Raw genomic sequence first — 136785 nt, forward strand, 5'->3', positions numbered from 1 at the left:
ACACAGCAGTCTGGAAGAAGCTCCAGCACCATCCAAAAACAAGGATTCGCTACTGTTTTACGTCCAGTCTAAGTAAGTATTTTGCTGTGTGCAGCACGCCCTCATTAAAGCCAAGGCATTAAATCAAACACCTGCTGACTCTGTCTTACCATTTAACAAATTGCTGTAAAACTAAAATAAATTTTCTTCAGTTACGTGGCATTATTTGTAAAAATCATCTGGATATAATTGATGCTCTGGATGTACACAGCTTTTTTCTTTGTGCACAAACTGACAGGAATGTAAACATTTTAATTTAAATCTATATTTGGAAAAGCTGTGACGACTCTTTCAGCTCAAATTTGGTGTTTAGAGTTTGATAGACGTGCATGCGTTATGTAGTTTCCTGTGTTTGTGCACCTGAGAATAGACACCTGTGGTGATTAATCACATCAACACAGCAGCATTCCTGTAACCATCCATCGCAACGAGCAGGGGAATATAGACAAAACTGATACCTTGTCATAATTTTAAGAAAGATGTGAAACTGAATTCTGGGTGCAGGTGTGAGGTTTTGTAGCTCCATGTTACATATTAAAGTAATGAACTGTTTAATGGAAATAACATTAGGAACACTAAGTAGTATCTTTATACATATGGCACACTGAGCCAAAGACGTTTTACAGTAAGAAACTGTTGCTATTAATTACACTAGATAGACTGTAAAATAGCATTTTAATGCAGACTTGGTCTTTTACTGTAATCTGACTTTAAAAGTAAGCAGAGGGCAGAAACTACACGGCAGTGATGTTGACCAGATAGAGGTTAATGGCAGAAAACTAAAACTTATGACATTTCTTTTGCCAGATGTTGTCTGTTTTTTAACAGTCGTCACTTCTATTAAAAGCAGCATCATAACTTACGTAACAGTTATAAATATCTGCTTTACTAACTGTCACGACTACGTTTTGATGGGTTGTTTTCTCCACGGTGATTTGATTGAGCTACAACGCTTGCAAATTTAGTTTCAAATCACTAACTGAAATCCTCCAAAATGCCCCTTTATCAAAATGGATATTTTTCTTTTTATAAGCAGCAAAAATCAATGAATAAATTTAGTTTCACAAAAGCTAGATGTGGCTGTCTCACCAGTTTAGCAATTGCGTGCAAAAATACTCTGTAGCCTCAAGGAATCGGTGAAAAAATACAGCTGAAGGTCCCTTGAAGGTTAAAAACAATGCTGTTAATGGCTGATATTTCACCATGCATAAAGACCATGAACATGAGGTCAGTTTCAAACTGCACCCTGAACAGCAAATTCAAGGTGCACGGTTAAACTCTCAGATGAATGGACCTTGTCACGTAATAAACCTAAGCTGCTTTAATTCCTTAATTAGGACTGTGTCTGTGTCATTGTTCTGCATTTCCCTCAGCTCCATTTTAAATTAGCCACAGTTACTCAAATATACACATACAGAGCTGTTAAGCTGTAAATTCACAAATTAAAGGTTAGATCGTGACCAACAAAGTAGGCCTAATGTTGTTTTTGGGTGTGGCAGCAGCTTCGTCATTTTTCCTGAAGCCGAGGGGAGGCAACGAGGCGTTGAAGCAGACAGGCCGCCTGGCATGCAGCAGGCAGTGAGCAGCGAAGACGTCCAGCAAAATGGAGGTATTCAAATAGACAGAGGCACCTAGCGTCAACATGCAGACAGACGTGAGAGGGAGGGAGTCTGTCAGAGAGGAAACGGAGAAAAGCTGGACCACGGAGATACACGTGGAATACAAATAATACACAGAATGGACAAACAGCTGGCCAGACAGTGACAGACAGACGCATGGAGACTGACGGATAAGAAGACATTCAGGCAGGCTGGGTGGCAGAAATCCAGACATCCATGCAGAATAGATGGAGGGCAGACAGTGCAACAGGCAGCAAGCACAGGCCTGCAACCACTCCATGCCTTGGGGACAACTTTGGTAGTGAAGAGATGCTATATCTAAAGTGGCTTTACTCTCTTCCTAGGAAGGGGGGGCAGCTTTTTCCAGCATCCAGATAGCATCAGGATTTTTTCATTTCGACACAAGGCAGAATTATCATCCAGAACATCTGAATGTACCCCATCCACTCCTCTCTCTGTATCGCTCCTCTCCAATCATTCCTAATGCACTCTATCTGTCTCGCTCCCCTGTCCCTCCACCGTCCTCCCCCTCAATCAGGCAACCCTGTTTTCATTCCTCACTACCTCCATTGTTCTCTCTCTTTGTCTTTTTGCTTTATATAATTCATTTTATTGTTCACTGCATGCATTCGTCCTCTTTGCTTCCCAGTTTAGGTGGATGCGTTCAACCTTAAATGCACTTTTCTCATAAATGTTTGTCCAGTTTCTCCTTTGTAGAAACTCCATCGATTCCTTTTACACTAAGTTCACCAGCCCACATCTATTCAGGTGGTTCCACAGCACGCAAAAGATGCAAAAATATGGCATAAAAATAGGGAAAGAAAACTGAAAATTGTCATTAATGCATCATACTTGAATTCTACCTCACATGCCAAAAAACTTGCCTGCAGCTTATTGTTCTGCCATATAAAAGCAATATTAGTGACTATTTACTGAGTATTGTTTTTGAAGGCCATTTTGGAAATAATAACATTAAATAAAAGAAGAGCTTTACTGTATTTAAAAAGCTGTTTTGCCCAAGAGTCTACTTGATTTACTCTTTCTTCCTTGACGCATTCCTACCCCGGTGAAGGTGCCTGCTTTTGTTTCTGTCAGTATTTGCACGCCTGCGATGAAGCTGGCAGGCTGAGCAGGAGTCCTCTCTGTGACGTTTGCATGTTTTTTTTAATCCCCCCTTCATTGCAGTATGGCATGTATGGATCTCCCCACCGTGTGACCTACGGGTGACGGGGAAGCCTGCCAACAACGTGCCCGGAAACACCGCGACGCCAACACAGCGCAGCGCGAGCTAAAAATAGTCCTCTGGTGATAAATAATAAAACCTCTCTCCATATGCCAAGCGTCCCTCTCCTCTCCTCGTGATTTCAGTCTGTGCGGCTAATTGTATGACTTAATTTGCTGGGTTCGTGCTGTATAGAAACGCAAGAGCTGAGGCTATTAATGGTGTGTATTAATGCCCCCCCCCCCCTTTTTTTTGTTACTGAAGGAAAATTGCACATAATTTTCCCGTCAAAGCCAAATGCTGAGTTCAGCTGCAATTACAGGAGTGAAATAAATCGAAGAATTAAATAGAAATCTTTAGTGGTGTGACCAAGTTTAAATGTTGGGATAAAACACAATCAGATGCAAAGGTTTGCTCAGTTTAAATTCCCCTTTTTAAAGCAGAACACCTGCCTCTGATACAACATCACACAGCTGAGACTTTAATCTCATCCAGTAATTTTAGATTGAATTAAAATGACAATAATGTGATTAAGTATTAAAGTATTTATTTCTGTATATTTTTTAAATATTGCATTTATTACCGTGCACTGTAGCTGATCATTCTCACATCACTCTCATGTAATGTCATGCACCTCTGCGCGGTTTCTCTTCCTCCATCTTTCTCAAAGACCTAATTTAAGGCTGGTGTTTGAAAAAAAAAAAAAAGCAAAACTAAAATATAAATGAAAAATAATTACAATCAAAGAGAAATCTCTCTCTCTCTCTGTGTGTGTCCGTGTGTGTGTGTTTGGGGGGGGGACACGGCGCTCCCTTTTCTGTTTTTTCCTGGCTGTCTGGTCACGATTCAGAGCCCTCACAGCGTGGAGCTTTGTGTGTGGATGCTGCTGCAGTTGAAGTCCGCATGGGAACCCCCTCCCCTCCCCCCCTCCATGCAAATACCCCCCTCTCACCTCTTTCTCCTCTCTTCTCCTTCTTCCATCTCTCCCTCTTTCTCATCCACCCGCTGCTCCTCTTCCTCTTCCCGCTGCCTCTTCTCTCCCTCTCGCTCTCTCTCCTCCCACGCACGGCTCTCCACGACCGAGAGGCTAAAAATAGCACCAGGAATCCCCGCATCAATTCAGAAGAAGGAGGAGGAGGAGGAGGTGTGGGGCGGGTGGGGGAGTCAGCTCACACAAGGTCACCCCCCCCCTCCCCCTCCCACACACACACATCAGTCCCCATCCAGCACATTTCATGATTTGCCCCGGCTCACATCTCTGTTTTTATCCACGAGACCCACACCGTGTCAGATTTTATTTCATCGCCTTGAATTGATAAAAAAAAAAAGTCCAAATGGTATCGATCCCTCTCTAAATCCTATTAAAACGTCCCTCCTTATAATTAATTTCGTGACTCGGAGAATGGGAATGAGCTTTCACTGAGCACTCAAGGCAAAAAAAAAAAAAGTAAAATAAATCAGTTTTTTTTTCTTCAAAAAAAAAGAAGAAGAGGGGGACACTTTCCGTAGCAGAAGCCGCGTTTTGTGAGCGCACAAACAGTTGGAAGAGGGGAAAATACCAAGGCGCAAAGAAACGAGAGCAGCCAGCAGCTGTAACAATAAGCTGCTTGCAAAATTTCACAACGTGTTTCCTCCGTTTCCATTCCATGCTACACGCGACAGGAGACGGCAATGACTGGGGGAGCCCCTATTCTTAGCAGGAGACTATTGATTTTCTTTCTGTCATTTATAATCATCGTTGATGTGTCTTCCAAGGAGAGCTCCTGTGCAATCTCTATCAAATAAAAGGTACGTCCTCCCCTTCTTTCCTGGTATTCCTTATTTCTTTGCCTTCCTGCTCATTCTCTTTCCCATCAGCATCAGTTCAAAAGGACGGGGTTTGAAAAGATTGCAGGATGAAATTCCAATTGCAGGGTCTCCCTTTATTTGCATTTTCACACCTTGCAGCAGTAGTGCATGACCCCCCCCTTTCTTTTTTTTATTTGCAGAGCTGAAGCTTTCTATCTGCCACACACCTATACTGAGTAACTAGGAATGGACAGTTTCTTTCTCACTGGTGTGCAGAGTGGGATTTAACGGTATATCCTCTTGCATTAGATAATGCAATGCTGCACGTGTGCGCTATTATTTACAATTTTCTGTCCTTACATTAGGTGGCATTAAGTGTGTGTTCTAAAGGTAGGTTTCATAAGATGAGCCTTTCACAGAGTAGTGCACAGTCCATCTCCTCCTGCTGTGGATAATATGGAGTGGTGGTGGGGGGGTCAGTTGGTCATCTCCTTTGTGTTTGTTGCGGCTCTGATGATGAGACAGGGACCAAGTCTTTGAACCTTTGCATTAGTGATGAGCTTTCGCCTCTCTATCTCTCATCACCATATTTTACAACTGGACAAAGTGAGCCTCTCTAGTCAGACGCTGGTCCCATCCGCCCACACTGTGGTGCACCAGTGTGCACATCTGTTCACAAGAACACACTGATGCACAAACACACGTCCAGTCGCACATGTTTGGAACGTGTGCGCGCACACACACACAATTAAATATCATGCCTTAACTAGCTTTACACCTATGCAGGAGCACACACACACACACACACACACACACACACACACACACACACACACACACACACACACACACCGGGCTGCATTATAAATGGACCTTGCCCTGTGTTTTTCTATCTTTCTCTTTGTTCTCTTTCACTTCCCCTCATCGTCAACTGCTCTATTTAGTGCGGTGGCAATGCTGTGCTCTGTGAAAAGAGGGTGATGGCCCAGTGCTCCTGCAAAGGCCAGACCAGAAAATGCGGGGCAGGTGTTTGGTTTTTGTGAGCCGAGAAGACGTCACGCGGACCCGGCGTCAGGCAAAGTCCAGTGACACTTCTGTCATTACTGCATTAACACGGCCACACCTTGATCAGATGTAAAAGTTGTATGACGTACAGCACTTTAAAGCAAATGTGATAACGTCTCAGGCGGAGATAAACAAGCTAAAGGGCAGTAGGTGTCACATTCATGCGAGGATTTTGCTGTGTCTAGCTGTCATCTTACTAAAATAAAAAGGTTTTTTGCTACTCATAATGTCAACATTACACACTATAGCAAATATAATACTACACTAAATCAATAGAAACGGTTATATCAACGTGTTACTCACTGAACGTATATGTGTGTGTGTTTTGTTTTGTTTGTTTTTTTGTGGCTCAAGGGGACTAATTGGCTTCTGGGTTATATTCTGGAGGTGGATGAGAACCCTCATTCTTCTGTCTCTCCACCCTGGATGTGGTATTCCTTTATTCAATTCCTTAAATGGGATCCCATCTCATCTCGGATGGTACCTGGCATGTCTGTTCATTCCAGCTGCTGCCTGCATGGGCCACTCCATCATTCCTTGTGCCTTGGCCCTTTCCGTGGCAGTAATAGAAAACACTTCATCACAGTTGTCCGCCTTGCAGGACTCTCCGCTCATTTATGGGACAGTGGGATGCAAACATGTCAGCTGATATTTAACAATGACTCTTCCGGTACCTGCCTCCTCCTGAATGATAGCAAAGCTGCTTAGTCATTTGAGTGGTGGAGCAAATCTGACTAATGATCTTAGTTGTCAGAGATAAATTCCACCATTGGGCACGGGGCCCTTCCACCGCCACTGCCGCGGCTGGCAGCCTGTATCTCCCAGACGCGCTGTGTCGAGCCTGCCCCTTGGTATCATCTCACACTAACTGCACCACGAGCGTGTTAATGCTGCAGCTGAACTGAGTCACGACTCTTTCTTTTTTTTAATCTCTGGGATCGCAGGTAGTTCATCATGTGTGGAGCATATCAGCATTAGCACAGGCAAGCTGCACTGGTCCCGCAGAATATGTGTCACATTATTCACTGGTCACTGTATAAAGGCCTACTTTTGCTTCCACTGCACCAAAGTCTGGCTTTGAGGCATTGTCCCAGTAAGTAGTTTTAGAGTGAGATGACAGCCATAGAAATAACATGCAGTGAATATCAAGATGGCTCCCATACACTCAGCCATTATAATGGAAAAAAGTAACAATGTGGAGAAGTTGATGTGGAAAGAAGTGATTTGGAAACCTTTGTTTAACTTAATGACATTGTTTACATATGATATTTACTATAAGCTTTGTCTTTATAACAGCCTTCCGATGTGCTTGTGCAGTGATAAAGTCATTTACGACTGCTATTTGAAATATAAAAGGAAAAAAAGGGTTTTCTCACTAAGCCATACCCTAAAAGCAATGAATTAAAGTGTAACTTTATTTTAGATCTTTGGTGGAGACCTTTACTTTTATATTTCGTGCACTCGTTTTACTTCAAAGTTGGTGTTCTCTTAAATTGCCTAATCTGTGTTGATAGAGAGGTGTGCGTGTGTGTGTTTCCCTAATTGTCACAGTAACATGAAAATTCTGCAGTGCAATTTTTGTTTTTACTGTTGGCGACTTTGATGAGTTTTTGGTCATTTAGGATGCAGAATCACTTTTTATTCTCAAAATTACACCACTGACGAAGCTTGCTGCAATATTATTGATTTGCAATTACTTGAGTGACTAATTTGGATTTCAATTGGTGGTAAGGCCTCTGTGCAGAACAAGAGAGCAATGACAAGAATCAGACTACACTGTTAAATAACAACTAATCCACATTTTTCCCAGATTTATGACAATCTGTCAGAATTTCACGAGTGGCAAAAGGTTGCAAGAAAAATTATTCAATGCATGTAAGGTATAAGAGGAAGATAAATAAAGTCTCATTGTTACAGTATTGCCGTCCACTGTAAGGTGTGCACGCTGAAATGAGATTTTGGCTTTTTTCTCTTTGTTTTTTTTTTTAAGTCTTGAACAATCAGGCCTCATCTTATCTTTTAAAGACCTCATAGTATCACCCTGATTGGGTCCTCTACCACAGCGTGTCTCTTGCATGGTCTTCCTCGTCTCACCTCCAACCAGGTGTGGCAGATGGCTGCTCCTCCCTGAGGCTACGTCCACACTAATGCGTTTTCGTTTGAAAACGCATCGTTTTCTCTCCGTTTTGGCCTCTATGAAATGTCCATAACTCTGGACAGTTTAAAATCTCCTCCATTTCAGCCCTGATTTCACAGCGTGCAGAATGTGTAGTCTGTATCATATATTTTTGCTCATTATCTGCTACACGGTTTTGTTTTGGTGCTAAGACACAACAGTGGTGACACCTGATCATTAAGGCACACCGCACTAATTTTAAATAATGTAATTATATTCATGATAACTGATGAAAGTTTAGGTAAGTCTCAAAACATTTTTTTTTATGAAGGTCTAACATTAAAGTTAAATTAGCCTAATAGAAATAAGTTAACATTCATCAGATTAAATCAGCTTTATGAGATGTGAATTGGTCTAACATCCGTTTTCTATTACTGTTTTTAATATTATGGAACACAAAAGTTAAACGGGCCACATACAGCACGTCTGGTGCTGCTGTGAATATTCTGGATGATTTAGTAATGCATGAAAGCTTTTGTGAGAGTGCACACAGGTATCCATTGCCATCAACCTACACCCATTTATCTAAAGTTAAGGAAGCATTGTCATTGTACTGTTTTAATATGCTATCTCATTACCCTAAAATGTACCTCAAAATGCCTCGTTTACCTCTTTGTACACCAGTTGAGAACCACTAGTCCAACACAGGCCTACTTCTTTCTTCTTCTCTGGTTCTCTGAACCACTGGTCCAACATACAGTTAAGCTTAATGCTATTTGATGTTAGTATTGCTAAGCTTTATATAGCAAACCTTAGCCTAAACTGCTCTTAGCTAAACTATTCGTAACCTGTTAGTTGTACCTTTATTTTGAAAGAACTCCATTAACAGCTGACTTCCTTCAGTGTGATTTCTCTCCTTTTTTCTTTGCTTTTTTTTTTCAATAGGGTGCACATCAAGTGTCCTCACTCAGACCATACCTCCACATTTACGCTGGTATAGGAGCGAAGAATTTTTGTTTTTTTCAAGGCTTTTTCCATAAAATCTTTTCAAACAGTTGTTGCATCTCCCTCTGTTTATGACAGTTTATGACAGAGGATGTGATGTCCATTTGTCTTCAGCTTTGTTGTACAAACCATTTTGGTGTGCATAATCAGCCCCTCGTAGATGTACTTTATGCTAAAGCAGTTAAAACCACCTTTAGGTTAGTTCACGTTACAGTAAACGTCACCAGGAGCAGAGTGCTGTTTTGCAGTGATGACACAAGTACACATATACACACACAAACACCAAACACAGACACACAAGCTGAAAACAATACCTGCTATAGTGTCGCAGCTGGTAACAAGGAGCTGGACTCTGGTTTGAAACCCCACATGTGCTCAATTAAAGTGTCTCTGAGCAAGTCGTGCCAAACACTTCAGTCAAAGTCACATCAGTTTACCTAATACTGTAAATGTAAAGCTTGTCACATTAATATTAAATAAATGCTATTGGATATATTACACCAAACATAGTGAGATGCAAAGAACATTAGAAACAGGTCTTTCAGTGTGGATGTTTTCTGTGTTTTGCTAATGGCTAATCTCTGTACCTGTGTATAATCATTTTTTTGGTTTATGTCACAGTACAGCGCATTTTTTGTTTTCCTCTTCTTTTCAATTGAACTCTTTTGATCTGTTCTGTGTTGGTGCACCTGCTCTTTTAGATCTCTCTCTCTCTCTCTCTCTCTCTCTCTCTCTCTCTCTGTCCAGTTTCTCTCACAGATGCACACACTATCAGTTTCTTCCTCTCTCTCACGCACACACAAATTCTTACACATCTCTCCGCTTCACCCTGGTTGGTTTTCTCTTTCTCTGTAATTACAGGTTTCTTATCTACTTCCTGTGTTACATGCTGCAGCCACTGGCCTCTTCCATGTTTCCTCCTCTACCATTTTAGTGTCACAGTGTCTCCCTACAGCACCCGACAGAGACGAGGACACACAATATGCTGTTTTGCAGGTCTGGACCAGGAGGAAGGGAGAAAAAAAAGGAAAACTGAGATATAAAGTGTGGGTTTTGGCATGTGTGGCTGGTTGGTGGATGGGTGTTTGCGTGTGTCCAGCAGTTGTAAAGTTTGGTTTAATTATTCACGTGGAAGCAGTAACATTGCTTCCCAAACTAGCAAATGAAACTCCATCTTGCTTAGGAACTCACACAGGTCACAGCGACCAATTACTTAATGAAAATGCTCAGGTTTCTAATGCAGCCTTGGCCAGAGCTCTACTCCAAATTCCTGCAGTACATAGACATAGCTATAAAACAGAGTGTACCACAGCTTTCTTCCAGTTGTTAGGCAAAGTGTGCCACCTCTGCAGTCTTCGGACCCATCAAACCTTCAAATGGCTGAGCCAGCTTTAAGGGAAGGATTATTACTTATTAAGAATGGTTAATGTATGATGTAAAAGTTGGCTGCGTCTTCATCTCCATCCTCTATCCTCTCCTGTCTCTTTGGCTCAGTCTCCGCTTCTCTCTCTTGGCTAAAATGCTGTGTTTGAGTTGTTTGTGCCTACACTTTTACATACTAGCCATCAGACCATGAAACTACAAAAGCATGCAGAAGTCTTTTTCAATACAACAGTCACATGTCCACACAGTGAAAAGGTTCACTCACCCTCTTTGCATACTGACTGTGAAGTGGACAAAGCCCACAGGCCTGATTCAATTCAACAATTCCCTGTGAAGACCATTTTCAATGTACACATACATTCACTGGTCACTTTATTAGGTACACCTTGCTAGTGTACCTAATAAATGCATTAAGACTTGTCTATATTCTCCATGACATAGATTCAATAAGATGCTGGAAGCATCCTCATTTTGCTCCACAGATTGGCATCGCACAGTTGCTGCAGATTTGTCAGCTGCACATCCAAGATTAAAATTTCCTGTTCCACCACATCCCAAATGTGCTCTGTTGGATTGAGATCTAGTGACTGTGGAGGCCATTTGAATACAGTGAACTCAATGTCATGTTCAAGAAACCAATTTAAAATTATCTGAGCTTTGTGACATGGAGATTTATCCTGCTGGAAGCAGCCATCAGAGGAGATGTGGTCAGAAGGGATTGATATATTCAGTAACAATACTCAGGTAGGTTGTGGTGTTTAAATGATGTTGACTTGGTACTAAGGAGCCCAATGTTCCAAGAAAATATCCCTCACACCATTTCACCATCACTGCCAGCCTGAACCATTAGGACAGGGCGGATCCAGGCTTTCAATTTGATTAATCCAAATTCCGACCCTGCCATCCAAACTGTACAGGACAAACTGAGGCTGGCAACAGTGTTTTCAGTCTTTTGTTATGCAATTTCAGCAAGCCCTTATGAACTGTAGCCTCAGTTCCTGATTCTAAGCATCTCATTAGATGTGGTCTTCAGGTGTTGTAGCTGATCTGCTTGGAGGTTCAATGTGTTATTCAGAGATACTCTTCTGGATAATTTCGATTGTCTGCTCTCAACAAGTCATTTCACCCAGAGAACTGCTGCTCATTGCAGTCTGTTTTTTTATTTTTTATTTTTTTTAGCATTGGCTGTAAACCCTAGAGATGTTTGTGTGGGGAAATCCCACACAGATCAGCACTTCAGAGTCACTTACATCACTTTTCTCTTCCATTCTGATGCTCGCTTTAAATTTCAGCAGGTCGTCTACATGCCTAAATGTTACTGCTATGTGATTGGCTTGTTAGATATTCATGTTAACAAGCACTTGAATGGGTGTCCACAACAAATTGGCTGGTAAATTTATACAGTACTATACAGTAGAACACCCTTTAACTCTTCAGGGGAGTATTTTTAATAGACAGACTTAAAAAATCTATGAGAACTTTTTTTTTTTTTAGCAAGTTTTCTATTATTGGATGAATAATTCTCAAAGCTGCCAAAAAAGTTGCTGCTGCCTCTACAAAGAAAATAGGGGTCACAGAGGGGCATAACAAGCAAAAGAGAAAAGAAAGAAAGGAAAACATCCCTCCACCCTTGTAGAATCCCAGATTTACAACACAAATCAGTTGAACAGACACAACTCTAAAGCAATCTGTTTACCTGGGACAATAGGAAACAAATTTAATAGACAGATTTCCACACAGCATATAGGATCAAAGTCCTGTAAAAGGCATATCTTACTCCTAGAACAGTTTCAGTCTTTGATCTATTATTTCTTATCACTATTCTGCACCAAGACTTCTAATGTCTGACCATCAAATGTCGAGAAGTTTCACAATCAGGGGTTCAAGACAAACAGTGATTCTGCTTTTAAAAGCACAACACCTGTGCAAGTGGCCTTCATTAAAGCACGTTGGCCCGATGGGTTTGTTTTCTCTGAAATCATTTATTTCTACTGATTAATCCCCAATGCATTCCCATGCTGCAATTTATTGCTACTCTATTTTTATGTGCTCCTCTGAAGGAGAAGCTTTAAACGTGCTGCAGAAGAAAATCCATGTACTTACTTAATAGACCTCAGTTCTATAATAAATTCCAACCAAAGCAACAAAATGTAATGGTCCTACTAAATCAAAGGGGTATTTTCCAACAATTAATTTTTTTTTTTAATGAAATCTCTCTTTGTATTACTATCCCTCCTTTACAGCACAGCTGGCCAACAGGGTTTTACAAGTATTGACGTGTAGAATACTTTTTTTTCTCTACATATGGCTATTTTAAATAGGCAGACTTTAAAAATATACATATATCTGAACTTATGTACTTCAAGTTGTCTATTATTGGATGAGTAATCCTCACAGCTGCATGGCACTAACAGATATTTGACGGACAGTCCTCTGGCCACTTGACACCCCGGCAAGTATAGGCTATTTTAGAAATGCGTGTCCTAACTCTTCCAGCACCAACGCCGTCTGCGCCCAGCCCCTCTCTCTGTCTCCATCTAACCGATCCCCTCACAGCTGTGACAGTGAAGCCTGTACAATGTCTTAGTGAGAGCATGCAACAGCTGCGAGCTGCGCGTCACACACGGCAGCCTGCGAGAGGTGACTGCGGGCTCTGAATGCAGCACCCATTCTTAATATTTCTGCCTGGTAATACAAAAACTATGCACATGAATTATTAAATTCCATACTGCAAGGCTTGTGCTGTATAGCATGAGGTAATCGGCTACACGCCTGTTGATTTTATGTGCTTTCCATGGACCAACAAGTGGAAATGTGATGTGCAAACAGACACAAATTGTTGCCGTCGTGTTTTTCCCTTAAACATGCGGATACTTTACGAACAAGGCAATCATGCAGAGTTGGTCATAAATTTTAGTGACGCTCGGGATGTATGTGGGCATGTTGGATATGGGTGACGTAGCAGTAAAAAAGTGATTTCTGATTATACAAGGCGGTTATGGCAACACTGACAAACTCGATGCATTAGGTCCGCAGTGGCTTAACATGATCGACCCGTCAGTGTGCGGGATTTAAACACCTTTCTTGCATAGTCCCGCTCCTGTAATAGGCCAATCTTTAACACTCGGGAGTGATCGATCTGCTGCAACCTGTGCGCATGGCAGGGAATGGACCGATATTGAGTCGAAGGCGGTGTTTTGGCTGTATAGTGACGTTTTAAGGCAGGTCTTGGTCAAACCTACCAATGATACAAGTCGGTCCTATTCTGCTGGGATTGATCGCAATGAACGGGTGTCGGAGCTCTGCACGGCAAAGGAGCAACCACAGCGAGACGAGGCGATCAAGGGGATGCGGCATCGGTACGCGGGAGCTGTCCATCAGCACCAAATCCCCGACGAAAACCGAGGAAACAGCAAGCAGAGCCGAGACCAAGTCGCGCCTGTTTTCAGCCTGCCGCCCCCGCCCTCTTCTCACCACCGAGATCGCACTTCTACCACCGCCGCTCATCGCCAGAGCCTCCAGGAGCTCCCCTGTCTGAGCCAGCCCTCTCGGAGACCTGTTCACAGCGGCGACCCTCTACCTCTGGCGAGCTACGACACCGCCCAGCGACCTTCACACCGAGTCAGTGAACCTAACACCGGGCAGCCGGCACACCTGCACCAGGATCCCTGGGCCCCGGCCGGCTCTCAGCTGCAGCAGCAGCAGCCTCCGCCGCCGCAGTCAGAGAAGCAGCCCGTTTTTCCGAGCTGCCACTGCAGTTTTTCAGAGCAGGAGGCGAGCTTGTCTCAAAACCAGTCCCATCCTTTCCAGCCTCTCCCACCTCATCCCTCCCCGCCTATTCCGCCGCCTATTCCGCCGCCACCAACGTCGTCCTCTTCCTCTCTGCTCTTTTCCCGGGAATCTAAGAGGGGGGATCGTCTCCGAAGGAGTGCCAGTAATTACCAACAGGCAAGCATCGTGGAACGCTGCAGGGGAGGAGGAGGAGGAGCAGGAGGGCACCGAGACCACAGGCAGTTGTTGCAGCAACAGCAGCAGCAGCAACAGCATCAGCAGCAGCAACAGCATCAGCAGCAGCACTGTTATTTAAGACTCCAGCAGAAAGACCCCTCCCCTGAAGAAATCCGTGCAAACTCACAGAAAGGGCGCTCTTTAAATGTATGCGAGTCAACCGAGGCTAGGAGAGCATTCGAGTTTCAGACTCAGGACCTGCAGCAGCAGCAGCAGCAGCAGCAACAGATCCCACAATTACGAGCGCAGCAACAGCTACTGGTGGGGAGCAGCTTGCCTATCAACTACTGCGCCAGCGACTCAGGAGAGCTATGTAGGACTCATCGGGCTCCACTGCTGCAACAGCAAGAGCAGCAGCAGCGGCAGCAGCGGCAGCAAGGCGCACTGGGGCTCTGTCCCCAGCGTCCGCAGCACTGTGAACAAGACCGCAATAAGTCTGGGAGGATCACCGCGCAGAGCGACCAGCCAAACAACCGCGACTCCCGCGTAACCCCCCCGGTAACACAACAGGCATACGCGGGGAACTCGTCCGCAACTACCGGCAGCAACAGCAGCAAAGACAGCCCCAACTACGGCTCGAGCTATCACCTGTGGCCCGAGAGTCCACATAAAGGAGAGGAAAGGATACGCATAGACCTCCACAAGGTAGATTTTTCTCCCCTACTCCCTTCCCCTCCTCTCCACATTTTATCATGCGGTTTCGGAGACAGCTCCAGATGACAAAATAAACTGCTCCTAAGATTTTCAGTGAATGACCACGCCTGCGATATGATTTTTGATAGAACACATTAACCTACGCGTTCGGTGCGCGCACTCGTGTGCGAATCGTCATTCAGTAATCTATTAGGTGGCTTTAACAGAATGCGCGAAACTACCGCACATATAACCAACTCTGTGTTTCCTTTCTTTACCTGGAAGCTTGTTTATTTCGCGTGGTCACACACAAGCGTCCGCATGCAAGTCCAAAAACACACACACCAAACGCACACTCGCGCGCGCACACACCTGTTCCATGTTGCGGTGTTGTTTTAGGCAGTACATTAGAAATATTCAAATGGCGCTGATTAGAAACAGGGAGGTTTGTGTTTTCCACAGAACATGAGGACATTTTTATATTTTGGCTCTGAGACAGTAGAGTCAGTGCTCAGCTTAATGTTATTAGGCCCTGATACCTGGCTCTGTGAGCACACTCACTTCATACATTGCTGCATGTTCCTGCTCGCAGAGATCTCTCTCCCAACAGCCACAGTGCATTCCACACTGTATTAAGACGACTAAATATCGACTGGGTACAAAAAATAAAAAATGGGAATAACTGAGGGTAGGAGTGAGTTATAACAACTCAACAGACATCAGAAGTGAAAGTGGTAACAACAAGTGGAATGTGCGTATGTATGTCAAAATCCCCAAAAAATTGGGGAAAAAGAAGGAGGGGGTGGGAAATTTAAAGAACTATGAATGCTTCTTGATCCAGTTAGCCATTTGTTCCAAAGTCGCTGATAAAACAGTGACTTGATGTTCTTTAGGCTACTCAAAGTTGGAGGGTAAGGAGTTTTATTGTAGTTTGGACAGAAGGAAAAGATAAGGCAGACAAAGATAAATTGGAAAGTGTTAAACCGGATTGTTGATGATAATGATTGCTGATGATGTTCCCCCACAGCACACCGAGTACTCTTTTAAAAGTGACACTGAGAAATCTAGTTCTTGAATCATGACTGAGTGTACTGATGGACCTAGGAGGTTTTTGTTTCATTTTAAAATGATTATTAAGTTAGTTGCCACCTTTGTTATTTCCTCCCCCCCTTCAGCATTTCCTCCCACTGCTGTCAAGGTGAAGTTTTTACAGGACAGGGAAAAAAAGGAACAGGAAGGCGTTGATGAGGGCTCAGCAGCATCTAAATCTCACCAAGAGGCTCCTTTTTAAAATGCCACAGCTGTTTTCTGAGGCTGAGCTGGCACCAGTTGCAAAAGGTGTTATATCGAACCACCTTGACACGACTGTTCTGAACTTGGCTCGATTTTGGAGCGTCAGCAAAACGTCCAAAAATGACCAAGTGGCTTCAGGAAAAGTACACTTTTTTCCTTGAAGTTAACAACTTCACAGGCTCTGTGAAGGAAAAATCAAGAGTAGCGTCTCTACCTTTTCTAGTTGCATAATATTACAGTTGTGTCCATACTACAGAGTCTGCTTTGATCTCCAGATCCCTAAAAAATAATGTTATAAGTTATTACCAGAAGTATGACGGTCGGCTCTGGTGCTGCTGCTGGCGTCACTGCATCATAGATGAAGGCACAGGTGATATGTTGTTCACCAGGTATCAGTTGTCTTTGGTTAGTTAGTTAAACATTAATGTGAATCACAAACAAGTGAACAAGAATGGAAAACACAATGTTTGGGAAGAACATAAGAATGCTGCGAAACTATTATCTCTATATAATAGCAAATGAGCCAATATTGCACTAATTATAGTGTAAAAACTCATTATAAAGATTAAATGAACAATAGTCCAAGTGCATGCTCATTACTGTGTAAAGAATCTGGGATTTTTAATAAGCTTAAAATCCTTTGCCAACGTGATATTGAGTGATTTCAAGAGCCACAGAGGCATTGAAAGCTGTGAAATGGTCTGAGGTGTCCGCACATAGTGGGACACCAGTCAGGGCTACAAAAAAGCCTCCGAACGAGAAGCAAGATGAATACGATGAACTTTGTGCACTCTCAAAAATAATCAAAATGCCGTTATGTATTGTAATTATCCCCATTTGTATGCAGCTTTCCAGCATGTAATTGGCACTGTGAACAAGACATTTATTATCACACAACTATTACACAATCCCGTTTCAATCATGAAAATGGAAATGAGGACGAAAGAACGAAGGAAAAAGAAAAACAATCGAGGAACTGCTGCTATGAAACTCTGTTAAGTAACAGCCCTTTTCCACTCGCTCAGGTTGACCATGCCAAGTATTTTGGTACGGCGAGAAATGCTTATTTATCCGCAGACGTTTGTGGGATCGTGGTTACATCTTATTGACTCACCCTTAATGAGACAGCCCATACCCCCTCACCCATCTGAAATCCCTTAAACAAAACACTTGTGACAGAACAAGCCCGATAAAGTGTATACGGTTACAGTATCAGCACACCCTGAAACTCAATAGCTAGCCCACTGAACTGATGGCAGGTAGTACGATATTGTGTCCTGCCTCAGTAACATTGTGCTTTGAAAGCTGCGTTGCTGCTTCTATTGTGCCGGGCTGTGTAAGTACTCTAATGCCTGCCACTTACTGCTATGGTGATATTCCCTGCAGGGACATTGTAGCACATAAACACCAGTGGATTTGCTTTCCTTTAATAAGTTGTTTTTTTTTTGAGTATATACCAACACTGTGTGTAGCAGACACCTGTGATTAATCGGGATACAGTTTGTCTGATTCAATGCCAGGAATTAAAGGAGGTTTGTCTGAAATTTAAAATGTGATAAAATAAATACAAGGCTTTGTATGCAGAGTCATGGAAATTGAGGTAGGTTTCCTTTTTTTGCACTCTTTTTTGTTATATTAACGTGGCTTCTGTCTCTTGTTGGAACACCAAAGATGACATGTGGGAGCACAAGCCGGGGGAATCCATCCTGGCACTTTCATAGAGCATTGTAGGGCAACATCTCAGATTTTTAGATTTTCTACAACATTTTCTACAAGCTTTTCCTTATCATCACTTTTTCAATGCCATAAATGACAAATTATGGCATTAAGCTAATTTATGTAGTTTAAAAAATAATATTAATTATAAAAACACAAGATAAAATCAAACAATTGCATCAGGAGACATCTTCAGAATTTTGTTTTGTTAAAACAACAGGTCAGATCACCCAAATGATCCACTTTCAGCGATACTGATTAGAGAAAAGTAGCAAATCCATGTAAGAGGCTGGAACCAGAAAATATTCTGAAATGACACACCTTTATAGACACACTTTAATATCTCCACCGAGTAGGTTGTCTGATTGTTTTAGTTTGAATATTAGTTTCTTTGAGTGTTTGAAAATTTTACAGGAATTGGAACTTAAAAGAGATGAAACTAATGAGAACTTTTAAATTAGTGAAAGATTTCAGTCTTATTATTTTTTTGATCTGATAAAATCGGACATTCCGATATATCGGCAGATATTTTTTTTCTTTCGCAAACACAAAACATAAACATGTTTTCTTAACACTTGTTATGTGTAGTTATTTATTTACTCATTTACACTGGTTGCTGTGTTTGTGTCACTCCAAACACGTGTTGCTAACAGGAAGTTGCTGAGTGTGCTTTGGTGGACAAACCATGTGATGTCAACGCTCATACGATGTTAAAGGGTGTTTCTTCTTTACTTTTAAAATTTCCATGTATTGTTTGTTATAAAGGCCGGTACTGATGAATTAGCAAATAGCTAAACTCACCCAACGATATTGGCCTGCCAGTGTCAGCTTATATTTTCTGAGGAGCTATGTGTTACAGCTGATCAGCAGTCAAAATCCAAGCACAAGAGAAAGGTCTTCACAAATAAAACAATATAGCTTAAAATGTTTTTAAGAAAGATATAAGTTATAATTCTGCTAGAAAAATGGCACCGATGATCAATTATTAAGTAGTTTCTTGTTCATTTTCTGTCACCAAACTAACCTGTCAATGTGCTAATCATTTCACTTCTTCTCAGTTTACCCAATGTGGCATTAGAGGCTGCGCAGCAAATCAGTCAGTTTTACACTGGATAAAACTGCCCTTAAGGGAAAACCAATATAAAAAGTCGATCTAGAAAGAAGAGAAGAAAAAAAGAAAAAGAAGAAAAAAATATATTTATAACCTGGTGTCACCTTTCTCTCTTTGACCTGTCGCATCACACATTTGTTGGATGCAACAGGCCTGCTTTACTGTACTGTAGCGGTATGTATGCGTGTGTGTGTGTGCCGGGCGATTGCCAGCCCACCTTTCAGGAGAACATACGGTTGTATGTGTCACTGCAGAATGGATGGCTTGAAAGAGGAGGAAAGCTATTACAGTAAAACCTTTTGTGCAGCTCCTGCCAAATGGCGGTCCAACATGGTTATAATCACTCTATATGATCTAGGTCAACACAGTATATATCAAAGTGCCACTTGCAACCAACTTTGTGTCTCGTTGACGCTGTCTGGAGGATTTAGCGTGGTTGTGTTTGCAAGAGGTCTGAACAGTAGCAGGGGAATGATTATTTCCTTAAAAGAGGGCGAGGAAACATTTGATTCACCAGATGTTGCTCTTCTCCATTTAAAGCTTCTTGTTTAGCATGTAATTTTTTCTCCTTTCCGGGCATTCAATTTTTCTTGTAACCGAGATCGTTTATTTCTAATTGAATCCTACCCGGACGCTTGTGCACTTGAGCTGTCTAAATTAAGGAAATGTTGAGGTAATTCAGCTTCTGGCTCTCTTTAAAAAACTAGTTTATCTTATCATTGTGTGTGTGTGTGTGTGTTTGGGTTGGCTCCGTAATAACGCTGAGGTAACGCTGTCTGCTGGAACTCGAAACAATTGATGTAGACAGATCTGCTTACAGCATTATGATTTACTGGCAGGCTTATGCCAGGAGAAACATTATGTTCATTTAAACTTTCTCTATCGATCATCTCCCTGCTGTTGTTGTTGTAGGGCCTCTGTTTGTTTTGCTCTCATTAGATGCCCATGTTTCCACTGGCGTATGCATTGGAGGGCTAGCCAACACCTTCAAAGTAAACACACCCGACAGAACAATTAAATGTCAGAGACAGGGCAGCTCACATTCTAGCTCGCATTAGAAGGAGTGGCACCGCTGTATATCTCTGATAAAGCTGAATGAAGTGAGGTAGGTGTTGAGCAGTGGGGGCCTCTTAGTTTTTGGCTGCAGCTGGCAAAATACGCAGGCAGTAAGTATGAACATGAAGCTCATTTAATAATTGATTGCTGTTTTCCCTAGTTTTGTGTGTGTGTGCGTGTGTTACGGTCTGTTTAAGTGCTACACTGCACTCCAGCTCTGAAATAGATTTGTGTTACCATGTGTGTTGCTATGGAGAGATCAGCCTTGTATTGTGTAGCAGATTCTCTCTGGGTTACTGAGTTAAGGAATCATGTGCAGAGCAAGACTATCCATTAGATTTACAAGTCATTTCAAGCCTGTCTTTGCCACATGCAAGACACACTTAACAGCACTGTTTGCACTTGACACACACACACACACACACACACACACACACACACACACACACACACACACACACACACACACACTCCAGCATAGCCCACACAAACACTGGCATTGCTGTAAGAGGTGTTCAAATAGTTCTCCACTTATTCTAGTTCATTTGCATTTCATTTGAATGATCCTGCACAAGGAGAGTTGTTGAATTACTTGCGGTCTAGTTGAATACAAAGAGTGGAAAGAAAGCGTGCTGGGGGGGTTTCCTCGGTCACGTCGTGGCTTCCCACGAGTAGAGCCAAGGCCTGTTTTCACTCTGTTAGCCGTCAGTGGAGTTTGTAGCTTGAGTGCTGGACCTTTCATGGTGTTTTCCTTTTCTAATATGTGTTGCTGCTTACAAATTAATTTTAAAAAACGTTGTTGGGTGCCGACGGAGGCCAATCCATGACTGGTAGTGTTGCATGTGTGTTTTTTCTGTTTAGATATGCTTTTACTGCACTGACAGTATTTTTTTAGAACAACCATGCTGAAAAATGAAGCAGTTGCCAGTAAGACACCTTCTAGATTGTTTTTCATGGTGGACTGAAAAGACAGTACTTTTCGAAGTTCAAAACACCGCTGGCTGAAATTCAGCCCCAAACCATGACAGAGCCTCCACCGTGTTTCACAGATGGCTGTAGACACTTACTGTTCTCTCCTGATCTCCTCCTCAGATATTGACAATGATTTGAAAACAGACAATATTTAAAGGAAATCTGTGAAAGACCTTCAGAAAGACTGAATAACTAATGTTCAAGACCACTGTGACAGAAAATCTTTCTCCATGGAAGAAAATCTAAAGAAATGAGAGGTGGCTCAAGACTTTTGCACAGTGCAGCATGTGAATGTTGCTTTTATTTCTCAGATTTAGTTTTAAGATTTCAACTTCAGTCTGGCTGATGTAAATCTGACCGTTATTGCTTTATCATGGATGTAACCTTACATATATACAGTAGTTACATATATTGCTCAAGCCCAGTTCTACATTCAGAGTGTCATAGATTTATAACATGAGATTGATTAGATGTATTTTATAAAGTGTAGGCTAAAGTGTAGCTATCTAGATTTGTAGGTACAGTGTCTGCATTTAACTATTCAGTATTGTAATCAGATTCTAACTATTTGTACAAAGAGTAAACTGTTGCATCCAACACTGTTTACAATTAGGACTATGCCATACCATGCTGTCCTGGTATAAAGTTTTACGTGATTAAAAAAAAGTGCCATACCTTGATATGAAGGATGTAGCAACATCGTGCATCAACTTCCCTATTGTGTACAGCGATGACACAAGCCCAGACATGTCTGAGAAAAAGAGCCATGTGTCGGTCTCCGATCACCTAAGTAATTTAATACCTAAAAGGGGGGCTACCTTAGCAACCTCCAGCAAAGGAGAGCAAAATATACAAGAATTTCTTTTCTGATAAAGGTAGAAACAACTACTTGAGGCAAAAACACACTTTTGAGTACAACCAGTTTACAGAAAAGAGGCAAAACTAGCAGCTGGTGATGTGTAACCCAAAGTTAAAATGTGACTCAACCGAGCATCACTTGAGCACTCACTACATTCCCTCCATATGACAGGATGAGCAAACAGCGGATGGAAATGACAGATATGGTATTATTGTGCAGCTCGAGGAGAGTTACGAGGTTAAATTATATAGTTGTTGTTAAACTGTTTTCCCTAGTTTTGTGTGTGTGTGTGTCTGTGTGTGTCTGTGTGTGCTACGCTGTGTTCAAATTCTATGCTGCTCGTCTGCTCTGAAATGTTACCATGTGTGCTGATAGAGAGAGATCAGCCTTGTATTGTGTAGCAGATTCTCTTTGGGTTACTGAGTTTGGTTAAGAAATCACGTGCAGAGCAAGACTGTCTATTAGATTTACAAGTCATTTCACTCTTGTCTTTACCAAAAGCAAGACACACTTAACAGCACTGTTTGCACATCACACACACACACACACACACACACACACACACACACACACACTGGCATTGCTGTAAGAGGTGTTCAAATAGTTCTCCACTTGTTCTAGTTCATTTGCATTTCATTTGAATGATCCTGCACAATAAGAGTTGTATTGAATTACTTGCGGTCTAGTTGAATACAAAGAGTGGAAAGAAAGCGTGCTTGGGGGGGTTTCCTCGGTCACGTCGCTCCTTCCCACGAGTAGAGCCAAGGTATGTTTTCACTCTGTTAGCCGTCAGTGGAGTTTGCAGCTTGACTGTTGGACCTTTTGTAACTGGCAGTTGTCTGCCTGTTTATTGCACTAAGGAGTGCTGTCTAGTGCTGCACGCCCTCCCCCTTGTGCAGAAAGATGCCAGCCAGGATTGGGTGGCTCTTTAAATGTCTCAGTCGCATACAGCTGTGCATAACGTTTAGGCTGTCAGATGTGGCAACGCGGCAGAGCTGTGGCTTGGTTCTGTAGAGACCAAGCAGATTCTGTTTATTTGCTACCGGTAAGGGATTCTGCAACTTTACATAGTTGATTATCATGCTCGTGGTTATAGCTGTGTGTGTGGAAATGTGCTGCAAGGCTGGTGGTGAGGATGCTGTGCGCGGGTGATCTGCTTGTTGGTGAGCACTTTCCGTGAGACACATCAGGTAATCATATACGGAATAATTGATGACGAGGAAAAGAAAACAGCAGCTTAATAACAACTAGTATGTTTTTTGGCGGATAAAGAGGAGTCTGGCTGGGGAGGTTTGGACAAACCAGCAAGCAGCCTGTAGGGCCACCCTTTCTAATTAATTTTCTTTTTCTTGTGATTGATTATAGTGATTGTATTTAAGATTTATTAATATTAAAAGAAATATTTTGAAAATTGTTAAATAAATTATAAATAATTTTTGGGGAAAGCTTTGTTTGTCTCAGCTCATTTTCTTTGACCAAGCGTGTTCCTTAGAATTTAGATAATTAAATGTGAGGGCGGGGCCAGATTCTGGCGGTGTCGACAGGTTCACACTGGTCAGTTGATTTGAGACAAAGTGTTAGTTCTTTATTTTTTCATGTTTGAACAAAAACAGCAGTGTGCATTTCAAGGGACCTTTCGACGTTGGCTGTGGAATCCCTGCAGGCCAATTTGTGGTCATACTGAACTAATCTCTTCTGTCTCCCATAATGTGGAATGAGGTTCAAGAGCTGTGGGACTTGGTTCAGCAGCTACAGGTGGAAAAAGAACATTTGCTACAGGAAAAGGCAACTAATCCCCTGCCGGCAGCATTTGGCTCAAGCACTGGCTCTCCGGCTGGTGACTCTCACCCTGCTCTTACTGTACCTATTGAACGTTTACTGTACATTTCTAGAGAAAGATAATGTCCAGTTTTTAGGGCCTCTTCTGGGATTGCAGTGAAGAAAATTAAAGCTACATTGAGAACCAGAAACTTAAAACCTGTTGATCAAGCTTATTTTATATGTGAACATTTGGAAGGGGAAGCTAACAATGAGATCAGGGTTAGTAATATGTGTACGGACCAAGAGCAGAGAGGGAATATCCAGATAAGATTTTCACTTTTCTTGAAGAGTTGTATGGTTGCCCTAAATCCTATTTGCAATAAAGCTTTTTCTCGAGGAAGCAGCGAGAGGAAGAGTCATTACAGGAATTTTCACATGCTCTGTGCTGTCTTATGAAAAAAGGTTGAATGGTGTGTCCCTAGGGGAGCATGTTTTGGTATTTTCAGAGACCAGTTCAATGAGCATGTGTATGACCCAAATTTTAGAACGGTTGGTGCATCAGTCACCAGGTTATACTTTGGATGTGCGAGCTGAAGCTATCCGTTGGGAGTGGGAAGGGCAACCCAATGAGCCTAGGGGCATGGGGACATCTTGTCCCGTCCCTTAGTGCTTTACAGTGCTCTAGAGGTGTCGCACCTACTAACACGGGTTGGACAGAAATTGCTGAGTTAAAAGAATTGTTAAAAAAACAGCAGGAACAGCTTAACCAGCTGACCCAGGGTCTCATGGTATTGCAAACCGCTCCCCACACTATTGCTAGGTTTAAATGCCCTGATACCGTTTTGCATAGACACTGTCAAAAGCCAGGCCACTATGTTAGGGAATGTTACACACGTGGATTCAGAGGAACAGGCACTTAGGGACCCTGCGCCAGCTGCTGTATGTACTATAGCTCAGGATGTGGGAAACTATTTCCCCTTGATCTGAAGAACAGAGCGTCAGGAGGGTCTAATAAAGGCTTACCTGCATCAGATCCCATTTCTCACATTCCTGCCCCTAGTTTAGTGGCATTGTGCCCTTTCGTGACAGTTAAAGTGGATGGGGTGCCGCTAAAGTGCCTGTTAGACAATTACCAAGAGCTTCTTTAGGGAACATTTCCAGGACGCCCCAAGGTCTCACCAGTCGTTGCAATTGCAGGCTTCCAACGGGTTAGAGATTATGTAGAGCTGGATGTAGAAGTGCTGGAAAAAATGTGCCTCATAAAGGTGAGTGTAAAGTACCACCCTGGTCAAAAGCCCTCTCCTGATGTCCCAAGAGTACTGGGTAAGATGTCCTGTGTTCACACCTAGTGGTGTGGTCAAGTGAGTGGCTGCTATGTGTTTGCAGCAACTCTTTGAGTCAGATGCGGTGTTGTTTAAGCCCCTTGTTGATAATTAGTCCCTCTCAGAGCGTGTGCTTGTCTCTCCAGGAATGGTTACTGTCAGGGAAGGCACAGTATATGTGCCAGTAGTCAACATAGGTGGTACCATGGTTTACTTGCACCCCCATTGTCCACTTGGTGTGTTAAGCCAGGCACAGATTGTAAGCTTGCCCAAGGGGATTTCTACTGTGATTCAGGAGCCCAGTCCTGTCACAGCTAGGCTTTCGTCCCATGATGCTTTGGGTAGTTCAGTAAGAGAACAGATAAGGTCTTTGTACCTCTCTTCTCTCCCTTTGTTAGAGCAAGACAAAGTTGGGGTAATGTTGTTTTCAGATGGTGACCTGGATCACACAAGCTTAGTTACCCATGACCTCCTCTTGCTTGATGATGTCCCAATGAGACAGAGGTATAGGCGTATGCCTCCCTCCAACTATGATGATGTGAGAGCCCGCATTTGCCAATTGCTAGAGAGTACTGTTATAAGAGAGTGGCAGCCTGTATGCCTCTCCCATCGTCCTAGTTCGTAAAAGAAGGACAGTAGCCTACAACTCTGTGTGGACTGCAGACTACGAAATAGTGAAACCAGGAAGGCTCAAAGTAAAACTTGAGAAGTGCCAGTTTTTCCATTGCCAAGTACAGTATCTTGGTTATGTGGTGTCAGCTGCTGCAGTAGCGACTGATCCCAAGAAGGTGGCTGCAGTAGTGGAGTGGCCAACGCCAAGGACAGTATCAGAATTAAGATAATTTCTTGGGTTTTCAAGCTGGTAGTGCGGTTTGTCAAGGTGGCTGCCCCACTCCACCAGCTGGTGGCTGACCTCACTAGGAAGAAAAATTGTTGCGGGAGTGTGGCCCTGTATGATGCCTGGACAGCTCAGAGAGAAGTTTTCAGGACCTCAAACCCCTGATGTCCTCACTTGTCTTGGCGTATGCTGATTTTAGCCTTCCCTTTATTCTGAAGATGGACCCCAACCACAAAGGACTTGAAGCAGTCCTGTCCCAGGAACAAGAGGGTAAAGTGAGACCCATCAACTATGCCAGCTGAAGTCTTCATCCAGCTGAAAAGAACTACAGCTCAATGAAACTGGAGTCCCTGGCAATGAAATTCACCAAAAGAATATCTCCTGGGCCACAGGTATCTGGTGTGGACGGCTCAAACAACCCCCTCAGTCATCTAAAACACAGCCAAGCTTGCAGCTACAAAGCAACGCTGGGTGTCAGAGTTTGCAGTGTATGATTATAAAGTGTGGACAAAGCAACCAGATGCTTATGCACTGTCCAGACAACACCTCTCTCCAACAGCGGTAGGGGTGGAACCTATCTGTTCAGGAACCACTGTGCCACACGTGGTTCAAAAGGCTGATAAAACAAACAAGGCAGTCCAGGTCACTATTTCTGCTGTACCAGAATATTCAACAGATGATTTGTTGGCCTTGCAGAAGGCCAATCCTGTTATAAGTGCTGTTCTATCTTTTTGTCTGCAAGAGCGATTTCCTAGCCGTTCTGATAGGCAGAACCTTCCCCCTGATGCATTAGGATTACTGGGTCGGCTGGTGAAAGAGGGAGTGCTGCATCAGAGGTACTAGCGGCCTGATGGGGGTGAGTGTGTGCTCCAATTGGTCTTACCTGACTGTTTACAAGGGGAAGTTTTTCAACAGTTGCATACCTACCATGGTCACCAGGGAGCTGAAAGGACAACAGAGTTAATCCTGCAGCGGTGTTACTGGCCTGCTCTGGGGATGATGATTAAAGACTTGTGTCAGAGATGCAGCAGGTGTAGTGTGGCTAAAAATATCCAGCCGCAGGTTTGGGAAACTAAGGGGCACCTGCTACTGTCAAGGCCGAATGGAATTCTAGCACTGGACTTTTCTCTGCTGGAACCTGCACAAGTTGGCAGGGAGTATGCGCTTGTAATGACTCTCGTTTTCTCTAAGTTCATCCAGGTCATTCCCACTCGGGACCAGCAGGCTTCGACACAGAGGTCTTGGTCAAGGAATGGTTCTATAAGTTTGGAGTCCCACTTCGGTCACACTCTAACCAGGATTGAAGTTTTGAGAAATAGTTTTCCTCTCCTCCCCAACTAACCCAGGAGCTGTGGGAGCTAGTCCAGATAGTGAAGCTGAGAACTGTGGTTGAGTAACGGTTCGCTTGGTAGGGTAACTTGCAGCAACCTCACCTGTACCTGTCAGGGCTACAGGTAATGCTGAGGCAAGCTCAAGTCACACACCACCTCCAGGAGGAATCAGGAAGTCCACCTGAAAGACAGCTGGAAAACCAATTTACATCATCTACCATCAGCAGCGAGTGGTGGGGTACTTTCTTAAATAGCTGGCTCTAGTAAGTTGGTATACTGTTTTAATAAATTGTCAGGATGCCAATTTTCAACACCCAGGCAGAATGTAACTGGCAGTTGCCTGCATGGTTATTGCACTAAGGGGCCACACTTTCATGGTGTTTTTCTTTTTTAATACGTGTTGCAGCTTACAAATTAATTTTTTAAAACTTTGTTGCGTGCCAACTCCCCACCATGGCTCTTTGCTTAATAAATGACCACAGTTAATTTATATGGTAATTCCTGTGAGATGTTAGCCAAGTGATGCCAGGCATATAATGTATCACTGCAATGCATATGCTTTATGGCTAATTAGGTTATTGATCTGAGGCTGGTCCTGCGTTAGGGCATGATCACAACACACAAGAGTATGAAAGTATGAGTAATGTGGCTTTAAGCAGTCATTTGTCATTCCTTACAATGTCCTAAAGATGCAGATGTACAGTGATGCTCCACAGTGTGTGCGTGCACGGCTGCAGGTGTGTTCGCGCATGCGTCCTTCTACGTATCTTTGAATATTGTCGAGATGTAAGCTCACTGAGTCATTTCAATATTGCCTGCTGGCTGTTTTCAAATGTTTGTTAAACACAGTGTTTGGAAGGAGTGCAGAGTGCAATAATGGGATGTGAAAGATGTGTGATTTCATCATACTTTTGCTCACACAATCCACTAACGCTTTGCTCGCAACCTGCCCTTGAAAATTCAAGTTTGGAAAGCTCGCCATTGTGAGAATCTGTACGATGTTTGCTTTGTGTGTCGGTGTGTGCGCTCTATTGGTGCATGTGAATGCTGCTCCACTGCTCTCACTAAATGTGCTTTTCCCCCCGTTCTTCTCTTCAGGTCTTTATGCCTCCAGGTCAAAGTCTGACTGCTGATCACTTGAGCTACCGTAGTGCTTAATTTACAGAACATGATACACAAACTATTTCCCTGCACTATTCATTCACAGCCTCCTCTGGCCACTGATAAATATGCAGTGAACGCAAAAAACCTGATCCGCATCTAGTCAGATGCACCCTGCAGTTAGCGGTTTGTAGACAATGTGAATACTATTTGTTACCCTTATACAAACAAGGGTGTTTCTTTGGAAATAATAAAAAAAGAGTAATGCAAGCACCTAATCAGGAAGACTGTGTATTTGTGTGTATTCTACTGTGTGTGTATGTGTGTAATACATTCAAATTACTGAGGCGTGTGTGCGCACCTGTGTTTTACTATTTCCAGCTATAGTGGCTCTTCTCTAACATATGAGCTTTGCAAATTGAAAGAGAATATGAGTTGAGTGAAGCTGCTTTCCTTTGTTACCTCAAATCACCTAGCTGGAGAATATGAAATAGCTGTCATGGATAACACAAGCTGCAGAGAAACAGCTACTCCACTGGGCATTTCTCCGGTGTGTGTGTGTGTGTGTGTGTGTGTGTATGTGTGTGTGCTCGGCTGCATGTTCTGTGTTTGCACTTGGTTTAAGTATTAAGCGGAAGAGAGTGAGCGAGTGAGTGGGAGGATTGCTTTAGTTTATCATTATCATGTGCGTACCACAGTCAGCGCTTTAACTGGAAAAGGTGACATTAATTCTTTTCCAGCTTCTCATGTAGAAGAGCATATTATCCTCCACTGTATCACTGCACTGTATTCTTTGCCAGGAATGCTTCCTTGTTTGAGTCATAGCTTGCTTAATTATGCATCTGCAGTAGTCTTTAGAATGGGGATGTATTAATGGGTTTTGGATTTGGGTTACATTTCTTTTGCGGTTGAATAAATAAAAGCATTAGCAAATACAGTACTGTGCAAAAGTCTTAAGGTGCCTCTCATTTCTTTATTTTTTGATAGGAAAATGGGAAACAGGTGCAGCAATTTATTAAAATGTACGAACAGTAGTCTTCAGGAATAGTTCTCCAGGCTTCTTTTGTTCTGTTCTCTGTCCAGATTATCTCACATTGCTTCAACAATGCTGAGGTCTGGGCTCTCGGGAGAGCAATCCATGACTGATAGTGTTGCATGTGTGCTTTTCTTTTTAGATATGCTTTTACTGCACTGACAGTATTTTTTAAAATCAATCTCATTCTGAAAAATGAAGCCGTTGCCGCACTTCCTAGATTGTATTTCATTGTGGACTGAAAAGACAGTACTTTTCTGAGTTCATAATTCCATCAGTTTTGACAAGCTCTTCAAAACCTGCCTGAAATTCAGCCCCAAACCATGACAGAGCCTCCACCATGTTTCACAGATGGCTGTAGAAACTTACTGTTCTCTCCTGATCTCCTCCTCAGATATCAACAATGATTTAAAAGCGGACAATATTTAAAGGAAATCTGTGAAAGACCTTCAGAAAGACTGAATAACTAATGCTCAAGACCACTTTGACAATGACTGAAAATCTTACTCCATGGAAGAAAATCTAAAGACATGAGAGGTGGCTCAAGACTTTTGCACAGTGCAGCATGTGAATGTTGCTTTTATTTCTCAGATTTAGTTTTGAGATTTCAACTTCAGTCTGGCTGATGTAAATCTGACCATTATTGCTTTATCATGGATGTAACCTTAGTTACATATATTGCTCAAGCCCAGTTCTACATTTAGAGTGTCATAGATTTATAACGTGAGATGGATCACATGTATTGTATGAAGTGTAGGCTAGCTGTATAGTTTCAATCCACAAGTATGACTTGAAATCAAGTCATACTTGTGGTTTGTAGTGTTTTCCTCCCTGATTTCCCGTCGTCTATGATAGTGGTCTTATACAGCTGCTCCAGCCTAAAATAATCAGCTTCCTTCTAACTTTAACTCTTAGTGGTCCAGTGGTCTTTGTCTCCACTTTTTCCTCTTTAACCCTTTCATGAACAAAGCTGCTGTCTCCCGTCTCTTTCTTTGAGAGTTCGTTTTCAATCATTTGTTTCTGCTCCCCAGCCACCTCTTATTCTCTGTCACAAAGGAAAAAAAGTCTTTTAAATAGAATCAATTTACACTAAGGAGCCCAGGGGGTATTAGAAACTGCAGCACTTAATTTCACAACTTCAAAAAAAGAAAAAAAAAACCACAGAGGGAAGCTGTAGCTTAAGGCCGTTAGCACCATTCCCAGAACTTTTATCTTGCTGTAGTATAGTAGGGTGTGGGGTCTGGTTATGGTTCATCACCTGAAAACAAGATTATGCAGAGAAGAAAGTACAGCAGTGTGTTAAATTTCCTCTGGATGTGTCTCTGGGTGAATTCACATGCATGCTTTTCCAACTGGCCTCTGTTTCACTTCACCAGAGAAAAAGGGGGTAGTTCATTGCCAGATAAGGATATTCAATTAGTTTGAGTCTATGGAAGGCTGCTGCAACAGTCAGAGCACGCTGGAGCCGGGTGACATATGGTAAGGGCTCTCTGTTAGAATAGAATAGAAACTCGATATCTTCTCATTTCATCTTGTCACTGTTTCAGTAATTTTCCCAGTGGAATGTCAGGCATATACTGTCTGCTTGAGTAGATATCATTTTTCCTCCTTTTTTCAACAGGAAGACCACATGGAAGATGGCTAGAAGAGGGGAAATGTAGCTGAAAGATTCATTTGGATTTTTTTCTCCATTGGTGTTTATTCTCCATAGAAAAATGTGCATAGTGTTTAGGGACAATTTATTTATTTCATGAACTGGTGTGTTTACAATTGTCAGGAAGATATTTGGCTCTGAGATCCTAAAAAATATGAGAATTTGTCTGAATCCCCATAAGTGTGTCTTTCTCTCCCTCTCTTGTCCTCTAGCTTCTCCTCTTGGCTTGTGTCTTCCTCCCATCATAAATCTCAAGCTGGATGTTTCCAGGCAACTCTCCAGTCAATCTTTACTGAGTTTGTTGCGCTATCGATCTGTCCTGTGCTATAGGTTGTCCTGGCTTCTCTCTCCGCTATTGATGTTTGTGCCTCGGGGAAAGAAAGAAACTGCCTCAGCCTGAATTTACTGGGGGCCAGTTTTCAAATGACTTACAATCACCTCGCAATGAAAATAGAAATTGTCAGGCGGTGCCGTTTATACATTGATGCTGTTGTAAAGTCTCACAGTAGCGAATGAAGCTTTGTAAGAGTCCAAGATTGTGGGATTGTAATGTGGATTATGGGCACTTAAGGGTGATAATGCCACTGTGGAATATAGGGCCACTGTGGTGCTATTGGGATGTCAAATAGCCACCCAGGGAGTAGTCGCCTAATGAGGTTGGTTTAGTCCACTGGGAACACATAAGCCAGCCATATTTCAAGCTTTTGTGGTTTGGTGTGTTTGTGAGTCTTGTGTCCCTGACCACATGCATTACTGAGCACGCTGATTAATGGGACAAAAGGTCAATGGCATGAGAAACTATTTAGGGCATAAATCATACAAAACATAATGCCCCATACGATCCTACATACATTCTTAGACATGTAATTTTAAACTACTGCTACTCCTTGCACTATTGATCATTAGCAACAAGCTATTCAATGAAGTTGAATTCAATTTATTTTATAAGGCCAGATCACATCACATCTCTGAGCACTTTACATTGTAAGGAAAACCTTACAATCTCACAGAGACACCCACTGATTGTCTATAGGCTAGAGTTGGATGTCTCGAGACCGGTCTTGGTCTCGAGACCACTTTTACGTGGTCTTGGTCTTGTCTTGGTCTCGCTGTCTCGGTCTTGCTGTCTCAGATCAACATAGTGGTCGGGAGATTTGGAGTCAACAGTATCCATGACACACAGCGTAACGTTCGATAATGTATCATGCGCAAAAGCTTTAGCTCTAAGAGCCGTGCTTAGAGAGTGCTTTGTAGTGAATCAGAATAGTCGACTCCCATTGAGCGAGAGCCGGCTCCTCCATTAATTTCCTTTCGCTGCTCAGCTGTCACACAGTGACACACAGTGGCTCAGCCATGCTCAAATCCCTCCAAATTGTAGATTATAATCTTCAGTTTGATATTACAATTTTATCTATATATAAAGTATAACTGAAACCAGTTACATATTTCCCATTCTTTAGACAGTTGTTGGAGGTGATCGCTGTTTTGTCAGATGACTTTGGGGCCAGTCAGTACCATCATGTCAGCCCTCAAAAGCACACAAAAGTTAGTCTTTTTTGTCCCGGTCTTGGTCTCGGTCTTGGTCTCGTCTAGACTTGGTCTTGGTCTTGTCTTGGTCTCGATACCCTCTGGTCTTGGTTTTGTCTTGGTCTCTGATTAGGCGGTCTTGACTACAAGTCTACTATAGGCATTGCTCGGCAGATGTATACACGGATCGGTACCTACTATAACTGAGCCCCACTTTTTTTATAGGCTCCAGCTCCAGGAAGTAAAATTCCCATTCATTTGTTTCCATTAGCGTTTCAGAAATGCTTAGATAAAGAGTTCTAAGCTGTGACCCAAGCCAAAACTACAAGCTTGGCTTGGATCACAAGAAAAATGTAAAAAGACAAGGCAAAAGGTCCACGACTGTGTAAATAATTACAAACTCATTCCATAATGCACTGCAAGCCCCAGATTCCACCAACCTTGTTATATTTAAACCTTCTCATTATCCTAGTACTCTGTGACGTAATAGATTGTAATATATTTTGCGGTGTGTGAAGAAAAGCATAGCTTAGTTATCGATACAGTTCAGTGCTGTGTTCTTGACCGCAATCACCGTTCTTGTGGTTTCTGGCGTTTTGTACTCACTGAGCTGACGTTTGCAGGTTGAAACATTTGCATTAACAGTGAATTAACAGTGGTATAACATCAAGATGTCGCTGTTTCTATTTAGGATTGAAAGTTGTTTTTAAAACAAGTGAGCAACTGTGGTTCCGATAGGAGGACATACCATCATGTTGCAGTGTTGTCCCATATGGAAAAGAAATAGTAAAAACTTATATGATTTACTCATGAAAGTGGCCACTTTCTCATTACTTTCATATATTGTTTTAGTAAGTATCCAAAACATACAAGTTTCAATATATAATTTTTCAAGGGATCTTATATCTGTTTTCACTCTTGTATGCTTTTCATACAAGTTTCACACAAGACAGATACAAACTTTATAAGATTTATATATATCTTTTCCATATGGGGTGTCTTATTTCAACATCATGGGTCACCGTCAAATCTCTATGGATTCTAAATTCCATCTAAAATCTATAGTCGCATTCACATACATATATTTACATTCTTGTTTGGCGCTTTCTTTTTCATGCTCTGTTGCATCCACCTTGAAAGTCAGATGTCGCTCCTGAGTTCAGTAGTAAAGTCAGAAAAAGAAGGAAAAGCACGATTTGTTTAGCTCCTTAGCAAGTTACAGCCATTCATGCATTACTAGCAATACAGCGCAGTGCTTGTTTTGTTGCACTTAAAAACACTACAGCACGTTCACAGGTAGACTCTTTTCACAAATACACAACACTTAAGGATTAGATATCTGCAGCGCAGATGTTGAGTTCGACAGATGTGTGTGGCTGCCGTAGTGTAGTAGTTGACACATTTGAAAAATTCCTGGTTTAACACAAATCCCCTTTGGTTTACACCAGAAAGGACGTCTACTGCCAATTCAAACATGCAGCACTACCTGCTGTTGCCGCTGAAGGCAGCTTTTTCTTAGTTTTGCTAATATTTAAGCAGTGGATTGTTAAGCCGGGGTCTTTGGAATTGCTCTAACCTTGTGTCAGTTAAAATTTCCAACTGGGAATTTGGAAATTGGGAATTTCAACATCTAATTTTAAGTCGCACACACCATCAGCACCATTGTACTCACTGCTTGTAGTTTGCTCTACACCTGTAACAAAAGTTAAGAAATAAATGACTGGTTTATGTCATTGTGTCGCAAAAAATGGGGCTAAAAGCCCCACTAAAAACACCAGTAAACTGAAAGCCAGGCCGCGACTGCTGAAAACCTTCCAAAAGTGCCACCCCACCTTGCAGCTGGTGAGAAATGAGCATTGTGTTTCCTTTGGGAGGCAGTTAATGCTGCTGTTTGCCTCTCTAGAATATTAATACCGCCTCCGTTCATTATGGCCAAATATTTGATCATACTTACTATACTAAAAACATTGACTCTTTATTTTGTGGATATATTCACATTTCCTTTCCCTTTGTGTTCACTGTGAGCATGTCCCAGAAACGGATGGCACAGGTCCCCTTTTTGAAAGTTTTTGATGTTGACGTACTGAATTCAGTTTCAGTTCAGTTTCATTTTATCGTGCCAAAGTTTTTATTGAGGTAATTTAATAGAACAAAAGGAAAGGATGACTGTAGTGCTGTGTGAGAGAAGGTATGATTTCTGGCCAGAAATGTCTCTCACAGAGTTCGTCAAACACCTGTTCTGTCCTTCTAAATGGGTTATTGGCACAAATCTGGAATCAATCAAGCAATCAGGCATAATGGGAGTCTCTGAGGGTGAACTGGGCAATACTGTTGATTAGCTGAAAGAAAGAAGATGCTTTCCTGTTTCTACATGCAGTACTTGATTACAGTAGTTCTAATATATTTACTCTCCAACCATGCAACATTTAAGGATCCACACACGGCCAGATTTAATGTACATTTTATTTTACTGTATATTATCAATCTCAGTTCACACGTTATGGTCTGTTCTGCAGATGAGTTTGTAACAGCCCTCTCCTTTAATTTGCTGAAAATTAAAATTGTCCCTAATGAGGCAATGGGTGTCCCACAGGAAAAATACCCCTCCTCCCATTAGTTCTAACGCCAATCTCCCCAGGACCTAGATTATAAAGCACACACTCACACATGAAGTAACCTTGTTGGGTCCTAATTATAACAGCTTTGTGTCTCAGTTGAACACAGTGCATTATTAGTCCTAACAATATCACGTTCCCACAGGCGTGTACCTGTGTCCTTCCTTCCGTGAAGGCTTTGTCTTGTTTTTGGCTACTTTTTCTTTCATCTCTAAATGCAGCAAAAAGAGGGCAAGAGGGAGGGTGAGCTTAACAAGACGCCAATAATTGTCTCTGTTATCAAACAGGCCATCAATCTTAATTACAGGATGCGTAGAGAGTGAATTTCCAGACAGTGATTCTACCACTGAGTTTAAAATCTCATGGACAATAACTAAACTCAGTACAAAGAAAACTCAGTACAAAGAAATACAAATCAGACCCCATGCTGTTACTGCAGATGGTTTGGACCATTTGATGGGCGTCTGTATTTGAACCAGCTCCAACCTCAGCAATTTGTATGATAGGATCTAATCCTTAAGTGACATTCTGGGCCACACTCCATACCAGTTGGTGGCGGTAATGCACCTAGAAGTTTTTTGCACACTGCCATAAAAACAGAAGAAGGATAAGGAGTGGAACAGGAGACAGGTAACTCAAAATGCAGAGAAAACACAATTAATGTGGCATTTACAAAGCAGTGAGCGAACAATATAAATCTAATGTGTGCACCATTAGACATGTCTTTGTCTATGATTGGCTTATAATTGAAAATTTACTTATACAGTAATAATGTCAGTCTGTTGTAAGTACAGAAACCTAAATAGCATTGTTTTTCTATTTTGTTATAGAACATGAGGTTGTTACAAAATCCAAGCAAAATTGTAATTATTTGTATATGCACATAATTATTTGGGCAACGGCAGCTTCTGACCTATTTATGCTGGCAAGCCCAGCTGGCCAGGATTCATTTTGCAAAGTGAAGAACAAAAACCTATCACACTGAGAGCAACAGGGCATGCAGTGGGTCTGAAAAACAGAAGCAGCAATGCTTCTAGGGTACCAGGTTCTAAAACACACAAAGAAGACCTTCAATGCTCTAAAATGACAGAGTTACACAAATTAACTGTGATTTTTTCAGCAGCACTTTCATGATGTGAATCTCTCGTTCCACCACATCCCAAAGGTGCTCTCTTATACTGATTTCTGGTGACTCTGGAGACCATACAGTACAGTGTGAATACAGTGAACTCATTGTTATGTTCAAGAAACCGATTTGAGATGATTTAATCTTTGTGACATGGTGTGTTATTTCTCTGGAAGAAACCATTAGACAACCATCATGGACATGGTCAGCGACAATATTTGAGCAACCAAAAGAAAATATCTCCCACACCCTTACAGCTCAACCACCAACCTGAACCATCGATATTTCATATTTTCACATTTTCATAAAATTCTGACACTATCATCAAAATTCTGCAGAAGAAATTGAGACTCGCCAGACCAGGCAGCATTTTTCCAATTTTGTTGTCCACTTTTGGTGAGTCCATGTAAATTGCAGTTTTCTCAGTTCGTAGCTGATAAGAGTGTCACTCAGTCTCTTGTGCTGCTTTAACTCTTCTGCTTTAAGGTTTGATGCGTTGAGCATTTAGAGACAGACTACTACATAACTTTGAGCTGAAAGTACGGGAAAAGTAACTCAAACACACATTTCAACCAAGCACTCTGGCTATTCTCTGACCTCTGACAAAGCATTTTCACCCAGAGCATTACCATTCACTGGATATTCTCTTTTTTTCCCTTTTGGATGGGTGGGAATTCTTTGTAAACCCTAGAGATGTGTGGTGACGTCAAAAAATCCCACTAGATCAGCAGTTCTCAAAAACTCAGACCAGCCCATCTGGCACCACCAACCACGTCACGTTCAAAGTCACTTATATCACCTCTCTTCCCCATTCTGATGCTCTGTTTTAACATCAGCAGCACATCTTGACCATATCTACATTGTCTTAATAAGCAGTGCAAGAGGTGTACCCATTAACTTGTTACAAACCTGCTCTAGCCTCGCTCCAGGCACACGACCAGCTCACCTCAGCGCACTTCAAGTTGTTCAGACATTACAGATTGTATCAGACATGTGAACTCAGTCCGACTTTACATTTCTGTGTATCCTGTGAGAACTTTGAACGTCTGCTTTCTCCTTACTCCCTAGAACTGCTGTGTCTTCACAAAACACTCAGAATAGCTGTAGCTTATCCCGGAGGTAGACACCCCTACAGAGATATGAGGGCATGAAGTATAAGGTGATAAGGCTGAGCACAAAGAGTCTCACCTTTTCCACTACTGCAAGATAACAGGTTTAAAATCATGGTGTTATTCCTCAGACCTGATGTGTCTAAAGAATATGCTGTTCACCTTTAAACATTTAATGTTCCAGCATGATTCATTAAATATATAATTATTTCAATCAGCTCAGCACACAGATAGCTCTGACAGAGTAATTTCCTTTATGAGTGTGGGGCTGCAGCTACTGGTTATCCCCTGTCTTTGCTAGTGCTGAGTAATGATCCACATGCTGGCTAGGGATGGATGGAGGAGCCCTGTTTCCTGCTGGCCTGTCAGAGAAATGTGACAGCGTCTAGTGTGCAGGGACAAACTGGAGAGTGTAGCCTGCAGCTCTCAATCACTCCAGGGGCTGGCAGAGACACCCATAGGGAGCTGTCTGTCTTCTCTTTCATTTATCTCTTTCTGTTTTCACCCTTTTATGTTTCCTCGATTTCTAGATCCCTACCTTACTTTGTCGCTTTTCCCGCGTCTCCCTCATTTGTCACCTTCCTTTCATATCGGACTTGTCAGCATCTGTCGTCTGCTCGCAGATTTTACACAAACACATGGATCTTCTCAAACAATTTCTCCTCGAGCTCGTTTTCGTTGCTTTACGCTGTCTGCATCAATATCCAACCTAATCCAGAGCGTGGCAGAGACTCAGCATGTACTTCTATCACACATATGCAACCCCCCGACCACCCCCACTCCTCCTGCCACACACACACAATTAAACAGACTGGCACCCACGTGCTCAAACTTACAAACACTCACCCAATTAATATTAATAATACACTATTCCATTTTAGAGTATATAAGCCTTCAAGACTACAACACAGGAGTGAGGATTTTCTATTTGATTTGAGCTGGATGGAGAATGAAGCAGAGAGGGAGAAATGCAAGACGAAGAGTTGCCATCATCTAAACTGTTCTGCACTGAGGCTTTTCAATTTCATTATAAGTCTCAATTTCAAAAAGCCTGAATGCTACGTGCTGTTCAGCCTAAAATTGAGCTGTTGGTTGGCTGGACAGGCAGCCCCCACCCATGGCTCCTCTGTGGGGTCATCAGGGGATGACAATGGTCCGGCTTGCCTTTCTGCTGTTTAGTCTGGGTGAAGAGAAACATATGAAAAGCAAAGGGGCTCGGGTAGCTGGCTAACTGGGTGAGAGTATTTTGGAATTGGTTGGGTGCTCTGCGATTTTGGAAAGCAATGTGAGGACTCTTGGTGTAAAATCTGTGAAGGACTCTTGAGTTATACAAAGAGGAATCCAGAGTTAGATTTTAGTATGTTTAAGTTGTCTGCTATTTTTATTGTGCATATTTTCAGTTTTATTATCACACTCTGGTTTATTTTTTTAGCACTAAAAAATCCTTCTCTGATACACACCAGCTCATAGTTTACTCTGAAAATGATTTTTTAACCCATATGAACAAAACATGTAGGCCATGTCTTTAAAAAAAAAACAAAATTCTTTTTCTTGCTTCTGTTTTTGAACTTGAGCACTTTTTCCTTAAATGAGTTTACAACAGCAAGTGGATCATACATTGACTTAAAATAGCTAGCCTGTCCCTGGTTGGTCCTTGACCATAATGAGATTTTTAAACAAACAAATCTTCAAAACACTTTTATGGCATGAACAAGTTCCTGCTTCCGTATGGAGGAAGTCTTTCATGGAGTGCCAAGCAAACTCCAACCAGTGACTCTGGAGTTTTTACCCAGTTGATCCCCTCTGATTTAGGCCGAAGTAGTAGTTTGCTTTAGGTCGATGTCTTGGAAGAAACTATGATTCTGGCCATAAGGTTCTCTGATACTAGCTGCAGCAACTTGCTTCAAAATTGTCTGTTCAGAATACAGTCTGTCTGTGATTCCCTTACAGTGACCACAGGACCTGCACCGGGTCTGAAACCATCAGACATGGAGCTTGATTTGGCAACAAAGTGGTTTTTCCATCGGAAATGAGACCGTGCATAGGGTCACAGTGGTTTCTTTAGTGAAGATAGTAGATTAGTGCCATATTTCCCCTGATTCTATCCACTAAAGAGCCTTTTGAAGCTTTGCCTCCTTATTGTGGTTCTCTATCAATGGAAAGAATTGGGGCTTTCTATACTTACAGCCAAGCTTTCTTCAGGCACGACAAATACCACTTGTACAGTCAACTCTTGTTGGTCAATCTATCAGCCAGGACATCACTGTGGAAGTCCAAAAAAACAAAACATTATCAACACAGCAATAAACAGGCTGGTTATGTAATGTGTCATAGAACTGATACTGTATGTGTACCGAATATAGTAATTTACTTTGTTGCTTATTTTTGCAGTTTCCTTAGTTTCAGTGGTCGGCGTTGTCTTTCCATCTTGTGCTGATGTACAGTTTACAGTGACAGTTTAATTCCCAGGCTTGCAAAATGCCTTTAAATCTCTGGCGCCAGTTCTCCTCTTGCCCTCATGAGCTGAATCTGTCGGGAGTTCTTCTTGCTGATGCTCATCATCTCTGCTCCAATGTGTCAACACACAGGTGTTTAGCCTGACTGTGTGTATTTATAGTCTGAGTATGCCAATGGACAATCGCAAACAAATGTTTGTTGCTGGCTAATTGTTCCTACAGGTAGTCTGACCAATGAGCAGTGCTCACACCTAGTGAGAACTGCAAATTAACAGATAACTAGAGAGGGGGAATCTGTACAACTTCTTTTTCTTTTTTGCATTTTTTTCCTGCTAAATCATTGCAAGATTTTAGAAGCCAAGGCCAAAACATCCAGCATCAAAGGTAAGCAGATGCTCAGCCATAACTTGTGAGTTATATAAAGTATGATGTAGGCTAAAAATGTTGTGGCTTAAATTGTTGACATCACTAAACACTAGTAAGTTCAAGGTCTCATGTCTCATGAAACAGCTACAAAATGATGGTCATTTTGTTCTGTTCAGAACATGAGATGAGCAGGATATACAGTTGGGTGTGCCTAATTTTGTATCTGCCAAGAAGAGCTTTTATAATGTTTTTTTATTTTAAATTTTTTTGCTTTTAATTCAGTTTCAGTTCATTCACTGAGTGCGTTTTTTCTTCTTCTTTCAGTTTAGTTTTGTGTTTGAAAATGTTTAGACTTAGTTTATTTTTTCTCTTATTAATTCCAGCCTCAGTTTTAACCTCTCTAATTATAATTGCATGGAGGTTATATGTCGAAGACAAGATATATGAACACCAGTAAAGATAAAACAAGAAAAGCACAGAAGTTTTTGAAAGCAGCTGACTCGGTCTTGCACACATACAAAGTCTCAAACATGTAAATAAATACATCATCAGACAAGTTTCGATTTTTTCTTTTCTCTTTTGTACCTGATCAACAAACTTAAAAACTAAGTATATTACATAATAACTAACTGAAACTTTACACCGATTTATTTTATTTTTTTCTTACGTTTTTTTTTTTTTTTTGGTATTCTTAGTTTTAAGGTTAGTTTTAATGAACTATAATAACCTTTCTATGAATTTCCTAATGTGGGAGTATGGCATTCCAAAGCGCAGCATTAATTTGTACTGCATGATAGGGCTGATCATTTAATTTGTTTTCACTGGAGGTGAACACTTGCTTCTTAAGAAGTCACACCCGTGTGCAGGTTGGGACAAAACACTGGTGCAAATCAGGTTGGACAATGGGCAACAGAAGCAGGAAGTCGGGGAGTAGATGGGCGTTCACAGCGCTTTTAGACTGGAAAGTGTGCCCGTCACATGCGGTCAGCAGGGTCCATATTAATGCTAATGACCCGTTTTAAGCCAGCAGTTTCGTAGAAGATCTGCAACGAGAGGCTGCGTTCACTGAGCGTCCGACACGTGAATGACAATGGTAAGCGAGAGAGAGCGGTTGGATTGCGCAGCGCTGCTCTGCGCTGCTGCATTTCTTACTTTTTAAACGTACTGTTTAAAAAAATATTTAATTTGACTGAAATGAATGGAAATGTTTGCATGGAGCGGTATGGTTGATTTGCAGTGGAAATTGTGGAAAAGCTCAGAGTGACTAATTTAGATTTTTCAAAACTTGCTCAACAGTGACTGTAGTGACTGTAATTAATCTGTTGGAAATATTTCAAAATTTTCAGCCATGAAACTGAGTGAAAGGGACGTGTTTATGGTGGAAAGTAGATACCACCAGGAGAAAGGAGAGAGGACTACACTGGCCGGGCGGCACTCTATCAGGCTGGTTTATTAGTTTAGTCCAGGGCTCGGCAACCCTAGGCACGCGTGCCAACTGATGGCACGACCATAGCTGGACTGGCCATCGGGCATACCGGGCATTTGCTCAGTGGCCCGATGATTTTTTTTTTTTTTTTTTTTTTTTGTAACGGTATAAACAATGAAAGGTGGTGGATTGGCCAGATGCTGGCGTAAAATAACTCAGTTGTTTGGTGGTGGCTGTGGCGGAGCTTCCACAGATTCAGTAACATTAACAAGTGGTGGAGGCCAGCAGGTGGATAAGGGAGAGGGAAGGCAGGAGGAGGAGAGGCAGCCGCTGGTCCGAGTGTCAGGTGAACTGAACTTCAGGTAAGAAGTTATAACCTGCAGTCTATCTGGGTCGGCAGGTGTAGTTTATTTTCGTTGTGCTGACTTTTTACAGTCAGTTACAATAACTCATACTGCGTACTAGCTAGCATGACAGAGTTTCTATACAGCTGGGTGGGTGCTATGATGTTACTGATAGTGAACTTTATTTTATTCATAAGGTTAGTTAGTAGAGTTGCCAACCATCTTAAAAAGACGGAATCGTCCCGCATTCACAGAAATTATTACCCTTTTTGGTGTTGTCTAGGATGGAAAAAGACACAAAGGTGGATTTATTCTGTCGTTAGCCGCACAGCTGCCTCTTCTTCTCCTCTCATTCTCTCCCCTCCCTCTCCTGTTGCTACTTTAATCATGAAACTGATCAATAATCAGCTGATCGGCTTTTCTCTCTTGTTTGTTTATCGCCCACTTTGCGCCAGAACGGGGCAATCACGGAGGTCGCGCTAAACAACAGCACGTTTAAGCTTGATCAGCTGTTGTTAGAATTTATTTAATATGAATTTCTAGTATCAGCTGAGGTTTGCTGGAGCCACAGCTGTAAAAGCTGCTGGTCATGATATCGGTTTGGTTATGTGATGAGAGGGAAACATGAAGATGAAACCAGGAGATGTCCTTACTGAATCATCAGAGCTGAACAGGTGATGGAGAAACAGGTTTACCTTTTAGGTGACATGAATGAGTTGAAGAGAAGTTATGAACTGTTTCTGAGAGACAAATAACACCAGGATCCTTTTTTAAGTAGCTGACAGCTGGTAACTGTGCAGGGGCGGGTCTAGCAAAGTGTTGCCAGGGGGCCAGGTAGAGCATTAACAGCGAAAGGGGGGCACAAAGAAATACTTTCTTATTCTCATTTAAAATGTCTGGCTGTTATTAAATAATTATCTGAATCTTACAACCAAAGTTTTTATCTGATGTAAAATGTATAGAAATCATGCATATACCAACAAGACTGTACATCACTGTCACAGCAGCGTCTGTTTTCATTCAAAGGCTTTATGGCTTTAATACCTGGTGGTCTGGTCTCTAGTCAAAATTTCCCGGGCTGTTTTTTTTGTCCCAGTCCAGCCCTGGGCACGACACGCAGTGAATTAATCTGAGAGGGTGCATCAAAAAATAAATGGCCCCGCCAGCGGTGCACATCGCAAATTGGGACTTTCAGGTGTATGGACCAATGTTTTATTTTCTGATCAAACCAGAAATCTTTAATGAGCAGCTGGATTTGTCTCGCATTAACTGGCTGAGTTAATGTCAGTTAATGCAACATCGAAGCAGCTGGAATCCATAGCTTGCATTTTCACCTGCTGGACATCACTACCTGACAAGTTTAACTGTCTTCAGAACATTGCAGAGGCCTTATTGATAGTATTTGGCTCTACATATCTGTGTGAGCAGATTTTCTCTCACATGAGTGTCCTCAGGTAGCCGTCTGAATGCTGGACACTCGGAGACCTGTGTCTCTGAGTGGGAGACCAGAGATCATACATGTGTGTCTCTGTATTAACAGACATGCCATATTGGCTTAGTTTATTTTTCTTATCATTGTTGTGAGGAGACCACAAGTAGCATTTGCATTTTCTGTTGTACAGTTCATTTGCTGTTATGGATAAAAAGTCTTTTTTTGTTTCAAAACAGCTGATAACTATTCGCTGATAGCTGCCAACATCTGCAAACAAATATAATTCTATAAAGTGGTCCTATATATTGTGTAACTGTTCATATAGAGCGTTATTAAATTTATTGCTAAAGCAATCATATGGCACACTGACTTCTGAGGAAATTTTAAATGGCACTCGCCATCAGAAAGGTTGCCTACCCCTGGTTTAGTCTATTGAAGTAAGCATACTAACACACACTGATTTACAGACTCACTCAAAACACAAGGATGACTGTCAGGAAAAAAGCCATCTTATACATGTGAAACGCTTGAGTCAGAATACCTCTGTGTTGGACGACCTTTTTACTGTACATTCTCACAGAAATCCACAAGCGATGCTTGAAGTAGTGGTCTTCAGTAAGTCTCTGTGATATAATTTTTTTGTCAGCTTTTATAGTTTGCCATCCATATTTGCATATCAAGCATCTCAGGAAGTTTGACTGAGACTAAAAATAACACGGGATCAGCAAGAAGTGAAACTTCAGTGTTATTTACCTCCCACACAAAAGTTGGAAATTATCTCTTGAGAATGAGTGACATCATGTTAATAACATTTAAAACCAAAGGAATAAGGATATTTTGCAGTTGCTCACCAGTTACTATGACAATCCCAAGCATTTAAAGGAAAGACAGGCTTTTCTGCTTTGGATCTTAATGCTAGTAAAAGGACTTTATTGATGCATTGGTAATGACTTTTGAAATATTTATTAGAATTTAATAAAATGGCTTTCTAAATACAGACTGCTTATGGTTGAGATCGATCCAGCTGTATTTTGCGGGATGATTCAGCTCTGCTGTTTCTCTTCTGACGCAGTCTGTACATATCTTTGATTCACGACCGGTGATATTTTTTGACATTTGTGTCTCAAGAATTTAGAGTATTGTGGAAAAAGTCCCTTTCTGCTTCTCCATGAAACTTGTCTTTGGATGGAAGCATGACATGCTCTAAAACCTCCTGGTTGAGCGGCTGTGTTGACTTTGGCCTGGATAAAACACAGTGGACCAACTGCCAGCAGACAACATGGCCTTCAACATCATCAGACTGCAGAAACTTTACACTGGGTTTTAAAATACCCTGGATATTTACTTTAATCTTCCACTAAACTCCAGGACCTTGATTTCCAGATAAAGTGCAACATAGCATAGCATTGAATCCACTGGCTGTCTGGCTTGGGATGTTCTGTGTGTACTAATAATAATTTGAGATACTGGATTTCTGATGGGCTATAATGAGTAATCATTTGAAATTTATATTTAAAAAATTACTGTTTTGAGATGCCTTTTGTATTGGGTTATGTTGACTGCTTCAAGGGTTTCCTGAAGCAGAGGAAGCCAGAGGAAGGCATAATTTGTGTGAAATCTTTTCAAACTTTACTTGACACTGAAATAAATCCATATTTGGGGATTCTAATCCTCGATGTCAATAAGATGCAAACTGTTAGAATTAATTTAAATTCATTCACAAGACCCTTTTATCCAAGAAGCTTCTGCGGGAAAAGTTAGATTAGGAAAATTCAGCTCCTCCTGTTCTAATTATATCCTCTTCCATCATCTTTGGTAGGACTGCCATATCAGCATCTAATTCTGCAGTCTTTCCTGTCATTCAAACGTAAAGTTCACTCACTTCAGTCTTCACAAGTGTACAGAGGTCCTAATGGCACAGATTAAAAAGCAATTTAATACAGGAAAGGGGATTAGAAACACTATGGGCTGCACTTATCCTTAACCTTTAGTCCTGTTCTCATGGAGCCACAATATGTGCAAGATGATAGCATCACAGGCCCAGAGTTAGTAAATTTCCATTAGGGCTGCCCTTCTGTATTCCCACCAGCACATTTAAAGGCATTAGGCATGCTTTGTCAGGGCTGATAAAAAAGGGCCAGCAGTGCTATCGCACACCCCTGACTTGTTTCGGAAAAAGCACTGTTCCATGTGAAGTTTTCATAACCCATTATGATAATCGGCCCAAGTCTCTGAAGGGCAAGGGATAGACCGGCAGATAGATGCTTCTGGGGTGACTGCTCTATAGTCTCTGCATGGATTGAACATTTTCTGTCTGCGTTGCCGGGGCAGAAACTCATTCCTATCTACCAAGAACAGCAGAAGTGATATAGGACTCAGTAAAAGAGGAGGCACATCTCATAGGAGGCACATCTCATAGCATCGGGTTAGAAGGTGATTTTAAAACGAAAGAGAAAAAAATGAGTCCCCATCCCCCTTATAATGAAGAATATACTGTTTTCAGTGGTGAAAACTTAATATTTTCACAAGGATGCTTGTGTCATCCTTTGTTCTTCAGCTTTCCTGTAAGCTTGCTGTGCCTTCAACAGACATGAAAAGCAATAAACACTTTATACTGTTTTGTTAAATTAGTGAGAAGCTGGGACACCTGAATCAAGGAGATCCGTGTTATTTTTTTTCTTCTTCTTCTTCTCCTCTTTTGGGCAGCTAGCTGCTCATCTCTGCAGGGGAAAAATGTTTGTCTGACAGGAAAAAGGGCCATGCTGTGCATTAATCATTTATATCTAAATTTGTGCTGCGCAAAGATTCAATTTTCTGCACTTTGTAGGGTCCAATATTGGTTATATGGTTTTATTTATACATCAAAACCCCTTTCATCCATTATTAATTTATTTTTGAGCCATGCAGTTTGGATGGCATTTCTTGAAGGGGAGCTCTTTTTGTGGGAAAACCTCCACAAAAACAGGGCACCAAATGTTTAACAGGAAAAATCCTGCTTTTACTACTCACAAAAACAGGCTGTTCTTAATGAAGAGCTGTAACTTGGTTAGAAGCTATCAGTTTGTTACTCAAGGAAAAACCCTCCATATGTGGGGCTTTGAAACCAGAACTATTGCTATTTTGATTCATGCTGTACGCTTGGACACATGTCCTGCTAAGCACTAAATTTGTCTCCTTTTATAACCAATATTGTTTTGCAAGATCCTCTCGTCTCCGTGCCCTCTCCAGAGCTGCAGTGATGTAACTCCCACATCAATGCTCTATTTAAAGTCTAAACCTGTGCGTCTCTTCAACCTGCTGTCGGTTTTTACACCTTTAATTATTATTATTATTTTTTTTTATAAAGTTGTGGTAGTATTGTGCTAATTCCTTTGCTTCCTGTTCACAGGCCAATACTGAGCAGAAGAAGCTGAGCCATGCTGGATCCAAGCCCTCCCTCTCTGAGAGCTGTGGCCGACTCCCTCAGATAGCCATGAACACCTGCAAGTACAATGGCGGAGTGGTGAGACCACTAGTGGGCAGCCTGGCGTCCTCGTCGCGCCGCAACCTCGCGGAGCTCGACTCGGAGACGCAACCCTTGCAGACGCTGCACAGCTCTGGCCTGGAGGTGGTGGTGTCCAAGGGCAACGGCGGCGAAGACCCCAGCAAGGCATCCAACGAGAGCTTGGTCAGGGAGGGCAGTGGGCGGGGCAGTGGGCGGGCACCCCAGAAGAAGAACAGGGACATTGGCTACAAGCTCGGCCACCGGAGGGCGTTGTTTGAGAAGCGGAAACGGTTAAGCGATTACGCTCTAATCTTTGGGATGTTTGGGATTGTTGTCATGGTGACAGAGACGGAACTGTCATGGGGGGTTTACACTAAGGTAGGTTGTGCGTGCGTGCGTCTGTGTGTGTGTGTGATGCATGAGTGGGAGCCCTGTGTGTTGTCACTTCTATTGTTATGTTTGAGTTGTGTGGGGTTGGCAGCTGTCAGTTTCATGAAGAGTGATTATTAGCACAGACACTGACGTACAGTATGCAACAAAGCAACTGGGAGTATTGCTCCAATAGAAGTAAAAAGAAGTGTCATGTGATCTGCACAATGACTAATAGACTATTTATTCTATTAAAAGATATTGTCTTTTTGGAACTTGTTTTGTCTTTTTGGGGTTTTTTTTTGCTGGTAGGTCTATTTTTGTCACTACTTAAAAGTTTTAGTTATTGGCATTATATTGGCACGTACCCAAAGGACTGATTCCATTGCTATTGCTATTATTGGCAGAAGGAAACTGGGATAGTGGAGCAAAGCGGACATCAAGAGCCATAAAGATTCATACAAAGAGAGATAAAGACACATAGAAATGAAGAGGTCGGCAAGTGAGAATAAAAGGTGGGAATGAAGTTCCAGCTTTTTCAAACTGCATCAGTTTGTAGGAGTGGCAATGACGCAGCACACTCTAGAGACAAGAGGGACTCTTGAACGAGGACACTGGCGAGGCAGTGGGTTTTCAGGGTCACTGTTGTGACCAAGCTACCACCCCTTGGCCTGTCATTGTCCATCAGTGTCAAACAGTCAACCCTAGTGTGTCATATATGGGGGAAGAATATCCTTCACTTAGTGCGGCACAAGTCCCACCACATTATTTTTTACTGTGGAGCTGACACTGCAGCGATATGATAGGTCACAGAGCTGTTTTCTTTCTTCTCTGGAGTCAGTAAAAACAAAGTAGAATAGAAGAGCTAGTGTTTGAAAAGTGCACGGTCTGTTGACTGTTCTCAAGCCTTGAGTTTTGAGCTGTCACAAGCGAGGAATTAATCTGACTGAAAACCTGATGAATGGATGCCATAATACTAGTTTCATACTACCATGCACCTAAACACAAAGCACTCTTCCTGACACAACCCCAAGGGGACAAAAAGCCCCCAGGTTTCTCCGACTGGCAGTGAGCTACTGACCTTTAGTATGCCAAGCAAATCTGTACACCACTACAGAGCCATCCCACTTATTTAAACTTCTTTATTTAAAAAAACACAAAAAAACCACTTGAACATTACAACAATGACATTTCTGTTAATAAAAGCAACAAAAGTACAGAGCAGAAAATCTTAACATTATGTTGCTGACAGGCACAGACTGAGATGTTAGGATGATTGCTGAGTGGCCTGCTAAAGTTTACTATGAGGTATAACGTTTGTTACATTACATTAGCTTGAACATTCACATAACATTAGCAACTGCAAACGTGTGTCACAGCTGATCTCCAGGATAACATAAAGAGAATGACCTTTTGGAGGTTGTTAATATGATCTAATACTTAACTGACTTGAATTCTTTGAAAAAATGTGGATGTGAGTCTTTTAAGAGCTTCACTAAAGTGGAAAAGGCTCGTTTGCATGTTGCTTTTGTAAATCACTTAACCTATCACCTCTCGGTCATTCTCCTCAAATGCAAAGTACTTCCAAACCCGACTCATACTCTCTGTGAGACAAGGACATTGGAAGGCCCCCTGTCAGTTCTATAAGAATTGCAGCTTTGGCATATATGTTGCCTACATTACTAAAACAAAACGAGCACTTTTGCAGTTTGCAGAATGTTGGTATTATCTGGTCACATAATCTGAGGATGCTGCATGCTCATATGATCGCACATCCTGCTTTATTGTCCTTTTTTTTAATCCTCGTGTACAAAATGTTGATTTAAACTCTTAAGAAAGTGCTCAACAAAGTTCTAGTTCAAAAAATATTTTTCTTGTACTTTTTTTTAGGTCAATTTGACTTCTTTCTACAAACAGTGGACTTGTCCCTTACTGGCCTTAGAAGTAATTCTGGTTTAAGGGGCTACTGCTTTTTCTTTGTTGATCTTTTACAGTCAGTCATAAATGAGCTTATAGTAAATAAACCACTTTCTGAACAAGACTTTTTTTCACTGTCAGCAGAAAGAGAGGAATGCAGCATGCATTTGTGAAAATTTTAAAGCTGAAAATGCATAATGAATCATTAATTATTCATATGATGTGCTTGTCTTAATGGGTATTTTTACTTTATGTGTGCAGGATTGGAGTGTGCTAACTGTCATGGTAATCATTATGGGCAATTAGAAGTTTTTCAATATTTTGTGAATGACATACTGAAATTATTTAAAAAGCATCAATTTTTCCCTTTAAAAAAGGGATCGATTTTGTTTTTGCCTGTTTGTGTCTGTGTGTGCATTTTAATTGTGTTCTTTCTTTCATATGTGTGTGAGGAAGGGTTTGTGGCTCTAAAATATAGTAAGTTGGTGGGGTAATCTATAGGATGATTTATGGGGTTTTAAGAAAGTCAATAGATTTGTCTGTGACTGTTACTGAGTTTTGTTCAGTCCATTCATCATACTGACCTCAGCTGAAATGGAAATGACCTAATGTCTCTGAGCAGCACCGCAGCCTTCCCACATCAGACAGGTAGCATGTGCTGTGGCTGGTCCATTTTTCCATCTCACGTCCCGTCATGGAGCAGACGCTCGCGGCTCAGCAAAGGTTTTCTGAGCCCTGAAGGAGGGAACATGTAAAGAGGCAGTGAGCACTGGGACTTAAAAATCCTTGAACCTCTGGCACGTGGATTAATTGGTTTACTCTGTATTATTTCATCAGGGACTTTCAAAACAATTTCAGACATTAGAATGTCTTGAGAACATGTCGCCAACCTGAGGGGCAAAGCAATCTAGTTGATGGCTAAAAATAATTCTGTAATATGGACCACCAAAGGACAACATATATTGAGAAGCAAGGACTGTCATCTCACTGGCAATTATGAATGATATTTCCACTTGGTTTTTTTAATCGTTTGTCGTCAGTGTTGTTATTGTAATAACAACACTATGATCATTAGCCTGCTGCAGAGCAGCATTTTTACACCATGGTTGTTAAATTGATTTATCAGTTGGCATTTTACCAACATAGAGGGTTGGGGGAGGATTTGAGTAGCACAGGTTCTCATTTTCTAGATCTACGGCCCCCATGTACAAACGCGTACACACATACAAAGAGCTTTCCTGCGTGAGCATCCAGCCGGCCTATTTATCATCAGCAGTGCTCATTGTGCTGGCCCCCTGCTAATACCATCCTTGCCTTTTCTGCACCTACCATTAAGTGGAAAGTCCCCCTGTTAGTGCTGGGCTTTGATTAATTGGTAGTTTAGATGGTGGGAAATGGTGTCCATAGATAATATCAGGCTACACCTCCACCTGCAGCTGTATTGTTTAGCAACATCCTGACTGCGCTGTTCGTGAAACCCCATTATGTGGGCTCTTGTTGAGCTTCAGCTAATAAGTAGCGTGTGTGTGTGTATATGTGTTAGTGTGTGTTTGAGGGTGCTATGTATAGATGCAGTTGTGTAGTGTTATCTGTATACATATAGCTATACCATAGAGGTTAAAATGACATGTATATATCTTATTATTAAACCTAGAAAATATGAGTTGTGTAATGGTGAACACTCTTTGACTGTAATGTTGTACTCCTATATATGATACTCTATGATGTTTGCACATATTAAGAGAATGGTTTTAATTTTGGTGGCTATTTCTAATTTTGTCTCTCATGTCCTTTTTGTTTCTCACCCTAGGAATCTTCATACTCATTTGCACTGAAATGCCTTATCAGCCTTTCCACTGTTATATTGCTTGGTCTTATAATAATGTACCATGCCCGGGAAATCCAGGTGAGTGCACTGCAGAAAAAGTAACCTTTGTTTATTCATTTACCTTTTGAGATCAGTGTGGCAGAAGTTAAATATTATAAAACCTGATTTTAAAAAGTCCGTTGGGAATTCAATTTCTACTGGCAAAACTACGCTAAATACAAATCACTTAGTCTTTTTTTCTCTTTAACTGAAATTGAAGCAGACAGCTCAGTGTAACCTTAAAGCACCCACCCAAAGATAAACTTTTGAAGCTTAAAAAAATGTTGAACTGTAAAAAGTGCTTGATTGTAACCACTTTACCCCCCCAACCCGTGTAATTTTGCTTCTAAGGAGCTGGACTTTCTTGTAATTTTTTTGTCTTTGTAGCTGACCTGAAGTTTTTTTTTATTTCTTTTGTAAGCCTGTCTCAAAGATACAGTTTGACAGTGTATTTTGGCACCAACTAAGTGATTCCCAGTGAGATGTTAACTTTCAACATGTTGTGCATACATTAAAAGTACCTGAAAACTATGACCTTAAGAAAAAAGAAAAAGCCAAATCTGAACTGGTTAAATTTCCATCATTATGTATGTGGGAAATCAGGAGAGAGGTATAATGTGAGTGTCTACAGCTAACTGTAAAACAAGGTGGAGGCTCTGTCATGGTTTGTACAATGTACAGTCAGACTTTGAGTCACCAGTCCATCTGGAAGCATTTGATTGACAACAGCTAATTTTTCAGCATGACAGTGACCTCAAACACTGCCAGTGCTGTAAAAAATAAACCTGAATAGAAAAGCACACAGTTTAACACTATCAGTCATGGATTGGCCTCCCCTGAGCCCGGGCCTTAACATTATTGAAGCAGTGTGGGATCATTTTCACAGGGAACGGAACAAAAGGCAGAAACCTCCAAAGATGGGCTTTGAATGTCTTTCAAGAAGCCTAGAGAACTATTCCTGGAGACTACTTCAAGAAATTAAAAGAAAGCTGCCTGAGAGAGTTTAGGCTGTGATGAAGAATAAAGGTGTTGATACCAAATATTGACTTTAAAGCTTGTTGGAAGTGTACAAACTGTGTACTTCCATGTACATTTGCACACATTTTAATAAATCGCTGCACCTATGTTTGTAGCAAAATGTAAAGTAATGAGTACTGTACATGTGGTGTATAACTGATAAGAGACAATACTTATTTCATACTGTTTATGAAATATCTTATATTAGTTAGTGACTGCAAAGAGTCATTGTGATTTTGTGATAAAGTTTTTCATTTAATTTTTATTATTACCTTTCACTGAGCCTCAGTCTCAGGGTGTGAAATATTGCTGTTGTCAGAGCCTCTGATGGCTCAGATTCATACAGGATGTCACGTAGTGTTGGTCCTGTGATACGCATGTAGAAATCGTGAGAGGTCTCACTCCAAAATCATTCACAGAAAATGTAGACAAGTGGAAACAAAACTAAACAGGAGAGAAACAGGACCACAGCAATCTCCAATTTAAGCTTTAAACTACAGCCAGTTAAGTAAGTATTGTAAACATTTGATAAAATGACATTTTTATAGATGTTTATAGGTGGAATAGTCAGTATTAAGTGTTTGCAATTGTCTGTTTTGATTCAAATCAATAAAATTCCATAAATAAAATGATTAGTTTTTGCTCTATTAATGATTGTGATTATAAATTGTTACTAAATAGTTTACACAAACAAAACTGACATCACTAAATATTGACATTTCCTACAAACCCCGCTGTCTGTACAAAGGCAGTGTAGGAAAACTATGTCACTGTAAACTCTGATGCATCGTTAATGCTATCCTGAGTGCGACAATTAGTATTTTATATTGCTAAGAGGATGGTGGAGAAAAAAGGGCAACAGGTAACAATGGGAGATGGACTACTTTGTCTTTCTAAAGAAAGAAAATGACCCAAAACAGTAAGGACCTGGCCAGAAGCAAAGAAGAGTAACCTACATGTGCAGCATATTCACAGGAACCTCTGCAGCAGTATTAGGCTGCATGTTTTGTTGCCACTGTAGAGAAAAACCTATCTTAAATTAAAGCCGTTAACCCTTTAAAACTCAAACCACAAAACAATTGACCGATTTCAATTGTTTTTTTTTCTTGAAAATGTTGTGTTTATTAAACTTTCTCACAACTTTTGTAAAAATTATGCTTAAAGGTTTATTGCACAATTTAGGTTTTCCAGTGGGGTGGAAAAAAATCACTCTTAAATGACTCTTAAGTTGTTGTCCAGAAACACTGTATTATTTATTTGCAAACAGTAGTCTTGATGAATCTATACAGTTGTTTTCTGTTTTATTGTATTTGAGTTTCTGTAAAGTTTTCCTGGGATAACTAGAACTACTGCCATACATCTCATGCTCCGTATATTTATTATGTATTTGCCCTTAGCTTATTTGAGTCTTAGAGGTGTGTTGTTTATAAATCAAAACATAAGACACCTATGCTACTCTTGTCTGCTAGCTTGATTTACAAAGATCAGCCAAATAAAAAAAAAGAAGAAAGAAAGAAGAATAACAATGATGATCTTCTGCTTGAGAAATGTTGGATTTCTCATAGACAAGCCCAGAGGAACTCACCATCACCATCTCCCACCATCCCAGTATACTGACATTTTTGATCTACACAAGTTTTGGCAGGTGTTTTTAATGCTATGGCTGATATTTGTAGATCAAGTATTGGCCATCATGAGCAGCATCCATGTCTTATGGATCATCTACAAACACACCAATACTATGAGGCCTCATTCAAAGGTCCATGTGGTTGAAAATGTATTAAAGATGTGTAGAAGGAAAAGAAGTTGAGTGTGGAAGGAAATTCTAACTTTATCCAAACTGACCTCAGTCTGTCTTTTCCTTCAGCTGTTTATGGTCGACAATGGTGCGGATGATTGGAGGATAGCCATGACGTATGAGCGAATCTTCTTCATCGTGCTGGAACTACTGGTGTGTGCCATTCACCCCATCCCGGGCCAGTATGTCTTCACATGGACAGCGCGGCTGGCTTTTACCTACACGCCGTCGGTGGCCGACGCGGATGTGGACATCATCCTCTCCATCCCCATGTTCCTGAGACTCTACCTGATTGGCAGAGTCATGTTACTCCACAGCAAGCTGTTCACGGACGCTTCGTCCCGCAGCATTGGCGCCCTCAACAAGATTAACTTCAACACACGCTTTGTCATGAAGACCCTCATGACCATCTGTCCAGGAACTGTTCTGCTGGTGTTCAGTATATCCTCCTGGATCATTGCTGCATGGACTGTGCGTGTCTGTGAGAGGTAAATACAGGGCTGTGAATAATGGATGTTGTTGCTGGGCACAAACCAAAATGGCTGATGCACAATTGCACTTTGTGGATTATTAGACGTCTTCTCTTCCTTCACTTATCGCTTTTGTTCCCACGCGTTTCCGTGCTCTCTGTCCTTTCCCTGAAATATGTGGAATCATTAGAATAGGTTACATATCGATGTCGTACACGTGTGCAGGAAGGCATACGCTAATACGCCCACATACTACACCACTGCCCGGCCGTTTAAAAACACCCTTGCACACGTTTCATTAGCTCAGCACTTGCTCCACGACTTCCCACTCCTTGTTTTTATTGCTATTTTAGATGGCTTGTCCATAATTCATGAGTGTTTAATTGTTTGTTTGCTGAATGGTTTGTTTTGATAATGCAGAGCAGCCCCCAGGATCCCCTAACCCGTTTTTCTCACCAAAACTGCGCAACGGGCTTCGTCTCAAGGGGGCACCAATGATTCTCGCTGAAAATGAAAGAGGCAGGGAGAAATGAGAGGCTCTCTTTTTCTTTCTCGTTTGTGCATTTGCATAGGGAAATGAGACATTAATGCCAGCTTTGATGTTTTTAAATTCATTTTTGCATAGATGGTGTGGAAGGGGGACTCGAGTTGCATGGCTGGAGAGTGGGAAAATCTATAGCAGCAGTTCTTGTCAAACCCAATATTTTAGTCTACACGTGCTACACCACAAAAGCTAAACATCCCGTCAGAGGAAGGTCTTTCTTTTATTGCTGCAGCTCATCTTGCCTGCTTTTATTAAGTACCTCCCCTCCCCCTCCCGTACCCCTGCCCCCTAACTACCCACATGTTAACCTGTCACTAACCACCCCCCTTTACACGCCCTTACCTTGGGATCTTCATGGCTGGTGGATTTAAAACTCAAAAACTTTCACACCAGCTCCTCTGGAGCACAGAGGGAGGCCAGTGAGGTGTCACAGGCATGAGATAACCTCAACCCAATGATAAATAGACTGGTTCCTACATAGCGCTTTTCTACTCTACCTGAGCACTGAAAGCGCTTCATGCATTGGTTGAAAAAACACAACATTAAATTTGCACATGATGACGTCTCCATAAAGTTAAGTTGCACAAAGTCTCTCTATTATAATTGGCTATATGTCACATTTTTGCCATCATTCAGTCTTTAGCACCTCATAAAAGGAAGGAGTCATTTCATTCAAGTCAAATGCTAGTAGAGGAAAAAAAACAAACTACATGGGTTTAGTTTGGATTTCTGAACTTAAATGAATAAGGAGTTGAGAGGCACAGAATCTCTAGAGTGTGGTTTGGTTTAAAAATGCACAAACACATGAGCAGGGCATGCTATTAATCATTTAGCCTCAGAATAATGTGTCCAGATGGGTAGATTTGTGTCTGTATGTCTACGTCTGTTACTATGGATGGGTGCACTTTAGCATGCACATGAAGGTTGTGTGTGTGTGTGTGCGTGTGCATGCGTGTGCGTGTGTTTGTATAATGTTTTGTTGTACTTTCTATTTCCCCACTATGCTGCTCCATAGGGATACCATGTGAGTCCTCGTTCTCTAGCCGTGGAAAACCCAACTTATCATTTTTTTCATCGAGCTGGCGCCACTGCTGCCCTGAGTGGGGTTGGAGGGTGGTGGGGAGCGGGGTGGTGGTAGCGGGGAGAAGGGGCAGCTCCTCTGAAACAAAATTGACCGATGATCCTTTCCAAACCCAGTAGGTCAAACGGAGAATTAGGAAGGGCCCTCTAGTTGGCATGAAAGTGGCACAATTCCTTTTAGTGGCTGTAGGAGGACAGCAGAGACCTACAGTGTGAGCAGCACTTTGAAGCAAGCGTCTCTTTGCTAACTGTTGTGCATTAGGCCGGTAGGAGCTGGAGGAGGAAGTTTGTATAAAAATGGAGCAACTCCTTCAAGTCACCTTCACCAGTCTGCCAGAGGGCAATTTGTCTTATCTCATTTTTTCTCTCTCTCTCTCCTTATGCAATTGTTATAGATCCATACTGCAAAAAGATGTCTTTTTAGCAGCAACTCCAAAGATTTTCGAAGACCAAAGGCCTTTCTGTTCTTTGTGTTCACACATTACCATCTCATTATGTGTCTCCCCTCACAAAACTAATTGAACAGTGTTATAGTTTTCCACAGACTTTTGTTGCTTCTACCCAAAAGATTGTTCTGCAGAGATGAAGACACTTTGTCCTCTGTTATCAAAATAAGGCCCGAGTGTGCAAGAAGAGAACGAATGTCAAGTCATTTCGTGTATTTAGCTGAGGGCACTTTTGTCTGGGCTGCGTGTTACTTTTAGCACAGCAAGATTCTGAGTGAGAGATACGTGAGTGGCATAACGCAGTTAGAGGGTAAATGAGAGCATTGCTTTCCATTGCTACATGTGTTAACGGAGACATCTTTTAAAAACAAGAGTTTGGTTTCTGCGGCGTCTCTAGTTTTTGTTTGCCCACGTGAGCCGAATGTCATTCCCCTTCCTCCTTTCTTTTAGTAAACATTGAAACAGCATGCGAGTTTTCATGTTTACTTATCAATCCCATCATTTCAAGTGAAACCAAAGTTGAAAAAAAGAAGAGGCGCTTGTTTCCCAAAGTGCTGTATGTGACTTGTATCTGTTAAATGCGCCGTAACACTGTCACATTGACCACGCTGCGAAGTAAATCAAAGGGCAGTACGGTGTGAGATTGGACGAACACGGAGTCTACCTGGAAAATGCCTAGATGGGGGGAATGAAAGACACACAACCAGAGGGACTGAGAGAGGGTGGAGATGGGAGAAATGCTAATGTTACAGTAGATGGATTTAACACTGGCCCCCTTTCCCATCTTTCTTGTTACAGCCCATCCTCAGAGCTAACCTACCTCAACTAAGCTCCTTAACTAAGCTCTTTTGGCTTCTCCCTCACTACCAAAGACACCTCCCTCCCTCTCTCTCTTACTGCTGACTGATCCTTTGCAGATCTCCTACTGTACCCATCTAACGTGGCATGCTTTGCAGTTTCTCCTCATCTCTCCCCACTACTGATTCCTTGTCCCTTTGCCTTTCCTTATCCATAACAAGCAGGCCTAATCCAGCCCGAACTCAGTTACACACTTGCATGCATGCCTTGCCTGTCTCCCTGGTTTCTCACTCCTTTTTCTCTTTAGCTGTTATCTAATTCTCTTCCACTCCTGTTCTAACTTTGTTATCTGAAACAAAACGCTCTATTTCGGGGCAATGCGAGGCTGCTATTTCTCACCTCGCATACTCCATTCAGGGCCTGTAGGCTACGTAAAAGGCAAGAAAGTTTAGCTGACTTTCCCTTACAGCACAGCACCAGATTATCAGGCTCAAGATACAAACAGCGCCAGCCAAGACAGGTTGTCCGAATGTTTAACTGGAGAAATGCATACCAGAGCAACTTGAACTTTCTCACACCAACCACATGTTTACATGAAATATTCAAGCAGGCTTTGTAACTTTACAGTTTCCAGGCTGTGAGCTCAACCAAACTTATACAAAACCGAAATGTTGCCGTTCCTTTGAGTTTCTTACAGTAGGTTTACATTTATAGTCTGATGCTGCAATGTGGGCAATGTAAGGGAGCCTCTTTGATTCGACGTGGCATGTACTACTATATTCACAATGAAGTTAGATTCTTCATTGTTTCACTTGATGTGACAGCGTGCTCGCTCTGCAGGCCTAGTATTGATTGTAGCCTATCAGCGCATGTAAGCCCACAAGGTAAATTTGCATAATATGTGATAAGCACTGGGACAGGTAAAAGACTGACATGCAGTAACATAAAATTAAGTTAGTTCTCTGTTTTTCATCAGTTACTGTCTCTCTCTGCAGTCTTGATGCGATCATATGCATTCAGAAATGATTTTCCGAAAGACAAAGCAGCGGTGGATTTGCTTCTACCAGTTTACACATGGAGTTGTTATCCTGTCTAGGAGATCCTCCTGCTTGTTTCAGTCTACTCTTAGAAAGGGAAAAGTCTGATTTGGGGGAACGTCAGCTCCACTGACTCCTCCTATTAATGCCTCACTGGAAGAACAGACTCACTGCTGAGGCTTCTGCTCTGTGGTTCTCACGTGTGGTAAAACAAGTAGTTTAATAAGCAAAACTGAAAGGTTTCTTTACAGCTGCAAAAAAAGGGACAAAAATAAAATAATGACCTGATGATTAGGATTTGAAAACTTGAAAACTTCACAATCATTTGGTAGGTCTGTTTTTTTGTGTACACCTAAAAGAGTTAAAAGTGTAATGTTAAAGACAGTCTCTGTGTTGTGTGCAGAAGTAAACCACACATTGTGGAAGGCTGAGTGTACTGAGAAGATTTGAAACATGAAAGAAAATGTTTAGATGTACTGAGTTGGCAGTGGAGGTGGAGTGGTAGTGTTTCGGTGTTTCTGCGTGTCCCATGATGGTTTAATACCCAGAGTGTGCATCAGAGGATGAATGAGTTACTTCTTGGAAAAAAAATTTAACATTTACATGGAAATAGAGCTGGGCGATAGAACGATAACGATATGTATCGCGATATAACTTTTACTCGATAGAGAAATTAAGCTATCGCGATAGACCTCGCCGCTCTTGTCCTCTTAAAAAAAAAAAAAAAAAAAAAAAGGTCAGCCAATCCAAACTAAGTAGCGCAGAGCCGAACCAATCACAGCCGCAGCGTCACGTCGCGTGACTTGTTACGTACAGCACAAGTGCCAAGCCGCACGTGTGTTTGTTTGGGAAGCAGCCAGCTGGTAATGGAGGAAATGAGTGTGCCGACTAGAAAAATCAACCGAGCGTGACCAAAGAGAAAACAGATGATGGTTCCAACGCCGGAGAGATTGTCGAACGGAAGAGCCATAGAAGTTCCGTAGTTTGAAGGTATTTCGGCTATTTCAAGTCTGACAAAAAACAGAGTGGCGTGCACTGTAAATTGTGCCGAAAGCAAGTCTGGAAATACAATAAACTGGTGCATGCGTCACACTGCGCCACGTTATTGTTTCGGTGAAATGAATTTCTACAATACTGTTACTGTTAATTCTACTCTCTGCAGTGTTTAAATGCTTACATATACACACAGTTACTGTCCCTCCACTAGAGCTGGGCGATAGAACGATAACGATATGTATCGCGATATAACTTTTACTCGATAGAGAAATTAAGCTATCGCGATAGACCTCGCCGCTCTTGTCCTCAAAAAAAAAAAGGTCAGCCAATCCAAATTAAGTAGCGCGGAGCCGAACCAATCACAGCCGCAGCGTCACGTCGCGTGACTTGTTACCGTATAGCACAAGTGCCAAGCCGCACGTGTGTTTGTTTGGGAAGCAGCCAGCGGGTAATGGAGGAAATGAGTGTGCCGACTAGAAAAATCAACCGAGCGTGACCGAAGAGAAAACAGATGATGGTTCCAATGCCGGAGAGATTGTCGAACGGAAGAGCTAAAGAAGTTCCGTAGTGTGAAGGTATTTCGGCTATTTCAAGTCTGACAAAAAAACAGAGTAGCGTGCACTGTAAATTGTGCCGAAAGCAAGTCTGGAAATACAATAAACTGGTGCATGCGTCACACTGTGCGCCACGTTATTGTTTCGGTGAAATGAATTTCAACAATACTGTTACTGTTAATTCTACTCTCTGCAGTGTTTAAATGCTTACATATACACACAGTTACTGTCCCTCCACACACACGACTCGGTTCTGCTTCTATGCCCCAGCTTTGTTTACTTTTTCCCACCGAGGCTTCTAGACTTCTGATTGGCCAGCATTTCGGCACGGTTAGGAATCTAGCGCCACCTGCTGCTTTGGCATGTTCATAGCAGCGTTTTCCTTCATTTCTGCCTTTATGTGTGGACGGGATTATTTTTTAAAACGAAAACGGAAAATCTCAGTTTTCAAAAATACCCGTGTACGTGTGGACGTAGCCTCAGTCTCTGACTGGAAGCGCTAATTCGTCATTCGGCTTTTGTCAGACTAAAGTAACTGTTAAAACTGTTTGAAAAGCTCAGCTATACAACAAGGAGAGATTGAGAATTTCCTTTTAGTTCTCAGTTTATTTGATATTGACAAAAGTTAGTCAGTTTTGTCTGTTCTTCTGTAAAACAAACTAAGATTTATTTTTAGAATTAATATTTTGTTTCTAAGTGGAATTGACAATTTAGTAGTCTGTTTTGTTTGTTCTATTTTGAAACTTAAACGCTTTAGCGGCTGCCTTTTGTGTAGTTTGCAATATTTGCCTTTATTTATCTGAAAAAGTCTCATGTTCCTTAAGTACATCTACCCTGTTGGACTTATTATGGGGAATAAATATTTAAATAAAAACAAGCTGCTGATTATTTCACATTTTACTTGTGAGCAACGGCACATTTAAATCTTACAAATATAGTTATTTGGCTTATATCGTGATAGATATCGTTATCGCCTGAAATGAAAAAAAACATATCGTGATATGAAAAAATCTCATATCGCCCAGCTCTACCCTCCACACATACGACTCTGTTCTGCTTCTATGCCGCAGCTTTGTTTACTTTTTCCCACCGAGGCTTCTAGACTTCTGATTGGCCAACATTTCTGCACGGTTAGGAATCTAGCGCCACCTGCTGCTTTGGCATGTTCATAGCAGCGTTTTCCTTCATTTCTGCCTTTATGTGTGGACGGGATTATTTTTTAAAACGAAAACGGAAAATCTCCGTTTTCAAAAATACCCGTGTACGTGTGGACGTAGCCTCAGTCTCTGACTGGGAGCGCTAATTCGTCATTCGGCTTTTGTCAGACTAAAGTAACTGTTAAAACTGTTTGAAAAGCTAAGCTATACAACAAGGACAGATTGAGAATTTCCTTTTAGTTCTCAGTTTATTTGATATTGACAAAAGTTAGTCAGTTTTGTCTGTTCTTCTGTAAAACAAACTAAGATTTATTTTTAGAATTAATATTTTGTTTCTAAGTGGAATTGACAATTTAGTAGTCTGTTTCGTTTGTTCTATTTTGAAACTTAAACGCTTTAGCGGCTGCCTTTTGTGTAGTTTGCAATATTTGCCTTTATCTATCTGAAAAAGTCTCATGTTCCTTAAGTACATCTACCCTGTTGAACTTATTATGGGAAATAAATATTTAAATAAAAACAAGCTGCTGATTATTTCACATTTTACTTGTGAGCAACGGCACATTTAAATCTTACAAATATAGTTATTTGGCTTATATCGTGATAGATATCGTTATCGCCTGAAATGAAAAAAACATATCGTGATATGAAAAAATCTCATATCGCCCAGCTCTACATGGAAACTGTTTTGAAGTGCTTCTTAGCTTGAGCAAAACAACTATTGTTGGAGTTGAGAATGTAAAGTGTGTTACTGGGCTTGGAAGCTTACTGAGGAGCTTTTCTAGAGGTGTCTCTATCCTAATTCAGTGAAACATCTGTGATGGATTACTGTCAATCTGATAACCTTTGATGTAAGCACACACTCCAGCTCTGAAACATTAAGATTAAGGGTGTCACGAATGGAGTTTCTTGTCTGTAGATTAGGGAGGACAGTCCCAGCATAGCACAGAGAGACCTGACTTCATGAAAGGAAAGACTGACTGTAGTTCTCAGGTTAATTACGAAAGTTTGCAAGGGCGCACACACAACACTGTAAAGGGCTTAGGCCAGCTGACATTATTTACTTCATTATTCATAATTGAGTGACTTGCAGAAAATCTCTGCAGTTACAGCATACTGTTTGAAAGTTTTCTCACTGACCCTGTAAAAATAAATTTAAAAATGCAGATGTGCTAACACACTCTGAGCATTTCTGGAAGCAGAGGCCCAGAGAAAGCCTCGTTGAGGGGGGGATAAAACCTTGAGTCAGCAAATCCAAAGAGCTTTCAGTTAAAAATAAAACATTTTAGTTGGTTGACAGTAGTGCAGTAGATTTAGGTTAATTCTTCTTTAAAGTGTGTGCATTTTTGCACTGGCACTTTAAAATTCATTTTCTTCCCTGCAATATATATATAGAGGAAATCTAACAGGTACTTAATTTAAAGCTAATATCCAGTTTCTGCAACATGGCGAACCTCCATGTGGTTTATATTTCGTGCTAATTGACCGAAGCACAATTACATCAGATCTTGTGAGACCGCCACTCCTCTGTGTTTGATTTCCTGATGACAGGTCACTGTGACATTGAGCCCCTTGACTGCTCAAGTGTGTTTAAGAATTCATTTGACAGAGTTGGATTTGGGCACAAAGCCAAGAGGTGAAGATTGCTGCAGATTCGTCTGCATAATTTCATTTCATGTTTGAATTGCATGACATATACTTTCATATAAAAGCTTTCTTCATTGTACACATTACACAGAAAGCAGTTAGAGAACTTGGAAATCTATTTTGTTCCTAAGCTGTTTAAACATGGATATTATAAAATACATGTACACAGCCACCCCAGTGTAAGAGGTGATATGCATGAAGGAGCCCTACAAGGGTACAACACTGTTGCCGTCCAGGTAATCACCTGCCTCTCCACAACATGGAAGCTCCTCTCAGATACTGCAGCAGGCAAAATGTATAGTCAATACATGAGCACACTTCATAGTAGCTTTGGAAATAACACCAATGGGTCAAAGCATCACCAGGACTCCAAGACCAGGCAGAGCAACCTGAGAACCACCTGGATGCCCCACATATGGACACAGATTCCAAGCACACCAGATGTCTCTGTTCAGAAGAGTACCGACCTAGTAACAGCTAAGATACTGCATAGGACCCTCAAACTCCCAGACCTGAGGACCCAAGCTTGAGGACCGCAAACATCACCCACCAGGTGGTGAGAGGGAGATGTATATAATGTGTGTATATGACCACAGGCCATAAAAACAAGAAAACACAAATAAAGATTTAGAAACTTTCAAAAAATTGTTTCACATTGAAAAATATTATTATTCATTAGGCAAATAACAAACTTTAATGAATTAATATTTCTATAAATTTGAGCTGTTACACTGAAATTCTTTAAGAAGGAATTAATCAAATCAAATAAAAATTTCTGTTCAGGAATCCAAGTAGATCACTGTAATTTGGCATCTTAACAACTATTTTTTATTTTTATTTTTTTAACCAGTACATTTGAAAATCTAGGTTAACAACAATAACACCAACATTAAAATATTTCAGTTAAAGAGCTTGTGCATACTGGTGGATTAACCATTACTGAAACATAAAAACAATTTTGGTAATTACCAATACAGTTAATTTAGGGCATAAACTTTACAGTGGGTTGAGTCTAAACTGCATAATAATAAAACCTTCAGAATTTTTAAGTTTTACATATTTTTAACTAAAACGTGTTCCATGTTCATCACATTAGATTGATAGCATGCTAACATTTTGTTAATTAACCATAATTAATTCTTTCACACATTTAATCCATAACTAAATTTTACCTAATCGTGCCATTAGAGAAAACTGAAAATCTGGTCTTGTAAAGTTTCAAAAATCACAAATCAATCTCACGTTGGTGCCACAGGAAGAATCTGGGATTTTAAAAACTCTGTACTGTATTGCTTTGAACTGTGAAAACTCGCACCATATTTAAAGTGGACTTATTATTCTGATATTATCATACCCAACTCCATATTTTAATTCTTGGACTCTGCTTGAGTAGCTTTGCATAAATCAGTTCAAAATAATCCATATATAGCTTACACCGGGACTCGGTTCAGCCCTCTGTCTGAAAGAAGCAGTTTTAGCTCCTCTCCTTCAGAAGAACATTATCCAAAGGCCATCCTCCCTTCTGGTTGAGTGTTTGAACACCAAGTGGGTGGGAATACTGTGCTCACAGCCAGAGCTGCTCAACTGAGATGACCATACACCTCCTTTCTCTCTCTCTGACTTGTACTTTTAGTTCATAAAGAACTAAGAGCAGAAGAGCTCTTGGTAAACTGAGCCTAAAGGTACAAGAAATCCCAACGATTCAAAAGCCTGAGCTTTTGTCTCGTACATGGCAATTTAAAAAAAAATTCAGCCATGTTAAATTTGTAATGTGATCCATTTTTCTAACACTATAAATATGATAAAGCATGTAAAAATACAATATGTCCCCTTTCAATTTCAGCAATTAGCAAATGTACAGATTTTTTTTAGTTTGCTGTGCTGCTTTGCTTGCTTTCTTTTCTGTATTGCTGTGCTGTAAAAACACTGCTAGGTTTGCAGTTTTTCAAAGAAGCTGTCATTACTTTGAGTTTAATCTGCTCATGTTTATTGCAACTAAAACCCCTCCCCCCGCGGAGCATCCCGATGTATTTGTTTAAAAGTCATCACAGCAGTGTTCAGATTAAATTTTTGGCATTCTGACTTCTTTTTTTTTCCATTTATTTTGCCTCGATTGAACATCTGGACAAAAGTGGTGATGTGGTGTTACTATATGAAGGTGATGACTTCAGAATGTAAAGCACGAGCTTTTCAGTGTGAACAAAGTGCTTGGCTCTTTGCTTCGCTGTGCCGGCTGACTAAAGAAGGCAAGAAACAGAGGCAAGGTTGATGTTCTTCCTCTAGCATGTTTGAAATCTAAATATTGTTGTACTATCGGGTTTTGCAAGTGTTTTTTAATTCATTTGTGCATTTTAGGCGCACGAAGCACAGTAGTAACTTTTATGTGTGTGATACCTTAAAAAGCGCCCTTGTTCTGAAGGAAACATCTGTTAAAATATTTCGCGTATGTGAAGGAATCCAGTTCGAAAGGAAAACCTGAGTGTATGTGTGTGTGTGCATGTTGGCAAGGTTAAGTGCGCCTCATTCACATGTGATCCATTCTTGCTACTTTATTTATAGAGAGGCTGTGTTGTCAGCCTCTGTCAAACATCTACAGACAACAGCAGCTGAAAAATGAAGTGATTCCATTCGTGCACATAAACAGAGAGCATAGCCATGTTGGGAGGGAAAAGGCTGATTAGACTACACCGATGGTGATTTGAACAGGCCGATATAGTCATTCACAAGCAATTGTTTATCTCGTTGCTGGTCAGCTTAGTTAAAACACTGCGACTTGAGACGTTGCCTTATCGGTCTTGTGTTGTGGTCATCACACTGTCTCGCAGAACGAAGGCCTCGGTGCTCTTTTGGATGTAAATGGATGTTGTTGCATTTGATGCTGGATAAATAATGTAATCTGTAAAACGTTTGGGTAATTGATCCAAGAATAATGCATTTGCTGTTAGTGTCTGTCAGGGAGAATTTAACCAGGGGGGATTACAACTATCTGCTCTGGACATTATATATGTCCTGTCCTGGAATAAGTTGAAAGTGGTGCCAGCTCTTCTCCATGCTATTCCAAAACTTGACACAGTATATTGAGAGCCTTAAAACGCTATTGATTTGCTCCCATTTCAGCCTCTGTCTCTGCTCCAGTACTGCTGTCTTCTGCTCTTTTTCAGAGAGCTGAAATATGTGCAATGAAATGTCCACCAACAGAAAAACAGGCGATAAAAGAGAAAGCAACAATGCCTCTTTGCATTGTTGCCAAGCATATTTATAGGTCATATTTACAACAGAGGCGACCATATTGTACTGCAATAAACTGTTCACTGTGCTGAAAGGTGCAGCACATTCCTGCCTGCCTTGGAGACGTGACTCATTCTCTGCATGCCTTGATGACAAAATGAATGAAATTAACATACTAGTCACTAACATTGTAGTCACTTGCAATTACAATATTTAGCCAGCTGATCAAGTTTATCCCCATGGCAGTTATCAAAGGGCAGCTGGTGAAGTGTTGGGATGCAGGTAAAAGAGACAGGGGTGTCAAATTCAATGAGCTTCTTCCTTTGTTACTCAACCAGTCCTCACCCCACTGTTTACAAATGAACAGTACCAAGAAGACGTAACGGTCCCCTTTCACATGGTAATACTTCAGGATTTGTCATAGGTGGTGTTAATCTCTAAATGGACCCTAGGTTTTTCTGTTGCTCCCCTGCTCTCAATATACTGGCTTTGAAGCATGCAGATGCAGACATGTTTTTTATTCCTGCATGGTATTGTACAGACTGCTTCTCTGCATGTTATTGAAAAAGCTTGAATCCCATAGACCACACACTTTTTTGACATTCTGTGGGACAAAAACGCTCAGCTATTTTTCCCCCGGACTTTGAGCATGAATAGAAAAACTTGAGAGTGGGAGTTTTAAGAAATGTGGAAGGCATGATTAGTTCATTTATGGTGTTTGGTAACAATGAACTGTCTTGGAGGAGAAAGAGGAAACGGTTTTTCTATGAAACTGTGAATCTTTTTTTTTCCCTCCTGGTGTAGAGAAAAACTTCATAGACTGAACCCCAGCTGTTCTGATATGTACTTGTGTGCTAATTAGAGATGATTGTGCTGGTCATTCTGAGTTCATAGGCTTGGACGCTGCTGGATATTTCAAACTCATCGGAAATTCATGATTGGCCCAGTTAGAACTCCCTTTACAAAATCCTTAACCAAATCCCAAGAAATTAGACTCAGAGTCTAGATTGCCTTGTCATAAGGATGTTAGCGTGATGTTGTCTGAAAGTGCTTAATGAATATTTGATTTTGACTTCAAAATTAAATCTTATCTGATCTCCTCCTAGACAGCCCATTGGGAATAATCAGGCGAGTTGAATGAGGGTGGGTGAATGAGGCAGATTTGCCTCCGTGATTGACTTTTGCTTTGCTGTGGAAGGTATGGCAATGTCATCCTCAATCCAGCTTTGTGTGCGTTGTGTTTTTTGTTACACAAGTGTCTTTACGTATGCACTATGGGCCTTTTGGTCCGACATTTTCAAGCATGGCTGTCAGTTTGAACTGATGATTTGCATTACCAAAACTTCTGTCGGGGCAACTCTGAGAAGGAAGGAAGATTTTTATTAAACGTTGACCAATAATCCGACTATTAGTTTGATTTAAAGAAGAAGCGTATGCATTTTTGGATGCACTGATGTACCTTCTGGTGCAATACTGAAAATAACTTAAAGCCATGGCACTATATCCAGTCACGCTGAGCAACATGGCCTCTCTCTTTGTCATTTAAAACTTGCTTACTATACTTAGTATAATTTCTTTCCATTTTAAATCAAGATGATGTCATTTGGCCTCAGACTCTTTTTTTCTTTTTAAATTTCCCATCATTCATCTCATCAAGTGCCTCATTTTCAAACTGACAGATGGTGAACATCATGGTTTCAGTTTCAAATCAGTTATTTCTATTAGAAAGTGATTTTTTTCCCCTGCCTTCGCATTATTCTGAGCGTCCTTCCCATTAAAAATATGGCTCTGCATTAAAAACTGTCTTAAAGATGAAGGAAAACAGAAAGGAATTCTACTGTTTTTTGCACATGTACTGAGTAGACCTTTTCTTTGTTGTTTCTCACTAAAATCTGCTGCATTTTTTTTAGAACTGGCTTTATAAAACAGGTGTCTCACCTTCCAACATGATTTCTTCCTACTCCTCGATCCTCACCACCTCCACCACCTCCGCTCACAACCCGTTTGGTTCACACAGCACCATGTCATTCTTCAGCATGCTCACATTCACGAAACTGAGTTCCAGCTTTCCTGACTTCTGCATATCTCCATTGCCTTAGGTATCATGACAAACAGGAAGTGACCAGTAACTTCCTGGGAGCCATGTGGCTCATCTCGATTACCTTCCTCTCCATTGGCTACGGAGACATGGTACCACACACCTACTGTGGGAAAGGCGTGTGTCTGCTTACAGGGATCATGGTAGGTTCATCATGTCTTCAGTTACATAAATATATAACAGAACACACAAGACAACTATGATCAGATAGAACGAAACCTCAAGCTCAAAGTATTATCATGCAACCTGATCGTCAGATTTCAACTTGATTCCTCAACATATATTTGTTTCTCGCTTCCTCTGTTTGTTTGTTTTTAACCTACCAGAACATGTATTTAATTCTTCTTCTGTAGAGCTCACACACTGGTCATTTATTTGAAAGAACCTGAAATGTACTATGTATATATGGAGATCTATGTAACACCAGCCAAACACAATGTAGTGTCCATATAAGAAAGAACAGTTGCTGTTTTTGTGCAACAGGGAGCTGGTTGCACTGCGTTGGTAGTTGCAGTGGTAGCCAGGAAGCTGGAGCTAACCAAGGCTGAGAAGCATGTCCACAACTTCATGATGGACACACAACTCTGCAAACGAGTGAGTCACAGTAAACTGTAATAGTAAACTCTTATAATATGCATTTTGTGTTTGTAACAGTGATGAGAATGTTTTGGTTTATAACTCTTTCGAGCATTCTCAGCTCAAAAAATGTGTGACAATTTGCTTCTTCCAGTCTGTTAATTTGACTGGGATTGTAGAATAAACAATACACTTACCAGCCACTTTATTGGGTACACCTCTTCAACTGCTTGTTAATGCAAACGTCTAACCAGCCAGTCACATGACAGGAAATCAGTGCATTTAAATATGCAGACATGGGCAAAACAACATGCTGAAGAAACCTATGTGTGTTTTCTGCCGACTATTGGTTTTAATCGTTTGTAACTATTAAACCCTGACTCTCTCTCCCTTCGTCCTCTTTCTGCTCTTTTCTCTTTCCCCTCACCCCCCACAAGTTGTGGCAGATGGCTGCCACTCCCTGAGCCTGATTCTGTCAGAGGTTTTTTCCTGTTAAAAGGGAGTTTTTCCTTCCAACTGTTGACAGGGGGTTGTTTGGGATAGCTTTCTAATATTTTAAGGTCTTTCCCTTACATTATAAGAAACTTTGAGGCAATTTTTGTCGGGAATTGGCTTTATATAAATAAAATTAAACTGAAATGTATGCAGAAGAGCTCCTCTGAATGCACAATATGCCATACCTTGAAGCGGATGGGCTATAGCAGCAGAGAATCCGGCCGGGTGCGACAATGGACTAACCAAAACTTGACAACAGAAGATTGGAAAAACATTGCCTGGTCTGATGAGTCTCAGTTTCTGCTGCAACATTCAGATGGTAGGGTCAGAATATGGCATAAACACCATGAACGCACGGATCCATTCAAGCAGACTGAACACTCTCACGTAGTTTGTAGTGATGCATTTTGGTTCTCTTGGACTTTACTCTGTGTAAACAAACCAAACCACGGGGAAAGCTACAAGCTTACAAATTCATAAACTGATTTGGACCAGAGTAAATGAACTATAGGTGCTTAAACGCACTTAGTACCAGCTGAACGCCCTTTAAACACCACCTGTCCAACCCTTAACACCACAGTGTACCCAGCTTCCAATGGCAGCTTCCAACAGGATAAAGCCCCATGTCGCAAAGCTCAGATCGTTTCTTGAAATGACAAGAAGTTTCAGTCCAACAGGGCAACTTTGTGATGTGGTTGAATGGGAGATTTATGTCATGGATGTGCAGCTGATAAATCTACAGTAACTGTGTGATGTCATGAGGAATTGGCTCTCACAAATCCAAAACCAGTATTAGCTAGGTGCAACTAATGAAATGGCTGGTGAGTGTGTGTATGGAGTCAAATACAATGAGTTTTTGGCACATGTAATTCTAACTTAACCTTTTTTATTGTTTTATTTTTCTGTGTGTAACCACTTTTTGAAATTATTGTTAATCATAATAATACACACAGATGGGTGCTTCAGTCTGTAATCGGTCAGAGCAGTTCAAACTACTCTATGTTATATAAGTTTCTCGCCCTTGTTTCATAGGTAAAGAACACAGCTGCCAATGTACTCAGGGAAACATGGCTCATTTACAAACACACAAAATTGGTCAAGAAGATAGATCACGCCAAGGTGCGGAAACACCAGCGCAAGTTTCTCCAAGCCATTCACCAGTAAGTTCACTGCACCTTGTGTGTTTTGCATAATCTAATCTAAATATGACAGAGACGTTCACCACAAACTACCAAGGAGACTTTCAGCATGGCCTAAAACCAGAACTAATGATGCTCAATCTTTAATGCTACTTGTGGTTAACATATTTAGGCTGTATTATCATTTGAACTGTTAATCTGAGATAATGTAATTCTTACTGATTAGCTGTAAAAGAAAATAGTCCCTTTGGGTTCATTCCTTAATGTTATTTGTTGTTAGGCAGCGTTATCAGCTATAATACCACATAGTTGTGTATATCTGATAGTATCAACAATGCTGTTTTCCCACAATGTCCTCTCCTTGAAGACCATTTCCTTTGATTGTCATACACATATGTAAGCTCTCACAGATGGACACATACAGAGCGTGCGCGCGCACACACGTACACTCACGCACACACACACATACACACATACGCACAAACACTCTGCAATCTAGTGTAATGGTCCTTCCTGTTCCCCTCCCTTGCCCCCCTCTCCCCGCGACCCTCTTTTTACCCTGTGCTTACAGTGAGAAGTGTAATGGTTTTCGCTCGTTTCGTGAATGTTGTGGGGTTAAAAATCTGTACTGTGTTCTGTCTTTGTTTTGCTCTATCACCGCAGAGCTCAGAAGTAAGTTGAGTCTTCTATGTATCCTCTTCCTACTGTTTCTTCAACATCCTGCTCCTCCTCTCTCCATGTCTGCGTTCGACATGCATGTAAAAAAAAAAAAAAGTTTACTTGTTGCTAAAAAAAAGAAGAAGAAGAAAAAAAGGATGGATGCTGAATTGCTGTTTTCGGTTGTGTGTTTTTTTTTTTCTTTACTTCAGTGTTCCATTTACTTCCCTCTCCCTCCCATTTCCCCCCTGACTTGAATGAACGAAAAGCATCCACATTGTCGATAGTGGAGGGCTGTCTGGAGAGAACGTGTGAAAGAAAAAGCATCTTGCGCAGAATGAGCTTGGAGCTTTGTTGGCTTGGCCAGCAGTTCATAATCATTGATGATGTAGTGTATATTGTTGCCCATGATTAATATAGCTGCTCTGGGGCTATATTAACCTGCATCAACAGAACTCATCCTACACTCCTGAAGGTTTTGTGATGACATAAATAAGCACAGTGTTCTATCCTGTAGTTCTAATGTGGATCAAATGCTTGCTGTTGATTTAGTCTTGATTTATGCTGTTTTTTCCCTTTCTAATATGAGATCAAACAACAAGGCCTTGTACATGACATCAATAGGATGGCACAAAAGGCACAACGCAACATGTACATTGGGGTTTTGTAGAACAAAATTGTACTCAAAATGTGTTACGCTAATAAGTAGAGCTTTTACCTCAAATAGTCCCAATTCTTCGACAGCCATAAGGGATGACAAAGCCGGGCAAACAGACACATACGAGCTGGAGCAGTTTCCCACAGAGATAGAGCCGTAAGCGAGCAGTCTCACTCTGCTCTGATATACTGATTTGCACATGAATAAATGCCCTTGAATGTCATCCTGTCTCATAATTTGCCGAACAGGGAAATTCTTCCCCTCGCACATTCAGATGATGGCTGTGTGATGCCACTGCTAACAATGGCATATTATGCACATCAGCGTTAACAGTTCTTACAGAGCCATAATGTATTTGATTAGAGATAAGGAGGCGCTTTGTTGAAGGCATCACAAAACATGTCCAATGTATCATCGTGCAGCATTTCATTTAAAATGTTTGAAATGTCGATGTTGCCGTATGTTCAGCAGTGTCATTAGGCAGTTTATTTCTGGCAAGTTTCATCCTTTATCTGTGGCATCCACACATACACTCATCAGCTCATGCACATATGCACTCTCTCTCTCACACACACACACACACACACACACACACACACACACACACACACACACACACACACACACACACACACACTCACAATATCCAGCACTGAAAACACCCAACTCGTTTCATTGTGCACAAAGTCAGTCATAGTCACTGCACGCTTACTGAATGACCAGTGTGTATATCTGAAGTCCTACCACTGAGCTGTGTGTAGCACTGACAAAGGGCATGCCATCTTTTTCCTTTTTTCAATGTCTTAGTTTTGGAAAGAGATGGGAATGTTTTGATTTCAAACAGGTTTTGGGATTTTCTTGTATGGAAGCATATTGCATTCTTGCTCACAGGGGCATTTTTAACTCCTAATAATACGTTTCTTTCACGTATTGAGCTCCTTTTCCCACTTTTTCAAAAACTGATTCTTTTTTTGGCTTGTAACAAGATCATCTCTCACTATTAGCATCATTTCTCATTACAACAAAAATACTTGCTGCCACCTGCTGCTTAAAGGACTGTAACGTTGTGAAAAAAAGATCTTGTTATAACAAAAAAGAGCTAGCTTAAACATGACAAACAGTCTATTTTTTTTTAAATGAGTGTAGTATGCTTCTGTAATTTTGCATGTTTTGGTTGGTATTGTATTGACCAAGACCAGGAATGCCTTTAATATATATTTATATGCATACACTTCCATATATGTGTATAAATATAAATACATAAAGAAAATATTTACAATGCATGTCTTACTTTCTTTTCAATGTCATCAGTGAAAGAAGTGTCCTGATAAAACATTTGTTGTTCCTCCTCCTCCTCCTTTCTTTTCTATTGGCCCTCTCTGCCCCTCAAAAACCTGTCTCTCTGTGCTCTACTCCTTCAAACTACCCTCCTTCCCCTTCTTCACTCTGCTCTCCTCTCTTCCTTGCTGTCATCTCTTTCCTTTTGTCCACATTCTCCTTCCCTGTTTTTCATGTTCACACCTCCTTGTGCGCCCACTCAGACTGCGCAGTGTTAAGATGGAGCAAAGGAAACTCAATGATCAGGCTAACACCTTGGTGGACCTGGCAAAGGTAAGTTTTCCAAGTTAAAAATCTAACTTAATCTTTTGAAGGTTTTGATATAATTTGTGCTGTGATGATTTTAACTTGCCGTTGCTATTCTGTCTTTATTTAAACTGACTGAATGTATATTCTTCTATTATATGGAGATATTCTTCTCAGGAAGGGCCTAAGCAGGCTCTTTCCAAGGACATAAACTACAGGGAACCCCAAGGTTTTGTCCTAGGATATTTTCAGTGTTCTCCCCGTGCACTTAAAAATTGTAGCGTCTTTAGCTTACCGCATAAAGCTGATAGGTGAGCCAATCCTGGGACTGCATCAAGTTGTACATTCTTTTTTTTTCTTTTTTTTGAATAGTCAGCAAAAAAACCCTAGGAAAATAGGGTTGTGCCATATCATATCATCCGCAAATACATAATAAAAAAGTACCATATCATTATTACTATATCCAAGGCCTGTGTTTACATTCCCCAGCACACAGAATAACGAGACAAGCCTGGCATGTCTGAGAGCAAGAGCGTGTATCATCCTCTGATGATGATTTGGTAACAAAAAGGAAGCTACTTCAACAACTAGCAGCAAAGCTCACTACTTTGCAAACTATGCAAGAAAACCTTTCAGACTAAAGGTGGAAACAACTAACTTTTTATATTACTTCAGGCAAAAACACATTGAGTACAACCAGGCTTCAGAGGAGGAGATAATAGCAACTTTTTATATGAGACCCAAATGTAAACAAATAACTTGAGCAAACATTGCTGGACTACTTGCTAATTCTACTGCATATGAAAGGAAGAGCAAATGGTGGATAGAAATTACTGATGTGATTATGTGGTTGAAAAGCAGGGTTTTAGGCAACTGGTTAAAATGCTTGGCCCAAGATGCAACATCCCAGGTAGACAATATGTGCAGCTCTTGAAGCGTTAGAAGGTTAAGATTGCTTTAGTTGTTCAGGCTTCAACATTTGAGAGGAGTGCTCTTTTTAATCTAGTACTTAATAGTTTTTGAGGGCTAATACAAATGTCAAACATTACGTCATTCAGTACAGGTCATCAGTTTCATTCTTAAATATAACTTTTAAAACTTTTACTGTTATGTTATCTATAGTTTGCGGGAGAAGATGAAAATACAATCAGTCAGAATCAATTCTAACTTTATTTCATGGACTATTTTCTCTGTTTTTTGGCAAATTAAGCTCCTATAGAAATCATTAAAGTGGTAAAGTTATTGTACACAATAAATAATATAATTGATATTTATTTCTTTTATTTATTAGGTCTCCATTGTTAACTCCTTTTCAAATTTCATGTTTGACATTATCATACCATTTTAAATTCTACATCTACGCATCACATCAAATCAAACGGCACCTGCACTGCCTTAAAAAGTGATCTTGGCCAAGCTAACTCTTTGGAGAATGAACCCTAATGCGAGACTACTCAGTTTGAAGAACCTGAACCTGATGACACACTGTAAACAGCATCTGTCCATAAGAGGCTGAATACAGAAATGCTTCAGTAGCTTCTGTCTGGCTGTACAGATGTCAGCTGAGGCACCAGAGCTGAGAGGGGGTTCAAAGGGAGGTGCATGGCTGCATTGACTTCATTTGATGTGGATGGCATTTGCACTCCAGTGTGTATTTTAAAAGGTTCCAAGGCCAATCGCTTTAATGTGTGTTTACTTGCGCCTTACTGTGCTCAATGGTCAGATCAATCTGCATACACCCTACAGTGGCTCAGCTTTATTTTTAAACCCCATAGAGATATAAACCTTTCACATCTGGATTTTAGATTTGATTTCTGAGGGGCACACATGCCTGGAGACCCTACATGAGTATTTTGTAATCTCTGCAGATGACTGTTAAATTGCAAATCTTATAAAATGCTCTGTGATGTTGAAGAATGCAATATGTTGTATATAATGTGTGATTAATTTTGCAATATCGAAAACTGCTTAGTTGAGATGCAATAATTACTTGCAGATGCCTCATGCTGAGCTGGCCAGAACTGCATGAACTGTTAAGCAATAAGTACCTAAATACTAGAGATGCTTTTCATTATATAAATGAGTTGTGTCAAGCAAACACATAAAGGATTAAAGACCTTCAGGAGCTATAAATGGATTGGAGAAGTTGGTTGTAAAATCTATGGGAAGATAAAATCTATGCTGACTTGCTGAAACTTTACAGCTCCCCTTCCTACTGCTTCCTTTAAATTATTTCCTCCTCTGCTGTAATATATTTACTGTAGTTGTCTACTCATGGAATTTATTATTACTGTTACATTAAGGTTTTTTTTTCCTTAATCACTATATGTGTCCTACTGTATATCATCTCTTAATTTTAGTTGTTGCAACAAGTTGTGAAACAGCTTCTTAATGTTTCTATCTTGCCTCTTCCTCCCTTGTCCCTCCTGTCTCTGTCCTCCTGTTCCTTCTTGTCCCAAAACACATTTACTTTCTCTCCTTCATTAGACCCAGAATGTGATGTATGACCTGGTGTCGGAGCTGCAGGAACGCAGTGAGGAGCTGGATAAGCGCATCGGCACATTGGAGGACAAGCTGGACTCAGTGACAGGCAGCCTGCAGGCACTGCCCTGCCTCATCTCGCAAGCCATAACCCAGCAGCAGCAGGACTTCCTGGACGGCTTTGTTCACCGCTTTCGACCCGCTTCGCTAGCCTCTGAGCGTTCCGAACGCTCCGAGCGATCCTGGACTTCCACTGCCCGTAGGCGGCGCTCTCCCTCCACAGCACCACACACCTCCTCTGATAGCGGATAACCTTGACAAATCTTCTGTAATCACCTTTGAGCCCTACCTTTCCCAAACCAACGTGTCGCCTCATTCTGTCCCATCCAATTCTGTCTCATATCTGCTGGCAAGTCCATGTCTGGACTAATAATGAACCCACATCTTGGTCCGTGACCTGATCCTTGTCCTTTCCCTCCCACTCATTCCTTCCTCTCCACCTAATGAAAAAAAAAAATCCAGAAAACCAGTTTCTCTGTGACTGAGCCTCTCAGCACAGGCCTGATTAGAGCTACTCGAAAAGAACAAAGAAAAGCAAGCAAAGACTTAAATCAAGAAAAAACAAATGCATCCAAAAAAGAAAAATAGAAAAAAAATTACAAACTGAGATAAAGTAGAGATATGGTTTATGTTTTAGCCATTGTATGGCTGTCCAAGTTAGCTTTTTTTGTAAAAGCCCTTGTATAGTTAAAAAGAAAAAGAAAAAGACTGAGTTCAGGGTTGCTGAGGTGAGAGCTGGCTATCACACCGGAGAGTCCTTAACAACAAGGGGGGAAGTTGGTCTGTGGAGCTGAGGGCCTTGGCTCACCTGCTGGCCCTCTGAGGCCATGGAGGACATCTGTCCACCCATCTGTCCGTCTACCTGTTTGTCCGGTGAGGAGAACAAGACAAACCATTGGACTTCCCTTTCAAATGACTAGTGTCATGGATTCTTTCCCATAGTTTAGGGTGAAAGCTTTAGGAGAGGCTACAAAAGCTCTGACTTCAGGTCAGTGATTGAAAATGCACTTAAAGGGGAGGAGAAACTGTTACACAAATAAATAGCAATGGGGATGCATATGGCATTACTACTGGGTAGGAAAAATGATCACTATTGCCAACTTCAAGGTATCAGCTTCCTTGTTCTTACCAAGGAAAAAAATGAGAGCGACTATCTTTTTTAGTTACATATTGACATGTGATTTTTCAGTGCCTGAATGTATAAATAGTAGAGGGTTATTTAATTACTAATTTCAGAGCTTTTTTACGATGTTAACAGTCTAAATACAACATTGCATTCCTTTTTCAGATACATTCCTCTCCAAAACTTTAAAGAAAATGTCTAACATGCATAACATTGCCTCCATTACACCGCAACTCTAAATGTTTTGAAAACCTGTTTTTCTATTTCTAACACAGCGACAAATGGAGAAGTACAGCGAGAAACCCGTGGCGAGACAGATTGAGAGCATATTTGTGTGTTTCAGAGAACAAGTTCACTTTAAGCTCAATGCTGCACACTCATACACAACAAATATGAAATATGTAGTAGTCTACCTTTCTCACTACCACTAATTAGAACTTCCTGTGGTCTTCAGAAAATTGCATGGCTTGAGGTCTGCTGGGATACAGGCACAAACACATCACTGGTCAAACTGAGTAACTAACCCAGCTCTTTTGCATGGTTCTGTCCAGAAGTAGTTATGGATCACACCCAGATGGCTCTGGTTATTTATACGCTTGGTTTCATTAGATTACCTTTGGTTTGTTGGTTGCTTTTCTTTTGTATTATATTTTTTAATTTTGTTTTCCCCCAATTTTTTATTTTGCGAGGATACCTGTGTTTTTTTAGAGTTTCAGAACCTAGAGAATTGCAGCAAGTTGATCCTGTTTAAAATATGAAGAGAGATTTTAAAAAAAAATCAGTATTTCCAAAAAAAATCCTCAAAAATACAAAAAATGCTGAAGAAACTTTTCGGGTTACAAAACAGTGAACTGATCTCAAAGTAAATAAACCATAGTTTTACAGTTAAAAAAAAAGAAAAAACGATTAAACTTATATGCTGTCTTGTAGTCTAGTATGTTATCACTGCCCCTCATGTCTGTACTTTAAATATAAAATTAGCTTTAGATTGGCTTAACTGGTGGGAGACTGCAAGATTAATTTTTGAGTATGTTGTCATATACATGCGGAGGAATTTAAGTAATAAACACAAATTCACATTAACTACTTACATTCCTGAGTCCAGCCAGAATCAAAACAACCCGAGATATAAGCTAGCTCTAGCTCCTCTTAAGCTATCGCTACCATATTGTGTCACTATTTCCATTATGTAGATTATACTGGATGCACTGGGGGCTTTTTTGTGAGGGGTTTTTTTTCTCAGAGAGCTGCAGTGACTCATGGTTTGTAATGCTAGCACTGACTGGGAAAGTTTAGAAAAAGATGCATCAGGAGTTCTCTGTTATATTGAGCACAACACAAACTTTGACTAGTGAAAAACAGACTTAAAATGTACTTATCAAAGAAACTGAACAGCCAGTTTCTTAAAATATCTTTTAGTATGACAAGAGCAAGACAAAATACTCAGATAGACCCTTAATTATAGTTCAAGCTTTATTACAAATAAAGTCTAATTAAGTCAAAATTATTCTGAACAGTTGTTATAAACTGGGAAATTGGCTATAGGTACCAAATCCATTGTAAAGATTTTGCTTCTACTGTAAAATTGGGCATGTCTGTCAGAGCTTCTGAGTTTTGTCACTTTCAGTCTGTGGCTTCAATTGACTCATCAGGAGCATAAGCTAACTGGTTTCTAATACTAGCTTTATATTTACTGTACAGACCTGTAGCCTAAGTGGACAGCTCTCAGTAGTAAAGTATAACATTGAACTGTTCTTTGAGGCCTTTGCTTTGGTTATCTGAGTGGTACAGTGATGGATAAGAAGTGAGGGGGAAACATCTATGAAAGCATGCACTGGCATATTCTAGTGCTGTGATGACTTGCAAAGTTTAATTTGAAGACAAATATTTAGGATTTTCCCAGAGCACATTAGAACAGAACAGGAGGTCATCAGGTTAGCAGGCTAGGATGATTTAAACAGTAGATTGAGTCCCAAAAGAACGCTAGTGCTAAATCTCATATTTGTGGTCCCTTAAGCAAATGGACAGGTGTAGGATCATTATAATTTCCATGGTCTTAATTATTTCCAAGCTGCTTTAGGCTTAACTGAGTCTAGGTCCAACCCTGTGAGAGAACAAACAGGTTCGCTATCTCACAGGCTCTGGATTGACCAGAGAGCACTTCTTTTAAGAATGTATTCAGTTTGCTACAAGTGCAACTTAATCGAGCATGAATATTAGCTATTTCCCTTTCAACTTGAGTTGATGAAGCATGACTCTTTACTGCCCCCACCTTTAGCCTTTCCTATCTCAGAGTGCTACACTTCTCCCTAATAGTAGCCTATAAAGAGATCTATCATGCTTTTGCAGTCTCTGTTTCAATCAGTATCATCCAATTAGTCAGGATGGCTAAGCCTATCTGCTTGATTACAGCCTTACCTGCCTGTTTCTATCTAAGGTTTCCACCTTGTCATTACATCTGGTACGCCCTCACGTTTTTCATCTGTCATTATTAAGAATATCAGTCCCTCATACAAAAGTAGGCTTGACAGATGGCCTGCAGAAAAGACATTGAAGTGGTTCCAAAAAAAAAGAAAACCCCAAACAAAAAAAACTGCAAGGGAGGAAGAAGCAATGGAAACCCAGGTCATGTCCCATTTTGTACTTGGTGTGTAGTTACAACAGAAAGGATCACAGATGCTGGAGTCTCTTCCCCAGAGAGACATAACAATGCTGGTGTTAAGGACTTCATCGGGTGGCACGAAAAAAAGCAAAGACTTTGCTCATTCACTGACAGGAAGGTTATGAACAGCAAGATTGGGTGTCCTGTTAATATGACCTCATTGTAGATGTCACCATTTAAACAGGACAAAGCTGAAAAGGTAAAGGTAGGTGGCTGCCAGCATGTCATAGGTATGTAGAAAAAAAAATGCCTAGAAATTACACGAGGGGATTGAAATTCTGGCAGTTACAAAAGAAACCCCCAAAAGACCTTTTATTGTTTTACATTTGCAGATAGGAAATTTAATCCAGGATCTGCTGTTCCTTACTCTGTTGTAATTGGTTTTCTTTGTATCCCATCACAAAGACCAGCCTAAACACCATTCTAATATTTACTGAACTGATCCTTTTCTAGAAGATGAAACACATACACAGTATTTCATAGTGAAGTGAGGGACATTCATGATGTTGCTCTGATAATGGTAGATAAGACAAAATGATTAACACATCCCGGACTTTTATTATAAGTAGGCTTTCGTCATAGAGCAGGCATCAGAACACACTTCTGCTGAGTACAGAGTGAACCCCCCACTCCCCAAAAAACTGAAAAAATGTAACCAAATCATTGTTCTGTGTACACTGCCACATGATGCATAATGTACGTAGTAGCACTGGAATAAATCAACTTTTAATGGATGGCAAATGGGTTTAACATGTTCTCTGTATACTGTTCATTGTTCCTTCATTTTGCAGGTGAACCTTTGTCCTAACAAGGAGAGACACCAAGGTCAACATTAAAGACTATCTTCATCTATGACCGTTATTCTTTCTTTTTCTTCCGCTGGGATTTGAAAATTCCGTTTTGAATAATCTTCCTAATGCTTTACTTCCCGTTTCATTTGCGTACTCCAATCTGAAACTTTCCCATGCCAAGAGGGAAGGAAAATGGCAGAAGCCCAAAGTCAAATGTGACACTTGAAAGGTGGGTTGGCAAATGTGTTGACAGACGCAAACATCACACGTTTCGTCCTGTGAAACTGAGGCATGGGCCGTCCTAAAACATGATTACAGGAGGAAGTATTGATATAAACAGCACTCCAGAGGACACGCAGCTGCTGGGGCGCTGTTCCAAGGTGAACTGTGAGCTGTGCACAACACACACACTCGTACACAGCCATTAATGTTCAAATAACAAGCTACTATTCATGTCCACATGCACAAACAAGGCTCTGGCTGGTTAATTACAGTAAAATCTGCAGGGACTTGGCAGCAGACCGATATCCCGCAAAAGTGGCAGAGTCAGTCACCCTGTTGTTGTTGCTACACAACCCCAAAGACATGCAACCGTGGAAACACAGGGAACAGCTCCTCAACAATCCAATTAGTACAAAGTAATTAAAATATTGTTTTTATCCTCTAAAGTGATAACAATCATATGTGACATTGAATGCGCTCTCATAGAACTAAATCTCGCTTTACGGTGGAAACCCAAGTAGGAAAGAGAGGCAGAAATTGTGAAAGGTGCACACAAATTATGCCGCATGGCCATCCTTTCCTTCTCTAACAATCTGTCTTAATAAACACATTTAATTCACTCAGCTTATCCTTGTGCTGAAGTGTGAAAAGCAAGAATAGTGGCATTAAATTACCAGCAATCTCCCCTAGAGGGTACTGAAGCTCAGCCAAACAGTGAGGAAATAGGAGATGGAGTCATGTTGCAGAGGACTGAAGATCACCCTTGGAGTTTGGAATTACAGGGGGAAGAAGAATCAGCATATAGGATCCTGAAGAGCACGGTTTGAAAAGATCCTATGGGGAAAACTTGCAGAAGACATGGGGAAGTGTTTTTATTAAGTTATTAAATTTATTACAAGGCTGACTTTTCTCAGGAACGAGCAGCTAGGAGCTGCATTATGCTTAATGCCCTGCATATAGCTTTCAACTAATGTGGTTTGGCATACACTTGGGGAAATCAGAGAGAGTATTGATTTTGGTTTTGGTGTAGTGGTGGAGAGTGGGTGTGAAGGGCCTTTTCATTCCACCAAATGTTTTTTTGAGTGTCACTTATTTCAGCATCCATCATTTCTCTTTCTGTCTTTTTAGCTCTATCTGTATCTCCTCATCTGCTGAGATCCGAACAGAATGAACGGCTGCAAATGAGGCTGCTTGCTGGAAGCTGCCATTGCTTCTCTGCTTCATTTAGCAGTGAAAGAAGGCGGCAGCTCTTTTCAAAACTCTCAAACCATATGCTAGGACTTCAACTGTGAAAGTGTACATGCACTATATATTGCGTATGTGTATGTTCACACTCACACATGCTTGGCTAGCTGGATGTTTTCCACTTGAAAGGATCATTTCAGCCAAGGCTAAAAACTCAGATTGGTACACATACAGTATTGTTCTTGTTTCTGTGTAGGCCTAGTTTCCCTATCAACTTAACACAGAGTCAGCTAACATGATTCATTGATGCCTCATCTGTAAATATATATATATATATATATATATATATATATATATATATATATATATATATATATATACACACATATATACATATATATATATATATATATATGATGGGGTACTGGCCCACAACCGAGATGGGCACAATAAATGTTGTTTATGAAACCATGATGATCGACACTGTTATTTCCAATCTAAGCTGACACACTGACACTACATCACACCTCACAAGGACTCACTCTTCACTCTATTGCCTTTATTTACATCAGTAAATAATCAGCAAAGCCAGTGGTAATGGTGTGGCCGGTAATGACAGGTTATTCATATCAAACAGCTGACTCATTAAACCTTTGCTACCTGCTCTCTTGACAGCAAAGACCAAGCAGGTATTTAGGTTGTCATAGAATTAAGCACTTAGTTTAAAAAAAAATCATAAAGTGGAAGTTGAAAAATATTCAATTTTGTACCATTTGATGTATTTAGTATTTATTTATTTATTGTCATTGTCAAGAACAATGAAATTGCGTTTGGGGCTTCCATACAACCCAAAAAAAAGAAGAAAATAATAAATACCCCCTAAAACCCAAGTGTACATATTTAACCCAGTGTGACTCCAATGCAATAAGACAATCCTTAGCAATAATGTTCGTAGAAATTCAGACAAAGACCTGAGAAACATGACAAAATACAACAATGCAACCCATTCAATATTATTGTACTGTGAGATATGATATCAGATATGATAGTTATCTATTTAAGAAAGAGGGGGGGGGGGCAGGAGGGGGAAGAGAATAAAGATATGATGCACCAATGCAGACCAGTTCATTGCTATTAAGAAGTTGGATATGGTTATTGTCCGTGAGAGGGGGGCAGAGAGTTCAGGAGCCTCACAGCCTGTGGATACAGGCTGTTGGCCAGTCTGGATGTTCTGGCCTGTATAGACCTGTACCTTCTCCCTGAGGGCAGCAGATGGAAAAGGTGGCGCGCAGGGTGATGTTGGTCCCGCAGGATACTGTGCACCCTCCTCAGACAGCGAGTGGGGAAGATATTACTGATCTCTGGCAGACTTGTTCCAATAATTCTGCCAGCTTCTTTCACCACCCGCTGGAGTGCTTGCTGATCGGCCTTGGTGCAGCTGGGGAACCACACTAGAAATCCATACGTCAGAACGCTGCTGATGGCACAGTTGTAGAAGTTCAACATCAGAGATCTGGGAATGTGTGCGCTCCGCAGTCTCCTCAGGTAGTAGAGGCGCTGTTGGGCCTTCCGTACAACTGAGGTGATATGGTTGCCCCAGGACAGGTCCTCGGTCACAGTTACCCCCAAGAATTTAAAACTGCTCACCCTCTCCACCGCCTCACTGCCAATGAAGAGAGGCAGATGGTTGTTATGACCCCTCTTCCGGAAATCTACAATGATGATGGTGATGCCATTATGCTTATATTTAGATCAGTAAAATTCTGCCTGAGTGTGAGGCATGTACCTTTTTCAGTTTCCAAACCGAGAGGCACTGTACTAAGCTAGCAGTATTACCTCATATAATAACATATTTAAACATGCTTTTGCATTGTCCTCCACATTATATGCAGTTGAGTAGGTGCCTGTGTTGCAGCAGTGGACAACTATGGTAATCCCAAATGAGGTTTAGCCCAACGCCCAGGGCTACCGGAGGTCCACCAACTCCCTATGCACTTGATAGAGTTGTTCAAATTATAAGATCATTGTACTGTATAGGATATGAGTACTGCTTTGTGTGTGCGTGCGTGTTTTCTGTAGGTGGGGAGGGGTGGTGGACTACAGATGTCCTTGCCCCGAGCTTTCTCTACATGAAAATCTGTTTTGGAACAATCGCTGGCACCGAGTGATGCCACGCTATACAGCAGGAATGATTCCTGGAATCAGCTGTGGAGGGTTAAATGATACATAAAAAGACATGTATCACAATGTCATCGCTTATGGGAAGTGTTCCAGTAACACTTTAGAGACGTCATCATCAAAGCCTGCAGTTTCATCTACAACTAAATGTATTTTATGAATTTAGCTCAGAGGACATGACTAATCTTAAAACGCAGATTGTAGCCATTATTCACAGGGCCACGTCTGAATACACTCAGTGCAACACTGAAAAGGTAACTGGGAAAGATAGCCACATTAAATGGGATAAAGAGACAAACCAAACTCAGAGCAGGAGAAGCATGGGAGCCTGCTGCCCTCTAGTGCCAAATACCCAGCTCCCAGTCTAACACAAAGTCACAGCTGAGATGAGAATGAATAATTCATAAATGATGGGATGATAAAGCAGTATTATACCAATGCAAGATACGAGATGTAATTGATAATATGGGTCGCTTATCAAACACTTTCTCAACTCTAAAAAGAAAAGTGAAATCTCATGGACAAACTCCTGTTGCTGATAGTCTTAAGTGATATGCGTAATGCTTTAAGAACTGCTGACGAGATGAACTTTTGTGTGTACCCAGGAGTCCCTGATCCAGTATTAATTACTAGATTGTGTACTTTTTTCCCCACTCTTTTAACCTATTTTTATCAGCAAAGCGCCAACATCATGCACTCCATGAATGTCAACAGTTTCAGCCACTCTCTCTCCCACAGATTAACCTAGCAGTGCCAGTCAGCACCAGCGCAGGGGCGGTTCAGGTTTAATGTTTAAGCTTTTAGTACCACCTCTTTTGTCCACACACATTAGCCAATCTCCCTGTGTGTGCTAAACCAGGAGTGAGTCACCCGAGAGATTGAAGAGAGTGAACTGTGTGGGCCTGCTGGACAGTTGCGGCTCAAAAATCCTATGAGATAGTGCCATCTCTACGTTACCAGAGAGTTGGGGTCAAGGTAAGCTGTTGGATTTGACATTTGAAAAACAAATGTAGAATCAGGTGTCCCGTTTTTTAAAATTCAGCGATAGTATCACGACAGTAGTGAAGTACACGGAGCCGCGGCATTGTGTGAGTCACAACTCACACAAGTCCTCTGTAATTAGCAAAGCCCAAGCAGTACTGGAGTCATGTTGGGGTCTTTTTTGGAGTTGCTGTATTCCAGCAGTTTGTGGTGTATGTGTCATGCTGTTTGACATGGTGTGACTAATGGCTTTCCACTAACACAACTGTCTTTTAGAAATCTTGAATCGAGGCTTTCCTTCATTTTCCATTCAATATAGAGATATTGTGTCACCATATATTTGCAACTGGTTGAGGAGGTCTATGCACAAGATACCTCACTGTATAAGAATCTGACATTTGTGTTTATCGGGAAGGTTTTTATTTTTAACTATATCCTGTAAATTTTAATTCAGTAGTAGAAACCCACAAATGATTATATATCTATCTATAGATAGATATATACATACACATATATGTGTATAGATATATGTGTATGTATACACATATATAGCGTCATTTTTACCCTAATAAACTGATATACAGATGTTTGAATGTTATTTGTAGAATGCTACTATTCTTTCTCTTTCCCACAGCTTCTCTTTGTCTTGCCGTGGTAAAGATTCTGCGATTTTTCCAATGAATTCCCAAAATCAGCCCACAGCATGAAATCATTCAAGAAACAAGACCAGGAGGGTGTGGTCGGGTCCTCCACCATTAAAGATCCACCAGTTGCTGTATGGGTTACTCACACACCGGATAATATCACCGATGATGGTGAGGATGATGCGACCTCCACAGGTCGCACATCCAGTTCTCCACCTTATGCTGAGCAAGAGAAGGAAAAAAAAGGAAGCCTGAAAGACAGATTGAAATCCCTCATCCCTCAGTCATGGGGCAAAAAATGGACAAAAGAAAGCGACTCTGAAGCCAGCACAACTGGTATCCAGATCCTACCCAATGGGACCAGAGTGAGCCCCCCTGTAAGTCCCTTGGTGGAGCGTCGGAACTGGAATGAATCTCTGGGAAGCTCCAGTCACAGCTCACATAAGCCTTTGATAAGAGAGAGTCCCACTGACGGTCTCTTTGGTCACGTCCCAGTAGAGGAGTCACTACTGTCCAGCATCCACCCTGCAGAGTATTACGCTGAGAAGGTGGAGGTCTACAAGCAGAAGTACTCTTATTTGAAATCATGGCCGGGATTGCTCAGGCTTCTAGCTGGACTTCAGCTCCTATTTGGAGGAATGGTTTTTGCGTGTGTCATTGCTTACATTCAGAAAGACAGTGAATGGTCCAACAGCTACGGACTCTATAATGGTGTATACAACAATGGGATGGGCCTGTCTGGGTACAGCTACAGAGGTCCTATGACTCCTTTCATTCTAGCTGTAGCTGGAATCTCATGGATCCTTACTCTGTGTCTCCTGGTGGTGGGAATGACAATGTACTATCGCACTATACTTCTCGACTCCTCGTGGTGGCCCCTGACAGAGGCCTTCATCAACGTGGCTCTTTTCCTGTTCTACATGGCAGCAGGGATAGTTTACTTGAACGACTTGAATCGCGGGGGGCTATGCTACACAACAATAGGTATTAACCCCATCGTCGCAAATCTGTGTCGGGTTGATGGTGGCCAGATGGCAGGAACAGCTTTCATCTTCATCAACATGGCCCTGTATCTAGGAAGCTTCCTGGTATGTCTGAAGATGTGGAGGCATGAAGCTGCACGTAGAGAGAGGCAGTATTTTGAGAACCAGGTACAGATTTTTACTCCTCTGTAAACAAATATGAAATACAAGGTCAGGGCCCTGTTTCAGGAAGCCGGTTTAGAAAACTCAGAGTGAAAAACGATACGCAGGGTTGAGTAACCCCGAACTGTCCAACTCGGAATATTCGGTTTCAGAAAGGCTGATAACAATTAGTTCAGTCAACGCGGAGTTGCTTTAACCCCAAGTGAAGCGCGCGGACGAGGATACATAAAGCCCTGATCAGTGGAGCACAGATTAAGCGAGTCACCATGGAGACGGAGGGAAAGAAGGCGCGGTCAATGTATTTTACAGCGCTTGAGGCCGAAATTCTGATGGCAGCATATGCCGATAACATGCAAATTCCGCGGAAAAAAGTAACACAGCGACAGCTGCAAAAGAAAGTGAGCATGCATGGCAAACATAGCCGACAGAGTCAATGCGTGAGTGTTAATATAAACATTGATCGAGGGATTTCCACCCATTTAACACGTTATTTTATCATATGTTATTTTATTTGTTATTTTATACATTTTATTTTGTGACGTGATGTGAGCGCAGGTGCAACCCAACAGGCCCCAAACGTGCCTGGCAGCAAGTAAAAATGAAATATAAAAATATAGTCCAAACAGGAAAGGTGTAATTGTATTATGAGCCATAGTGCTTGGTCTGTTTGTCCGATGTAAATCAATTGCAGTTAGAGGCTACATTAATTTTCTTTCTTTAAGCACCTATTGAAATTATCTGAGCACATTACAAGTACATATTTGCTTACTCTGTATGCTCAAATGTGACCCGTTATAGCCAACAGAAAAAAAGCGGAGGCCCGAAAAACAGGTGGGGGTCCTCCACCACCACCACTCACAGAGGCTGAGCAGTTGGCCCTCAGCCAAAACAGTGGGCGCCCTGTGGCCGAAGGCATCTCTGCGGGGACATCCTCTGAGTCAATAACCCCACAAGACACAAGTGCCTACATAGGGGGTAAATTCAAAATAATACATGATGTGCATACATCCTTTCTTCACAGTCACCTTTGCAGTGCTACTCATTCATTTGATAAACTCTTTACCATAATGAATTTTTTTGTAGTGAAGTTATTTTCCTACTGATTTTGCCTTCCCTCAGCCTTGGTTGTCTTTGAGAGCATAATGACAATGAAGTGTAAGGTGATTGGTATGTTTGTTAATTGCCATTTGGTCCCTTGTAAGTTATAAGTGACCTGTATAAACCTCATATTCTATCAGTTGATGGTGGTGGTGTACTGCATCTGGTGCAGCCTCCTGTTGAGCCAGACCAACATGCAGTTGTGAGTAATACTCCACAGATTATATGAGTTTACAGTAGAACAGCAATGTTGTTAATTTCTTTACTACAGGAAAATAATGAAGAAACATTGACAGCTGTTAAGGAGGAGGAAGCAACAGAGACACTTTATGAGGTTTACATCCTTTAATACTTTGTGTACAGGAAACACAGGCGACCAATAAAGCCAGTTGAACAAAAAATCTGTTTATTCTTCTTTCAACATGTTGAGGTGATGGGTCAAAAGAAATGATTGTGACATATGGTGTCTCTGACTGCTCTTCCATCTTGTATGTCCGTGGGAGGGTCAGGATGTTCATGGTTTGGATCACTGCTGTTTGGTTCAGAAGGACAGTGTTCTCCTCTAATTGTGGCAATGTTGTGAAGAATCACACATGCCACAATAATGTCACATGCCCTTTCTGGGGTGACCCTGAGTCTTTGCAGGCACTGGAACCGGGCCTTAAGCATTCCGATAGTCATTTCAACTCTGGCTCTTGTCCTGCAATTAGCCAGATTATATCGCTGCTGTGGGCCCGGTTCAGGGTCAGGGTAAGGGGTAAGCAAATAGGGTAAACATGGATACCCCCTATCACCAAGCAAGTAGCCAGTGAACTCTCCTAAGACAGAAGGATACACTTCAGTTCAAATGTCCCTGAAGCAATTGGTCTTTATATATTTTACAGTATTCTCAACTCACCATGTCCAAATTTTGTGCTCAGTGTACATTCACGGAATATTTGTGAGTCATGGACAGAGCCTGGCCACTTGGCTTCCACATTTGTGATAATGTTGGCAGCATCACATATGATCTTCACAGTGCAGAGAACACAAATTAGCATCCATTACTATAATGAAATAATTTGTTAGTTTGAAATGCTACAGGGAACTATGTACCTGTACATTGATGCTGTGGAAAGACTTCCTGTTCACATAGTCTCCTTCATTTACTGAAGGAGCAATGATTGGAATGTGAGTGCCATCTATACAGCCAATCACGCCTGGGAACCGTGAGAATAAATGTAAAATTTAAGTAGTAGTTCAAGTATCACCACATCATAAATTAAGTTTTGGTCATCCTGATACCTGCAATTTTGTGGCATCCCTCTTTGATAAATCTTGTGGGTCTATGACCGGGGAACACCACAAACGAGTACAGGAGACGTTTCAGTGCAACTGTAACATTCCTGACTGCCCGACAGACGGTAGCCTTGGAAACGTGCTCAGCGTCACCAATATTATACAGAAAGCTCCCGTTTGCAAAAAACCGAAGTGCGATACAAATAATATGTACAGAACTGAGAGCATGTCCGCGATGTGTCACATGAGCAATATATGGCCTGAGGATGTTATTCAAATAACTTATAGATTGTGCTGAAAAACGGTAACGTTCACACAGGAAATCATCAGGAAATGATAAAATGTCCAAACGCGCTCTGATCACTCTCTCCCGGCGGAGAGCTCTGCGGAGAATTTGGGCTTCACGATCTACTGGCTCTTCAAGGAAGGGACACGCCATGTCTGACACTTCCTACTGTCAGGTTTCCGACAAAGGGGCGGAGACAGTCAGGGTTAGTTGTAGTAAACCTGCTAGGGGGCAGGTTAGCTTCACGGCGTGTGTCGTCATAGTGACTCACTGAGGCTTCATCTGAACTCGCTTTGTGAAACCGAAAACCCAGAGTTTTCGTTAACTCAGGGTATACTTACTCAGTTTTTCCACTAAACCGGCTTCCTGAAACAGGGCCCAGGTCTTCTAAATCTGAAGACTGACTGAAATACATTTCAAAGCTGCATATATGAAGGTATCCTCATGAATACAGTACAGTTAAATTCTCTGTGAAAGGCTAATATAGTGGAAACCCACCTTTAAATTGCTCATCATTACAGTTTTTTCTGTTAAAGTTGGTTAATATTTAGCTCATTTCTTGTGTGGCAGTATTTTAGAATTTTAAAGAACAGAGTTGCACCTGCAAATGTAGCTATCACCTGCATCTTTGGCACAAGGGCAACTACTGTCACAGTCTGGCAGAGGCAGACGGTGTGGACTGACAAAAAGGACCCAAAACTTGAATATTAACAAAAAGCAAGTCGTTTAATATGGCTGATTTAAAAATAAAAAAAAAAGTACAAAAACAAAAGGCAGAGGCACACAGGAAAAAAAAACTAGAACTAAACTGGGAAAATTAACTGCTGAACAAAAAACAAAGACCAAAACCTTGAACATGGAAAAATCCTGGAAACATGATGTGGAACAACAGACGACCTGACAATAAATGAACAGAACACACAAACTAAACAGACACAAGGGTGATTAGGGGAAGTGGAAACACATGGGGAAACAGCTGACACTAATCTGACATAACCAGGAAGCAAAGCTGACTATACTGACATAGACCTTCAAAATAAAACAGGAAACATGAGACGCAGACATGACAATACAAACTTGACAACAAAAGACACGCAGCATGAAACACATGAAGTTAGAGGGAAACTTAAATACAAGGGTACAAAACACAAAGGGAATCTAATAAACAAATGAACTTCGCCAACCTAATGAACTTTAAACATACACTATAAACATTAAAATAAACTAAAACTCAAAACGCTGGGTCAAAAGACCCAGGATCGTGACAGCTACTTTGTTCCAGTAACAATACTGATAATGATAAAATAACATCAGCACTGCTCCCATGACCGTATCATTTCCCCACTGGCAAATAAACAGGTCTAAGAGGGCTGCCTGCTCTGTGACGTTGCAGGTTTGATAGAGCTAAATAGAAATATCAGATACACAGATGATTGGAGGTTTAGCAAAATATATCCCATGAGTAACCCACAGCAAATATTTGAAGCATAAAACAAGAATGAAGCAAATTAGTTTTCAATGTATGGCCTTTCCAGCTGTTGACAACAACATCTGGGCCACTGTAGGCTAACAAAACAACCATATTACTGTGAGTGCAGATCGCCACATAACCTGTGCAGTAAACATGTCTCTATAGTTTTCTGTAATGGTGTGTTGGGATAATATGTATAGTAATGTAAAATAAGAAAGGATGAGAAGCCAGATGTGAACATAATAGTTCCATTAAAGAAATGCAGCTGTATTTTTCAAAATAAAAGCCTTCATGTAATGATGGCACATGCCAGTATAGTGTTGTGAACATCTTGTTCATTTGTTTTGTATTTGCCAAATGATGTTTTTCTTTTACCTTCAGCCTCAGGAGGAGTTTCAACAGTCCATCCCACTCAAACCGGTAACAACAAAACGCATATCATTCAGGGATGATGAAGCTGACAAAGCGCTGAGTAAAGATTATAACAATCGGGATAATCTTCTACATGACGTCCAAAAGAATCCAGTCAATCTGAACCCCAAAGTGCACATCATTGCAGACTACATCATGTAAGTTAACATTTATAAGTTGAATCACACCATTAGTTCGAAACATACAGAGAATCAGTTTTACTGTGTGTCTCCTTTCTGTAGCAAGTATCCAGAGATCAGCTGTGTGGAGGAAAGGGAAAAGTACAAAGCAGTTTTCAATGATCAGTATCAGGAATACAAAGACCTTCACAGAGACATCAGTGCTACTCTGAGTAAGTTCAGAGAGCTGGATCTCATGATGGAGCGACTCCCCCGAGAGACAAGTAGCAAAGAGGTGAGATTCATACCGACCTCCCATCAGTTTTCCTTTTTTATATGGGAATTAATTACTTTGTTATTCATATAGGACCAACGCAGGATTCAAAGTATTGTAAAGAAGTATCACCAGAAAAGGAATGTAAGTGACAATTTTTTTTAACCTTTTTTTCTGTTTTTTTAATGACAGTATAAACCGCGATTTCTACAGCTGCTCACTCTGAAATCAATCGTAGCAATTTTCAAATTTAACCATAGAGGTATTAGAGTTCTGTGTTCTGCCCAGGTAATAGTAGCTTTTATTCGGTAATTGTCTACTGATGCAAATAATTCTGAAAAATCATGTTTAACACAGATCAATTACAGAATGAATCAGTAAGAAAGGTTGGAAATAGAGCTTTCAGGCATTAATCAGCAGACTGTTGTGTGCATGTTTCGCAGGACCCTACTTTCCTAGAGAAAAAGGAACGCTGTGACTACTTGAAAGCCAAATTGAGCCACATTAAAAACAGAATCCGTGATTATGACCAGGAGACCATGGCAGATGGTCAGACATGAAGAAGATCAGAAACAAGTGTCCACAGCAACTGATGAACTGATGAAATAAAAACGCTTTTTAAAATGTCTGCTTCTTTGTGTGACAGACAACATTCTTCCTTCTGGAAAAGTCTGATTGTTGCGCATCATTGTATTTTCATGTACAATTAGATCAATGTTTACACAAATTCTGGTTTGTGACATGATTATATTCCTTGGGCTACAACATTATAAGAGATGCTTCTTCTGTAGAGCTTTGACTTGACGGTTTTGTGTTTCTAAATACTTTCTTGTCATTTCTGTGAAGGCCGAGCAACGTTCACATGCTTGATGTAGAAATAAAATAAAGTTAAAGGATTGTTATATATCTTTCTGTAATATTTTTTTACAACTATATTAATTTTATGCTGTTATTTCTTTACTTTTCACTTTTCTTCTTTGGGCATCACAGCGAAAGCAAGTTCTCAGTTAAAAAACTGCAGGTGCCAAATTAACAGAACTTGGAAACTGGCAATAATTTTTAATCTAATGATTTTAATATATTTTGGAGATTTCATAGTTTCTCTGATTTAAAATGTTAAATAGGAAAATGCAGCATAATTTCTCCAAATTGTATTGTAAAGTAACTCGGCTCAGAAATATTATTCTTGTTCTCAGTAGACTCTGCCACAGGCACTCATAGAATACACAATGTAGAGATATTATCTATGAAATCCGCCGCTGTGGTATTTCTATTAAGACAACAACAACAACAAGAACAACAAACCAAACAACAAATAAAACCACCTGTTGATCCTTTCTCTTGTCATATACACCCATTAGAACAGATTTATAGTCACTGGCCATGTTATTAGTTACACAAGTTATTAGTTGTACCAGACTCAACTACTTTGGACTTAAGGCCTGCCTTAATAGTTAATTAGCATAGATTCAACAAGGTGCTTGAAACATTCCTCTGACATTTTGGTCCATATTGACATCACCATCACATATTTGCTGCAGATTTGGAAGCTGCACATCTGTGATGTTACTCTACACATCCCAAAGCTGCTCTGCTGGATTGAGATCTGGTGACTGTAGAGGCCATTTGAGTATAGCCAACTTAATGCTATGTTCAAGAAATCGGTTTGAGATGATTTGAGTTTTGTGTTATGCTGCTGGAAGCAGCCATCAGAAGATGGGTACACTGTGGTCATAAACGGATGGAGATGGTCAGCAACAATACTCAGGTAGGCAGTAAGGTAGTAAATCAAGACTCATCAAACCAGGCAGTATTTTTCCAGTCTTCTTTTGTCCAGTATTGGTGAGCTTGTGTGAATTGTAGCATCAGTTTCCTGTTTTTAGCTGACAGCAATGGCACCCGGTGTGGTCTTCTGCTGCTGTAACCAATCACCTTCAAGGTTTTGAAGGTCTGAAATACTTAGACCAGCCTGTCTGGGAAAAGCAGTTATGCACTTATTGTTATGATTTTGTAGTTAAGTATCACTCTGCATTGTATAAAGTATGAATCATAGATCACATGAATTGTACTTTTACAATTATATTAGAATTTATCAAAAGATTTGTCAAAAAGGTTTCGGTCTAATGCGTGGACTGGGCTGAATATCAGTAGGTTATACTTAGGTTGGAGGTTGTAAACTGCAATTTGAATGTAGCAGGAGCCTGGGTATAAACTGTCACGAGCACGTGGGTGAAGCAGGTCGTTAGCGGGTGAACGGTGCCCCTGCTGAGACGCTCGGTAGCTCCGGAGAGTGTGGGTGAAGCTTTCGAAACTTTCATTGTTTTGTTAGGAGAAACTATCCATCCAGTAAAATAAAGGCGAAGTTAACGATCGTTGATGGGATATAAAGCGGACGGTGTGGTGGTGGCCAGGAGTCATGAACGACGCGGTTTAAGCAGCTGAACCTGGATCGGTGTAAAGTTTATGAGTTTTTCACGGCGCTTGGGTAAGTTGCGTAACTCATATGTCCTTGTTGATTCCTCTCTGAAGTTTTTTACATTTAAAGAGAATTTTCTTAATTATTATTGACCGTCTAACCTCGCTGATGATGCTGATTGATTAAAAGAAAACCTCCGAGCATTAACAAATGAGTTTAAAATATTTTACGACCAAGTAAAATGCTCATATTTTAAACACGTTATGACAGTGGACAGAAGTGTTTTTTTCTGGGCTGAAGTGGAATGAGCCTCTTTTAATGTAGAGATGTTCAGTTATGTACAATTAGCACACAGTTGCAGTAACAGAGGAGTACACGAGTTCGTTATTTCACGGGTTTAAATCAAACAGAAAAAGTTAAATTTGGGGGGTTTAAGTTGTATCTTCACCCCTCCCTAAGTGGTGCTGACAATCAGCAGGTGCTCACAGGTAACATGCAGAACAGGGGCTATGTCTGTGGCTCTCCACTGCTGAAAACACCACGCATGGCTGCTCACCTCTTATCTGCTGTGTGTCTGAATAATTGAAGCGTGCTGGGTTTGAGCTCATTGGAGTGATGAAGTGTGGGTCAGCTACACTAGAAAGGGTTCAGGGACGGGCTGAGGTGAGAGTGCTGCATGCTGGTGAGCTGAAAAAGGTGCTTATAACTAAAACGTAGCTACACTTAATTAGGGCTTAAAGGGACAGGGAAAATGCGTTGGAAGTGAATTCATCTTTTAGATTTTGAAAGTCATTTTGCTCATCAAAACATCCCACTGAAGAATTTACACTATAAAAAATTGAATTAAAATACTTAGCATAATAAAATCTCCTATTAAATGCATTATGTTATAGTGCTGATATCTATATAGGCTCAAGTCATTTACCCTTGCATTAATTCTGTCTCATTTTCACCCCTCTTCCAGGTGAAATTGGAGCATTATCCAGTAAACCATGTATGAGCCTCGGTACTATGATAGCCCCCCTGTGTACAGCCCACCCTACAGCACTACCTCCCACAGCTTGTATCCCCCAAGGAGTGTCCAATCCCCTCGAAGCCAGAATGCCCCCTATACCTACGATGTCCCACCAGAGTCTTACTACATGGAGGGGAAGCCTCAACACTTCTACCGCTGGTTCTCACCTCCTGGTTTTGTCAAGACCTTCCAAGGAGCCACGGTGCTCATGTGTTTCCTCATCTTCGCCTTAGTAGCGTCAACTTTGGTGTGGGACATGAACAGATTTGGGTATGGGGGATATGGTGTTGTTGATGCTGGAAGTGTTGGAGGGTTGGGGTCAGGATATTATGGAGGTAGCTACGGCTATGGCGGCTCCTACATGACGCCTCAGTCTGCCAAGGCAGCGATGATTTCCATGGGTGCCATCAACTTCCTGGTGTCACTGGGGTTCTTGGTGGCGAGTTTCTCACGGTCACGGAGCATACGGACATGCAGGTTTTACCTCACTGTGTTCATCTGTGATATCATCTTAGCTGTCCTTCAGGTGAGTCTGTCTCACCCAACAAACAAAGCAAGTCACAAATATATTCAGTTGTTCATTTTCATCAAATCCCTTCGATCAGCACTCATCACCCATCCATTCATTCTTCTTCTGCTTTTCAAAAGCAGTTGTCCTAACAGGATACACCCTGGACAGGTCACCAGTCTATCGCAGGGACAGCATATGAGAAACAGACAACCATTTAATTGACTTGCACACCTTCGGCTAGATTAAAATCACCAGCTAACCTAACATGCTGCATATCTTTGAATAGTAGGAAGAAGCCAGAGTAGCCAAAGAGAACCCGCACAGATACAGGATAACATGCTGACTCCATGCAGAAGGACCCCACTCAGAGGAGGAACACAGTACAGTGGTTCTATGTTCTCTGTGGGCTGATCAGTGGGATCCTCTTCTGATCAGTCAGTTTTGACCTGAAACTGAATTGCAGCCTTTTGTGTTCAGAAATGATGCTAAATTAAACGTTTGAGCCAACTTTTTAGTGTAAGTAGAAACTACATGAGACTTCTGTGTTTTTAATCTGTGGCATTGGCAAATCACTTATTTATTATGATTAAATTTGCTTTCGGTTTGTCGTCTAGGGCATCATTGACATCATCTTTGTTATTGGTGTGAACCCGATGTCTCAGAGCTCGCAGAGCATGCTGTACAACCCCATGCTCATGATGTGTCAGAACATCCAGGGCAGCCCTAGCCTCAGTGGCAGCGTGGGGGCCGGTTTTCCTGGGGGGTTTCCTCTGTTCAATCAATACCTGCAACACTACTGCTACATGGACCCCGAGGAGGTTAGCAGGAAGTATCTATCTATCTATCTATCTATCTATCTATCTATCTATCTATCTATCTATCTATCTATCTATCTATCTATCTATCTATCTATCTATCCATCCATCCATCCATCCATCCATCCATCCATCCATCCATCCAAAGTTCACTCTTTCCTCAGGCAGTGGCGTTTGTGTTGGGTCTTCTGGTGGTGGTGGCTTTATCGTTTTCTGCTTACTTCGCCTACAAAACCCGCAGCAAGATTTGGCGCCATGGAAAAGCTAACATCCATTGGGATGAGGCCGTGGCCAGGCCATCGGAGGGGCAGGATATACAGGACTGGGTGAGTAAAGTCTCATTATAATTTTTGAAACAGCATATAAATGGGGAACTGATGTTTATCAGCTGAGGATAAAAAAAAAAGTGAATTAACAAAAAGATGTTGACTTATTTTTGTATAACTTCATTTTTTACAGTGACATCACTTCCTAAACAGTCACAATTGCTTTTTTTCAGATACCAGCACCAATGAATTCCCAGCATTTATATAAACAATCTGTTGAGGTTTTCATGCATTGACAGTGAAAAATGAGTGTCACAAAGTCACAATACCTGTCGATGTTGAATCAAAGAATACTGGTGTTTATCCTTGACACTCCCAGGTTTCACTCTGACTGATGATTAACCAGACTAGTGATAACAGGCACATAGAAACCATTTAACAGTGACAGTCAGACAGCATTACAAGGTCCAGGTTTTAGCTTTTAGTGACATGAAACTGATCAGGAAGCTCATAAAGTAACTCACTTTATGGTTAAGAGCCAGGTTTTAAGTTTCACTTTGCACACAGTCTCAGACCGATTCATTTAGAACCAGAAGAATTTGTGGTAAACATATTTTTTTAACTAGTTGTCCCTAAATAAAATTAAGTTGTTTTGTTCCAAACCTCACAGATTTACAACATATGACATAATATATTACACCATACAGCAACAAAGACGGCAATAAATGAACCTCACGTAGCAAAGGTGTCGGCACCTCGTTCAGTAATTTTTTAATTGATATTATTCTCCACATAATCAGCCAAAACCCACAGAAACCAGTACAATATCCATCTAAAGAAATGACCCTGAACAGCAGGTTGACTTCTTAGATTTTATCAATGGGATAAGATATGTGCTTTGCTGTGAATATGATGCAGATTACAAACATTATTTCTATGTTGTTTCTGTCACATTTATTTTTGTTTAAATTTACATTACATAAATTATGACTTAGAAACCAAAAAATCTACTTAAAGCTGAGACAGATAAAAGAGACAGACAGAAATAGAAGCTCTTGACTAACATGCAGCACCACTTTGTTCCATCGGTCAAGATTTTACCCACAGAAAAAACATGTGCTTGAACTATAGTACCAATTTGTACACATTTAATGGTTTTTCATTATTTTCATACATGACAGTATAGTAGAACAGTCCTGAAGACATCAAAAAATTTAAATAACACAATTACAGTTTACAGTCGTGGTAATTTGGGGCTTTTAATTGACACTCACTCTCACAAACATTTGATTAAATGTCCCTCAGCAAGTTGCCCATCAGCCTGTATGGGAATTAGAGAAAATCCAAAATAAATTCAAACTCGTGCACCCACTTCTTGTTGTTTCTTTTTAGAGCCATTAAAGATGAATGCTGTATAATTATTTCACCATGCAAAAAGGACAGTTCAAAAAAATAGCCCCAAATTACCATAACGTTCAAGCCTGTGATGAGAGCATGTAAACTTCTGACCTTTACTGAATGTGCGGAGCAAAAAATGTGAACAAAGCATTCCTCAAATAACCTCCTTTGCTTTGATAACAGGTTTGAGCGCTGTTCATTCTGACAAGCGACTTCCTTAAGTTATCATAAAAATTGTTTCCAGCAGTCTTGCAGGAGCTGCCAGCTGCGATAAGCATTTCTTGACTGATTTCCTCCCTCTGCATCCCAACCATGATGGGTTTAGGTCAGGCTGTTGGAATGACCATGCCATCTGATGCACAACTCCATCACTTTGCCACTTGGTCTGCTACAAAGCTCACAGAACGTTGAGGTGCAATTTGGCTCATTGTCATGTCACTAATAAACATCCTCCACAGCACGTTTATTAATGGGAACATACTGCACATACTGTCCAATCTGCCTTCTTTGCATTTCTCAGAGATGCAGGTATGCTTCATCTCAGATTATGACCTCAGCAAGGATGTGGGGTTTGAGGAATTTAAAGAATTAGTTCTTTTGTGGTTTTATTGACGCATGTGTCAATGAGAGGAAAAGAAAAATTGGTTTGAGAGCTTTTCTCAGAGAGCATCAGCGGTCCAGCATTTACCAGCTATTCCTGCTGCTTTGACGCTATGTGCTCTTTTTATTTCGCAGTAGCCTGATGCGATGTTTAGCAGCAATTAATCCATTAAAGTAGCCATGTGACATGAACGTATCAGGCCCACCGTGACTCATTAGGGCAAGGGAAGCAACGTATTCAGTAAGTTCAGTGAAGTCTTGGCCTACATTCTTCCTATCAGCGCAAAGCATGTACCAAGTTGCTTCATCAAGAGGCAGGCCCTATTCTGGGGCACTCTTGTTTCGCACTGAAGATGCTTGCCTTGCAGGGAGGCATATATAATGTATGTGGCATGTATAATGAATAAAAAGGGTTGAGTTGCCTCTGTGTTGCTGTGTGAATCCCTACAGAGTGTGGTGGCACTAAATGATTCAGTCTGTGAAGGGGCTGCTACACACTGCTGCAGATTAGACTCCTGGCTAAGACGTAATTTCCCCCGGTTTTGTGCTACATGACTGGAAAAGGGAGATAATTGAGGGAATATAGGAAAAGTAGATTAAAAGAAAATGCGTTATGATATCTGAAAACTGTGCGTTGCGTTGCTTAAAAAAAAACGTAATTAATGGGGCTTTTTTTTATCAGCATCAGGAGTTACCCCAGAGTCGAACAGATGACAAGACCTCCTCCAAAGGAAAAATATCTCAAGGTTACAGAGAGATTTTATTGTGATGAGCGTTTACATAATGTCGCAGATTCTATGGCTTACAAATTACCATAATAGTGAGTCAAAGCAATCATTAAAAACAGCTTTCCTGGGTAAATTTCTAAATTCTAATAGTTGGCAGCCCTTTATAGACAGCACAATCATTTAATTAGAAATATCTGCAGATTTAGGTAGTAATCAGAACCATTACTAATAATAATCCCGATGTCTGGATTTAACAATAACAGCTGAATGTGCACCTGTCTGCCGCAGTGGATCAAATTCCTTGTAGCTTTCCTCTAGGTGCTCCCCACCCACACACCCCCACACCCTCACATGGGGGATTGACTTGCAACCCTGACATTCATAAGATCTATTTCACTGACTGCATTTTTCAAACATCAGCTCGCTAGACCTTTATCCTGTGTGACTGCACCCTGTTACAGAAATAGGTCAGACAAGCCTTCATTAATGATGCATATGACAGTGGATCAAATGAGGCGTAATGCAGTTCCAGTGTCTGATATTCTCCGTACCCTATAAGGATGTTTTCTTTTGACAGTGGTTGCAGCATCTGTTACACTGTAGGTGTTAAAATATCTGTCTGATAAACACATGCGACTCTTCGCCGCAGTCTCAGCCTTTTCAGCGCGCTGCTGATGATATTGATGTTCACACGCTCTCACACTGTTAACGCTCTGGTGGAATGCATCTCACATCAGATGGAACCGGGAAATTGTATTGTGCGCGTGTGTCCTTCGAATGAATCGCCTCTGTTAGCTGCTGAAAGAAATGAAGAGATTATTTTAGGTGAGGGGGAGCTCATGCTGAAAACCTGGAGGAGTGCTTCTCTCTCTTTAATGGCTGAATGGATATGAGAGCTGTCACACAGTCATGCTGAGGCCAAGGCTAGCGTTTGTGTCTGCCCTTGTATCAGTCTGGCTACATGTGAACGCGTCTGGCAGGGACATGCCGACTTTCAGCCAAGTGTTTCTGAGCAGTTTGGAGAACCCTCCAGTTCTGCACTTCTCCACTTAGGCGACAGAGTCAGTCGAAGGATTTCTTTCCGGCTTAAAAAAATACATCTCACAACTCTGGAGGATTATATTATTTATATCATCGTGTTAAATATGGCGTTATCTCAGAAAACACCAAGATAAAGACTTCAGGTTATTCAAACCAGAGGTCCTGGAAGTAAATAAGGAGATTATGATTTGACGGTCCGGATGTTGTCTTAGGTGAATCATGTTGGAGAAGTGCGCAGCACCCAGCAGGCACCGACTGTTGTTGTGTCAGAGAGAGCAGCGCCAGACCTGAGGGCGGAGAACAGCGCGGTCTCCTACGGCAATGGAGCAGTCAGCATCCACAGTGAGGGAAATTACAAAACCAACAGGTGGGTGATGTTTGCAGCAAATGAGTCTGTGACGCACAGATTCTCCAGTGTGGCCTGTGTTCAAATAATAGGTCACATTACAAAAACACACACACACGTTTGGCTTCAAATCCAAACAAGTATGAAGTACAAAAAGCAAAAAGAGACACATTTTCGTCACAGTGTCAAACACATAAGTTATGTTTCCCTGTTCCTGATCTTCAGTTAAGTCTTGATTTTCCACAGTTTCTCTGCAAACAAGAGCAAGACACATGGTGCTGAGCCTTTGTACCAAAACTGCAGGGCCAAAGTTTGTCCCAGCAGCTCTTCAGATGAGAGTGACAGCATCAGGCCTCCACCTTATTACGTGAAGAAGGAACGGAAAAAGGACAGAGAGCCAATGCCTGCTGCTCAGGTGATGATCGAGTCGCAGTATGAAACTGGTTACACCACAGGAGACACCGGCAACGGGCTGGACCGGGACCACACAGATTACCTCTACAGGTATGTCCTGAGGTTGCTGCAACCTCAGAGAGTTCAGTGTGTGAGAAAGTATTTACTCAAAGCAAAAGAAGCTTCAGTGGTGTTCAGAGTAGTTTAAATAATAAATACAAAATATAGTCTTGAACCTGAAATCATAAAAACTACACGTCTCTTTATTTAACAAGAAAAATGTGTTTTTACTCATATAATGTTAAAAATATGCATTACATCTAAATGAAGAGTCTACGTGCTGGTTTAGATGCATTTCCTTCCTTTTAACAGTCTCTTAATTTTTTTTTATGAAGGAATAGAATTAAATAAAAAAAAATGCTGAATATCACTGCAGATGTTGACTAAGCAAGAAAAATTAGCACTGGTATCAGTTTTTAAAAATCCCCTTTGGTTATACCCACGATTAAGTAAAGATCATACCCTGAGGAGGAACAATTATCTAATCAGTCACATCTTTAATAAAGAAATGACACAGTATTTATAATATTTTAGAGTAAAATACAGCAATATCAGAAAGAAGTGGTCAGGATCACAGTTGCCTCTAAGGGAGTTCAGCTAATTTAATACTGGTGGAGATACTAATGAAAAGCTCCCCTTTGTATCTGCCATTGCCCCAATAACAGTTTTAATGTAACAATGATTTCATGTCTTGGTATTAACGCTGTTCCAGGCTGTACCCAGAGATAACTTCAGATGAGCAGCGCAGAAGATACAAGAAGGATTTTGACTCAGATCTGTCGCGCTATAAGATCCTCTGCAGCGAGCTGGATGACATCAGCGACAAGATGCACAAGCTGAGCCGAGAGTTGGACGCACTGGAAGAAGACTCCATGAAGTACCAGGTAGAGAAAAACAGGAATAAGGTGCACAGAGTGGAAAAGCCAGGAGAATATATCAGCCAGTCATGGTTGTGGCTTTTGTATTTAAGTATTTGACATTTCCCAGCATAAAGTCAGCAAAACCTTTCTTTTTTCTTTTTTTAGGGTGTGGCAGATGAGTATAACCAACTGAAATGCCTTAAAAGTGTGAGTATAAGAAGATCTGTGATGTCATAATGTAAAGTTTGCAGTTTCTTCACTTTAGAGAGAAACTGAGTAAATTAAACATACACTAACCTAAAATCATAGATTGAATATAAAAGATGGATATGCCTGCTGCGTCATCACTCATTGGTTAAATTAAAGATCAGTTGTGAAGCGTCAAACCGAACATTTCTTCCAACGTCATCTTAGCGTTTTGAAATCAACGCAGCTGGTGAAAAAGTGGGACACTGCATGCTAGTCGGCTAATGACTTGTTTATCATAAGTTGTTGCTCCTTCTTTCTAACTCTGCTGAGGACCATTTCTTTAAAATGACCTTTGTTTTATAATCAGTAGGGCTTGAAGCTGGTGATTAAGCCCATAAACTTTTCTGATGTCTTGCAGTAAGGGAGCTGAGGGGTATTTTCTAAATTTTTTTCAGTGGTCACGCAAACAGAAAAAATGCAGGATTAGAGTCACCAGGGAAATCAATAAAAACAAAATTGGCAAGACTTTTTCACCATCTTTGCTTGTCTGAAATCTTCCCACATGCCATTTCATCGTTCTCTGATTTAACAGCCCAATTTGGGGGCTTTGGGGGGGACCATGTTACATCCCCAAATAGGCCTAGATGTAAGGGGAATTACATAATACTAGATGGGGAAACATGAGGAGGCTGTTTGGGTCGGTTTGAAAAGATTTATTGTCAGGTTGTGAATAAAAGGAAGCAGAAGTTCATTTTAGGAAGAGACAAAACCAACACAGCAACCAAAATGAAATAAAACCCATTGACTGATGAAGCTACTCAACAGAAAAGCAGACCTACTGCTCGACTCCCTAGCAACCAAAGATAAACAAGAGAAAAAGGGGAATATGAGAAGAATATGGCAACTCTCCCCTACAAGCTCCCTGTGGTCACAATAAATCAGTCGGGTTTAACAAGCAAAAACCAGCTAGGCACATAAGAAACCTACAAAAAAGTAAAAATAAAAACTAGCTAAGCTAAGGAAAGGCAACTTTAGTCAACTTCTATAGTCCCTGGAGAGCATGCAGTGGCTGCAGGACTCATACCAGCACCAGTGACATGAAAAGCAGGAACATCAGGAACTAGCAGTAGGGGAGGGTGGAACCCAGAGAAGGACCTGAAAGCAGAATGTGGCCATCTATATACTTTTTAATCTCTTTAAGGGGAGCTATGACATGTTTTCATATATTAGACAAATGCAGTTAGCTTTTTTACAGTCCAGATTATAAGATAAACTAGCTATCTCATTCCTGCACTGTAACACTACTACAATTGACAATATTGAGTTTGTTAAATATACACTTGTTTAAATTTTGTTTTTTCTAGACGCCTGAGTATCAAGCAAAGAAGAAGCAGAGTAAGGAACTTCGGCAAAAACTTTTCCACATCAAACGTCTGGTGAAAATCTACGACCAAGGTTTCTGCTAGTGTACATTATTCATCTGTCCAGAAAGGTGTGCTGACAAGAATTCATCCAGCATTTACTGACTTTTCCTTCACTGGCTGCACAGAACTTCCCAGCTAGTGTCACTAATACTGGTCCTACAGCCAGTGAACCTCATTTCTGTTTTTGACATCAATGTTCATGAAGCTGTAAGCATACAGCAACTCTGTGTGTGGTTTTAAACTGCATAGGAACACGGCGCTGTCATACGTCTGTCACGATGTCTATCATATTTAAGCATGAGATTTCAATTTCAGTTGTAATTTAATTTAAATATATGACAAACTATGTAAGAATACGCTGGAAGACGAGCGTAATGTAAATAAAGAAGCAAGTGAAACTCCTGTTTTTGTCATACAAAACTACTTTCAACAGCAAACTTGCAGTACATGTTGCAGTGTTTATTTGGCATTTTTCATACAGATGAAATTACAACACATTATTCAAGAAGTTAAAAAAAAACATAACAAAAGACACATCGTCATCGTTTGATTCTTTTAATAGCGTTGCCATACACATGAAATTTTAAATCTTAAGAACTCAGTAACACAAAGATAAGAAAACATTAACAATATTGTTCCCCTGCCTCTACGGCGTGGTTGTGTGAATTGTAGACTGAGGGAAGAATATGCAAAGAACTTCCAAAATGGCCCAGCAGCAAATCAAGAAGCAGGAGTTGCACCCTTCCTCTCTGGTTTCTTAAATTGCTAACTGCTGGATCGTGCTGAGTTTGGAGTGCGTTTTTCATCATTTCCTTAAAAATACCTAAAATAGTCCTGATTTTGTAAACCCGCCTCTTGAAATACCCATGTGAGGTAAATTCATGTGGACCGGGGAATCCCATCTTCTTCTAACCCGACAGACCGTATAATCTTTTGGCATTGAATATCCTGCAAGCGCAGTCTTTTCACCAGATCCTCATCAATTACAACATCATTCACAAACAGCAGAGACACACTCAAGATGCTAAGAGATGAGAGCATGAACAGCTCTACGTCGTATTAGTTGTAATGGCATTCAGCTTCTTTCTTGACATCTCAACAGATGACAGAGGTATTTTCATGTAAATACAGGTAGGAAAAAAAAAGAAGAAACATTTAGGAGCTACCATTGAAGGCAAATACTTTAATGTTTAAATGAAACTTTAATTACATAAAATAAAACAGTATCAACTTAGCAGAGATCCAAAATAACAGTTGAACATGCAGAAAAGACAAAAGCCGGGCTCAATATATATATGTACATATTTCAATACAGTTTTCGGGAGATCGTGATCTCCAGAAGCGTAAACTGGAATTTAACTGGTAGTGTCGATTATTTACTCTTAGAGCTGTTTTTGTCAAGCTAATTCTTGTTGTTTTAGAATCGTTTCAAACAGCTAAACTCAAGTAGGATTTAGACGTCAGCCTGCCGTTTCTCAGTGCATATGTGAAAAAAGAAAACAAATATATATTTATATATATGTATATATAATAACAATGATGTTTGATCAAAATAACGCTGAACATTCAGCGAGTCAAAACGACTGAAAATCAATTTGGGGGATCTAAGACTCGTGTTACACAGGTGTCTCAAATTTGTACTGAAAAACAAGGCAGTTGTCAAAAAGAAGGCGGTTTCTGGTGAACAAAATTTACAGAGGTTTGTGTTTAGGAAATATCAGACTAAAGCATTCTGATGTCTAGTGAGGTATTAGTCCGCTCTCATCTTACTATGCCTTTTTTTTAAATCTTCTTCAACTACACCACCAGTGAGCCCTGTGGATGAATTTAAATGCGCTGTTTACTCGATGGTCAGGCAGTCACAAGTCGGTTCATCTCGTTTTCTGGGTGTGAGGACCATCTCGTAGGATGATATGATAGACTTTGGTGAATTTTCCTTGGTTTTATCTCCTTTCTGCTCCTTTTCAGGAGCTCCTTAGTGTCTTCCTCGTTGTTGAGGTAAGAGTTTCCCTTCAACAGTGAGGCGCACAGATCGATCCATAATAGTGATACTTCATCATCCTGTTGTCAGTTATTTGGTTAAAAAGGTCATTGTATCACAAATGGCGAGCCATGGAAAATGAGCCTGGTGTGGGAAACACTGCTCCTCCGATGTCTGTTGGCAGGACAGTTTTGTTCTCTAAATGTATTTCTAGTGGGGTGCTGCTGCCCTCTACATGAAACTGCAGAGTCTTTAGTCACTATGACATGTGGGTGGTGACATGACTGGCTGTGGTGGCCATATCGGAGCCCAGCGTGAGGAGCTGGTCTCCGGCCTGGGACCTGGCACCAGAACGACAGCACTGGCAACAAGACAGCTCCAGCTTGGCACTGGCTATGCTATTCTTCTACTCTCTTCTTCTGGAGGCCCATGTGGAGTCTGAGGGCTCGTTCATGAGGGGGAATTGAGCGGTTACAGTACAGTGCATATGATGGCCAGCTGGCGCTGCAGTTTGATAACCACACAGATGGATAGTGATGAGTCAGGAGGTTTCCTGTGGGTCCTTGTCGTCACTATTACCAGACGGAGACCTCGTCTGTCAGGGAGCTACTGTCCTGGGACATACGGCCAGCTGATTGAGTTTCCGGAGAGCTGCATGTCCCGGATCAGCGTCTCAATGGGTGTCTTTCCTATCAGGCGCATGAAAAAGAGCTGGGAGATGAGGCTGGCAGGAACGGCACGCAGGGCGGGCAGGCGCAGGAGGAGGCGGCCGAAGCGCTGAGGCTGACTCGGGTACTGCATCCTCTCGTACTCTGTCAGAGCCACCTGAGCCTTCTCCTGCAGAGACTCCACGTGTACTGGGTCTGTTAGACCACAGGCATCTAAGAGGGAGGAGGGAGGAGGCAGTTACTTAATAGTGTGGGCAGGTTACATAAAGAGTCGTGATGAGCCTAGAGGAAGGATGAAATCCCAGCAAATAATGTAATAAAACCTCCCAGAGGGAAACACGTGAAACCAGAGTGCTTCATCTATGGATGCTCTCAGGCCAAAAAATGATTTATAAGCCTCACTTAAAAAAAGTTTTACTTTAAATAATGATCGCTTTTAGAGGTGACAGTCGCTATAAACTATGTCTTTAAGGCAGACACTTATGTAAGACTTAAGTCAGGAAAAGCTCAGGGCTCATGCTGATCAATGGTGCTGCTAATTACAAAGCACTTAAAACATTACTGCATTTTCAATGACAAGCCAGGAGATGGTGCCATAGGAGGTAAATTGTTCGATGAATGCCTTGGACTAAGTGGCTTGTTAGTCTTCCAGCAGTTCTTTGTGTTTTTTCTCCATGAAAGAAGAAGAAGGGTCTTTTTTACAAGATAAAGCTGTTGGATGTTTGCCAGGCACCATCTAACTGTGAGGATTTGTACCATTCTTTTGTTGATCTAGCTGTGCTAAATGACAGCAGGTGAAGTCAACAAGCAAGACGTTTTCTGCTCTTACTAGCCACTCGAATCACTAATCACCTGGCGAGAACAGCGCGATGGCCTTGAGACAGCTGTACTCAGCAGAGTCCACCTGTAGCCTGGTCAGCTTGTCCACCTGGTCCTGGAACACCCTCACCTGATCCATGAAGGACACCACGCGCTCCGCAGACATGGGCGAGGAGTGGAAACCAGCTGCAGCCAACAGGGGCGCCATGTGGAGCGGCAGGGCAGACTGCGCCGCGCTGAGGATGAACAGCTCGCTCCAGCTCAGTCTCAGCAGGGCCACCTGAGGATTTAGTAGTGTCTCAATCAGTGACACCCCCCCTCAACACTTTAATGTCTACTCAGTTCATTCTGCTTATCTTTTACAGTTCCTGCAATATAATCTGATAAAGAGGGAAGAGTCTTTCAAAGTCAAAACTGTATATGTGGCGTTTAATTAGAAATAATCCTCTAACCTGGTCGGACACAGGCAGCTCAGGGAAATAAGGGATGTTCCTCGCCCACTCCACTGTGCTGAAGAGTAACCGCGCAGCCAGTTCACAGATATTATCTATTCCCATAGCATTATCAGGACCGGCCTGCTGGTTGTACTGGTGTCCGTAGCGACTGTTGGGGTAAGGCTCGGCTCTCAGGAGCTGGGAAATAAGTTCAGACACTGGCTGACCACCACCACTACCTCCATTGTTGTTGTTATAGAACTCGCCGCCTCCAAGGCCACTGGCGCCACCTATGGGTGTGATGGAGGGGCTGAGGCTCGGCTGAGGTGGGATGCGACCGCGTTGAACTGCTGTATTTTGGTTGGGGGACAAAGGGGAGGAGAGGAGAGGAAAGGAAAGGAAAGGGTTTGGAGAAGAAAAGGGCAGAATAGAAAATTGCAAAAGACAAGGGGAGGTGATGGAGGGGATTTGGTTGAGAAGACCAAAGAGAAGAAAAGTTAAAACTGAATTCAGCCAGCAGTACATTTCTGATTACCAGGCCTGACTCAATTAGGAAGCTATTCTCTAGCATTGAAAGCATGCACAATCAAGCTCAGCTCAAAGCAGGGCAGAAACCAGTAGAGATCTCTCCATTTGGGGATATTAATTCCCGGTATGAGCATCTGCCCTTTTCAAGCGTCCTTGATCAATATGCCCAATTCACACATACAGTAGGAATGCGGCTCACTAGCTGACTCTGACCTCTGACCTCTCAGTCAAGGTAGTGGAGCAAAGGGAATCTCTCTCGTTTTCTATAGGGACTCATAATGTGTGTATTTAGCGTACTTTGTGATCTGTGATTGCAAGGAATAAAACAACTGAAGGGACACTGAGGGAGGATGTCTGTGCTTAGAATCTCCTAAATGTTGATGTCAGTTTTAAAAAGCCTAACAAATGTGTTTGTATACAACTATTTATTTATTTGTTTGTTGTTGTGTATCTGTCAGAGGGACATTTACTGATGGCCTCGCCTGATCCTCCACTTAGGGTGAAGTTCCCATATTGGATTCTTCTTGATTGAGCCAACAAGTCAGAGGATTTCTGTAGCTTCAACCAGAGGTTTAAGCCTCTGGGACGCAGGTGTCTTAGCCCTGTATCCCTCTCACTCACTGTTACGCAGGCACTAGATTAAGCCACTTAGTACATGGCATTGAGCTGACACGCATGGCTTGCTAAGCCATGATAGGACCTAGAGAACCATGTGTGGATTTCTCTGCACTACAGAGCACAGAAAAGGCAAGATCACACTAGCAGATAATTACTACTATACTTTAATGGGTTTTTATTCTTTATTTTAAAAAAGTATCTGACGGAAATAACGAGAAGACTCTGATGCTTAGTGCTGAATGTCACTTATTCCCCCTTTTTTATAGTGTAGTGGTTTACACATTTGCCTAACAAGCAGAAGATCCCCGGTTCTTTGGGGTTTACGTAGGGAAGGGTATCCAACATATAAATCAAATAAGCAGAGCTACCCACTGTGGCGACCCATTGTAAATACAAGAGCAGCTGAAAGTAGCCTCTTTTATTCATTCAGCTGAACTATTTCCACTATTGTGCAATTACAATCACAGCATTTGCCACAGTGTTTCTTATTCTTATAAAGTGAATGGATGGTAAAATAATTTGGGGAACAGGATAGTTACCTTCTTTGCGCATGCCAACACGGAAGCACTTCTTCAGGCGACAGTACTGGCACTGGTTCCTGTGGTGCTGGTCGATCTGACACTCTCTATTTGATCTGAGAATAAACCCGCCAAAAAAAGTCAATTAATGAATAATAAGTCATTAAATATTTGATTGTCTGGAAAAATGAAGTTGGCCTCATGTCATCGCAAACAATTCTGCAGCACATGCAGCAGAGCAGCATTACAGATGTGTAAAGTTAATAAACATTTGCCTCACATCACACCTCTTACACACTGTATTTACATGTATTAAAATACATCGACCACACTGTCCTGTAATACAGTTAATAACGGTCAGCTCTACTGCGGGCGTCAGTTTGTGTGACGTGTGATCAAAAGCGGCCAAACATGATGACAAATATAAGAACAAACCCCATACAGCGAGTGGAAAAGCTGCTCTGCTCTGATGTGCAGCCATTATCTTCCTCTCAAAAAGAACAAACAAAAAATCTGATGAGCATAAAAGCTGTTTGCAGATTAGTGTCAACAGCCTGATGCCAGCACTTCCTTTTAACAGAGCTACTCAACATTAATATTGCATTATGAAACTAGATTTTCCACGAGGCTGCGCACAACAGGATGGCGCCCAGAGAGCTGATGGCTACATGGTTCAGTCATGTAGCTTAACTGTATGTAGCTGTGTGCTGTGCACAACAGACGCTTTCATTATTATTCAAGTAAAATTGGCTAAAATGTTATCATGGGCTAAATAAGTCAAATGAACAGCAAATAAATAAATAAATAATTGTAATTAATTAATGGATTCAGACAGTTTTTTGATCAGAAGTGAACAGAAATAATCTGAAGTGAGAATAGCTTGGCATGGCAAAGCATGCAAGCTGAAGAGCACGGAGAGTTTTTTAGATCGATTTAAAAAAAATGAAAATAATCACTAGTTTCAAAATTGTAATGGCGATCTAGTGAACACATATAATAAATATTAGCTACAAATAATAGCTGATTTGATTAGTAACGTTTCTGTTATTTTTGGGGAATAATTTAGTCAGAAAAAAAACAGATAATAGAGAAAATGTTCTTCCCACATGAAAGCAGTTTGTTTTGTGGCACTTAAAGTAGTACACCCAGTACAACAAGACAAAGAAATGCAGCGAGTCCTTACATTTAGGAAGTTTATATTTGTCAATAACAACTATTTTTTCAATATTTCATTTAGGCTACAATTTTTTTTTTTTAAAGAAAAAAAAACCACATGGGCGTATTTTTAACGATAACTAGTCTCATTTCCTCTTTCACCTTCCAGAATCCTGTATTAAGCGGGTTTCTCAACGCTGTGCGAGCTCAGCCCATCAATAAATCAAAAAATAACAATTACCCACAATGCCTCACCTGCAGGTGTAGCTGAGGTTGCGCCTGACGCTCCTCTTGAAGAAGCTCTTGCAGCCCTCGCAGGTGAACACTCCGTAGTGTTTCCCGCTGGATTTATCCCCGCACACCACGCAGTCCACCACGCAGGCCTTGTCATCTTCTCCGGCTTCCATGTCGCTGCCTCCCGCCTGGGGAGAACCGTCTTCCTCCTCCCCCCTCAGGTAGCCCTTGTCCCCCAGCCCGTTAGTGCCCCCATTGGGATCTCCCCAGCCCCCACTCACCATGGCCATCGCTTGGTTACCGAACCACCGCAGAGGAAAATGGGACAGGCAGCCAAGATTTCTGGTTGCTGTCAAGGTAACATAAATATCAAAAAGTCCAGACTGTGTGTGCGTGTGTTTTCCCCCACCTCTCCCTCTCTCAGTTGTTTATGAAGTCTCTGGGTTATTATACAAAAGAACAGAAAGAAAAACAATCCTTGGGGTTGATGGCAGATGTCAATGAGAGGGGGTTAAAAAAAAGGAGGGGGCTTTAAGCCTTTGAGTAGAAGTGTGTTTGGCAGGAGAACGAAATAAAAACAAGAGCGATCAGTCTCCTCCCACTCCACTATGACCTGGAAACAGTCTCAGTGTGGCAACTTTTAGTTTTGCATGCATGTAGATTTCAGTGTCTTGTGTCTCTTGCGCTCTCTCTTTATCCAGCTCGTAGCCCTTGCCTGGTGTTTTCGTCCTCTTCTTCAGACCAGTTCCTGAGATGGTTAAGGGCAACGAGCACTGCCCAGGAAAATAGTCTCAGCCGAGGAACCTTACACAGGAAACACACATTAAGCGCACACCCTCCAAAATTAGAGCAAAACACAAAATCATTTGCAAGCAAACGGCACGAGGTGCAGAATCCCGTCTCGCGCTGCTCTGCATGCTCTTGTCCTCTCACACACGTACAGCCCTGTCTCTGTAGCAACAGTAATGGCTGAAAAAGGACCTCAGCATAGCTCGCCTCAGCACATGCCTGGAGACCATTTCACCGCCCCTCTTAAAGTACCCCTAACACTGAATTTGCCCTTGCTAGTAGCAGCTATTCTGTGTATGTAGAGTCCTTTGAGAGAAAATGTCAAGCTTACCTTAGAGCAAACAGTAATGTGGTGTCTGTGGCTCCCCTCGCTGAAAAAGAAATCCTCTCGTCGCTCTAGAGATCTTCCTGAGAAGGCAGGCAACTCTTCTCTCCCTGCTGTAATCCTCTCAGCAGCAGCAGTAGCATTGTGACCCGTGATGGAGACATTCCACACTGAGCAAACCAAGTTAATGTCCACGCAGCAGCTGCAACATTTTCAGGTGGTCACGGCGGTCCTCAGAGCGATGTTGGGGGCAGCTGCAAAAGCAGCAGCGGTGGCAGCAGACCTGGCGACGTGGACTGCCTGCACTCACTTCCAAAATACACACCAGCAGATCCCCGGCACAAGGAAGTGATCTCTCTTCCTTGCTTGTTGTAGCTTGTTGTAGCTTCAGTTGTGACACAAGCCTCTGTGCTTCCTGCTTCCACAGAGAAAACCCAGAAAAACAAGAGAGCGTACAAGAGGGTGTCCGTGTGCTCAGCCCTCCATAGTTCCTGCGGTCGCTCTCCAGGCGCCTGTGCAGCCTCCCTCCAGCCTTTTGTCAGTGCTTGTCCACCAAGAACTAATGACTTGCGGCCTAGCCCCTGTGTGCTGCTTTTCGCCTCTGTGTGTGTGTGAGAAGCTTTTCCCTATGGCTCAGGCGATCAGAAGGAGGGGGTTGCAGAGATGGGTGCTCCTCTCACCCCTCTGTCTCTCCCTCTCCGGCTTCACAGTCCACAAATCAGATTATGATTCAAGGAAATGGCTGAGCTCGACACACAGACTGAAATTCTCAGCATTTGCTTTTTTCCCCCCACCTTCTGTCTCTCTCTCTCCTCGACCCTCTTTCCTGTTGTCTGTTTTCCTCCAACGTATTTGTAAGTGTCTGTGTGTGTGTCTGTGTGTGTGTTTGAGAAAGAGAGATCAAGCAAAGCCGGAGAGAGAGAGAGAAGGAGGGAGGGGAGCAGGAGTGTATGCAGAGGGGGAGGGGGCTGTGTGTGTGTGTGTGCGCTCCCAGGGATTTGACACTGCTATTCAAGCCCTGTGGTTACCATGGTGCTGGCTGCCTTATATGGCCATTGGAGTCAAAGAGCAAAGAGAGTGGGCTGTGTAGGGCAGCGTGCGCACACAAACACACACACAGGAAGAATGTGGAGGATGTCTGTCTTCAGAGATGCAGAGAGCATGACCCCGAGGCCTCAAAAACCATCCCGACAAAACCAGATTACCCAGAAGCCCCACAACAAACACATGCAAGCCAATCTCCTGCTTCGCCTTTGTCTTTAAGAGCACCCTCAGATTCATGCTTTCATATCACAGTAAACTTTATTTTTTAAGAAGCCAAGCGAGGTAGCATCGAGGTGAACTTTAGTTCCCAGCGCAAAAGCGCACTGCGCCGTGAACGGTGCTCTTTGATCCCGCGTACATGCGAGCAGTTCTCCCGAGAACACTTTTATTGTGCTAGAAAATAGAGGTTACCATTTAATGGTCACTGCTCATTTCTCAGAGGTCCTCTGTTTTCAGCGCTTTGTTGCTGCACACGGTGTTTTGTGTCGGAGGTTACCCCGAGAGGTCAAGCTGACTTTCACGCCCCTTGCCACGCTAAAAGCCCGGGGTCAGATTCCGATAAAAGGGTTGGAGAGGAGGGACGACAACCTCGGATAAGAGCTTCAAGAGATAAGTGATGAATCTGCTTGTAAACTGCGCAGCTTCATGGGGGTCGCAGTCGAAGATATGGATAGATGAAAGTGCCCTGAGAGATCCCATTATATGCAACTTGTCTTATCTAGAGATTGTGAAGGTATCTCCCCCCCAACCCCACCCTACTGACAAGCAGCTGGTTAGCCCCACCCCCATCTGCACTTTTATTGCATTCCTAAATCTAAATCCAGCTTTACCGCTCTCCCCCTGCAGAACACTGTGTGTATTTGTGTGTGTGTGTGATAGAGAAGCATTGTCCTAACCATTGTGCAGCTAATGGGTCATCAGAGGTTTGTGTGGGAGAGAGTGTGTGTTAATTTGAATGAAAGTCCCTTTAATTAGGCCTCTGTGCCTGCTTATTGTCACTTCTTGTGTTGAGAAAGATTAGGCTTGTCAAATAAAAGGCTGCTTATAAAAGGAGTGTGTGTGGAGGGAGATGAGATACCCAGCAGGGCCGATAATCAATACTTTTTGTATCTGAAAAACAGTAAATTTAAAGAGTTCCCATTAATTGCCCTGTCGTTAGATGTCAGAAGATTTTCAATTTGGCATTGCAGGTCAGAGGATGTATTACAGGTTGATTTACGCAATCAAAAGAATGTTAAAACCATTTTTTTCTGAGTGTTTTGTGTAGCTTTATCGCATTATAAATAATGCTGTCAGTAATATTTTAGAGCTCTTGTGGATTCAAACCCCTGGATTCTGAACTTTTTAGTTTTTTTCCCCTTTTTTTGGCCTTTATTTTGAGAGGTTAGTACAGGGAACAGGCAGGAAACAGGGAGAGAGTGAGAGGGGGATCTGACACACAGGAAGTGGTCTGACCTGCACGCAAACTGAGGCTCCGGCAGTAGCCTTTGGCATTTGTGTCGCCTCCTCAACCGGCGGAGCTTTAACAGCACCCAACTGCCCTTCTTGTATGCCATTATCCATGCAGGTTCAGCATTAGCGCACCAGATTGCTGCCACTGACATGTTCTGTCTTCAAAACATGTCAATGGCATCTTCCTAAACTCTCAGTTTTAAAAATGTCAATAATAAAATTGTCATTTACAGAACCCGAATAGCATTTCGCACACAACAGGTGTGACATTTAAGATCACTTTTTGCAGAAAACAATGAGAATATTTTACATTCTCGTCACTTCAACGCCAGCGTGTCTGTCCGATTTAATGCTGCTACTGGGGGCAGCAGAGGTGTGACCTTTGGACTTGCAGGATGTGATCGCTCCCAGCGAGAAATCCAGAAATGCAAGACTGTGAAAAATATCTGTCAAGCAGCCAGAACAACAGACACAAACGTGCATACACATAAAATAGTGAAGTCTGACTATCTAATAGCAGTTTAAACATTTTGGAGATTCTCTTTAGGTCAACAGGGTCACGCTACTCAAAGTGCAAAATGCTCCCACTTATCAACAGTTTTAAGATAACAAAAATAGAGAAGTTTAAAAAAAAAATGCTTTTTTTATGTTCATTGCAAGAACGGCTCCCCTGCTACACTAGTTTAGTTGGAGAGCTGAGCTGTTTTTCTGTGATGTGTTCTTTTGCTGTTGAACAACTGATGGGTTAGCTCAGTTTCAAAGACTGCTAAAATAAAAGTAAAATGCAAATTGGCATGTTAACATATTGAACATAAATAAATGAAATAGAATATTGTTTTATTTGTTCAACCTTTTGAGCACTGCTTCTGTGTACAGTGGTCCGTTGCTATGATGCGGTTCACTTTTCGCGGCCTCGCTGTTTTGCGTATTTTATTTTTGCATGCTTTTTGTTTTGTTTTTGTTTACAGCACGTCCTGATCGGCTGTAGACCATTGTCAATCAATCTCCTACATGCCATGTCTCCAGCTTGTCAAATTTACATAAATCTTCGATCGCTAGCAGTGTAACTCTGAAGTGCTGTACTTTATGTTTGTAAATGTTTTGCACCTTCAAAGGCACCTACAGTAGCACCCAAAAGGCAGAGGAGGATGCTAACCATCGCCGAAAAGATTGGACTTCTGGACATGCTAAAGGAAGGTAGAAGTTACCGTAAGCGAAACAAAACAGTCAGATAAGTCCAACTTTACTCAACTCATTCTTCTTGCTTCCTCTGCTCCCGTACCATTGATTCATTAATGTTGAATTCTGTGGCAGCTGCTCTATTCCCATCTTCTGGACCTGAAAACAAGGTTTGATCTTTGGTTTTATTCTATGATACTGGAAATATTTTTCTACTAAGATTTGAACTTTGAGGGTGTTTAAACAAGAGAGAAAAGTGTGAAAATGTTCATGCCTGTCTGAGAAAAGTGTACAAAGTGTGTAGTGAGGGGTTTTACAGCCTTAAAACATCTATAATAATTGTAAAAAATAAAGTTGGCTACTTCGCAGATTTCACCTATCGCAGGTTATTTTTAGAACATAAACGAGGGACCTCTGTACACCTGTTACTTGTATTACACTTTTGATTGGTGTAAGAAAGTCAGTGAAAGTTTTTTTGAAGAAACAGGAAAAAAATCTAAATTGGCATCCATGAATAAAGTTATTATCTCTAAATTTTGACTTAATATCTCAAAATTAGAGTAAGGGGCTTGAAAATGTGTCCTACAGATGGCAAATTTTTATCTATTTTTTTCCAGTCCCATGAAAATCAAAACATTCCCACAGGCAGAAAAAGCTTCCATAGACAGTCACATCAAGTGAAAGAGTCAAATGTTTCTGATGTTTGCTGAAAATTATGAATGTAGAGGTGATGCAAACAGTGAAAATCAGAGCATTTCAACTACACTACTTTTTTGATGAGTTCATACTCCGATATGACTGACAGCTGCCAGCAGGTAGATCCAGTCTTGCAACAAGCAAGCAAAGGTTGGTCACCTGTAATAAACAGCACTTGTGATTTTTAGCCCAGTCTGTTCTTTAAAAAATAATGTGTGTGTGACCGAAATATCTATGAACGTCACCTCTCTGAGATGAGATACACAGATTAAAGGAAAAAAAGAGCTTAAACTAATTTAACCCCTTTAAAATTTTAAGCACAGTCTAGATCAGCAAACCATTTCCCAGGGTCCCTCAATGTTGAGTTTTCACGCACCAACATCAGTAATTATAAATAATTAAACAATCGCACACCACAGCAGGCAAGCATGCATTAGTATGCACCACCATGATGATCTTATGTTTTCCATTTCCTCTGATATTGCCTTGATGACGCTCTTTTATATATATATATATGTAAAAATGAAATTGAAAACAAAATAAAATCTATCATAAGAAGAAAAATGTAAGTGTGCTTTATTTAACAAAAAGTAATAGATTGTAACAGCACCAGCAGTCTGTAACATACTGAAGAATCTGAAGTACTCGGAGCATTGCAGTGCCTCGTACACGAACACTGTGTCTTTGTATAGCTGGCTGTGGCTTCTTTTACTGAGGTAAGAAATGTCCAAGTTTGTTACGGATCCGAGGAACCAAGTGAACAAGACACAGCTGAATCCTTTCTTCAAGGTTAAGCAGCCTGATTGGGGTCAGAGTTGGTGAATACATCAAATGCTGACAAGCAGCTGGTTAATAGAGGACATGGCTAGCTAAAAAGGCCTGTTAGTTGACTTTACAACCCCATCACTAGACGGAGGCTTTGTTTGCTTTAAAATCACATCTAAATATACACAGTTTTACATCTCTACGTTTACACATGCATGTAAATCTGGCAGGTCTTGATGCATGCACAATCATCCAGCTCCGTAAATCCCAAAAGGTTGATTCAGTTCATGTGGACGTAACGTTTTCACGTATCCAGTGACTACAGTCCGAGACAGATTAAGTCACACTTGAACGAGTACCGAAACCTTTCTCCCACTGAAAACGCTACGGCCACATGAACTCAATCAACCTTTTGGGAAAAATCTGGCATGTTTTTATGTGGGCTCAAATATTTCATTTAAACTGTGCAAAAGTTTGACTTTTTCCTATACGTCTATCTACCTAAATGTCTCATTTCTATGGGATTATTGTCCATCTCTCAGGTTAGAGATGACTCTAGGTTATTCTCAGTAAATCATCTTATGCAATTCTAACATGAAACTAGTTTTCCAAGTCTTTAAACTCTGCTCAGAAAACCTATTTGTCAAATTTAAAATGATTGTTACTTTTTTGGCTTTAAGCTGCCAACTTTCCTTTAAATTTAAGTTTACGGGGCAGTTAATTGAACCGTTTGCTTGTGTAGACAAGTTGAAACATGAATCACTACTGTTCGTTAACATTTTACCTATTTAAGTTAACCTTTAAATGTCTCATGTTAGGCCATCCCTCTCCCCGAGGCATCCCCACCAAACTCTAAACTGATCTAAACTGTGTGCTTTCAACTGCATCAACATATGGAAAGTAGGTCTTTACTTAAAAGCAGTCGTGAGGCGTCTGTGTAGCCTTTTTTTTTTTTTTTGCAGGGATGCTGTTTTCATCACGCTCTGATGGCCGTCAAATGTTTAGACTTGCAGTGACAGCTTCGCCCTGAGACCAGCGTGACCTCTGACCTTTGAGGAATGGACAAGCCTGGTAACAAAAACAGAAGCCTTTTGTGTGGGTCAAAGGGAAAACATCTGCTGTGCTGAAGACACAGAGAGAAGGAGGGGAGGGGGATTAACTCCCAGGTATTCATCATTTGGTCTTTTCAGTCACCTCAGATGAGAGGTGCTTGGTGGGAACGTGCAGAAAGCCACTGTACATTCCATCATTACAAGCGAAACCCCCCCCTTCCTCCCGATAATTTCCCGTCTGCCTCATGGCTCAGCAGGAAAAAAGTGATTAAAAAACATAGATAAATACAATATATATGAGGGGGAAATTTCTTTGATATGAATGCTCCAGTCTTTCTTATCACATAACCGCAGGAGGTGCTGGCCACAGCTATTCTTTCATTTTTTATTTTTTTTTTCTAAATTAAATTTGAGCCAGAATAAATGATCTGAGAGGATGGCACATCACAGGGCCTGTTGAGAAAATTCATTTCAGCAATTCTGTCTTTGATATCATCGCACATTGTCGTGATAAATGAACGTCTGAATTTTTTAATCCCGCCGACGCGGTGCAGTGCCATTTAAATTCAGCTCAAGCTGGAGCGCAGACAACAAGAGCAGGTATTTCCACTTTCTTTGTGCACAAACTCTGCACATGCCGTTATTTAGCACCACCTTGTTTATTTGCCTTTCCGCGGTCTGATGATTGACGAAGGCAAGTACCACCTCTTTCCTTAAGTAAGCCACCCAATACTGCACATGTTCAACATAACTGCGCAATGTGCACATGAAACATCTCAAATCCTATGGTGTGATTCTGGGTGTCATCCAGGAGTTTTCATTAGGAAATAAGTTTGGGGGTTTTTTGGGTTTTTTTTGTTGGGGCAGATAAAACAGTATGCCAGGTAGGTGGTCCAGGAAGCACTGGAGTAAAAAAGAAACATGTAAATTAGATGCCTTTCCAAATATTTGGTATTAAAGTGAAAGCTGGACATTTTAGGGAATTATCGAGCAGTTGCCAGGCAACCAGCGGAGCCTCCAGGAAGTTAGTGCTCCCAGCCGACACATAACACAAACCCCCTCCTGGTAAAACTGCAAATTGTTTATACACTTTGGTGTGTATGCATTAGAAAAATGAGATGTAACAATTTAATTTGTGACTGTTGAGAGCTGAGATGAGAACAGCCGTCGAAGTTTCATATCTGTCACATGAAGGCACAGACAGGGCAATGTTAGCCTAGCTTAGCATGAAAGCTGAAATCAGATCTGGATGTTCACAGGGACCAGCACGAAGACAGGAAGCTACTTCAGAAGTAGCTTTGTTTACATTTTTACATTTTATCTTTATCACATCTCTTCACTGGGCAGAAGAAAATCCATCAACACAATTAAAAAGAAAATTAACCGCTCGTACACTGAACCCACTTTATTTCTGTGGCATTTAAGTAGAAAGTAGATTATGTTAAAAGTGAGCCTTTTTTGCTATTGGCTGGATTATGTTACCTGTGGTCATAAGCAAGCCAACTTGTATCAAGACTATATGCTACACAAGAAAGCAAATCAGATTATTTTTCAGATTTTGCCTTGAACTTAAGAAAGTGTGAGGGAACAAGCATTTGCAACATTAAAACTATCTGCCTAAAGTTGTGCACATTTTTCCTGTGCTACAAGATGGTTCTGACACACGTGAACATGGACACGGGACCTCTTGGGGTGTTCTGTGGTGTGTGGATCCTCTGTGTTTGCGCTGGGAATTCCAGTCTGCTCTCAAGTGAAACTGGAGATGGAAATTTTGATTTGGGTGGGATATGGAGAATGTGGAGGCCAGCTCATCATCACAGACAGAATAAAAGATGACATAGCTTCTAGGTTTGAAAAAAAAGTCAGTGTGCCTTAAAAGCCTTAAACCTGCATTCTCTCCAATGGCCAGCAGGAGGCGATTCCTTTGGATGCAAGTCAAATTCCGCTTGTATAAGAGTCTTTGGCCCTCACCTTTTTTTGGTCTATGACATTATTAAACATTTCCTTGATGGGTTATGAGCTGAATATTCTATTCAACATGATGTCAAACTAACAGTTAAGTCAATTTTGTGAATTTGGATCATTCTACGAGTCAGAATGAATGATAATCAGAGCACTTTGAATCATAAGCATAGAGTGTCCTCAGTCTGTATTTCAAATCACATTCAGTTTCAAAACACTGACAACAAAAATCCCCAGCTTGAGGCTTAATAACAGTACTTCACACATCAGCTGGTAACATCAGGACAGCAGTCATAAAACCATTTTTAGACAGGTGCTATGAAACTAAGTAACATCTCCATCAGTGATACACACAGCTGCTACACATTCAGATGTTCACATTTTTTTGGAGCACATTTTAAAAATTCAGCAGCACGTGCTGTATGAAAGAGTCAGTCCATCAAATATTAACTAAAAATCTGATCTAAATAACAAAAGCTGTTAATTAGTAAAACACAAATTTGTCCACAGCATTACAAAGAATTTATAATTCTGTGTTCAGCTCTTTAAATTGTCCTCATGTGTTGCAGTATTTTCACTGCTTTACTGTTCACGTCTGTTTTCTTCTCATCCACCTCTGATTTTGTGGCTAAATTTTGGACATATGTTTTGCTGTGAAATTGCAGCTTTTCAAATACTTTTTTTTTGTATATATGGAATGCTTTTTAAGAAATATCCATCCATTCGCTTATCTTTCTCAAGGTCACGGGGGGGTGCTGGAGCCGATCCCAGCTGTCATAGAGATGCACCCTGGACAGGTCGCCAGTCTGTTGCAGGGCTAACACTGCAATCAATTAATCAATCCTTGCATGTCTTTGGATGGTGGGAGAAAGCCGGAGTACCCCACGCAAACACAGGGAGAAGGGAGAACATGCAAACTCCACACAGAAAGACCCCATGCCTGATGGTGGAATTGAACACAGGACCTTCTTGCTGTGCGGCAGCAGTGCTAACCACCGTGCCACCGTGCTGCCCTTTATAAGAAATATATCTTTTTATAAGCAGCCAGTCTGCCCACTTTCAGAATTATTTTTTTTTGCACGTTAAAATCTGCAGCAATATTTGAACATGAATATCTCAAAACCTATTAAAGATAAAAGACTGAAATTTTTATTGTCCGTTCTTACCATAAAAATGACTCAGGACCTGTAATCTGGAATAGACAAAAGAATATCTGTGTTTGGGCAAAGTAAATATAAAATAAATAAATAAATAAATCAAGCCATCCTGTAAAATCCCATATTTGAGCACACATTGATTTAAAAAAAAAATCACTAGTGTCAACTTCAGGACGTTATATTGTTGTATGTCACAAAAATACTGAAGGAAACATGCAGAATACTTTTAAACATGTTAGTCAAAAAATGAAAAAACATGCAATTTTTATCAAAATGTTAGGCTATATTGAGCAAATATGACAAGTTGTGACAAGATAGTCCTGCCTGGACAGAACAACATTCTCAAAGTTTTCTATTGGCACTCCAATTACAGCCAAGAAAATAATTTTGTTAAATAGGTGCATATTTTTCATTCATGCACATTGCCTTAGAGGAGTATAATAATCCAGGCAAAGCTTAAAAAGACTTTCCTGACGCTTGGAGCTGCTACACACACATGCATTCAGCCACTACATTTCCAAGTAGATCTGTGGCTGTAGTAGTGTTTATGTTCCTCTAAGTGGCAGTGTGTCCCATGACGATTACTGTATGTGACTGTCTTCTTGCTGCGCCATCAGGACAAACGTTACCTAAATGATTATCTCTTAAGATATGTCATTACTGATTACCAGCCTGCTGCAGGTAAATGTATTAGAAATCTGTCAGTTTTGGTACATTGTACACTGTAGAGGCCTGTGCTTAATGTTACTGTTTAATACATGAGCTGATTTCTTGACTTGACAAATTTGATATGTTTTAAAAATATGTAGGAAACTATAAAAGAATCCCATAATGGTAAACTGTGTGTAATATTTCACCCACACTAAAACGAAACTTTCACATTCATAAGATCTAAAGAATGTTTTCTTTATATATGTGTAAGAATTATTTATATGTGCTCATATTGTAGCACCAAGGTTTACTTTAACCACTTCCAAATGTTTTGTTGCTCATTTGCAGAAGCAGTAATTCTGCATTTTAAGCGAACATGCAAGCAGCCCTCAGTGGATTTTGTGTGGGTGTATGCCCTCTCCAGTTTCAAGAAACACGAGCATAATGGAGGTCTTCGAGTTTCAAGGAAAATAAAAAGCACAATGCAATACCTTCTCTTTGGTCTCTCCAAACACCCCCTCCTGCCACATCAATTTGAAAGAAAAAACCGCTGGTGAATGACAGCGTGCAGCTTTTTTATAGTGTCTGGCTGAATTCTGATATTTTTATTTTTCAATAAAATAACTAAAAAATCCTGTTGAAGGGAAATATTTTCTTCCCGCCACAAGCCTGAAGTGTAATCTGGCACAAACATTTCAAGCTCTGTGTTTCTGTTAAAGGTGCTTAACCTCAGCTGCAGGAGCAGATGCTGCACACCTACATTAGCTGCTGCTGTGTGGGAGGGGTACACATTTGGCTTGTTCTCACATGAGGTGCTAGAAATTGCGGCTGTTTCACACTCACATGGGCAGCTGTTGATGACAGTTTTGAGGCTGAGAAATAAACAGAATTTGGTTTAAATAAACTGTTTTTGCAGTAACGTCTGCATTTTCTAACAAAAAGACCTTAAGCGGCCTCTTAAAATCATCGTTAATCATGACTTTAAACTTTTTTTTTTAAATCATGCAGTCAAGTGAAATATAATTGTTATGCTTAGATGGCAGGTCTCTCTTGGAAAATGAGGAAATGAGAATTTTTAATCTCAATGAGATTTTTTACCTGTATAAACAAAAGACTAATAATAATTTAAAAAAAAGATTGCTCAGTTATGTCAAAAAGGTTTTTCTTGGTTGTTGTTATTTTTACAACTGCATGAAGATCCAAATGTCTACCATGTTCTGAGACAATTCAATTAAAATACTTCTTTTTTAAATTACCAATATTAATGGCATAAAATCTCTCAGATAGATAAGGACTTTATTAAGTGCACACTGCAGATAAAATGGTCTTTATTATAAATATAACATTATCTACAAGAAATATTTTCTTGATTGTTAACGGTCAACTCAAACACTTAATATTTGATTTATAGTCTTTGTGATGGGAGTCCTGCTGGGAAAGACGCACCCAAAGCAAAGAAATCACACAAAACTGGACCCTATGAGCCCTTCCTGTTATTTATGTCACAAAGGAACCTGAAATTCACATGCAAGGAGATTTGCTCATGTTCAGTGGCAAAAAATGGTGTTGAACCACATTTTAGTGGCTCATCACCATCACCACTGGAGTCCGACTTCACTCCGGGCTTCACGTGTTTAGCGTACGCTGGAAGTAAAACATAGCTCTCTGTGCTGCTCGACCAGGTCGGCATCACCATGATTCCAAAAATAAAAATAAAATGGAAACCGGACCCACCATCTAGATATTAAAAAAAACAAGCAAACCACTTCAACCTCAATTAAAACACCCTTATTATTTGTGTAATCTGTATCCTGTGTTTGTTGAGTCTTTTCTGTAGATTCTTGGCAGCTTTGGACATCAGCAATTCCTCTGCAGTGTGCCACTTCCTGTCAACCATGTCAACAATAGCGTTCAGGACAAAAGTTGGGATTCTCACTCTTACATTTCATTTTAAATCGCGCGTGTGTGTGTGCCTTAGTGCATGTTTGTGTTATGACAGAGGGAAGTGTGCTGACGTCATTGTGTTGGACTGAGACTCGAAGCATCAAAGAGCCACAGAATAAGACTCTTAGAGGAGCATCAGGAGCCATTGTCCTCCTTGTCAGCTGCGTGATGGAAATCACTGTTTATGATCCCATGAAAGATGGATTTGGCAGATTTACAGGGAAGCTCCACACATTCAGTCCAGTGAGGTCCTCGGAGCCCATTGGTATTTGGGGTTTTTCAGCAGGCCTTAAATTCTGACTCAACCAATTGCAATGAGGTGCAGTTCGCAAATTACAGTAAGAGAATTTATTTAGTTTTTCCCAAGAAAACATCTGGCTCATAAAGCATGCAGAGAGGTCATCGTGTGTTTGATAAACTCTGCATAGGTGTGGGCGGCCAACGGAGGGAGGAGACTGGGAACAGGACCATTCCCATTATAGGAAATGTGTGGCCAAAGGTGTTTATAAACCCTTGCCCAAGTTTACAACCAGCACACAATCGTTTCTATTCTCTTGTAGCACAACTGCAAAGAGGAATCTGGTCAGGATCTGCAGCATATTGGGCTTCACTGGAAGACTTTACAAGAAATGGGGTGTGAAATCAGCCGGACAGTCTGAAATAATTCAGCATTATCATCTGTCTCCTGGTAACTCTCAGATCTTGGACTTGCTTTAAGCCCTTCGTTTTGTTTTGTTTTTGGTTTTTGTTTTGATTTTTTTTACTCTGTTTTAGAGCACCCATGTACAGCAGCGGCTATTCCCAGGTCTCCAAGCACAGCCCACAGGCTAAAAAAAAGATGCAGTACCGCTCCAGCAGCAAGAGTTGCGGCTACTACATGCGCATCGTCTTCTTCTTCTCCTCGCTCATTCAGTCTCTTATCATAGTTAGCCTCGTGCTCTTTCTTGTCTATGGTAAGACGCAGGACTCTACATGCCAAGAACGCACGCAGGACCTTGAGGAGCGCTTCAGTCAGCTATCCTTGGAGAATGTGGCTCTCAAGAAGCAGAGGACAAACTTGACCAATTTCCTCAATGTCACCCTGACTGCGAAGGCTCGGCTCGACTCTGACCTGACAATACTGCGTCAGTACACCAATATGTCAATTCTGTATCTCCACGAATGCGATCAGAAGCAGGTGAGGAACTGAGCTTTTTACAATACCGATATCTTTCTTCTATGTCTACCTTCTTATGTGTTATCTAATTTAATTTATGAAGCTTTCATCTTTTTAATAAGTAAAATTACAGATGACAGGAAAAGATGATCAATACACCTGCAATACTTTAGCCAAGTTGATGCAAAATAATAATATACTTAATAATATTTCATTTGTGCTTCACAGCTTGATGAACTGCACATTAACAATAAATCCACAGGTTCAAACATACAAACTGTCAAATATACGGTCTTACATTCACTCCTGCATGCATGCTTACGCACACACATCAGAAAAACAAGAATAAAAAAAGCTATAAAAATGAGCTTTCATCATTCATTCAAAGCAAACCACATATTCAGCCAGGCTGAGGATGGCTGTTCCAGAGTCTAGGAGCCACAACTTCGAATGGCTTTGTACCAACTGAGCATTGTTTAAATGCAACAGCTTACCTAAGTATTGCTGACCATTTCCATCTCTTTATGGCCAAGCTGTACCTATCTTCTGATGGTCAAATCAGAGCTCTACATTGATATTAATGAAATTTGAAAATTAATTCTGAATTTCTCAGTGAATGGCAGCAAGATTAAATGTAATATTTGAGTGCTGGCGAGTTTTTTGTTTGCACCAGTTGGAGACAGGCTAAGGAGGACACAGAGGTGTACATTCAGTGATTTACGATAATCTGGACAGGGGGCGGCACGACAGAATGACTGACCTCCTCAGAGAAGCTGTCAGGTCCAAACACCAGAACCTCAATTTTGCTGGCATTAGGATGCAAGAAATCGAAAGATATCAAATTAGTAATGGCAGTGAGGTATTTACCCAAGGTGGTTATACACGTTAAAAGGTGAAAGTCTATGATAGTTGTACCTGTATTTGAGTTTATGGGCCATGCTGAGGGTTAGGTAAATGTTTGTAGATAAATTATATGAACCCCAGTGGTTAGGGTGAAGATGGTCCTGGTAAAAAAAAAGCTCCAAGAAGTTACGCATAAATTTGTCCACAAAGGGAATGTGTCCATTCCTGCTGTATAAAAGTTGGCAGAGACCGCTGAACTTCACACCACCAAAACTGGAGATGAATCAAAATGATCATAGATCCATAGAACTTTAGCTCAAATATTTCTTGCGACTGGCAAACCTGAAGTTTTAAAAATGTGTTTTTTCACTCTGTTTTAGAACAAATCCCTAACACTCTGTTTTGTTTTGTTTGTATTAATGTCAACAGCTACAGCTCAATACTGAGCTGCTCTCATGCAGACTCTTACGATCCTCCCCATGCCCCATGTCAAGAGGTAAATATGATACGTCTTCAGTGCAAGCCCCAAAATAAATACATTAATGCATTTCATGCAGCTGTGACTTACTTTGTATGTTGTTTTTCTTTTCTATTTTTTTAAAGCTACAGATTTTAATACTTGTAACTGTGGGGTGATGGTCGAAGAACTGAAAGCTAGGTTTCAGCTTGTGAGTTCCAACTTCACCCAGTCAGTGCAAGCCATGAAGATGGAAATGGAGGAGATTGCCAAAGAAAGGGACAACCTCAACTTGGAGACCATCAAGCTGAGGAGGGATATCGCCACAAAAGAAAAGCAGCTGCAGATCTACGAGAAAACATCCAAAGATGAGTTTTCCCAGTCCTTGGGTTCGGTCTACAATGTTTCCAGGGCTTTTCTGCACAAGATCGATTCGCTCTTCCCTGCACACATTGCCTTCCAGATCACCTGTCCGAAACAGAGGGAACACCTGGAACAGATCCGCTCCAACTGCACCAACCTGTCCAGAGAGGTGGAAGACAAGCTCCAGCGTTACATGAACACCGTGGGAAATCATGTGGCAGGCATCCAGCATGAGAACATCCGCTTGAAGGCTGAAAACTGGCGATTCTCTGAAGACTACCGCTCGTGCAGCAAGGAGCGCGCAGGCATGGTTGAGCAACACAAACAGAACCTAGACAAACTTCAGCAGAAGCACGATCAGGACCAGGAGAGACTCCTGAGGGAAAAGAAGAGGCTAAGCGGAGAGAAAGAGGTCTTAGAAAGCACCGTCAATTATAAAACTAAAGAGATTGAGAGCCTTATGCAGCAAATCGAAATTCTCAACAAGTCCAAGGTAAGAAAAAACACTCAAGACTGATCGATATGCTACACAAGCCCCGCTTTTTGAGCTTTTTTGTGTTCTTAAATATCCAAGTTATGTAAAAACTTGGATATTTCAGGAAAAAAAAACCCCACTTAGTCATCAAAAACCTAATTTAATTTTCAACTGAGTCCTTCATCCTTCCAAAGCTTTTCTCAGGGGTACTCAATGACAACTGCAGACAGAGATTCATGCTATTATGAAAAGTGATCCCATGCAATTTGTCTTTGTCTGTATATTTTGTTGTAGATTTTCCTATAAAACTATTGATAAGTGCAATGATCTGCATTTATTGATACAGCAACTAGCTGATTTTGTGCAAAAACGTTAGCACTGCTGTTAATGACAGCCTCTGCGGTACAGAGCAAGTGCAGGAATGCTAACATAGAAAAAAGCCCATGCCTCACCTCTTTGAGATAATGAGGTGTTATATAAGGTGGATGAGCTCAAAGCAGCATGACTGGTTGTTGGAAATGATCCAGCCTCAACTCCAGCAAGTGCAGAAGATGAGGGGGGAGCAGGGTATTGTCCGCCAGTAAAAAACTAGAGGGCAAAGAGGTGAAAGCAGGCAAATGTTTCTGCCTTTCGTGTTAAGTGTCTGCTATGGTCTGAGGAGAAAATTTGAACCTAGATGTGAAGCTTAGTGCAGTTTTGTGATTACTGAGGAAAAATTTAGTTTTTTCTTAAAGCAGAACTTGATTTCATTGTTTTGATATTTTCTCTTGATTCACGTGTTTTGTTGTGTTATACATGAATGAAAATTGAAGGCTCTATTTTCTCTCATGTTTAAACGGACCATTTTTTATTTTTCAGACAGGGTTTGGATTTCCAGTACAGAATCGCTGGGGTGTCGGCTCTAATTCTCCAAGCTCTACCAGTTTCGGTCAGCAGGGTAAGACAGGGTCAACTGGACTGTTAGGCCAAGGTTCTAGCTCACTTGGATCATTCAATAAACCTGCATCAACTCTACTGGGTGCAACTGGAGCAAGCTCCTCAAATACACCCTTGTCCACTGGGTCAAGAGTCAGCTCTCCTGGGTCAGGACTTAACAATCCAAATCTTAGCTCAGGTGGAATAGGCTCAAATAACCCATTATTGAGTGGGAGAGGCTCTTCTTCCATCGGGTCTTCCTCTGGGTCATCAGTGTCTACTCCTAACCTCAGCTCAAATTCGTTTTCCTTGAATAAGCAAACTTCAAATACAAGAAGCTCTGGCTTAGGATTAGGTTCATCATCCTCCTCTTCCTCCTCCTCCTCCTCCTCATCATCATCATCAACAAGTAAAACTACCTTTGGGCTTCCTTGGTTTGGGAGCAGTAACTCAGGTCAAAGTAAAACACCAAGTATACCAGGGAAAGGAACATCAAGTGGTACCAGTACTGGAGCTGGATCGCCATTTGGTGCAGGAAAACCCAATGGAATGACAGGTACACCCCTTGAGCATAAATAAATACATTTGTTTTACTCTTATTTATTATTCTCACTGTCAAACATCTAAATTTATATGATTAATAACTCATGGCGAGGTCATGATAAATCACTATTTTCTTATCTTTTAACAAATAGGCAACATCGCTCAGCACATACAAAATCTACAACGCCTGATCAACCCGCCTGGCCCACAGTAAGTATTGTATTTATTCTCTGAGGATTATGAGTTATTGCAAGTGTTGTAAGTTGCTGATTGCTGAGTCCTGCTACATGACCAGGAGGTGAGCAACCAAGATGGCGCACGGGTTCATCTTGAGCCCCTGAAGGTTCTTACCGATGTTGCTAAGTGAACGCCTAGCAACAGGCTAAAATGACCTCATTTAAGCATTTCTCCACCTATCTATCTGCGTCTGCATCCACAAAAGCTGAATGGCACATGATATATTATTGCATCATCGTGTTACCTAGCAACCACGTAGAAATAGGTTAAAATGACCCTTTTTATGCATTTATAAACATTATAAAAGCATTGCATCATTTTCCTTTCACGGTCAGCAGGCCAAATAATACTGTAGAATAGGCATGTACTGGTATTGTTATTATACTAATGTTCAAAAAAAAGAAAAGTGCAGGTTCTTAAAGAAAGGCGCAGGGCAATAAAATATGACACTAAATGATGTAAATGACCATTATTAATGCAGGATTATTTAAAAAAATAGTTAAAATCAACATCAGCCATCACTTATGTTTTACTTAATGCTGAAAAGTGTGCTGATTAAAGAAGCAATGACTTTGACTAGTTGAATGTCAGCCTTTTGGGTTTGATTATAGAATCATAAAGACATACAACAGGGTATAATACTCTGTTCACAAACCTGTCTAGCTCTTACTAAATTAAGTTGCCAGCTGAAGACCTGCAAGTCACTCAAACTAGAAACACTAGTGGGTTATTTGTGCACCAAATAAAATTGAAGAAGCAATGCAATTGCTTACGTGCGTGAATGAGGCAACAACCTGTGTGGGTTTAAGTCTGCTAAAATAGCCAAGGTAGAGCATTTTTTTAAGCAAATGTGCTGCTTCTTTAATCAGCATGACAGATTTCAGCCTCTGCTAATGTGATTAATTGGCCTTTTTAGACAAACCAGTTTTTTTTAGGTAACACAATGTTCGATGGAACACCTTACCAAAAAAATTTGGATTTTGGTAAGCGGTGGGGTAAATACATAAATGTTTTAAAATAGCTTTATAGGTTATTTCTAAATAGTTTATATCAAAATTTTCTAGAAGACCCTTGTGTATTACACAGATTATCACCAAAGTTATCCTTTAACAAAATGTTGCAGGTTTGATGCACTTCCACTTTATATACAATTACCAAATTTTTGTCTTTCTTTCTTTCTTTCTTTCTTTCTTTCTTTCTTTCTTTCTTTCTTTCTTTCTTTCTTTCTTTCAACAGAGAGAAACAAGAAGTCTCCAGAATGCTGGGTTAACCATATCATTTTTATAATCTGTTGTTATCTGTTACACATGGCTTCTCATATTGAGTTCTCACATTGTCTATACATAAAAGTACTGTATAATACGCTCTGCTTATGACAGGTAATGTTTCAGTATGCATGTATGAAATACATTCCAATAACTTGCACTTTTACATTTAAAATGTGAAGCTTTGTCATGCGTGTATGAATAATGGCATCTAGTATTTAGTATATAGTATTTTTACACTGTAAATACAAAGATAAAAATAAAGGTTTTGTTTAAGCCTAAGCATGTAAACTGTGCCTCTAGTCTCCATTTCTCTGTCTCCTTGTCTTGTTCTTTATAAACAAAGCTATTTAAAATATTATCCCATTCAGATCCGGAAAGAACTGTTTGTTTCTGTGTGCGTCACCTATTGTGTAACTAATTGTCTGCAGCTGACTCCCAAGCCCCTCCTGTGACAGCTTATTGGCAACACGGTTTAATCCTTCCAACATGTTTATGTTTACCTGCCAACTTGTTAGTATGGAGGCAGAGAAAAATGGTAGGAATCTTTTGACAAGCACTTAAAAACAGTGCGTAACCTCCTTACGGCAGAGAACACGGATATCCATAATCTAAATAAGATCTTAAAATACCTCTCATTGAAAAAGAAAAAAAACAGGTGGGAAAAGACGGAGCAATCGCTACATGATGAGTGGTCTGACCACACCTTAAACAACCTTAGACATAGCAATCAGATTTTATCTTCTTTCTCCGATCACAGCCTGAATATTAATACAACAGCTTTAATACAGACAAAAAGATAAACAAAGCTACTGGTCTTGGATTCGTTTCATACAAAGGTTCATTTTATTTGGACCCCAACAGTGTGGAGCCAACATGGTCCAGTGGGGAAAAAACATCTTGAGAACAGACAAACATCCTGTTCAAAGAACTGTGAAAGGATGGGGACATGCTGTTAATTCAAGAATCAAAAGGGTATTTGTATTGGTGCCAATTAAATACAGCACTTAGGCTTGGGCGAGAGGGATAGGATATCCTTTGTTTAACAGTAGTGTTTTCCACATTTAGGATGTGAAATGCAGGAGCGCCAATCAGGGTATTAAAGGTCAGATGGTTGGATGCTACTGGGAGTCTCTTTATTGGATGCGATGGGACACAGGATGTGTTAAAACTACTTACTGGAAAATTATCTTGATGATGCTGGTCTGAGCAAGTCTGTTTCCTGTCATGTCATCTCATTTTCCTGCCCCGTACATCATTTGTGTATTCTATGTGCACAGTTCACCACTGAGCATTGTCTGACTGACACAGTGGTCAATAACAACAATTGTTATGCACTTTCTATAATTTCTCATCCAGTTCAGGCTTGTCATAGGGCAAGATGTGGGGCAGACTCTGAACAGACTACGAGGCTACAGGCATAGTTTGAACTTTCCCACCTTACATTCTTTAAATTTAATTTATGCTTGAACAACTCCCTGAAGGTTATTGTATTTATATCATTCCTTTTAACAGAGCTCAAAACAAAGTATTATAAATATGTTAACATGTCATAAAGTGAACAGACCAATAGGACATACGAGATATACTTACATTCGAGCAATGCATGTCACTTTTTTTTCAAGTTTTCTGTCACTTTGCCAAAACTGGACACAGTTTGAAATAAAGTGTAAGCAGCCTATCCATACATGTCCTGTTTTTTTTGTTTGTTCTTTTCAGTTGTTTAGGTTTTTAAAAATCTTTTAAAGCCTGAAACATGACATAGTTGCCAGGAAAGTTTTAGTGAACCATCTGACCATTTGTTTAAAAAAAGAATTACATTTAATGCTACATGAATGCTACATCTGGCAATTTTTTAATTGAGGATCTTGACCCTAAGAACTCTGGTCATTACTTACAAAAATATGAGGCATTTGTGGCACAGTCTGAAGGACCACCTCCCTCTACTTCCTAAAAGGCAGGAAATTGTAAGGGTGGTTATGATTACGACCTCCTTCCTCACCTGGGGCTTCAGGACTGTGACTCTTTTGTCTGTGCATGCTAATGTCCCCTTTTTTACTGTGACTTCTAATTGCATTTCCTGTCTGTTGGGCTGTAGCTGCCGTCACACGGCTGCCCAGGATGGAAAAGACATCATGAAGCAAAACCCCTTTTTTTGTCCATCAACACTGCAGAGACTAGAGGGGATTATGAGGCTTTTTCTTTTTCTTTTTTTTTTACATCCTTCAGAGCAACCCTGACCTTCACCTTGACTTCTTTCAGCAGAAATGTTATTGGAAGAAAGGCGAAGATTGTTTTGTTGTTAAAGACAACAGTTTGCTTTCATATAATCTTTGTTTTAACAGCTAGACCTTTATGTTTTTTGAAGAAACATGAAGTTCAAATGGTAACGTCAATATAATAAAATGTTCCACCTACAACTTTCCTTTAATTTACTGCCCCAACACAAAGAGCACAATAATACCTTACATTAAACTTTATATAGTAAATTATGTACAGACGTGTCTGTGTGTGTCTCTTAATTTAATGAAAGTACTAAGGCTGTCAGATTGTAAGTTCTGTATTTTTGTTTAATGTTATAGGCCTGTCATAAATCTGTAGTCTTCTACTAATTGGCAGGTTGATGGTTTGATCCCTTGTTTCTTCAGTCTGCATCCAAAACTATCCTTGGGCAAGATACTAAACCCCGAGTTTCTCTGTGATGTTAGATACAAAGCACTAAGGCATAGAAAGAAGAGTTTGTATCAACAGATGAATTTTTCTTTTGTTATCCAGTTGAAAAGCTCATGGTCAGGTTCAGCTTGAATTGCTGGACAGATGGAATTTCATCATGACTGATATCACTGAACTCACTGCTGAATCAATCGTTACCAAATGTTTGAAGCAAAACCGTAGCAGTTTCACTACTCTACATCCCAGAGATTGATTTCTCTGTCGAGTGCATATCAATTTAAACACATGTACAGTAGTTTTGCTCTAATGTTCTTTACGAACACCCTGGAAGTCAAATTTGTGCAGTTATTCACAGGCAGACTTCGACACTTTGTACTTTAAGAACAACACTTACCTCAAGATCCTGTGATGACATCTCCTTTTTTCCATCAAACAGTCTTATAATAACTGTTAGTTTCCAAAATCTATTTGGGTTAATGAATTGCACTGAAACTAAAATTAAAACGTTGCAAGTTGCAGTCTGAATTGTCCTAAAAGTGAATGGCAGCAAATCACATATGGCCCAAGGTAAAAGCTAACATCAATTTGCAAAAATGCTCAACATGGAAAAGCTAAAGATTTTGTAGCTGAGATTAATGAAAAAAACATTTATCCTGCATTTGATTGGCTAATGAATCAAAGTGAAACGTAGACTTGATGATAATAAAATAACAATATATCAATGTGTAGTGAAAACGTGAAGCAGTTTGTTGACTGTCTTGTTGAGAGGCAAAATAACTCAACAGAAAGTGCTGCATAGCAGAAACATTTAATGTTGTCGGCTAGTGCATCTGCAATATGTAACAAAGGGAAGCCGTACAAACAAGAAACAAAAAGCAGGCCCACTCAAACCTGTTTACAAGAGGGTGCTGTTGATCTAATCAATTATCCCTCACATCCTGAGAACTCTATTCTACAGCAGGGAATATAGAGAAGGTTATTGATCATCCAGTCTGCTAAGGGTAACAGTAGGTGCTGTATACATTACACACCTTAGAGAGGACATCACTCATCACACAAAGCTCTTGAAGTTATCATATCTGTTTAGTTTGAGCAAAGCAGAAAATAATTAAGAAAAATTGGTGAACGCTGGGAAAAATACCCTCTTTCAGATGTCACCGATAATATCTTAAATTCATATGGGTACTTTTCAAAGGTCATGTGACTCCTGGAGTTCCCCATTTAAATCATAAAAAGTTATGACAGAGGTCTAGTGCTACAACCCGGTGCAACACGCTGATAACAAAATTGGTCTGATAAGAAACTCTGCCTCTCAGTCCGTGACAATGACAGCCCCTTCCTTACTTTTGCTTAATAAGTAAGGAAGTGCTTTTGTTTATCTCAGTGTGTCATAGACCTGTAGTGTCTTTCTTTCAATGCGATAAAAGGGTTACAGGTTCACATATTAACTTTGCAGCAGAGCCATCCTTCATGACGCTAACCTGTGTACTGCTTCCATCTAGTGTCTATGCCAGTGTATTGCTATACTACAGGGTGGGCCATTTATATGGATACACCGTATAACATGGGAATGGTTGATGATATTAAAGTCCTGTTTGTGGCACATTAGTATATGTGAGGGGGAAACTCCTCAAGATGGGTGGTGACCATGGTGGCTATTTAGAAGTCGGCCATCTTGGATACAACTTTTGTTTTTTCAATAGGAAGAGGGCCATGTGACACATCAAACTTATTGGTAATGTCACAAGAAAAACAATGGTGTGCTTGGGTTCAATGTAACTTTATTCTTTCATGAGTTATTTACAAGTTTCTCTTTGTTCACAGCCATTGACATGTCGAAGAGGTTAACACGTGAGGAGCGAATCGAAATCGCAGTAACCGGGTCATTGCAGCAGATTTCAATGCAAGACACCCTACGAAACCACCCATCTCCCATGCTACAGTTAGCAAACTGCTTGCTAAGTTTCGTGAAACTGGTTCAGTGTTGGATTTGCCAAAATTTGGACACAAGAAAACTGTCACTGATGAAGAAACATCAGTTTCAACAAATAACTCATGAAAGAATAAAGTTACGTTGAAACCAAGCACGCCATTGTTTTTCTTGTGACATTACCAATAAGTTTGATGTGTCACATGGCCCTCTTCCTGTTGGAAAAACAAAAGTTGTATCCAAGATGGCCGACTTCTAAATGGCCACCATGGTCACCACCCATCTTGAGGAGTTTGCCCCCTCACATATACTAATGTGCCACAAACAGGACTTTAATATCACCAACCATTCCCATGTTATTACGGTGTATCCATATAAATGGTCCACCCTGTAGAACACAAGGGTGTCATGAATGCCCGTTTATCTTTCTTTTGATTGTTTCATTTTTACCTGCCTGGAGGGTACACCAATTTACAAAGCAGGAAGTTAATGCAATTTATAAAACCTGAGGTTTGGTTTATTTTTTACCAAGTAGTAGCCTATACTGGCATACAAAGTCAAGAACAGAAAAATAATCAACAGTACTCCATTTTTATCTCTAACTTCAACTTACTTTGTCAGCGCTCAGCCGTGCTTACCTTTCGCTGCTGCTCACGTTGCACAGCCTGCTGAAAGGCAGACACAAGATCTCTTTCTGAGCTGAGGGACAATTTGTCAGGTCCATGTGCTGACATGACAGTGAAAACTGTGGTAGGCAAACAGCTGTGCCTTTGTGTGACAACAAAAGCAGAAGGTGTAAATGAATAATAGATTCAAATAGCTCTAATTATTGTATCGCTATCCGGCTGAATGCTTTCTTTTATACTGCTCGTGAAAAACGATGCACACATATTTAAATACAACGCCATATGCTATTATTAAAACCTTAATTATGACATTATTAATGCTTCATATTGTTTTTCTTCATAAAAAAAATAAGAACATTTACTGGGCTTGTTGATTGACTCACCATAAACCTTATAAGTTACGCCTTTATTCTATGCTATTATTGCCTTAATTCTTTGTGGTTTGGGTTCAACAAGGAGCTGGAAACTTTTCTCAGAGGATTTTGCTCCATATTGACATGATAGTGTTACACAGTTGCTGCAGATTCATCGGCTGCACATCCATGATGCAAATCTCTTCTTCCAACCACATTCCAAAGACACTCTGTTAGACTGAGATCAGGTGACAGTGGGACGGTTTGAGTTTAGATAACTCGTTGTCATGTTCGAGATGATCTCAGCTTTGTGACACTGTGCGTTATCATACTGAATGCAACCATCAGGAGAGGGCTACACTGCCGTCATAAAGGCCTGAACATGGTCAGCGATAGTACTCGGGCAAACTGTGGTGCTTAACTGATCCTCAAAACAGGCTCAAAGCGTGCCAGGAAAATATCCCCATGCATTTACACCCAGAGTTGTTACACCACCATCATCCTGAACTGCTGACACAAGGCAGGTAGATCCATGCTTTTGTACTGTTTATGTTAAATTCTGACCAAACCTTCAGGGGCACATATGCATGACTCTTTGTGGGCCCTCTTCCATTCTTGATCCATATCTTACATGATTTTATTTCATTTTATTTCAACAAATAATTTAGTTCATAACTGTACACAATAATCTGTAGTGTAGCCATTCATGAGCTGCCTTTAAAAACACATAAGACCAAAAGTCTGTTTAGTTTGAAATATCCCCACATTTCTACAATTATATTAGGTTTCAATGAGTTTAGCTTGGAGTATCCAACTTAGGGGTGTATTATTTTCTTCATTTATATTTCAGTATTTATTATTTTCTTGGCATAAAAAAGCTTAAAGTGCAATCTTAGCTTTCTAACATGCTCTGTCCTCTCCGCGTCCTTCCCATCACCCCAGGGTAACCTTCATTTTGCTCTCTCTTTTCACTTCCATCATCTTTTATCGCATTCAGGACTGATTGCAGCCCCTTAACCTTACAGCATCATGCTGCTTTCAACCTGTTTGGCACAAAGGCACATCAGAGGTCAAACCAGATCATCACGGCAAACCAGAATAATTATAAATGTACTTGTCTTGATCATTGTGTGTAAAAAGTGTAAATAAGTATCCATATTTACTTGTTTCCATGAAAGTCTAATGACAGTATTGTACAGGTCTAACAGCAGTGTGTTTACGATATGTGCGATGATGTAACAGCCACCATCTGTTAGTGTTCCTTTGATGCTATCAAACATAAAAGTTATACAGCAGTTTTTTGGTCTTGACTGGATGATTTAGCAGAACATGAAACTGTGAGCGTCTACGTGGATATGTTGGTGCTTCATAAGAACTAACCAAAGGTAAATAAATGCGTCCATCGCCATATAAGTGACTACTTACATACTTTTTTTTTATATTAATTAAGGAGCATTGTATTATTTTAAAGTACTATTTCATCAGCCTTAAAAAACACTTGCTTAAAAATGCCTTGTTTACATCACGGCCTCACTGGTCCAACATAAGCTGAAGCTGAAGCTGCTATT

The 136785-nt window shown here is 40.9% G+C and overlaps 5 protein-coding genes across 10 annotated transcripts; 4 read left to right on the forward strand and 1 right to left on the reverse strand.

Moving 5' to 3' along the window:
• Positions 1 to 13585: 13585 nt before the first annotated feature.
• Positions 13586 to 75732, forward strand: kcnn1a (potassium intermediate/small conductance calcium-activated channel, subfamily N, member 1a). 4 transcript variants are annotated; one of them, XM_085377208.1, is made up of 11 exons: positions 13586 to 14890; positions 46715 to 47188; positions 50907 to 51002; positions 53848 to 54266; positions 55808 to 55816; positions 67832 to 67973; positions 68314 to 68424; positions 69934 to 70061; positions 70704 to 70712; positions 72897 to 72966; positions 75427 to 75732. In XM_085377208.1, exons 1-11 carry the CDS (start codon positions 13586 to 13588, stop codon positions 75730 to 75732), a joined length of 3069 nt encoding a protein of 1022 aa, XP_085233334.1. The 4 variants fall into 4 exon arrangements, with proteins under 4 accessions (XP_085233334.1, XP_085233333.1, XP_085233335.1 ...); XM_085377207.1 differs by lacking the exon at positions 55808 to 55816; XM_085377209.1 differs by lacking the exons at positions 55808 to 55816; positions 70704 to 70712 and having other exon boundaries at positions 13586 to 14259; positions 14326 to 14890.
• Positions 75733 to 84519: 8787 nt separating this feature from the next.
• On the forward strand, positions 84520 to 91960 carry LOC146613649 (MARVEL domain-containing protein 2-like). Its single transcript, XM_085377050.1, has 6 exons — positions 84520 to 84616; positions 85257 to 86417; positions 90926 to 91113; positions 91198 to 91369; positions 91442 to 91492; positions 91792 to 91960. Exons 2-6 carry the CDS (start codon positions 85326 to 85328, stop codon positions 91906 to 91908), a joined length of 1620 nt encoding a protein of 539 aa, XP_085233176.1. The 5' UTR covers positions 84520 to 84616; positions 85257 to 85325; the 3' UTR covers positions 91909 to 91960.
• Positions 91961 to 94756: 2796 nt separating this feature from the next.
• On the forward strand, positions 94757 to 103452 carry ocln1 (occludin1). 2 transcript variants are annotated; one of them, XM_085377051.1, is made up of 8 exons: positions 94757 to 95305; positions 95905 to 96108; positions 96270 to 96431; positions 100351 to 100533; positions 100747 to 100988; positions 101650 to 101821; positions 101963 to 102004; positions 103351 to 103452. In XM_085377051.1, the coding sequence occupies exons 1-8, from the start codon at positions 94757 to 94759 to the stop codon at positions 103450 to 103452; spliced, it is 1656 nt and encodes a 551-aa protein (XP_085233177.1). The 2 variants fall into 2 exon arrangements, with proteins under 2 accessions (XP_085233177.1, XP_085233178.1); XM_085377052.1 differs by having other exon boundaries at positions 100351 to 100505; positions 100731 to 100988.
• Positions 103453 to 105013: 1561 nt separating this feature from the next.
• Positions 105014 to 110655, reverse strand: nr2f6a (nuclear receptor subfamily 2, group F, member 6a). Of its 2 annotated transcripts, none has more exons than XM_085379045.1 (5): positions 110387 to 110655; positions 108998 to 109092; positions 107331 to 107659; positions 106912 to 107158; positions 105014 to 106272 (listed from the first exon to the last, which is right to left on the reverse strand). In XM_085379045.1, the coding sequence occupies exons 1-5, from the start codon at positions 110653 to 110655 to the stop codon at positions 105998 to 106000; spliced, it is 1215 nt and encodes a 404-aa protein (XP_085235171.1). In that variant the 3' UTR covers positions 105014 to 105997. The 2 variants fall into 2 exon arrangements, with proteins under 2 accessions (XP_085235171.1, XP_085235170.1); XM_085379044.1 differs by having other exon boundaries at positions 107331 to 107662.
• Positions 110656 to 123928: 13273 nt separating this feature from the next.
• On the forward strand, positions 123929 to 129839 carry plvapa (plasmalemma vesicle associated protein a). The gene is made up of 7 exons (XM_085377953.1): positions 123929 to 124069; positions 124156 to 124558; positions 125810 to 125876; positions 125984 to 126693; positions 127534 to 128146; positions 128286 to 128343; positions 129607 to 129839. Exons 2-7 carry the CDS (start codon positions 124163 to 124165, stop codon positions 129638 to 129640), a joined length of 1878 nt encoding a protein of 625 aa, XP_085234079.1. The 5' UTR covers positions 123929 to 124069; positions 124156 to 124162; the 3' UTR covers positions 129641 to 129839.
• The last annotated feature ends 6946 nt before the right edge of the window (positions 129840 to 136785 follow it).

This window comes from Diplotaxodon limnothrissa, linkage group LG18 (assembly GCF_057381915.1).
Source record: "Diplotaxodon limnothrissa isolate DT_005_m linkage group LG18, D_limnothrissa_male_GT1.1, whole genome shotgun sequence".
Taxonomy (NCBI): Eukaryota; Metazoa; Chordata; class Actinopteri; order Cichliformes; family Cichlidae; genus Diplotaxodon; species Diplotaxodon limnothrissa.

Coding starts and splice junctions, on each gene's coding strand:
- kcnn1a (XM_085377208.1), top strand. CDS start 13,586: ATGCGGCATCGGTACGCGGGAGCTGTCCATCAGCACCAAATCCCCGAC. Junction 14,891..46,714: donor TACGCATAGACCTCCACAAG/GTAGATTTTTCT, acceptor TCCTGTTCACAG/GCCAATACTGAGCAGAAGAA. Junction 68,425..69,933: donor ACACACAACTCTGCAAACGA/GTGAGTCACAGT, acceptor CTTGTTTCATAG/GTAAAGAACACAGCTGCCAA.
- LOC146613649 (XM_085377050.1), top strand. CDS start 85,326: ATGAAATCATTCAAGAAACAAGACCAGGAGGGTGTGGTCGGGTCCTCC. Junction 91,114..91,197: donor ATCATTGCAGACTACATCAT/GTAAGTTAACAT, acceptor TCCTTTCTGTAG/CAAGTATCCAGAGATCAGCT. Junction 91,370..91,441: donor GAGAGACAAGTAGCAAAGAG/GTGAGATTCATA, acceptor TTATTCATATAG/GACCAACGCAGGATTCAAAG.
- ocln1 (XM_085377051.1), top strand. CDS start 94,757: ATGTATGAGCCTCGGTACTATGATAGCCCCCCTGTGTACAGCCCACCC. Junction 96,109..96,269: donor GCTACATGGACCCCGAGGAG/GTTAGCAGGAAG, acceptor CTCTTTCCTCAG/GCAGTGGCGTTTGTGTTGGG. Junction 96,432..100,350: donor GGCAGGATATACAGGACTGG/GTGAGTAAAGTC, acceptor ATGTTGTCTTAG/GTGAATCATGTTGGAGAAGT.
- nr2f6a (XM_085379044.1), bottom strand. CDS start 110,655: ATGGCCATGGTGAGTGGGGGCTGGGGAGATCCCAATGGGGGCACTAAC. Junction 109,093..110,386: donor AACCTCAGCTACACCTGCAG/GTGAGGCATTGT, acceptor GTTTATTCTCAG/ATCAAATAGAGAGTGTCAGA. Junction 106,273..106,911: donor CATCGCGCTGTTCTCGCCAG/GTGATTAGTGAT, acceptor CCTCCCTCTTAG/ATGCCTGTGGTCTAACAGAC.
- plvapa (XM_085377953.1), top strand. CDS start 124,163: ATGTACAGCAGCGGCTATTCCCAGGTCTCCAAGCACAGCCCACAGGCT. Junction 124,559..125,809: donor ACGAATGCGATCAGAAGCAG/GTGAGGAACTGA, acceptor TAATGTCAACAG/CTACAGCTCAATACTGAGCT. Junction 128,344..129,606: donor ATCAACCCGCCTGGCCCACA/GTAAGTATTGTA, acceptor TTCTTTCAACAG/AGAGAAACAAGAAGTCTCCA.